General features: G+C 55.4%; 2 protein-coding genes across 3 annotated transcripts; both read right to left on the bottom strand.

The window, feature by feature from the left end:
* Nucleotides 1-11,145: 11,145 nt before the first annotated feature.
* CAMK2A (calcium/calmodulin dependent protein kinase II alpha) lies at nt 11,146-71,771 on the bottom strand. 2 transcript variants are annotated; one of them, XM_069484371.1, is made up of 18 exons: nt 71,710-71,771; nt 55,811-55,905; nt 49,463-49,522; nt 42,317-42,371; nt 41,538-41,603; nt 41,343-41,415; nt 37,989-38,091; nt 36,571-36,654; nt 36,353-36,447; nt 35,211-35,333; nt 34,752-34,835; nt 33,165-33,207; nt 30,618-30,658; nt 25,589-25,621; nt 24,565-24,613; nt 17,793-17,868; nt 15,097-15,191; nt 11,146-11,378 (listed from the first exon to the last, which is right to left on the bottom strand). In XM_069484371.1, the coding sequence occupies exons 1-18, from the start codon at nt 71,769-71,771 to the stop codon at nt 11,146-11,148; spliced, it is 1,470 nt and encodes a 489-aa protein (XP_069340472.1). The 2 variants fall into 2 exon arrangements, with proteins under 2 accessions (XP_069340472.1, XP_069340474.1); XM_069484373.1 differs by lacking the exon at nt 25,589-25,621.
* A 6,849-nt stretch (nt 71,772-78,620) lies between these two features.
* On the bottom strand, nt 78,621-83,788 carry ARSI (arylsulfatase family member I). Its single transcript, XM_069484370.1, has 2 exons — nt 83,478-83,788; nt 78,621-80,028 (listed from the first exon to the last, which is right to left on the bottom strand). The coding sequence occupies exons 1-2, from the start codon at nt 83,786-83,788 to the stop codon at nt 78,621-78,623; spliced, it is 1,719 nt and encodes a 572-aa protein (XP_069340471.1).
* Between the last annotated feature and the right edge of the window lie 24,674 nt (nt 83,789-108,462).

Genomic DNA, 108,462 nt, shown 5'->3' with positions numbered 1-108,462 from the left:
GTCTCATGAAGGAGGTGGGAGTTGAGAGCCCAGGAGGATGGGAAAGGTTTGCAGAACAGGAGAGGAGAGCAGGGTGGGAGGGCCTCTGGGCCAGGAGGAGGCGGAGGTGGGCGGGGCAGAGACCATTGCCAGGTTGCGGGAGGGTTCCAGCGAAACTGACAGCGGGGGAGCCAGGGACAGGACGGGTGGGCAGGGGATGCATAAAGGGGAATATGGTTCTGGGTTTGTGCAGGGAAGACCCCAGGGGGGCAGGGTGGAGGTGGGAGGCCCGTGGAGGAGGGACAAGAGGTGCCAGTGGCCTGAGCCCAGGCGTTGGGCTGCGGGTGGGGACAAAAAGGAGGCCCTGGCATTTCAGAGAAGGGCCACTCCTTCACCCAGCCACCCAGAGCTGCGCAAGCTGGGGAGGTGGGAATGAGGGTCACAGTCCCTCTGCCCTTGCTGCGTCCCGCAGCTCCAGGCAGTCCTGGGAAGCTGGCCTTGGCTGTAGGTGGCGGGGCAGCCTCGAGGCCCGGAGGTGGTCCCCACGCATGCCCAGCTGCTCCGGGTCCTGGCTGGCAGGAGGGCTGGCAGCGAGCAGACGGCAGCCTCGGCCCGTGGGTCCCTGGGAGAGGAGGGTGGGGCGCAGCAATGCCTGAGCAGGACTCGTGCGCACGGCATTCTGCAGAAGGGCAGGGACCCTCGAGCCGCTGTGTAGCCTCTGCGCCCTGTCTCTGGTGTCTCCCCATCCCATCTGTGTTCCGTCGGCCGCTGTTAATAAATACCACGTGAAGTCGTGCTCCTTGGCCTGTCTCCTTCCTGCCGGGAGCCGAGAGGGGGGCAGCACAGGCCTTCCAGCTCCCACTGCACAGATGAGAAAACTGAGGCTCAGCTGCCTCCCTTCCCAGATGAGGACTCCGCCATTTCCCCGACAGTGTGGGTGGGTGGGCTGAGGAAGGAGGAGGAGCTCTAGGCCCTTAGAGACCACTCAGTTCCCGTGGTACATACGGAGGCCGGCGAGGGAAGAGACTTGCTCAGGGCTGCCCAGCCAAGGCGGGCAGAGCCCTTCGCCCCCCCCCCCCCCGCCCCTCCCGGCTGCCTTTTCCTCTCCCCGCACCTCGGCCTTTACCGCAGGTGGGGGCTGGATCTGCAAGACCAGGCTGGGGAGGAGCCAAGAGTTTCCCAGGCAGGAAGAATTTCCTGGTTCCACCCACCCCCTCCTGGCGGGGCCTTGTCATATAAAAGAGCCCCGGGGCCTTTCAAATGCGAGGCCCAGGTGTTTGCGAAGGCTTTGATTGGGGGCGGAAAGGAAGGGCGGCTGCATATTTCAGATATTAATAAATTCCCCCTAACAAAGGGCCAGGCCCCCCTCCCACCCCTCTGTTTGGGGCTCCAGATGGGGGAGAGATGAATTTGCTCATTTGCAAAGGGTGCAAGGACAGCTTCACAATTCAGGGTGCTTCTTCCCACACTGGGTGGGCGGCTGCAGCCCCACTGGCAGGGCCCCCAGCCCTGAGCCCTCCCGGGGTGCCCCAGCGCAGCACCTGGACTGGGGAGTTTCCTCTCCCGGCCTCTCGGCTGCAGCCAGGTGTCCTGGGAGACGGCAAGGGAGGCTCCCAGGAGTGTAGGCTTCTGTTCGCTCCAGATTCCAAGGGTGAGATCCGAGGGTTCGTAGAACCTGTGGGTCCCAGCGGCCTGCCCCGCCCTTGCCTCTGGCCTGTGGTCCCTGTCCTGCCCTCCCTGGCCCAGTCTTCCAGTCTGTCCTGCTTTTTCCATTTCCTCTGCTCTCAGCCATTCCTGCCGCCCCACCCGCTCCTCCCTCCGCTGCCTGCGCCATCTCCCAGCTGCTCCCCTCAGGGTCCCTTCATCGAGGTCAGGTCCTCCCAGCCAGGCCCTGATCGCAGTGGGAGCTGACTGCGGAGCAGGGAGCCCCAGGGGGAGGGACCCGTGACCACACAGTAGGCACCTCAAAGGACACAGCAGCCCTGTCCACAGTGAGACCCCAGCCTGCGATCCCAGAATATCCTAGCTGGTGGCAAACCCACGTGCCTACAGGGCCAGCCGGGGAACCCAGGTGAGCAAAGCTGTCCCTGTGAGCGGGAGAATAATCGGCAACTGGCCCTCAGGGAGTGCTGGAAAGACAAGAGGGAGCAGTGGGGTCTGCGGTGAACTAGAGGAGAAAGCGCAAGGGGGTCTGCCTCTCAGAAGGTGGCCCAGGTTGCCGATGGGCTTTCTGAGAGCAGCTGGGAAGCTGGGTTTTTAGGGGGATTTCCTAGTGTGAAATGTGGACACTGATTCAGAAGTTGTGAAACAGGACGGCTCAGTTAGGGCCTCCTGTCACCTCCCCGCAGGCTGACTGCTCTGCAGACTTAGGGGATGAGCAGCCCAGGGGACAGGGCTTGGCCGAGGACCTAGGTGAGACTGTGGGGCTGAGGCCAGGCCCAGGGCTCCCCCATCACTCGGGCCTCCCTGTCCCGTCTCATCCGCTCCCCGTGATCTGTGTCCGTGGGTACCTGAACTTGGGAGGCTGCTGCGGAGCCCTGGGGGGCGGGGGGGGGCAGCTTACATGCCTGTGGGGTAGGTGCCCTGGGGCCCTCCGTTCCTGTGCGGGGTCTGGTCAGAGGTGTCCCCTGGGTGCCAGGAGACGCTGAGACAGGCACTGGAGCATCTGCATTCGCATCCAGCCTGTGATCTCTGAGAGCGAACACGGCGGGGCAGGGGCCAAGGGGAGCGGAGGAGGGGCTCCTCCCCACACCGTCAGCGTCAGCCATGTTCCCAAGGCCAAGCGAGGGCCACCAGACACCAGGGGTCACACTGGTTTGGTTGCCTTAGTGTTTGGTCCTCGGTAGGCCCTGCCCGCTGGGTTCCCGTCCATCACCAGCCAAGTGCATCCTCACGCTGTGCCCTGAGCAGGCCCAGCTGTGCTGCCTCCCAGCCTTCGCTCAGGCCGCGCCTTCCACTCTGCTCCAGCGTCTTCCATGCACCTCTCGGGATCCTAGCCTTCCTCTCAAGTCCCTCCTGAGCACCCCTCCTCCATAAGCCTTCCTCTGTCCCCGGCCAGACGTGCCTCCTAGAGTCTCCAGGGGTCTGACTCAATCCTGCATCTGGTGATTCCCGACAGCCCAGCCCTGCCTGCCCAGGGCGCCCGTGTCCTTCTGAGACAACGCATTTTATTTCTGTGTTGTTAAGACCTTTATATTGTCCCCTGGGACCCCAGAGCACTCTGGGGCAGCAGCAGGGCCCTGTGCAGAGGGCTCATTCCCATCTCTGCCCCTGCCTGGCTGTGTGGTCTCGGTGAAATCACTTAACCTCTCTAAGCTTTAGTTTCTTTACCTATAAAACATGGGAAATAACTCCTACTTTGCGGCAGCGTCACAGGGGTTTGGGACGGTGCTACAGGGCCCCAGCACGGGGTCTCGGTGAGCATGTGACACACACTTGCTAATGGAAGGAACACATTTGTGTCCACAGCCCTGCCCCACAACCAACGCCTCCTGGACAGAGACTGGACTGTCCTCATCTCTCAGTCCCCCCAGTGACCACACAGGGCTGGTTTACAGCTTTGCACGATGGAGCATCGAACTGAATGCAGTTCTCTGGTGGCTTTGGGGATAACCAGCAAAGAGTTAAGATGGTGTCAGGCCCCTCCAGATCCCACGTGACCCTTGGTGGCGGAGCCTCAGGGTCTGCGGTGGACTCTCTCCTCCAGACTCATTTTTTGCTGGTGGCTCATGGAAAGTTTGGTTCCTTGAGCTCCAGGCCACTCCCTCCGGGGCCTGGGCCTCACTGACGCTGGTCCTGCCCTGGAAGGGCGTCCAGGGCTGCCGGCCCGCCCGCGGATCCTTGGCCAGCATCCCCCTGCGCCATCTCGGCCTGACTTCCTGCCGCCTGGGCCTGCTCCCCCAGGACAGAGCAGCTGCCCGCCCCTCCGGCCACACGGAGGCCTCCTCTCTGCTCCCCCATTCAGGAGCACTCTTTGTTCGGGGAAAAAGCCTTTTTCTGCTCAAGTCCACAGCCTCTGTGAGCTGCAACCCCTGGGGAACTGTAGCCGGTAGGGGCCAAGGAGGCCTTGGGCACCCACTGCTCCGAGTGGGATCCCAGCTCCACAACCCAGCGGAATCTGCTATGTCATCTCTCTGCACCCCAATGTCCTCAGATGTAAAATGGGTAGAATAGTTTTTGCCTTGCAGGGGATTCAATGAGATAATATAGATGCTCAATATATAGCTTTAAAAAATGATCGGACTGCTTAGGGCAAAACATGGCATGTAGAAACCTCCTAGGTGGGGTGGTTCTCCTTAGCCAGCTATTCCTTGTACAGATGAGGAAACTGAGGCTCAGCCTAGGGAGAAGGACGTTGGGGGTTGGCATGGCTGGAGCCAGGGACAGGCCACCCTGGAGGCGCAGGGCACCATCCAGTTCGATGGCAATGTGCCTTGGAGACCAGGCCTCGGTGTCGCCATGTGTGAGATGAATGGGTTGAACAGGAATAGTGGGCCCCCCAGGGGTGCCTGGGGGAGGGAGGCGAGGGGGCCCTCTGCCTCCACCCGCCCCCCTTCAGCCTTTGGCTAGGACCACACCCGGGGAGCTGGGGAGGGGAGCAGCGACCCCTTCTTCAGAGACGGATTTGGCATTGGCTCTGCCAGGTGGGGAGGATGTTTCAATCCTTCTGCAGGACGAGCTGGAGGAATGATGGGGCGCCCTGACGGTATCTCCGCTCTCCTGGTGAGCTGGGATGCCCAGCCAGAGCAGGGTGGGAGTGGGCACAGCAATAACAGCATCCTGGTCCCAAGCCTTGCTTTGACCTTGACTCTGCTGATCCAGGGTTAGGGTCTCAGAGAGCTTCGGGGCTTGGGGAGGAGTGAGAGGCGGGGAGGGGCTGAGTCAGGGAGGAGGACAGGAGCGGCAAGCTGGGGGTGGGGAGAACCCGATAACTGCACCTTCAGGCTCCCATTGTGAGTGGGGGGACTGGGGGAGGGGTGCTCAGTGCAGGGTTCCCAAACCTGGGTGCTTACTAAACTACAGCTGCCTGGACCCCTGCCCGGACTGAGGGTGGGGCCGGAAACATCTGTGTATTTTTAGCAAACTCTCTGGTGATTCTGCAGCAGCCAGCTCAGTTCCTTTATTTGGGGACCACAGGTTCAATGTCATTGTAATAATGAGGAAACTAAGGCCCAGAGAGGGGACGTGACCCATCCAATGTCGCATTGGAGAGAATGGTGATAACCCCCCTTTTTCTTGCGGGGAAGGGACACTCCACCTCTTGCTCCCCGTAACTCCCTCCACCTCCAGCTGAGGCCCCGGGCTGGGGAAGGGACGGCCAGATCAGGCTGCCCCGAGGGAAGTGGCCTCTGAGACCTTGGTGGCCCAAGTGGACAAGGGAGGGTGGGGCTGCTCTCAGGAGGAAGCTCAAGGAGAGGGGCCCGTTCCCATAGCGCCGGACCCGCCCACCTTGCGCTGGGCGAACACTCCCAGCATCTACTGGGGATGTTTCCTAAGGATTTGCTACGACCCAGGTCTGGAGAAGGCCCTGTCCACTGCTGGGGGCCACCCGTGCCCTGGAAAGGCACAGCCATCTCGTGGCAGATTCGGGCTCACTCAGCCCTCTGACATTTCCAGCCTCCTTCCAAGCCTGTTCTCCCCACCCCCTGACCCCTACTTGTTCCGGGCTCTCAGCCTTTGCTCTGGCCTCCACGATCTCCCACCTCTCGCCCCTTCCAGCACCTCCACAACCCCCCCCCCCACGGCCCCATCCCTGTCTTTCCTCCTCCTGCTTCCTCTGGGCTCCTGCGCTGTGCAGCTCCAGGTCCAGCCCCATCCTAGTCTGCCTGGGGACTTGCTTTCCGCATGTCTCTCACTGTCTGGACTGGCACCAGGGATTCCTGGGGGGCAGGAGACAGGTCTGGCTCATCCCTGAGCCTCCCTTGCCGCTCGGTCCAGCTGCAGAATGTCCTAGGGAAGTCCCAGTCTCACCTCCGTCCCGTGTGCCCTGGGCCATCTCGGGCACGTTCTTTCCCCCTTGGGCAGCACAGTCTCCTCATTCACGGAGTGGAGAGAATAACGGTGCCCACAGTGAGGGCCACTCGGGGAGCACCTGTGAAGGAGGTGAGGCGTGCCTGGCGCTCGGTCAGCACCCGGGAAGTGTTAGCCACTGTGACTGCAGAGGCGGGCGGAATATTTGTGCCCATACGGCATCCACTCCTCCCTCATTCCAGCAGCACAGTCTGCCGGGGCTCTACTCTCTGAAGAATGACCACACCTGCCACGTGCATCTCGGGCACGGACAAGATGCCATCCTGCCTTCAAGGCACACACACTTTGTAGACATTTGGTAGGTGACTTTAACCCAGAGACCTGTGGTGAGGGAGGCAGAGGCAGCTGGGGAAGCCCGAGGAAGGACCGAAGCCAGAGTGTGTTGGGCAGTCAGGGAAGCCTTCCCGGAGAAGGAGAGGCTGGAGCTGTGTCCTGCAGGGTGAGGAGCTGCTGCAATGCTCCGAGCAAGAGCATGTGGGGGAGCCAGCCCTCTGCAGCGGGTGTGGACATGCGGCTGCGGGTGTAGACAACTGAGAGAAGGGGCGGCAGCTGGCGGAGGACAGAGGGCTAAAGGGAGGGGAGTGCATGAGAATCCCAGTGGCTACGTGCCGGCTGTCCAGGGATAGGGACCGGGAAGCACAGGCCAGGGCGAGGAAGGCCCCGGAGGGAGCAGAGCGCTGCGCTCTGAGTTAGAAGGCTGGGCCTCTGCGTCTCATTGTTTTCCTCCTCAAATAGGGCTGTTGGAACTGGGACAAGAGGTGCTGTGAAAGCACTTTGTGAACTGTAGAGCGTCATGCTCCTGTGAGATAATAATAGTGTTTTCAAGTGGTGTTGGTACTTTTTCAGAGTTAAAGGACATCTCTTGAGGACAGCTGGGCCCTCCGGGAACATGGTAGATGCTGGGCGGAGGTGCGGGGGCTGGGGTGCCGGGGGGATGAAAAACAACCAAGGACTGCCTATAACCTACTCCTGTGCTGCCACCTGCTGGCGAGTATGTGCCATGGGGCGGGGGGGGGGGGCAATGGCTGCCTATAACCTAATCCTGTGCTGCCACCTGCTGGCGAGTGTGCGCCATGGCGGGGGGCAATGGCTGCTCCTGCTGGCGAGCGTGTGCCATGGGGGGGGGGGGGAGAGAGAGCCAAGGACTGCCTATAACCTGCTCCTGTGCTGCCACCTGCTGGCGAATGTGTGCCATGGCCACCCGAGCCCTCAACCCTCTGCCCAGGCGGGAAGTCCTGGGGCGTGTGAACGTGGAGCTGGGAGGGGTCCTGGCGCTAACACTGGTGGGCTCCAGGGCAGGGGTGCAAGTGGAAGCCCCCAGGCCCCTCTTGCTCTCCTCAGCCTTGTCCTATGCTCTCACTGCGAAGGTCCTCACGTGTGTGCAAGACGCACATCCCCCCAGACACTCCCCCGGGGCCACCCCACACAGCAGCGAGGAGGACAGGCTCAGAAAGTGGCTGGTGCATGGACTCTGGGGGCCCAGGCGCCCGGAGCACAGTCTACAGGGGACTGTGGGCTCCAGCGGGTACATCCCCACGCCCCGTTGCATCTAGGCCTCTTCAGGGTGTGAGCATGTGACCTAGGTTGGCCCAATCAGAATGAAGACCAGGGAGGGCAGATGTAGAACAGAAAACAAACACAAACCTCCCCGTGCAGGGACTTGACCAAGACAGGTAGACATGGAGTGCACAGAAGTTTGTAGCTATTTATTGCACTGAAAACACCAAGAATAAAACAGACACCCCTTCTTCCCTTCCCGCCCCCCTCCCCCAATAGCAGAAAGTTTGAGCAGTGGTCATTCAAGTTCACAGCCACATATTTTAAAAAAAGAAAAGGAAAGAAAAAGAACTGAAACAAAACCCCAAACAAATAGTAACAAAGAAACCAGCATGGGGAATCTGGCGAACACATCCCCCCAAAGGGTCTCCCTTTGAAGGGAGACAGGAGGCCACGGTCAGGGTTTGCACTATGGTGGGCACAAACCCAGGAGAATACTTTCCTGTAAACGTATTTGCACGCTGGAGCCTAGGTTTTGACTTGGGTTCGGATTTTTTTTTTTGCATCTAAAGGATGTTTGGAGGAGCATGGAGTTTGTCTGCTGAGGGTGGGTTCTGGGCAGCTTTTTCTGCCAGTGTCCCCTGCCTGCTGCCTCAGGATCAGCCCTGGTGCCCTGTGAGCTGCACCAGGTCTCTGCCCACCACAGGCGTGGCCTTCCCGGTGGGGGCCGTCTCAGCCTGGGGTAGGGACGTGCCTCCACTTCTCCACACTTGGAGAGGGGCACGGTGGACAGGTGTGTCAGCCAAGGAAAGGCAGGACCTTGGGGTCCTCACGCTCAGTTTCCTCTGGTGGGGAAACCAAGGCCCAGAGAGGGGAGAGGACTAGCCCAAGGTCACGCAGCAGGTGTGGTCAGGGCTGGGAATTGAAGCCTGCTAACCCCCAGACTACTGCTCTCTCTCCCCTGCAGTCCACTGCTGATGAGCAGTTGACAGGCACCAAAGAGGGGGATGAAGGGCAGGTGGGGGAGGGGAGGGCGACTGGCCAGGTCCAGAAGTAAACAGGAGGGGTCCCGCCAGGGGCCAAGCCCGCTAGTTCTCACAGGTACATTGGGCTTCTCATCACCCTACGTCTGATCCTCCCTCGGCCGGATAGGAGCACTTAACCCATTTAACCGATGAGGAAACTGAGGCTAAAGAAGGGCTCAGACCTAGCCTCGGTGATTGTAGCATCCCCTGGCGAAGGCACCTTCACCTGTGGCTGGGGACGGCTGTAGGGGACTGGCAGCTCACGGGGGGACAGGTGGTTTTGCTGCTGGGACAATGGGATCACTGGGCCTTCCTGGGAAGCCCTCTGGGCAAGTTCTCTGCCGAGAACAGAGGCCAGTGATGGACCAGCTTGGAAACCAGGAGGCTGGGGAGCCTCTTTCCTGGCCTGCCGCCCCCACCCAGCCTGCCGCCCCCACCAAGCCTGTCTCACCAGTGTCCGGGCAGCGAGACTTGAGAAAAGAGCCCAGCAGACGGCTCATGACGGGGAAAACTCAGCAAGTCCTGAATCAAACATCCTCACATCCTCACCAGTTCTGCTCCAACCAAGAACACCAGGAGGGTTGGGGGCACCAGAGCCTCCTCCAAATCCCTGGGGATGTGGCTCTTCCTCCCCTAAAATCCTCCAGAGGAGACAGTATCTCATGCTGGCAAAACACGGCCACACAGAGGCCAAAAGCACAGAGAGGCAGCAACATAATTCCGAGTTGGACACTGAGAATACAACCTCTATTTTTTTTTTTTTTTTTTTTGTTCAAAACATGTAGATTGGTTTTCTTGAGTGTTTTTCTTCTTTTTGTTTTGTTTTTTTTCAACATACTTACTGCATATAAAGTCATGCAAAGAAAACAGTGCAGACAGTAGATCCTAGTGGATGTGCCAAGGTATTCCACATCAGAGTCAATCCCAGGGGAGAGGGCAAGAGGGAGAGAGAGTGCAAACCCGAGGCCACAGGAGGAGGCGTGACAAGTAGAAATCCCGTGTTCTGCTTCAGCCATCAGACGCCATGGGGAGAGGGGCGATGAAGACACATGCTCATGGGCCCCCCAGAGGCGGGCGGGGGGCGCTGGGGGCAGCACACAGATATGGTGACATGAGATCCCGGGGAGTGCGGTAGTGAGGACCCCAGTGTGGGAGGGAGGCAAAGAAAAGTCCAGATATTTCCATCCTGACGAGCTCCCTCCCCCTCTCTGCCCTGCCTTGCTGTTTCCTAGTTGGTGCCGCCATCTGATGCTTTCACAGTCCCGAAAGGGACGCCTACGTCAGCTTACCTGGGGACCCAAATGGCAGAGAGGCCCTTCTCCCTGGGGCTGAGTCCACCTCGGCCCCAGATAACCACAGGTGACAAGGTCCACCTCAGAGATGACCAAACAAAAAAAAAATCTAGAACAGAAAGAAACTACTCCTCACCCCTCTTCCTGCCCACCTTCCGAACCCAGCCATTCTCACAATTTGAGAGGTCTAGTTATTACATAGATATCCATGAACGCGAAATTCATTTACGAAATACACAGAAGTTTGGCTATAAAAAGGCATGCGGTCCAAGTAGAAGTGATACCTAAACGTTGCTTTCTTTCGCCCCGAGACAATTAGGTTTCCTCTCTGAGATAAGACGAAGCTGGAATTCTCCAGGGATGATGGGAGGGCGGGGTGGGCGGGTCAGTGCTGGAGGTGAACTTCACCCGGAGGAAGCAGGAAGCGAGTGGGGGCCCCTGAGAGGGTGGCGCCCCCCACGCTGAGGGAAGACTCCGCGGACCACCGTGAGGCCAGCACAGGAGAGGAGAAGCGCTGGGGAAGCAGTTTGAGGCAGGAGGCTCCTGGCGTCTGCTCCTCTTTCACACTCTCCCTCGGGGGGGCTGGGGGCTTCACCTACCCTTCCATGGGGATCCCAGAAGAGGAGAGATCCGGGAGAGGGACAGGTGGACACCCTGTTCCTCGCCACCCCCCTTCCCTCCTTCTCCCCAGGCGCCGGCGAGCACACAGCGGGGCATTCTAGCCTGCAGCCCAGGCAGGGCCAGGCGCCAGCAGCGGGGGAGGAGGGGGCCAGTACCCAGGCCCCAGGAAGCCCCCGCCCTGGCAGGGGAGAGAAAGCGAGAGTGAGAGGTAAGGGGTGGGAGATTTGGCCATTTGCTTTGACGTTGTGATGGCTTTTGTGGACAAGCAGGTTTTCTTGATGCAGGTACAGAGCTGACAGTGTGGGGTGACATGATGGGAGGAATTCCAGCCAAATCCAAGTGGGAGAACCAGCAGCCACATTCCACGGACAAAGAGTGGATCTCCGCGGCACAGCGACGCGGCGACCCCGGCCTGGTGCCTCAGCTGAAAGACACGAGTGTGGTGCTTCTGAGGGCGCGTGTTTTAGGTCGGGCAGCCAAGCCACCCACCGCCCAGGACGGAGTGCCAGCCGCCTCCCAGGGCTCCTGCCCCCTCCTCCCCAGACCTGCGGGCGGCTCGTTCCTGGGGTCTCCCCCCGCCACCCCGCAACTCTGCAGCCTTTCAGAAGCTGAAGGCAGCAGGCTGCTTCCCTACGTGACCCCCTCCAGGTTGGCACCCCCCATTCCTCTAGACCCCTCTGGGGGCCGGGAAGGAGGGACCCTTACTGGGGCAGGACGGAGGGTGCCCCGGATCTGTGGAAGTGGACGATCTGCCATTTGCCATCCCGGCGGTGCCACACGCGGGTCTCCTCGGACTGGGCGGTGCGGGGGATGCCACCGGCGTCCAGGTACTGCGTGATGCGGATGTAGGCGATGCAGGCCGACTCGTCGCCCATCAGGTGGATGTGGGGATTCAGGATGGTGGTGTGCACGGGCTTGCTGTTCCGGGACCACACTGGAGGCGGGGCGGGAGGGGCAGAGGGCATATGCAACAGGGGCCTCCGGCCTCCCCTGCTTCCCTTTCTCAACTCCCAGCAGCCCTCTCCACAGGGGCGTCTCTGCCTGCCTCATCTGCAGGACGGGGCCTCTGGGACAGGGCTCAGCGACCCGGGCGTCAAGGCAGAACTTCTAGGTAACAGGGACATCACGTCCCGGCTTAGATACAGTGGATTTCAGACACGCCACATGCTTCAAACACGGGAAGATGGTGTTTTAGAATCGGAGCCTCTCAGCCGCGCAGAAGGATAGGACCAGGACGGCCACAGACGAGCCCAGACCAGTCTCAAACCCAGATCCCTCCGGGTGCCAGGCAGGCGCATAAACGAGGGGCTGAGCTGGGTAGAAGATGCCGAATGACAACTGACCCTTTGCCTCGGGTCAAGGGGCGAGAGGGAGTGATGGGGACGGGTGAATAAACACCACGTCCCATCTAAAGAGGGCGCCCTGTACACAGCTTGCCTGGTGGCTACAGTGTGAGTGGGACCCAGGCCGATTTCGAGAGAATCTGGAAATCTGGATTTTTACATGGAAACTCTTCATTTTTAATGACCGGAATTTAATTCAAATCTGAAACATCATGCAGGCCCCGTGAATCATATCTGCAGTCCAGACATGGCCCGTGGGCCGCCCTCTGCCACGGCCACTCTACATACACAGAACTGTGGAAACCTGGGGACACTAGAACTGCAGGATCTGAGAACCTTGCATTACAAGGATGGTACTGGGGGTCACGGAGCTTTCCAGAATCTCGGGAGAAATGCAGAACCCTTGTGATCAGGACAGAACTGACACAGCCCCCGACACAAGCTCCCACTATATGAGACACCACCATTATTATATTCTAGAAACTCAAAGTTTTTCATCAACGCAGAAAACAAAAGCGTCGAGAGACGATGACCCAGGGAGGGGGTGGACAGCCGTGGTCAGGACCTTGGGCTCGAGAGGAGCCCTTCCCCTGGTGCAGCCCGCGTGGGGGTCTGCATCAGTGACAGCTGGCTTGAAACACAAGTCCCCCACCCTGCCTTTACAGGGCCCCGCTCAAGAATCCGTAATATTAAAAAGTTCCCTTCCCTGTCCCCACCCCCGATTCTGGCGCCCAGCCAGGTGTGTGAGCCACTTATTTCCTGAAGAATGTAAAACGTCTTCCCCCCCCCCCCCAGAATTGCAGAAAGCAGTCAATAGCGCCCACCCCCTAATACTATAATCACACTACACCCAGGCTTTGGATAAAGGACATAAAATCACCCAAGTGTTAGACATGTAGAATAACAGACTTAGAACTCTGGGCTGTCAGAGATACAGAATAGAGAGTTCTAGCATCACAGACTTGGAAGTGACCTCAGAGGTCAGACCCAGGGGCCCAACTACAGAATTTAAGGAGGCCTCTGTAAGCATCCCTGGTGGCATTTAGGGCTGAAGGCACACGGGACTATCTATTTCAGCGTGTCCATGTAGCAGCTATGGAAACTGAGGTCCAGAGAAACAGTCTGATTTGTTCCAACCTGGGCCAGTTCCTGAGAAAGATGCAGTGGAGTCTACAAGAAATCAGTCTCCAGGTGGGACTGAGTTAGAACAATCTAGAACAATCCCAGGAGGGACAAACAGAGCTTAGCATTGCTGAAGGGACTGGGCCATGCTGTTATCAGTAACAACTGGGTCCTGAGGAGCATTTGCAAAGAAATGCCCCCTAACGTGGTGTCTTTTGAAATGATAAGAGGCTTCTAATATCCGCTTTTGTGGACAGGGTGGGAGACAGGGCCAGGTCCTCAGCAGGAAAAGCCAGGCATCTGGAGGGTGGGGCTTGGCCAGAAGCACAGCAGCTGCTCTGGGTCTTGCTTTTGTGGGGTCTGCCTTTGAAGTGACCAGATGTTTAAGCCTAGGGTCCGGGGGCGGTGCTAAGACGGGCCCACTGAACCGAGGCAGCGTGGGCTGCTTGGCCTCGTCCTGTGTTTATCCCCTTTGCTGCCCCCGAGCCTTTAGAGCTGGGTCTTAGCCTGCTCTCCGCTCTGCTTTGTGGGACTGTCAAGTTCACGCTGGGAACCAGCGCCCCCAGAGGACAGAACGCAGAATGGCGGCCACAGTGATCCAAGAGGGAGCTCCAGGGTGATAGGGACCTCTCATCCCATGAGAACTCAATCTTCATTGCTAGCCTTGCAGAATTAGAGTTTGGTTTGTTAAAGAAAGATGTAGCTTTCTTCTTCACAGCTTTTTGGGGGGTGACCTTGAGCCTCTAAATTCTATACAATTCAGCCACCGAGGGTGCAGGCCAGGAGGGCAGTGTCAGTCCCAGCCCGGTTTGCTAATGTGCATGTGGGCACAGCAGGTGGCACAGGGAAGGGAAGGGGCACCACGGGAGTCAGGTCCCCGTTCTGCCACCAGCTTTCTGGATTCCTTGAACAAGTCACTTCCCCTCTCTGGGCCTCAGTTTCCTCTTCTGTATGATGAATATTGGGACTAGATGTGACTTCTGTGTTATTTTTGAAGTACCACCTTTGTTATTTTTACCATATACAAGTGCCACCGGTATTTACTTCATTAAAATATTTCCCCAAATCAATTCACTTTACTGATTTATATAAATTTATTTTTTTAAACTTTTGAGCATAATTATTAATGAACAATCAATATCACAGAATAAAATTTTAATAATAAGGCCAGCGAAAAGAAAAGAAAGTCATGTAATCCTTGCTCCATGCTCTTGCCTACAAGACAAGCCTGAGATTTGCTCACTCTAAATGAAGAAGGAAGTTAGGAAGTGGCAAAGAAGTGTTAAAGACAGGCTACCGCCCAGCTGAGCCTTTCCCCTTGGTGGAGCCAGAGTACTGAAAGAGATTTAAAAGGAAGCAGCTTCCCCACCGTGTGAAGCAATGCTGACTCAAGTGGTGCCTGGATGTACATGAAATCACTCCGTGTAGCCCAGTGGTACACGCTCTTCACTTTGGGGAACCCTAGATCTACCACCTCTCAGGTCCTTCCTCCCTGTCCTAAGCTGTGTGATTCTAACCTGTATGCCCTGTCTTTCATCTCTGTCTGACCCCTGGCCAAGGGAGACACAGACACAGGCAGAAAGCGTCCTAGGTCAGGCCCAGCCTCAACCCTCTGACAGCCCCTGGTTGCAAAGCTGCCGAGGTCTCTCCTGCAGAGGAGAGGCCCAGGAAGGACAGACATGCAGGACAGAGACCTAGACGAACAGGCAGGGCACAGCAGTGTGAGCTCACCGTCCTCTCCTCTTTCCCAAACTGCCCACCCACAACCCACGAAGCCAGCTCGTGACCAGCTGGGCAGCTGGGATGGCCTCGGGCATCAAGATGACCACAACTTGGGTGCATGAGCCAGTGGGAAGGCTCCCTTATCTATAAAATGGGAGTAAAGGTCCCCTTCAGACCCCTCCCAGGGCCATGGGCAGGAGAGGCCTGGGAGGGCTTGTCATGTGTACCCCTGGTCTCTGGGATGCCCCTCGCCCCCTCCTCAACCACAGGGAACACAGCTGGCAGTTGATGGGCCAGGGGTAGGAGAGGGAACCAAGAGGGTACCAACCCCTGTCCACACGGGATCTTCCGCTTCGCTGGCTCCTGAGCTGCCCCTGGGGCCCTGCCCGTCACCCTGCTGTGCCGTCCGGCAGGACACGGAACGAGAGCAGACAACAGGCACCCCAGAGAGAAGGGATTGCTCACGGTTTTCAAAATAGAATCGATGGAAGTCCAGACCCTCGACCAGGTTCCCCAGGGCCTCGGGTTCAAAGGCTGTCATGCCGGGGTCGCACATCTTCCTGGGGGAAAGAAGCCAGAGGAAACAAGGGCTGGGGCAGCTTCTTGCTGGCCTCGCGGAGGCTGAGCCTGCGGAAGGGGAACGATTGCACCCACCTCACGGGATCAGTGGGGTTAGCGGACGGGAAGGGGCTGGCAAGCTGTAAAGTGTGGGCCGTCGCTGACTGCTCGCTGCCCTGTACAGCCAGGAAGCCTGGGCTCAGGGCCTGGCTCTCCCACTCAATGCTCATGAGACTTCAAGCAAGTGGCTCAACCCCTTGAAGCAAGAGCAGCACGGGTGGTCGTGCAGGGTCGTGCAGCCCACTAAAGCTGCTCTCCAAATCTCACCCCCTGGCCCAGGGCAGTGGATCCAGAGGGGGCTTTTTCTAATTTGTCTTCGGCAGGGGGCCGGGGGGCAGTGTGCTTTTTCCTTCATGCAATAGCGACCTCTGCTCACCAAGCCAGGTGTGTGCCTGGCTGGTACATTTTGCTAGTTTGAGCAAAGGTGCCCGTTGTTAGCAGCAGCCCTGACTGTGAGCCTCAGTTTCTTCTTCTGTAAGATGAGGAAAGTAGCATTAGGCGAGGTAATATCTGGGAGGGAGGAGCACAAGGTGTGACCGAGGAGACATTCACAAATGGAGACTGTGTATTTTCAGCTTGTTGCTCCCTTCCAAGTCTCCAGGGGACCCTGACAGCCAAGTGGGAGACAGGAACAAACTCTCTTTCTCATCTCCAAGTCTCTGGGATCTTTTGTGGCACAATATGGACCCCTGTGACAATAGCAATGAAGCCAGGGACAGGAAATGCCATGGGACAACCAGAGCTCCCAACCCAGGGTGGAATTGGAGATACCCGGAAGAGAGTGTCAGACCCAGCATTATTTGAGCTGGACAAAGCCCTTGCAGGGCGCGCTGTCCCTGCTCTGTCCTGTCTGTTTGGGTGACCCCAGACAACTCAGTTCTTCACTCAGGACCTCAAATCCTCAGCTGGATTAAGCCGGGGGGTGGCGGCCGATGCTCAGGGCCCTTCCAGCTCCAGGATCCTGCAAGGGTGGGGGTCTGAGCACTGAGTGTGCGGGAGACTGAGCACCCCCACTTAAGAGGCCTCACTCCTGGAGGTGTCCGGTGTTCCTGTCTCCTAGAATGAAAGGACTCGGAGGCCATCACCTCCAACTCTATTGTACATGTGGGGAAACCGAGGCTCAGTGAAATAAACAGACTTATTCAAGGTTACACAGGGCCGGAAGGTCATGGCAAGGGATCAGAACCTAGAATAGGCTACAGAAGTCAGAGGAAGTGATGTCACAGAGGTGGAAGGGGTTCCCCAAGACCCCTAGAAGTGGCACTGAGGAGCTTAGGGACCACAGGAGCCACCTCTCTTTCCCTTGCTCCCTGGCTGTGCCCTTCCAGAGCCACTGGCATGATACATTCCAACTTTTTCTAGGACTGGCTACAAGTCCAGCTTAGCCTGTTTCTGTGCTTTTATGCAACATCCAGATACACACATGCACACACACCTGTGCACACTCCTTGTGCACATAATCACGAACGTGCACCCATGTGTACAAGTGCATGCATACATATATGTACATGAGAGCCTCAGTTTCATACATGCTCCTTCCAAGCTCCTTGTTCCTCCACAGGGGAGTGGTGCGTTTCTAGAGGCTTTGCTACCCACTGCTGCTGAAAACCCTCCCACAATTAGAAGGCCCCTGGCTTGCCAAGCCTTTGAGAGACAAACTGCAGCTCCTGGGCATGGTGGAAACCAGGAACAGGCTGCCCAGAGAGCAAACTCCAGCCAGGTTATCCCCAACTCACCCTAACCCAACAGGCAAGGGTCACTCTGCCTTAGTAGGTGATCTTTGTCCACCAAAAAGCAAATGTGGGGTCTCCACACCCAGGTGTTATCAGCAGTGGCCAAACGTTAAGGCCAAAGCCCAAAATGTTTGCTCTTCTTGGGGCCAGCTGAGGGCCTCTGAGGCCTGCTCTGGGCCAGACCAGGAAAGGTGTGCGTGACCAGCGTGGGGTGCTTTGGCCCAGCCCTTGCGCACAGCCGTCCCTCCAAAGGTGGGTCCAGGTCTGTGTGTTTTGTGCAGGCTGCCTTATTCCCCAGAGGGTTTAAGATTCTGCTGTGAGGACTTTTGCTCACCCCTGCCCACAGCAGGTGCACACCTTATGGCTCCTTCTCTGCTCCTACCCATCTGAGGTCAGAGGTCCAAGGAGATCCAGGGTGAGGCCTCAGGCCCACTGGGCAGGACTGAAGGGGGCCTGCCTCCCTCCCCACCCTCCCAGCTCATCTCCTCAGGGGCCCAGGCTGTGCTGGTGACCACCCCCTCCTTCCAGGGGGAAGCAGAGGAGTTTTGTTGGAGTTTCTCCTAGGGAACAAGGTGTGAGGAGGAGGGAGGACAGGAGGAGGGGAACTGAGATACAGAGAAGTGTTGTGAACACAAAGCTCAACATAAGCCTAAAGTCCAAATGCAAAACAGAAATATGAGTTCGGTCTGATTCACAGCACATGCAAAGTGAGTGGATGAGGCTCAGAGACGAGGACTCCCAAAGTGAGCCACCAGCACCCCCTGAACGATGAGCCAGGCAAGACATGCAGAACAAGCCCAGCCGACTCACGTGTAGGACTCAAAGTCTCCATTGCTTATGGCTTCGATCAGCTGCTCTGTCACTTTTATAATTTCCTGTTTCCGCACTGTAAGGCAGAGGGGACACAGAAATAGGAATAATAATAACAATAATAAAATAATAGCGATAGTAATGAAGCACCAACTACCGTTGCCTGAGTCCTTGTCACGTGCCAGACCCTGTGCTGGGATCTGAGGACCTCATGCAGGTTGTCTCATTTATCTCTGCACTGCCCTGGGAGACAGGTACCTTTAGCCTCCTTTCACAGGAGAGGAAACTGAGGCCGGAAAGGTGCAAAAGGTGTGCAATTTCCCTCCACCACACAGGGCAGGGCCAGGGTCTCAGTTGGCAGCTTTTGCCTCCAACAGGCATACTTGGTGGGCTTTCCAGCTTGAGGCCTGATTCGAACCCAGGTCTTGACTCCAAAATATGCATCCCTACCACCTTGCTTTGCCAAGGGAATCAAAACAGGATCAACTGTGGCACTGTCACTAATAGCCAGGAACCAGGGGCTCCCCCATGGCCAAAACTGGGGCTCACCCTTCAGTCTGGGTGAGCTTTTTGCTCCATTTGGGTGCCTATAGGAATCAGGCAGTGAGTTGTCCAGAACTTTCTAGGCAAAACGCATCCCAGCTGCTGAGACCTGGCCCTCCCCCGTCTGCCACTGAAACACCACAAGCAGTTGGTCTTTCTGGTAGAGAGGTAGACAGGTGTACAAGGGGGACATCATTACCCCCCATTCATGCAGAGCTGAACACGCAGTATCCAGGCTTCGCTCTCAGACAAACGTTCATCTAAATTCCAGCCCAGGTCCTTACAAGCTGTGCGACTGTGGGCCGCAAGGCTGTCTGCTGGTCTGTCAGGGGGAGATGACAGTATCCTAATCCCAGGGTTGTATGGGGATGGCGTGGCTCGATGCACACAAAGCGTTGGCCCAAAGCCTGGCACACAGTAGGTGCACATCATAGGTGCTGCTGTTTTCTGCAACAGCCCGCCTCCCCCCACTATGACCGCCTCATCTGTGCCTCACAACGCCCTGGGAGGTAGGCAAGGCCAGCTTCTCCCCGTCCACACGCGGGTGACGGAGCCTCAGTGGGGAGGAATGTGGCCAGGAGTCCTGGCTCCCAGCAGGGCCTGACAGGAGGCTCCCTCGTTTTCTCAGGAACAGGCCCCCTTTCCCTCCTGCCCCGGCCGCAGGCTGGCTTCCAACCGGCCGGCTCGCTGGCCCACTGGAGCAGCCTCAGGTGAGGCAGGTGGACACGCTGCCCGGAGAGCGAGCTCAGCCCTCGGCACCCTCAGTGGGGACTGGGAGGGACACCAAGCCCGGGGGAGGCCCCTACACACCTCCCTCATCAGTTGCCCACGCGGCCCTGGCCACGCCGGGAGAGCTCAGGCCCCGAGGACACACATCACAGAACAGCCACGCTGGAAGCACCCTTGGAGGCCACAGGCTCAAATTCATTATTAAACCACTGGGGAAACTGAGGCCCAGTGAGGGGTTGTGATTTGCCTAAGGACACGGAACATGGCAGGTGCAAAGTGTGGCCCCCAGCCCAGGCCCTTTTCCATGGACCCTGGTGGCCCAGCCCGTATGCTGCTCTTCCCCCCAGCTCAAATGTGAGTTGGCTGAGGCCAGGCCGTGGCCGCTCTTGCCAGCTGCATCCCGGAGCCCGGAACAGGCCAGGCCCTCGCTACTGAATGAATGAGCGAGTGAGTGCGTGCGCTTGGCCCACGCAGTCCCAAAGCCTCCTGGTGCCACTTCACTTCCACCTCTCAGGGGAGCAAACTGAAGGCACGCGAGGCCGAGTGACCTGCCGCAACGGAGCTGGGACCCCGCCAGAGTGGCAGCTCCAGAGCCCATCACGCTGGCCGGCACCGCCCTCGCCACATGCTGGGTGCTCAGGAGACGCTGCAGTTACCGTGCGTGACCTGCTAATTCTTCCTCTCCCGGCTTCAATCAAAATCACCTGGACTGAGAACGAGCCCATCTTAAGGCCACGAGTGCCCCTGGGTCACACGGGCTGGCTTGTTGCCGCCCTCTCTCCGGGGCCTTGCCCTCTCACCTGGGCACAGGTGGCCCTAATATGTATGCACTGAGTGAATGAATCGGTGGGTAGATGGTGCCAAACCAGAGTCTGGGCTGCTCTCTGTGTCCTGTCCCCTGGAATCGCCCAAGTTACCTGGTAGCCGCTGTCCCTAGAAATCCAGAGCCCGGCCTCTGGCCAACTCTTCCCTCCTTCTGGGAAGCTGGAGACGGAGGATGGGCAGAAACCCAGCCCTGCCAGAGCCACCTCGTTCTAGCCACCCCCACATGGAATCGGGGGCAATGACCCACATGCTCCGTGGGCTGTGGGACCTGTGCCACCTGCCTTGCCCTGACCCTCCCAGCTTGCCATTCCACGAGGCTGTGCCTAATGTCCTGGCTCCCGTGGGCTGCTTCTCGCTGCCATCCCGGACAGTCTAGCAGAGTGACTGAGGGCATGCACGCGGGAGCCAGGATTCTGGCTGTGCCACTTAATAACTGTGTGACCTTGGACAAGGGCCTTCCCTGTGCCTCAGTTTCCCCATATGGGTAATGGAGTTACTGACAGTACTTACCTTGCAGAGTTGTTCTGAGGATCGAGTTAAAAACATATCACTAGACATAGCTAACACAGGTATGTCCTCACTGACAGCCAGCTGCCACTCCGAGCCCTTCACATCAGCTCGCTTCTATGACGACTGCTGCGTCACGAAACGCAGTCAGAGCAGTGCCTGGCGCTCCGTAAGTGAGAGCTGTGATCGCTATCATCTGGAAATCTCTGAATCAGAAGTTCCTCCTGGGGACAGCCTCGGGTCCCTCGCCAGGGCAGGGCTGCGTACCAGCGGCCTGATATGTGGTGGTTTGGTCTTGGCTGGAACCCGGGGGCTTGCGGCCTGCCAGGCAGACCACCACGCTGCCGGACAGCCCTCGCTGTGTGCACCACCGCCTTCCTGCGAGTTGAAATCTACCCCCCTGAGAACCCCCAGTTATAGTTCTGGTCTTCTTTCTGCCCTCTGGGGCCAAAAAGCGAACACCTGCTTCCCCAGCCTCTATGCCCTCCCTGAAATCGGTCTTCTCAGGGCTGAGGGCCTCCAAGGTGCGGTTTCCAGGCCCTGACTCAAGCTGGCCATCTACTCCTTGAGGGTCCCCGAGCTGCCTGGATAGCTGTCTGGGTATGAGTACACAATCTCAGGTGTGGTCTGAATAATGAGAATAATGCAGATCTGGGGTAGCACTATCTCCTCCCCAATTCTGGGTCTTATATCTCTATTAATGTAGCCTGAGAAAATGCCTGACTTGGCTGTGTCTTTGGCTCTCAGGACACCAAGTTTGCCAATAGTCAAAGCCTAGTGGGCAGGAATCTCCCTAGTTTTGTTCTCTGGGACAGAAGATCTGGGGGCCCAGAGCTTCTTAGATCTGGAAAAGTCCACTCTGGTTCTGGGTCCTTTCTATGCCCTTAGCAGCCCCGTTGCTGTTTAAGGGGTTCATTCAGCAGCTGCTCAGTAGCAACCTCCGGCTTTTCTCATCTGCCAGGTGTTCCCCTGGACAGTCCGAGAGTGCTCCCTACAGATGGGAAAGCTGAGACCCCAGAGAGGTTAAGGCACTCTCTCAAGATCACACAGCATGCTGAGCCCGAGGGGGAGCAGCATTTCTGACTGATATTTCCCAGATTCTGAGGCAGCTCCTCAGTAGGAGAGAAAATGAATTTTTCATGGCGTTAACCAGGAGGAGAGGAGGTTGGGGAGTGGGGAGGAAGCTGGCAGAGCCTGGCACAGCTCAGAGAGCGAGAGGCCTCTGCGCTCAGCCAGAGGTGCTCTGAAATATTAATGTCTCTTTCTCTCCCCGGGGGAAAACGGTCCCTGGAGGATGACATTTCTAATTAACTTTAATGTCAGGTCAGGGTCCACCCCACCAGCTGCTATTCTCACTTTAGTAAGAAGACTTAACAAATTAACACTGTAAAATGGTTCTCTGGGAACTTTCTCTGGGGCCTGAGAGGCTGGGGGAGGCACAGGGACTCCTGTCTTCTGCCAAACACGAGGCGAAGCTCCTGGCTGAGGTGGCATCTCCTCTATCAGACATGTCTTCTGGGGTTTTTAGACATGTGGGGAAACTGAGGAAGAGAATGGGATCCCAGTTCTGCCATTAATAACCCGTCTGCCCTTTCTCCTCGCTGGGCCTCAGCTTCCTCTCTGTAAAAGGGGTAATTCAAGATGCCAAAATTCAAGACTGCAAATAACCCCATCCGGATCCCTCAAAGCCGAGGACAACGATTGCAAATGTGGGACCTCAGGGACGCAGCCCAAAGCCACTACCCCGGGTGCAAGATGTCTTTGCCAGGTCCTAATTTACATGAATAGTACATATAAATTTTGTACTCTATTTAAAATATTTCTGTTTAACATATAAATTTGTCTTAAAGTAAAATTGATGCTCCAAGAAAATGTCACGTGGTTTCCTGTCATTCCTCGAACTCCAGTTTGAAAAAAAGAAATTAAGATTTATTAAACACTGACTATGTGCAAACACTGCACGAGCTTTATGTCATCCTCTCGTTCCACCTGCACAGCAGTCCTCTGAGGTTGGTGCTGTCATATCACTTCTTTACTTTTTTTTTTGAGAAAGAGTCTCGCTCTGTTGCCCCAGGTAGAGTGCAGTGGCGTCATTATAGCTGACTGCAACCTCAAACTCCTGGGCTCCAGCGATCCTCCTGCCTCAGCCTCCTGAGTAGCTGGGACTACAGTCACACGCCACCACATCTGGATCATTTTCTCTATTTTTTGGTATAGATGGGGTCTAACTCTTGCTCAGGCTGGTCCCAAGCTCCTGAGCTCAAGCCATCCTCCCGCCTCGGCCTCCAAGAGCACTAGGATTACAGGCATGAGCCACTGCGCCTGGCCCCACTTCTTTACTATTAAGGAAACTGAGGCTCAGAGAGGTTGAGCAAGTTGTCTGAGGTCATCCAGCAAATGGGCTCCAGTGGAGAAGTGCAGAGTCAGGTCCCTGTCTGCTCTGAGACCAGGATTATGAGGTCACATCCGGTCTCCTCAGAATCCCAGAGCCCAGTTCTTACCACTGGGCAAGCGAGCCTTGCATGTGGGGTCTCAGAAGCACCATTTCTGGGCCCAACACAGACCTACGGCATCGGAATCTGCAGAGGCAGGGCTGGGACTGTGGTTAGAACATCAGGCTTGTGGAACTAGCAATGCTGACCTACCCTGAATAGGGGATTCTTCTTTGAGATGATATATTACTATTTTAACATATTTATTTATTTGTTTGTTTATTTTAGAGATGGGGTCTCACTATGTTGCCCAGGCTAGAGTGCAGTGGCTATTCACAGTCATGGTCTAATAGCACTCCCTGGCCTAGGTGATCCTCCTGCCTCAGCCTCCCTAGCAGGTCAAGATAATGTGTTTTTGAAGGTTGCCCCTGTTGCCATCACAGAAGGTGGATTTGCTCTAGTGCCAGGCTGTGGTGACACAGTGCCCACCACCCCTCAAGTGGGGAATGACCAGAAAGGGACACACATAGGGGGCCCATCTCGCAGGCACCCTGCAGAGTCAGGAGGCAGTCATGGCGTGTGGTGTGTCAAAACTGCCATAGAACCTGAATCGCAATTATACAAAAATATTTATTATATAATAAAATGCTCTTTTCTGCATTTTTATATTCTATGGCAAAATATCTAAACTCCTAAAAAAAAGGTCTAAACTGCTATGGCTGAGTTCCCTCCAGGTCGGCAGCCTTGTCCTCTGTTCTAGAGACTCCGTGGGCGTCTAGGACATACTCCCGATCGTGCAAAGCCCCGAGCCCCCTGTGCTGGGGAACAAGGAGGGCTGGTTGCTAAGGCATCGAGGATTTGGTGTCCCCTGAGCAGAAGTCAGCGCTCCCTGCTCCTTCCTCCAAGCTCCAGCTAGGTGCGCTTGCCACACACCAAGACCTCAGAGCGGTGGTCACCAGCCAGGCCCCGGAGCCTGGGTTCAAACCCTACCCCTACCCTCCCGAGCTATGGGACCCTGGGCCAATGAACTCAACCTCTCCGACCTCTGTTTCCTCAGCTGTGGAATGGGGTTCATCCCAGCACCCCCTTCCTGGGGCTGTCGTGAAGCTCCAGCAAGTTAGTGCAGGTCAGTCCTGGGACAGCACACGGCGAGCACTGCACAAGTGCAGCCTTGATTAGTATTCCTGTGATGCCCTTTGCGACAGCCCAAGCCCAGCCGCCTGCGACTTTGCCCCTCCTCCGTCCATCTGCGAGCTTCCGAGGTGGCCGTGCTAGACGCCCGGCCACAGTGCGTCAGGGGCCGTATTCCCCACGCTCCAGCCAATTAACTTCCCTAGTTTTCACTGTCCCTTCCTTTAACATTGTCACTTCATGTTTCTCAAATCGATTCTCTTTTTAAAAAATTTCAAGAATACTCATTTCAAAAGGAAAATTTATATCACTACTATACATTTACAACCTGAATATGTTAAACTTTTCTGTGACACACATTAAAGTAAATCCGTGACCTCTAGAATAAGAGAATCTACGTCCCAGCAGTGGTTCCTCAGCCCACGGGGCGAACAATGCCCACGGTGCGCCCAGTTCATGAGGAGCCGAAGCGAAGCTCTTTGTGGAAGAGCAGCCTACGAGACGGGCATGGCGCCCTCTGGGCTGGAACTGTCAGTGAAGGGGTCTGCCCAGCCGGCACCAGGAAGTCGGGGCGCCTAGACCCCGAAGGCGAGGGCCCTCCCTACCTTTGGTGTCTTCGTCCTCGATGGTGGTGTTGGTGCTCTCAGAAGATTCCTGCCAAAGAGAACACAGGGGATGGTGAGGCCGGCCTGGCGCAGGACGAGGCACGGCCAGGCGCGGCTGTCCCGGCTGCCCGATGGCGTGGCCCGCTCTCTGTCGGCCTCCCAGGCTCTGCCATCCAGCTGCTGCCCTGCAAACCCTGTCGGACTCTCCAGCCTAAGGAGGGGGAGGCCCAGCTAAGCAGGGGGCCGGGGGCCGGGGCAGGGATGAAGGGATGGCTGCAAGGAGAACCTTGGCATTTCTGGAAGGGCTGAGAGGGGGTTCCTGGGTCCTTTCTGCTCGAGGGGGCAAAGAGGGGGTGTGGAGGAGCAGAGAGACACCATGGCGGCCGCAGAATGGGGAAGGAACCCACACTGGCAGGAGAGGAAGAGAGAGAGAGGGAGGCCCAGTGTGAGAGAGGGTGGGCTTTTCAGAGGGGAGGAAAAACCACACAACTGAGTGAGACAGCAATGGAACCAGAAGATGAGGGACATAGGCCACCGTGCCACCACTGGAGCCCCTAGACAGAGGCGGGGCTGCTGGCTCCTCTGCCACCGGTGGGCCTGGGTAGCCTTACACACGCTCAGGAGGAGCCTCCATGGCGCCTACCACTTTGGCCAGACCAAGCCCCACCCTCGCCACGACGGGCACAAACCAAGCCTGAGATGAGTTCCAGAGCAGAGGGGCAGGGAGAAGCGAGAAGCCAAGGGCTGGACGGGGGACAGGGTTCAAATCCACCTTTGGACCCGAGGGAGGCCTTAGGTCTGCTGTCAGCCTGCTGGTCTGGGCTGTGGAGTTGGAGGTGTCAACAAAAACACGCAAACAACACACACACACAACACACAAATTGTCACACAAGGCACACGTACCAAGCACGCCCTGAGCACCCTCTCCCCGCCCCAGGTTCCCAGTGCAGCCTGCAGGAGGGAGGCAGGAGCAAGGGTTCGAGGCCCAGCATTTACCGGCGTATAGGAGACGGCAGACACTCACCATTAACTGAACGCTGGAACTGGACTTTCTTTTCTGGAAAAACAAGGAGAAGAGATGGGACAGGAAAAGACACAGCGTGAAAACGGCAGGGAGCAGAGGAACGACAGGGGATGTGTGGAAGGAGGATGGGCCTCAGGGTCATCCTCGCTGGTCCTTTGTCGGCTTGGCCTCGGGACAAGGAGCCAGTGCCCCCAGCAACAGCTGACCTCTCAGCCTGAAGGTTTGGGTTCTCATGCACAGCTGCCGGGGTCTACCGATCTAACAACCAAGCTCAAGGTCAAGGCTCCTTTGGACCAGGGCTGCCCACTATGCCTAGCTCTGATGGGGGAAGCCAATCCTGGCTCTTGGATGCCAGCTGCCTAAGGCCTCCAGAATCCAATGCTCTTGAAGGGAAAAACGGTGCTCAGGTCTGGAGAGGAGGCCCCACGTCTCCCCCTAGCCTCCCTGTGCATCTCTAAGAGGACCCCACTCCCAGTAGACTGTCCTGGTCACTTGGGAAATTTGTCAGAAATATGCAGAATCAGCAGTGGCTCATGCCTGTAATCCTAGCACTCTGGGGGGCTGAGGTGGGAAGATCACTTGAGTTCAGGAATTCGAGACCATCCTGAGCAAGAGCGAGACCCCGTCTCTACTAAAAATAGAAAAATTATCTGGGCATGGTGGCCAGTGCCTATAGTTCCAGCTACTCAGGAGGCTGAGAGGCAGGAGGATAACTTGAGCCCAGAAGTTTGAGATTGCAGTGAGCTACGATGGCGCCATTGCACTCTAGCCTGGACAACAGAGCAAGACTCTGTCTCTAAAAAAAAAATGCAGAACCAGGTCCCCTCTGAGGAGTTTGATAACTAGGTGTGGGGTGGGCCTGGGCATCTGGGCATCTCCATTTCCAACAATAGGCCTGTGAGATTCCCAGGCAGGGCCAAGTGTGGGAGCCAGTCCTCTAAGTGGCCTTTGAAAGCCTGCTTGTATTCACAACTCCCATGACTGCCCTATTCAGCTCCTTTATGCTGATGGGGAAACTGAGGCCCAGCCAGAAATGCAGCTGGGTCTGGACTTGAGTCTTTCGGCCCTGCCATTCAGCCTGTACGAGCATTTTGGGAATGTGTAGCATCCCCTGCGTTGGCTGTGCAACCAAGGGAAGGAGGGCAGGGACAAATGTAGATTTCCTTCTCCTTCCCCCTCCCCCACTCTCTAAGCCAGGAGTCTTAAAGACTCAAATTCACAGATCGCAAATCGAGACTGACACTTGCATCACACAGATGGGAAACTGAGGCCCAGAGAGGGGCAGTGGCCTGTCCAAGGCCTCTCAGCAAGCCACCAGCAGAGCTATGGCTAGAACCCAGGTCTGCGTGAAGGACTCCTTCCTCTTCCTCTCTCCAGGGCTCCAGGCGCCCACAGTCTGACCCCTCTTCAAAGGCTCAGCCTATCCTGGGCACCCTCACATCTGAGAGGCCAGAGGCCTCTCTCCCTGCTGCACCGGAGGGGGAGCAAAGGAGGGGCTGGCAATGCCCTCTGGGTAGGCCCTCGCCATGGGGAGGCACTGGATATTTCTTGACAGTCTCGGGTCTAATTCTGGGCTTTCTGACTCCCAGATCCAGTGAGCCTCTGCGTACCAGGAACCTAAGACCCTGTGCCCTCCATCCCGGGCCTCCACAGACGTGGCGGGGTGGCTCACTGTGCATTCCAGTGCCCATGTGCTCTCAGGAGCACAGATGCTCACAGGCCGGCATCGTCCCCAGCTGGGCTGGACAGCGTGACTCCCGCAGCCAGCAGCCTGCAGCCAGCCTCTCCTCTCCTCCTCTCCTCCCCACCCCTGTCCTCCCTTCGTTCCTCTCTTCTTCCTCTCATCCCCTCCCCTCTCCTCCTAGTGTTGGCCTCACCCCGTGGCTGCAGCCAGACTAGGCACAGTCAGTGTGGGAAAGGGGACAGGCCCACCAAGCTCCGCGGTCGCAGAGACCTGAGGAGCCGCGCAGGGGCCGGGAGGTTCCAGGCGGGACACGAGGAGGGAACACAGAGCAGAGACTGCATCAGATTCGGACGCACAGTGACAGGATGGGACATGGGGGAGAGAGGTCACGACGGCACGGATGGGACACCAACAGGGGCAGTGAGTGGGGCTGAGGGGTGGGAGCTGCCAGCTCCTCCTCACGGAATCAGGGCCTAGGGCTGGCCGGAAGGGGACGTTGCTTCTTGGTGGGAGAAAGGATGGATTTCCCTGAGTCACAAAAGATGACAATACTAACAATCCCGCACTGACCTGCACGTCAGAGCTTGATTTAAAAGGGGCTTTCGCCAAAAGTAGAGTCGCCTCTCTCAGAACCACGTGCAGAAGCATGGTGTAAGGTTAGCAAGGACGAGAGAAATTGAGTATGGTCAAAATTGGCCTTGAAAAGGCCTTAGAAGCCCCCAAAGTACACCGCATGTCACGTCTCTGTGACAACTCCGACCGGGCCAGCATTCCTGCAGCGCTGCCGACAGCCAGGCCTCTTCAGGTGATTTCAGATAGGCCCCAGGTGAACGGGTGGCTTGTCCCTGGGGGCCAAGGTGCAGGAAGAACGTGTGTTTCCCGCTTTGGCTGAAGGTGTGTGAGTTACAGGAGCATCAGGTGTGGCTGCTGTCACCAGCCCCAGCAAACAACTGCTGTGCTCCCCTTGTACAGGTGACAGACCGACAGCCTGGGTCCCCCAGGGAGGGAACTGCAGGGCCGACTCGAACCCATGGCTTCTTGACTTGAGGTCCAGTTTCACTGGTACTGAAAACACGACTGGACCCCCGCCCCTGCTGCCCTCCCCACTCCTTCAGGAGCGCCATGCGGCAGGCTGGGCTCTCCGGATCCCGGCCCAGGGTGGACTTCCCCCTCCTCCATCCTAAGCGAGGGAAGGAGGCTGAGTATGGTCAAAACTGGCCTTTGAGTTTCTCTTCATCCACACCCAGGCCACCCTGAGAAGTCCCCCAGGGTCTGTCCGGTACAGCAGGAGGCGGTGGCGCTGTGTGCAGCCGTGCCCGCTGGAAAGCTTGCAGTGGGCAGAGCCCCGCCAAGCTACGAGCTGTCCTTGCCTCCGACGGCTTCCGCCTCCTGGCCCTGCCCGACAGGAGCCCGACCAGAGTTTCTTCCCAAGACCCAGCCCGAGGGAGGCCCCTCCTGACCCGACACCCAGTGGCTCTGCATCAGCCTTGGCCAGGGCCACACCCAAGAGCCAAGCACCGGGGCAGCCTCTCTCTCTGTCCCCTCCTATTCCACCAACCTGGGCCACAGCCCACGAGTGCCTGTAGCCTCTGTCCCCACGTCCCCCAAATCAGGACCATGGAGTCCACTTCCCCCCAGCTCAGCAGCTCCACTTGGGGGACAGAGAAGGCCCCAGCTGCTGCAAGCCTGGCAGCCCCACATTGCACAAACCTCCGTGACCCTGTCACATTGTGGGGGTAGGCGCGGGGCTGGCCCACAGCGGCAGGCGAGCCCGAACTCAGCGCCGATTGCATTACAGGGTTCGGGATGGGTCTCTTAACTTTATAAATTGACTTGACTTTAGATCCGTGGTTTTCAAATATTTTCTCCAGCAAACTTTGTTTTAAGAGAAATTGTACCCCAAAGTCTGATAACATACAAAACAGAGAAAAAATAACACTGCCCAGCATCTCGTGAGCACGTATCACATGCCGGCACCAGACCAAGCTATCGATGCAATTATGCCAGTTAATCCTCACCAACAGCCCCAGGAGGTGGGACCTCCTTCGACCTCATTGCATGAACGAGGAAACACAAGCTCAGGGAATGTCAATAACCAGCCAAGGTCTAGCTGCTGGGAGCCCACCCGGGCTCTCTCAACCGCCCTGATGGCTGTCACGTGGAGCTGTTCAGGTTGAAGTGGACGTGAGAAGCCCAGAACCCCACCCCATCTGCTGCGGGAAGTGCCTCCCCAGAAGCTTTGGGTTCCAAAGAGTTCAGTTTGCAAACCACTGACTTTGACTAATAACCAAATAATTATGTATTCCTCAAGCACTCAAGATAAGAAGGGAGAATGATTAGATGAGTATTGTTGCTTTTTTGTTTGTTTATAAGCTGAAATCGTAGAAATGATCAAGTCCACAGCCCACCCGTTGTACCTAGTGGGACACTCAAGCTGGGACCAGGCTGAGGGCAGAGGGGAGGCCCAATCCTGGCATGGGCCATCCAGCCCAGACCCCTTACATGCAACCCCTTGACAGACCAAAGCCAGTGGCCCGAGACCATACATGCCGCTCTGAACCGAGCCACGAAGCCGCCAGCACACCTGGGAGGCTGTATTCACACAGAATCCCACACCGTCCAATGTCCTGGGCACAGCCCAGCCCGGGGGCCCTGGCCGGGCCAGGCTCTGAGCCCAGAAAAGGCAGAGTCTCAAGAGACAAGAAGATGGAGAGGCAGAGGAGGAGGGAGCTGCAGAGAGCAGGGGCCAGGCCCCAGAGAGCAGAGGGAGAAGAGAGAAGAGACGGGAAGGAGGGGCCGCCGGGCCGGAGGGAAGTAGCTCAGGCAGGTGCAGGGTGGGACGGGGCCAGGCCCATGGGGGAAGAGGGGATTCTTGGGTGGGCCAGGGGGCACCTCTGGATCCCAAAGCCTAGAGGAATGGCTGTATGTCCTCCACAGGCTTTCTGGGTCGGACTAAGGTGCACTGGGGGGCTGGGGCCCGTTCCAGCGCCCCCACCCTCAGGAAGGAGGAGGTCACCAGTCATGGCCACGTCTGTCTCCTCCTCACACCCTCTTGCTCACCAGTCCTCCAGCCCTGGAGAACCACAGAAATCTCCTTCTGACCTGCCTCTTTCCTTGTGCCGGCCCCCACCCCAGGGTGCCTGCCTCTCTCCCACGGCCCCCACCAATCATGGCGAGCAGGTGGGCACCAAAGCCCAGGTTTGCGGGTCTGGGAACGGCCTGGCCACAGGTGTGACCTGTGTCTGCCCAGGACACCGTCCGGCAAGGGCTGGGTCGCAAGCCAGTCCGCATCAGTGGCAATGCTGCCAGAGACGGCCTGCCGGGCTGCCGGCTGCCGGGGCTTACCTTCACACCATCGTTCTTCTTGTTTCCTCCACTCTTCCCCCCTGCGGAGGAGAAAAAGTAGAGGGTTAGCAACACCAGGCAGGGCACCAGGGCCCACAGGGCGAGGAAGAGCAGCATCCACGAGCAGCCAGAGGGCAGACTGCGGGGACAGAGCCGGCTCAGCAATCCTGGGGGGAGGCCACCGCCACCTCCCTCCTTGGCGGCCCAGGGACTGCCAGTGGCCCACTGGGTGGGCCTGGGCGCCCCCGTTCTCAGCAATCTCGAGTGTAACCCGCTGGCTTCATGGGTTGAGGGAGTTATCCAGTGTGTCCCAGGACTGTGGAGTTGCTATTTCAGCCTGGGGATTCCCTCTGGATCCCAGTCACCCCCGTGCCCGTGGTGGCCAACCCGGAGGCCCGGCTGCCTGGCCCGGGACTGGACGCTCCCTCCCCGCCCTGGCCCTCTCTAATTTTAGCCCCATGCTGCTGCAGAGGTCATGTGTCAGCCCTGCCTACTCACTCCAGACAGCTGCAGGCCGAGTTTTGCCGGTGACAAGAAGCAGATGGCCCCCCGCCGTGGCCCACCCTGCCAGAGCACCCATCCCCTGCCTTTCTCCTCGGGCAGCACAGGCCTCCCCAACCTCAGACTCCGGAGCCCCACACTGGCACTGGCTGTGACCCTGGTGGCAGGGAAAAGCAACAGTTCTCAGGGAGGCCTCCCCGCCCCACCCCGCTGTCATTTCCCTTTCCCTCCCTCCTCACCTCCTGGCAGAGCCCTGCAAGTGGGCACCGGCCAGGAAATGGCCCAAATGCCCCGGCCTGCCCAGCCTGGCGTCCGGCTGCTTCAGACCTTAAGCAAATGCCTGAAACAAGCCGCAATATCTATAAAGGGCTTAGCACAGCCCCTTGACCTGTATGCAGTAGGTGCTCAGTAAATGGTAGCCAGGATAAGACCTTCTCCTGGTAGCCTTGAGAGGGTGAGCTGGGAGGGGGCGTCCCAGGGCCCCTGGGGGTGGGGCTCTGGCTGGCCAGCTTGGCAGTCACCCCACATTTGCACTTACGACCCCCTCGAGGCTCTCGTCTAAAGCTCCCACTCACAAACCAAGGCAGGGGGCACTTGCGGGTGCCACAGCTGAGAGGAGCGGCTATCCGTCCTCCACAGGCTCCGGGTCAGACTAGGATGGGCAGAGGGAGCTCTTGCCCTCGGTCCTCCAGGAGGGTGGGCCCTCTCAGCTCCAGCCACTACTGCGGGCTTCTGGAGGACACAGAGCCTGATTTTCAAGAGATGATAGAAATCTGAGTTTTTCTATGAAATCTCCTGATTTTTAAGTGCTAGAAACCCATTGCAAAAAAATTTTATAACTTTTCAAATACCTTTGGCTGCACAGAGCACACTGAGGGATTAGAGCCAACCCTGGGGCCGCCATATTGTGAGCTCTGGACTAGGGTTCTCTAGGGTGCTTCAGTTGTTAAAAAAAGACTCTGACTGCCTGGGTAGCTCATCTTTCAGTTTAAGGAATGGCAGGATCCTTGTCTGGGGAGAGGGTGGGAGGGCAGTTCACTGTGGTGGGAAAAGCCCAAGTCTGAGGTCCTAGCGTGTGCCCACCTCTGGTCTCAGTCTTCCCAGCTGGTTACATGGGCCGGGGACCTACTCGGTGAAGCCGGGGCAGCCCCCTTCTCAGAGCAGGCCCTGTGCTGTGGTGCTGGCCACATGTCCACAGCAGCTTCCTCGGCTGGCCCCAGCCCCAGCCAGAGGGCCCTTGGGGTGAGCTTCGCTCTATCTGCTATCTATATCTGCTCCGCTGCCCGCCAGCCTCCCGGCTCCCCGGAGAGAAGCCTCTGGCGGACACTGGCCCCGGAGCTCTCCAACGTGCCAAGAGGAGCTTCTTGCTAAGCCCTGACAATAATCCCTTCCCCTTCCCAATTTGAGGCCACATGCCTCAGGTAATTGGGCACTCCCCGCCTTAACCAGCCTGGCTTTGGCCAAGGGCCTGGGAGGCTCCTGCCCTGGCCTCCCTGGTAACCCAGCCTGGTGGAAAGCACTTGCTCTGGGCTTGGTCGAGTCTGTGCTGAATGCAGACCCTGCCTCTCCCTAGCTGTGCGGCCAGGGGCAGTCAGAGCTCACCTCCCTGAGCTCCTGGCAATATCTCCCTGTTGTCTTGTCATGAAGGCCACCTGAGCAGAAGCTCAGGACTGCTCAGCACGGGCTGCAATAAGAGTGTCACTCCCTCGGCCTGGCTCCATCCTGCCTAGACCTGAACCCCCAGCATTCTGGAAGCTTATCCCTCTGGCTGGCCCAGGCTGAGGACCCCAGCACTGCTGCAAGGTAGGGGAGACATATTAAATCTCTAAGCAGTCCTGGTGGGCCCTAGGCTTGCTGACCTTTGACCTCTTTCCACCTCTGGGTACAGGTTTGTGACAGGTGAGCTGCACCCCCCAGTCATGGAGTCCTCCGCAGCCCCCACTGTCCCTAGGACCCCTACCCTGGGGGCACCCAAACATCCAACAGGACAATGCCCCAGCAGACAGGTGCAGGGTGTACTGGGGACTCTGAGGTCCCACCACCTACCAGAGAAGTTCCTGGTGGCCAGCATAGTGGTGAGAATGGCTCCCTGCAAGAGACAAGAGGAGGGCAGTGGGAGGGGAGGCCAGAGGGGAGGAAGCGCAGGAGGGACAGAGAGGGTTTGGGGAAGGAGAGGCAGGTGCTGCCTTCAGAGACGAGCCAAAGCCTCTGCCCCACCCTCCATTCGGCCCCCACCCCCCTCCCAGAGTCCATCCCCCACGGCCCTGGAGAAGTCAGGGTGAGCTAGGCTTTAGCTGGCACAGCTCCGGGGACAAGGCCATCCTAGGAGCAGATATTAATAGGTCCTGAGGCCTGGCTCAAGCTGATGGACTTGAGGACAATAACGGTGGGGGCTTCTAAAGGCCGTGGACGCTTCCTGCTTGGGCAGGGACAGCAGACCTTGCGTCCCTCAGCCCCTCCACCTCTCGGCCCTCTGCGTGGGCTGTGAGCATGTTGCTTTAGAACCAGCTTGTGCCTCGGTGGCCTATGGGCTCAGAACCCTGGAGGATTCTCGGTGTGGAAAAACCTTTTTCTGTCAACGGGTGGGCTGGGGGACAACGGCCTTCCGGTTCTGACGCTGTCTGATTCAGACTTGACTTGGACGCTCATCATCTAACAGTTTACGGTGTTAAGAATCCCTGATTCCGACATGTTGAGACTTCCTCTGTGACACGGTTCCCACTGCAGGATAGGGGTGGCACTCTGCTCTCCTGGCACCTTGCAGACCACCGCCCCCTTAACCCATGTCCCCATCCTGAGCCTCCATTCCAGGCCTGGGGGCAGCGGGTGAGGAGGTTCCAAAGGAGCTGGGGCCTCCGCATCTGCCCCTTGTTGTCCCCAGTGTGCTGATGGCTCCTCTGCCCCGACCAGCTGGGGGCCCCTCGGTGCCCAGCAGGGGCTAGGCCAGGAGCTGCCACAGCTCTGAGAGCCCACAGGACCTGCGAGAGGATGCAGCTCTGGGCCCACCTGGCTTCACTGTGGCTTCCTCTGAGCCATGACCACTGTCTGAGTGTCCCAGCCATTCCCCCCCAGCGCTTGGCAGCTGAGGCCTCTCCCCCGTGGTCCCCTGTTCAGCCACTTCTCACCCACAAACGCTCTCCCCAGCCACTCTGAACCACCTGTGGTCCCCCTAAGGGGCCATGCTCGCACTTCCAGACTTCTGCACAGGCGGCCCACTCTGTCTGGAACATCTTCCCGTTCTGACTCTACTCGGCTAACGCATGCTTGTCCTTCAGGGCTCAGCTTAAGTGCCACTGGCTGCAGGAAGGCGTCCCTGATCCTTCCAGACCTGGGATGCCGGTGCTGTGCAGGGCACTGCCACCGCCTTGGGGCTTGCCCAGGCATGGCACTCACCGCGTCCCGGGCACTTACCTGTCCTCTCTGCTAGACCGAGAGCTCAGTCAGGGTGGGGCTGGAGTCCCATTCACTGCTCACGCCCCAAGCCCAGCCCGCCCTTCAGCATGCAGTAGGTATTCAATAAATGCTTGTTGAATCCATGAAGGAAAGAAGTCGTGAATGAGTCTCTTGGCCTCTGTGGAGACCCAGACCAAGCTACTCCCACGTCTGGGGGTGTGGAGGGTGACGATCCGTTACCTTCAGTTTTCTCCTGGCATTGAACTTCTTCAGGCAGTCCACGGTCTCCTGTCTGTGCATGCAGGAGGCCACGGTGGAGCGGTGCTGGGGGAAGGTGGGGAGAGGTCTGTGAGTGGCAGGCAGGGCTACCCAAGGGTGCCCCTCGGCAGGGCATCGTAAGGGAGATGTGATTGCATCTCGGGGAGGACGAGTCTTTGTTCTAGGGGATGCTGCAGGGTGCTTAGCCACCTGGCACCAGGCATTCGATGCCAGTAGCAGCCCCAGTCATGATGCCAACCTGGGACACCCCTCGTTTCCATATTACCACAGAGAAAAACAGCAGGGTCAGAGTCTCTTGGATTAAGCCCCCTTGGCTCTAGGCTGAGCCTCAGGGAGAAGGGCAGGGCCAGGACTCCATGAGGGCCGGGACCCTGAGGTCTGGAGGGGCTCCCGGGAGCGGCCCTGGAGGGGAAGGCTCACCGAGATCCATGGGTGCTTAAGGGCCTCAGCGGCTGTGATGCGTTTGGACGGGTTGATGGTCAGCATCTTGTTGATCAGATCCTTGGCTTCTGGGGTGACGGTGTCCCATTCTGGCGACGGGAACTGGAAGGGGCAGAGGGGCCAGGTTTGCCCAGCCTGCCCCAGGCCACCCCTGCGATCCCCCAGCCCCTGACTGGCAGGGGAGCAGGCAGGGGTCCTGCTGCCCATCCACGTGGGCATCTGCAACCAGGGGGAGTTGGGGCCCCTCAAAGAAGGGACCCTTCTGGGCCAGGGGAGTGGCAGGGTCCCCTGACCCTGGACCAATCAGAACATGGCCAGAGGGAGAGGAGACCTCCCTGTCATTCTGAGGCTGTGTCTTGTCTGGGGAGCAGCAGGCCAGTGGTTATAGCCCAGACTGCAGAATTGGAAGGCCTGCGCTCAAGTTTTGGCTCTGCCTCCCCGGCTGTGTGACCTGGGCCAGTCACATGACCCCTCGAGCCATCCCTCGAGATGTTGTGAGAGTTAAATATGATATAAAGCATATGGCACATAGCTTAATAGACATCAGCCTTGCGAAAGAGCAGTGTAGCTTGGTAGTTAGAAGCACGGATGCTAGAGCCAGACTACCTGGGTTCAAACCCCAGTTCTACCATTTCTTAACTATGTGATCTGGGCAGTTACTTCACCTCTTGTGCCTCAGTTTCCCTATCTATGTCATAGATTGATGTGAGGATTAAATGTAAGAAGATACATAAAACATTCAGAAGAGTGCTACAGAAGTGTTAGCTGTTATTAATATTTATATATATGAAAGAGAGAAAGACATAAAACCTGGCTGGGGGCCTGCCCCTCCCCTACTCCTCACCCCACATTGCTGCTGCTTCTACCTGCTGGGGCCCCACAGGATAAATCCTGTCACTTTGAGGCCCCAGTCATGAGGCACAGTGTGGACGCTGCCTGGCCCTGGTCAGTCTTCACACTCCCGTGGGGGTCACCCCTGCCCAGTACTGGAGTGGCAGGGGACCTGAGTGTGCTGGGAAGATGGGAGGGAGGCCATCGCAGACCCCCAACCTCACTGGACAGTGGCTTCCACTGGAAGGACGCCAGAGGATACAGGGGCCGGAGGGAGGAGCGACACTCACATCATAGGCACCGGCTTTGATCTGCTGGTACAGGCGGTGCTGGTCCTCATCCCAGAACGGGGGGTACCCAACCAGCAGGATATATAGGATGACCCCTGGAGAGAGAAGCAGAGAGCCTTCAACCCCCTGTGGGGAGGCGGGGGAGTGATGGGAAAGGAGAGAGGGGCCCCAGAGGCGGGGGAAGCCGGGGGCACAAAATGGCCTTTGGATGGACTCACCGCAGGCCCACAGGTCCACGGGCTTCCCGTACGGGTCCTTCCGCAGCACTTCTGGGGAGAGGTATCCAGGTGTCCCTGCGAAGCCTGCTCCCAGACACACAGACAGGCAGACACACACACAGAAGTCGGCATGTAGTACCCTGCAGCAAGACTGCTGGAAAAGGGGATGCGGGTTGCCCTAGGACAGCCCCTGCCCCGGCTGCACGCAGGCCTGCTTCCTGAAACCTGACAAGCCAGCAGAGCCTCTAGATGGGGTCGGCAAGCACATGGCACATCTGTCACCACTCCCCACAGCCTGGGGCAGGCAGCCACAGATCACAGAGCTTCTTCCCACCGGGTTCCGACTCCCGACTTCGAAGCATAACCCTGCCAGCAGCCACTACCAGTCATTTGCTGGTGGCCGTCAGGGTGAACTGTGCTTGCCCTGTCAGCTCCAGGCCGAGCGCTAAACCCCTGCCCACTCTCCGGCCCCTGCAGGAGCTGGTCGTGGGAGTCAGGAGGCCTGTCCTACTCTTGCTTTGCCCCTAAATCCCTTGCGTAGGTCTCTTTACCTTCTTGGCCTCTGTTTCCCCATCTGTCAAAGAGGGATCAGGGATTCCTATCTTAAATACCTCCTGGGGTTGCTGAAAGGATCAACTGAAATAATGGACATGGAAAGTATTCTAACAAGTAATACAGGAACAGCTAGCAGTTGCTGAGTGTGTCTGCTGAGTGCTGGGCTCATGTCATCCGCACACTGCTCTTGAGGAACATACTATTATTGTCCTCATTTTATAGATGAGGAAATGAAGGCTCAGAGAGGTGAAATGATGTGCCCAAAGTCACACACCTGGTAAGTAGCGGAGTTAGGATTTGAACACAGAGCTCCGGTTCTTTAAAAACTGATCAATATCGCCCATTAACAAGTAGCCCCAGACAGCTGAAAGGGACCCAGTTATGCCAAAAATCCCAAAATGTGCTGGATCACCTGACCTGGCTTTTTAAAATCCCTTGACCTTTTCCAAGTTTCTTAGCCTCTGTTTTCTCATCTATAAAATCAGGATAAAAACCTCTAGTACCCAGACTGGTGGGGGAACCCCACGGAAGCCCCTAGCGAACAGCGAAGGTCTGTGCTCATATGAAGAAGCCGTGTGGGTCCATGTGAAGAAGCCGTGGTGGTCCATGTGAAGAAGCCGTGTGGGTCCATGTGAAGAAGCCGTGTGTGTCCATGTGAAGAAGCCGTGTGTGTCCATGTGAAGAAGCCGTGCTACCGTTTTAACGACAACCGTGTCCCTGTGCCTGGCCCCAGGGAGACAGGATGGGCGCTGCCCACCCCCTGAGCCCTGGCCGGCCCCATGTTCATCTCCAGCCACCGCAGCTTGGGCAGGGTTTTCCTAGAGGCGGATTTGCGAACGCCCCCACCAGCCCACCCCACTCACCAAACCATGCCTGCTGCTCTCCTTCCACCTCTATGGCCAGGCCAAAGTCCGCCAGCTTCACCGCGGCGCCCTTGAGCTTGGAGGCCAGCAGCAGATTCTCCGGCTTGCCAGGAGAGAAGAGGGAAAACGGGGAGGAAAAGACCAAGAGACAGTCAGCAGGTGCCGAATCTCACCTCCTGGGCCCAGGCTTACAGCAAGGGCGGCTGGACACTCCAGAGGTCCCTGCCCCCACTTCCAGCCCCAGCCACAGGATCCTGAGCTTCAGTCCTCAGAGAGGGGACTATTTTATGACAAGATCCCCATCTGCTATAACAGAAAGACCCTTCCTCCACCAGTCACCCCTCACGCCCTCCCTTCAGGGTTTGGAGCTGGGGCTGAGGTGAGGGTGGGGGTGGAGGTGGGGGTGGTACAACCACCATCGCAATAAGAAAGAAACAGCAATGTTTATTGTGCCCCTACTATGTGCTAGCCACTGGGCTAAGTGTTCTGCACACACTATCTCATGCATCATCTCAGCAACCCTTTGGGGTAGATGAGATGCCCATTTCCCACAGCAGCCTTCCGACGTCCCTGGAGATAGTCCCGCTTGTTCCTACCTCAGGGCCTTTGCACTTCCTGTTCCCCTGCCTGATCATGAGCTCTCCCCATGAACTCCACAGGGCTGGTCCCTTCTGTTTGTCCAGGTCTCACCCTCATGCCACCCCTTCAAAGAGGCCCTCCCTGACTATTCTATAAAGGAGGAGGCCTCAGGTGTCCTCTGCCTTAGCTCCTGTTGTTACCTTCACAGGTCTCATTGTAATCAGTAATGTTTCCCCCATCTGTCTATGTGCTTGTTCACGATCTGTCAGCCCTGCGGAATGTGAGATCCTTGTCTGTCCCGTTCACCACTGTATCCCCAGCAGCTAGGATTGGGGCGGGGCGTGGCACATAGCAGGCATTTAGTAAGTATTCGTCGTATGTATAATGATGATGGCCAGGCATGGAGTCTCATGCCTGTAATCCCGACGCTTCAGGAGGTAGAGGCAAGAGGGTTGCTTGAGGCCAGGAGTTCAAGACCAGCCTGGGCAACATAGTGAGACCTCATCTCTACAAAAAAAAATTTTTTTAAATAAACAAAGATGAGGAAACTGAGGCTTAGAAAGGTTAAGTGACTTGACCAAGATCACACAGCTGGCAAGTGATAGAGCCAGCATCGAGGCGAAGTCAGAGTCCATCTTAGCCAGTCGAGGCTGAAAGACGGTGGAGCTTACACATGGGACCAGCAGCCAACCTGGGCACGGCCCTACGCCTGGCCTCCGGGGCATCGAGGCTGCTGCCTTTCACCGGCTCAGAGCCCCCAAATTCCTCCACTTCCTGCTGGCCCTCTTCCACCTGGGGGGCCAGGACAGAGGGATGCTAAGAGTGTGGGCTCTGCGCTTAGGTACCCCTGGCTTCTCACCCCAGGGCTGCCACCTCTATGCTGTGCAGTTTTGGCAAATTATTTCACTTTCTGAGCTTTAGTTTCCTCTCAGAAAAATACCCACCTTGTGGGGCGGTACATGGATTGATTAAGACAGTTGCAAAGTACTTCACAGTGGCCTGCAGCAAGCACTCAATCAACCCTGGGATCCGTGTTTTCTACCTGGGGAGGGGCTCGGACTCTCTAGAGTCTTGGTTTCCAGTCCTCCTCTGACCCCCATCCCCAGTGAGACTTCCGAGGAGTCCCCACCTCTCACTGTTCACTGTCCAAAGCTAGGATGGACCCAGACAAGTATAGCTCCCTCTGCCTGGCTTGATAAGGCCTCCTTTGTCCTCTGGGGACTGCGTTCCCAACGTGTCCTGGGTCTCAGTAGCTGTCCTGCCCTGATTTGATGAATGTGTCACTAATTAGTGTATCCAGAGTGGCCTAAATTTGGGCCGCCTCTCCTCCTTCCTCCTCCCGTGCAGGGGCTGTAGCTATAACGGGAACAGGCCCTTAGGGAGAGCCGCCCTGCAGTATGGCCAGAGACCCTCTTCAAGTGTACACTTGCCTAAGTGTCTAGACGGAGCCACAGGGAGCTCACCTGGAGCTCAGGTGAGAAGCCATGGACTGCCCATGACAGTCAGAGGTGGGTAGGGGTTCCATTCAGAGCACGGTGCCCCAAAGAGGGAGCTGGACCGACTGGAGCATTCCCAGGGAGGGTGCCCAGGCAGGGTGCCCAGGATAGGGAGAGCCTGGGAACCACGTCCTGGGTGGGAATGGCGGTGTACAGCCTGCAGGAGACTCAGGAGCTGCGACAAGGCTGCCCCAGTCCCTCTAGGGCTGTTCCAAGCTAGAGGCTTGATTTCTGTGTGGTTCCAAATGGCAGAACTGAGGTTCAGGGCAAAGCTCCCACAGCAGGCAAGATGGAAGGAGTGTTCCCCAATGGGTCAGGGGGCTACCCCATGGGAAGTGAGCTCGTCGTCTCTGAAGGTCAAAAAGCAAAGGTTCGTTGGATACCTGGCAGGGTCACCCTAGATGGGGCTGCTGCAGAAGCAGGGGGGGCTAGATAGAGTGGCTTTTTGACACCAGACTCCCAAGGTCACCAGATCTGGGGTTAGAAGGCCAAGGTGCCCTCATCCTAGCTCAGGACAATTGAATGGCATGTCTGTGGGCAAGTCCCTTGGACTGCTTAGGCCTTAGTTTCCTGCTCTGCAAAACAGGGATGATATGAGCCACCAGCTGCTAATGCCTTGAGGCCCAGCAGAGGAGATCCACAACGTCTGTGCTGGCAGGGCAGGGCTGGGCAACTAGTGCCAGTCCAGACTCCACACCTGCTTAGTCCTGTCCATCTCCTTCAGGTGGGAAGAGGGAGGACTCCAAGGGCCCAGAGTCCTGTTTTTCTTTTCTTCCAGCCTGCCAGAGACTGGGGAACAAAAGTAACAATGTGTCCGTATACCAGGCACTGTGCTATCTCATTTGACATCCTCACCAACTCCGTGCAGGGGTTGCTATGGCAACGCCATAGTAAAGAAGCTGCAGCTCCGGGGGGTCAGGATACTCTAGACTGCGCGGCTGGCAAGTGGCCTGCTTGGGCCTGGGCCCCGGCCTACCTTCTTCGCCACCCCACCGTAGGCAGTCGTGGCAGTCCAGCTGCACCTCGCCTGGCATGGCACAAAGCACATGGGCTGGGAGATGGGAGACCAGGGGCCCAACCCAGGTGCTCCACCTTCCTGAGCTCAGTTTCCTCATCTGAACGGTGGGAAAATATTCCTACCCACCCCCCCTTCCAGCCTTACTCGGGGACATCAAAAGGATTCTGGTAATACTCGGCTCTGCAGGAGGGACGCACAGAGGTGGGCAGGCTTGGGGTGGGCAGGCTCCAGGGGTGAGCCGCACCCGCATGGGTTGCTCACCTTCAGGTCCCGGTGCACCACCCCCATCTGGTGGCAGTGCAGCACAGCCTCCAGGATCTGCTGGATACAGTGACTAGGGAGAGAGAGAGAGGAAGGGGTCACAGTGGTGCCAGCACAGGCCTCCCCTGGGACGCTGACAGAAGGCGAGAGTACCTGACGCCCCGGTGCCATTGCCAGGCAGCACCTGGCACTCACCTGGCATCTGCCTCGCTGTAATACTCCCGGGCCACGATGTCTTCAAACAGCTCCCCGCCAGTGACCCTGCGGAGACAGGCAGAGTCACCCCTCCATAGAGACAGGAAGCTAAGGATGGGGTCCAGGGACCTCAGGACCTCAGCCAGAAAAGGAGGGGCCCCAGGGCCTCTGGGGTGCCCCTGTTATAATCCCCTTCATTTTCCAGCACATCCTTCCGCTGACTCCCCTCCCCTCCCGTTCCCCACCCCTGTCCTTCTCCCCCACTGGGCCCAGGCTGGACCCCAGACATGGGTGCCACTCAGAACACATCACCCGGTCATCAGGAAGCCCACAGCCTCTGCCATCGTTAACGTGTCCAGGCTGTTTGCCTGGACCAGCCCATGGCTGACTCTCACGGCCACCCCAGGAACCCCTGGGGCCTGTCACTTCATCACTGCTTTTCTTCCAATCGACTATCTTTAAAAAATTAAACATATTCCAAAAGGAAACTTTATATTGCCACTGCAAATGGAAAACCAGCATCACTGGCCACAAATAGAAGAGAAACAAAAATAAATATAGGATGAAAGCTAAAAGCGTTTGTTGGTGTTTCAGGAAAACCAACTTGCACTGCTTGGGTGGCAGGCCTACCACATTTGGGGAAACTGTGGAAGAAAAGAAGGAATTCAGCCCAGCCCGATGGCATCTGGAGCCCTCCAGGCCGAGGGGCCCAGCGAGGTCATCCCTGCTCAGGCTGCCCCTGACACCCGAGGCACATCCCAGGGTGAGGCCAAACTCACAGGTCAAAGATCAGGTAGTGGTGTCCCTCCTCTGAGATGCTGTCATGGAGTCGGACTGTGGGAGGGCAGAGGCAGCCGGTTACACCAGGACACGCTGCTGTCCCCACCTCCCGTCCTCTCACCCCTCCTACCGCCAACATCCCGGTTTCCCAGACAGTCAGTCAGTGAGCACAAACTGGGTGCTGGTACTCTGACAAATGCCAGTGAGTAAGAGCTCAACACAAGTACGCCCAGGCCTCGGGCATTATTGAAAGAAGCCTGGGCTTAAAGGCTAAATAAAGACGCCTGTTTTGGTCAGAGTCTGGTCCCCTCCCCTCTCCAACCCTCAGTTTTGTAGCTGGGCAGGCTGGAGTCATAGAACTAGCCTGTGGCTCCAACCTGCCACTTCCTAGCTGTGTGACTTCAGGCAAGTTGCTAGGTCCTTCTGAGCCCCTCTTTCTTTGCCTGAACAATGGGAACGAAACTTCTGCCCTTGCAGGTTTGTTGTGAGAGTTCCATGAGGCACACAGTTGGCACTCACTTGGTGCTGGCCCGGAGCTAATATCCCTGCTCTGCTCCCAGGTCTGAGGAGATAACAGAGAGTGGGGGCTGGAGGCAGGAGTGACGAGGTCCCTGAGTTGCGGCATGCAGAGAAAGTGTCATCTCCTCACATCTCATTTACCAAGAACAGAGGCAAAGCTCCCAGGAGTCCAAGGTCACCCACTGAGCTTTTGCAAGGGAGGGCCCCGAGGCCTGGGGCTGACTCTGGGGCCCGCACCCCATCAGCCAAGGGCAAGTTCTCACAGGATGGGCTCACATCCTTCCCTGAACCCCAACCTCAAAATGTTCACGGAGTGGGGTGCTCCTGCTGGCTCAGTGAATTATGATCCATCCACACAATGGAAAATGACACAGCTGTTAAAATAATGCAGCAGTTATGGATCCAAATTATGTTGTTTGGTGAAAAAGCCAAGTGCAAAACAGTATGTGTAGTAGTTTTTAAAAAAGATGTATTTAAGTTTATATATGGCATAAGTCTCTCTGCAAGAATACAGAGAAGCCGGCATTAGGGGTGCCTTTAGGGAGGGGAAGTGAGGGAGCTGGGTCATGGGGGGAGACTCACTTTTCACTGTGACCCCTACTGCCACCTGAATTTTTGCCATGTGCATGTATTTCTGACTCAGTAGTGCTGAGTCCCTGAGTTGTTCATGGCTCTCATATTTGCTCAGAAAATATGCAGAGTGGACTGAAAGGTGGATGGACATCACATGCCCCAGAGTGAGTGACTTACAGGCAGGGGGATGGGGACCAGAGATGGAGCATGAAGGGGACACAAATTTAAATGAAATTTTAAAACATTTTAAAATGATGACACATATTTATAAATAATAACTGAAAGATGTTTTTAAATATATTTTAAAGTAAAATCTTAAGAACACATATAATACACTGCTGCTTTAATTTCTTTTTTCTTTTTTTTTTTTTTTTTTGAGACAGAGTCTCACTCTGTTGCCCGGGCTAGAGTGAGTGCCATGGCGTCAGCCTAGCTCACAGCAACCTCAAACTCCTGGGCTCAAGCGATCCTCCTGTCTCAGCCTCCCGAGTAGCTGGGACTACAGGCATGCACCACCATGCCCGGCTAATTTTTTCTATATATATTTTTAGCTGTCCATATAATTTCTTTCTATTTTTTAGTAGAGATGGGGTCTCGCTCTTGCTCAGGCTGGTCTCGAACTCCTGAGCTCAAACGATCCGCCCACCTCGGCCTCCCAGAGAGCTAGGATTACAGGCGTGAGCCACCGCGCCCGGCCTGCTTTAATTTCTTATCAACATTTTATTTTATTTTTTATTTTTTTGAGACAGAGTCTCGCTTTGTTGCCCAAGTTAGAATGAGTTCCGTGGCGTCAGCCTAGCTCACAGCAACCTCAAACTCCTGGGCTCAAGCGATCCTCCTGCTTCAGCCTCCTGAGTAGCTGGGACTACAGGCATGCACCACCATGCCCGGCTAATTCTTTGTTTCTATTTTTAGTTGACTGGCTAATGCTTTCTATTTTGTAGTAGAGACAGGGTCTCACTCTTGCTCTGGCTGGTCTCAAACTCCTGACCTCAAGCAATCCTCCTGTCTCGGCCTCCCAGAGTGCTAGGATTACAGGCATGAGCCACCGAGCCCGGCCTCAACATTTTATTATAAAAAGTTTCAGACATACAGTTAAGGGAGCATCTGTACACCCACCGCCTAGAACCTAGATTCTGTCATGAATGTTTTCCTGTACTTGCTTTATTACATTTCTACCCATTCCATTAATTTATTTATGGAATAAATAAATTTATTTTATTTGTCCATTAATTTATTTGAACTTTTTACTGCATTTCAGAATAAATGCTGGCAGGCTTACTTTGTAAAACGTATATATGTATTTAACTGTATTTTTTGTGTGTAAAATCTGACAATACATCTATGCCCTGTCCAGATCCCTTTGGTAAGCTGGTGCCTCCGTTCCCCGGCTGCTGGGAGTGTTGGCTGCTAAGGGCACCCCTGCCTCCCTGTCTCAGGCTCCGGTCCTGGGAAACCTGACCTGAGACGGTGTGTTTAGGTGTACAGTACTTGAGAAGGTGCATATATATCATACGGAAGCATGGATCATAAAACATTAGCTCTAGGTCTGTGGTCCCCAACCCCCGGGCCACAGACGGGTACTGGTCCGTGGCCTGTTAGGGACTAGGCTGCAGAGCTCTGCCATCTTGCCCTGCCCCAGCCATGGAAAAATTGTCTTCCATGAAATTAGGAACGGGGAGGGGGAAAGGGGCGCACAGCAGGAGGTGAATTGCAGCGAGAGGGAAGCTTCCTCTCTGTCTACAGCTGCTCCCCATTGCTCACATCACCACCCGAGCTGCACCCCTGCCCAGCGTCCATGGGAAAACTGTCTTCCATGAAAACTGTCCCCGATGTCAGAAAGGCTGAGGACCTCTGCTCTAGGTGGTGAGGTTGTAGGAGATACTTTTTAAAAAGTATTCGTTTTCTCATTTATTTATAATAAACTTGCATCATTAGTGTATCAAGGTAAAGTTTTGGTAAAGACCCTTTCCTCTCCCCGTCTCCCCCCAAGTGGTCTCCTGGAGAGTGGACCCCTTCCTGTCCACTCCGGGAGGCTGCATGCAGTCTGTACCTTCCCTTTCGTGCATTGAGAAGCTCTGGGAAGCCAGACTCATCTCAGAAAGGGCTTTCAGGCCGGGCGCGGTGGCTCACGCCTGTAATCCTAGCACTCTGGGAGGCCGAGGCGGGTGGATCGCTCAAGGTCAGGAGTTCGAGACCAGCCTGAGCAAGAGGGAGACCCCGTCTCTACTAAAAATAGAAAGAAATTATCTGGCCAACTAAAATATATATAGAAAAAATTAGCCGGGCATGGTGGCGCATGCCTGTAGTCCCAGCTATCCGGGAGGCTGAGGCAGTAGGATCGCTTAAGCCCAGGAGTTTGAGGTTGCTGTGAGCTAGGCTGACGCCACGGCACTCACTCTAGCCCGGGCAACAAAGCGAGACTCTGTCTCAAAAAAAATAAAAAATAAATAAAAAATAGAAAGGGCTTTCAGAACCAGGTCAACAACCTTTGAAAGGAGCCCCAAGAAGACTGGGGTCCCAGATCCCCCTCTGACCAGAGACCCCAGCCCCTTTGGAGAAGGTCCTCAGGGCTCAGGGAAATGTCCAGAATTGAGGGAGGTGTCCTCCAGAGCTGACTCTCACTCGGATGGTGCCTTTGGGCTGATCATAAAAGGCTGCTCCTCTGAGCAGCCAGGTGAGGGGCACACGGGCTGGATTTGTGCCCTCACTTAGGCAGTGCACCACCTGTGCCACGGTACTGGTGTCAGCTTCAGTTCCTGAGTGAAAGCAAATCCCACCTCGAAGCCCAGGAGACAGGACTGTATTTCAGTGCTGGGTTCGTACACGAAGCCTCCCCTCCCGTCTATGGCGGCTGCCCTGAGGACCGACTCAGCCCAAGGCGAAAGGCAGGATTCAAGGGCCACGGGCTCTAGTAACAATCCTGCCTCCTGGCGGGGTGACTGGCATGTCTGTGCCCATTGAATTATGCTGTCACTTTTGACTTTTTAAAATATTGTCATAGAACAAACAAATCTGTAACCTAGTTTTCATTTATGTAGCTGGATTCATGAATTTCTGACATTCCTGTGGTATTTCCAACAGTCACGATTTTTGTCTTGGAGGTTGAAAAATAGTACTGTCTCCTTATCCGCGTGTGCCCCTGACAGCACGCTTGTGGTGTCCACTTGGGAAGCTAAATAGAATGAGAACTTGGGCCCTGGAGTCAGACTTGCTGAGTTTGCCTCCCAGATCCACCTCTTATTAGCTGTGTTACTATCGGCAAATGACCTAACCTCTCTGAACCTCCATTCCTAACAGTGCTGCTAATACCACTGGACTGGTGTGGGTAATTATGGTGACGCTTCTTGTAAAGCACTTAGGACAGTGCCTGGCACTAGGAAAAGCTCAATAAATGACCATATTGTCATCTTCATCATTGACCAACCACATTTCCCTTCTCTACCGCAAATCAACCACTAAATTCTCAGGTTGTCCCTAGCACAGCCCAAGTCCCCTACACCCTGGGGTGGCCTTCTGGGGTCTGTCCCATCTGCAGGTGGTGATGGTTCAGAGAGCAGGGTATTGTCCTCCCAAGCAGGATCTGGGAGGTTAAGGCTTTGTTCACGGTGCAGTTGGACTGACCCGTGCTGAGCCAGGGACCTCCCTGACCTGGGCCCTTGGGGCTGGGCGGTGGCCGCACGTAGGCAGCAACCAGTGATCTTCTCTGGATTCACCAAGTAAGCTGAATAGGACTCAGTGTGGTTTCTCTAGGAATAAACTCACCTCTCAGGTTCGACACTCACACCTGCACCTCTTTGCACTTCTTTGGGAAGATTACAACATACTTTCACATGAGATGCTTGGAGGACACGGAAGGTGCACCCTCCAAGGACCCTTCCAGCCCAGGCAATAGCTCAAAGTTCTTCCAAGAGTGTCCCTGTGCTGGATGCTCATCTTTGCTGTCCTGTTCACTGTGTGTCAACTAGCCCACCCCACGCCGCCCCCATCCCCCCTCCTCATTTCTCCCCCACATTCTCAGTGCCTAGCAGATGCCTTGGCACGAGGTGCGTCCACCATGCACTTGACATCAGGTGAATGAATGAAGGAAGGTGATGATGATGGTGATGAAGATGATAGCTACCATTTGTGAGCTTTTACCACATGCCAGGCTTTGTGCCAAGTGCTTTACTTGCCCTGTCACCTTGAACCCTCCCAACAGTCCAAGAAGGTGGGTACTGTGATTATCCCCACTTCACAGAGGAGGATACTGAGGTTCAGAGAGGTTCATAGCCTGCTCGAGCTCAAACACCTAGTAAACAGCAGAGCTGGGATTGAAACCTGGTGTGTCTGACTGCAAAACCCATTCTCTTAACCACCATGGTATATACAGTGTTTCGGTGAGGATCAAAAATCCTGATGGCTCGGAGAAAAAACAATCTTACAGAGTTTCAGGCAAGGGTATGTCTTCAGGTAAGGTTGTTCTACAGGAAGGTGCAGATTGGGGAAAATGGGGGCAGCGTAATGGTGATAAAGCGCTTGCCTCGGGACTGCCATTGTGCTATGCTCTCTTTTATAATCACAGTCCCATGAAGTAGGTATCGCTTTCACTTTCCAGATAAAGCTAAGCTCCAGAGTGGTTAAGCAACATGTCCAGGGTCACACAGCATTTAAGCAGCAAATCCAGGATTTGAGCTGTAGTCTGTCAGCTCGAGAACCCATAACTGACTGCTCCCCACTACAGCTGGGAATGAGGGGGAGAGGGAGGCACAAACAGGAGGAGGCAGTGTTGACCTGAGACAGCTGCAACTGTGCCACAACACACACACACACACACACACACACACACACTGCCCGCCTCCTTCCTCTGGAGCTGACAGTCTTTAAGAACCATGGAATTTTACAGTCAGAGATCACTCACAAACCCCTCCACCATACACTTGGGGAGTTGGAGGCCCCGGGGTTGGCAGAAACTGCCCAGGGCCACATAAAAGGGACATGAGCAGGTCAGGGACCAGGGTTCAAGCAGGGTTCCTCCCTGCCAGCCTCCTCGCTGCCTCTTCTCTGATGCCGGCCCTGGAGCCTCTGGCTGCTGTTTGTGCAGGGAAGGGGAGGTGCCTTTTGGGTATAAATAGCAGATGGAGATGCTTCTCTCCGGCAGGAGAGTTAACCCTTGGGGCCCTGGGCATGGAGAGAGGTTTCCCTCCCAAGTGAGAAGGCGTGGTGGCTGGTGGAGTGGGAATAGTCCTTAGAGACCACCTAGACCTCCTCCTCCTCCAGCCTTGGCATGGCTTCGGAGCATGCTAGAACTGCAAAATCTCAGACCACCAAGTCAGAGCCTACCTTTTCACAGATGCCCAGGTGATTAAAGAAAGAGAGCCCTCTCTTTGTGAAGATGGGGAAAAGTGTCCCAGAGAGGGTAATGCCCCTCCAGTGTCACACAGCCATTCCCCGCCGGCATTAGATCTCAAACCCGCACTTCCTCCCGTCATGACTCTGGACCCCGACAGGCAGGGATCAGCCCCCAGTTGCACTGGGGGGTGGGAGGGGAGGTCAGTGAGGTGCTGTTTCAGGACCTGGCCCCATGGGTGCTGCCGCCCTGGCTCTGTCCCAGCCCAGCATGGGCCCAGCCTGTGCTCTGTCCGCCCCTCGGGCAGGCCGAGTTGGAGCTGGCCTCAGCGGGGCTGGGGAGGTGGGCACAGGCTGGCTGAGCACAGGGGTGGGTTTGGGGAATGGGCCACACCGGCCAAGGCCAAGCTTCCCCCTCCCCCCAGCCCCGCCCTGGCCGGCCTATTTTCATCTCTCCCAGAGCTTTAGGAGTTTTCCTGAAACAGCTTTTCCGAAGGAGGCTGCCGGCAGTGTGGGATGGGAGGAAGGGCCCTTTCTTCACCTTCCCCCGAAACAAGCTGGCTCTGAGGAATGTGGAAACCATTAAAGACGCCCCCTTTCCCATCTCTGCTGCCTCCATCCCTGAGAAGAGAGCAGCTGCTCTCCACCCCACCCCCATACACCCACGGGCCAGGATGGGCAGGGAGCAGGGCCGGCCTGCACCCCCGCGTGTCCCCAGGGCTCACCGATGTTGGGGTGCTTCAGCAGGCGGCAGATGCGGGCTTCACGCTCCAGCTTCTGATGGTCTGAAACACAGACGCTCAGGTGAGTTCCAGGTGAGGGAGGAAGCTCCGCCCTCTTCTCTCCCTTCTGGCTGCTGCTTATTAGCTCTGCCTCCCAGGGCAGCTCTGGGGGCTGGAGAAGCTCACCTCTTGGCCAGGGACTCTGAGCTCTCCAGGAAGGCAGGGGGACACAGTGGAAAGAGGGAGAGGCCTGCGTTTCAGTGACTCGGGTACATCCCTGCCCCTCTCGGGGCCACTGTTTCCAGGGCTCTCAAAGGAGAGGCATCTCCAAACCCCTTCCTGCATAAGGCCAAGCTCCACGCAGCCCAGCGAGCCCCCAAGGTCTGGCTCCTGCTTCCCCGCTCCAGGCCTGCCCCTCAGGCCCTGCTCTCCAGCCAGACTGAGGCTGAACTTCGCTTCTGCAAGCATACCCTGGGCCCTCTCACTTGGGGAGAAAAACAATCACACATGCATTTCTCCCAGTTTGGAATATTCCCTCTTCCTCCCACCTGTCATTCACTGACCGTCATTCACTCCTGCCTGTCCTTTGATGTCGCCAGCCCCTGGCAGCCTGCCCTGACTGCCAGGTGGGCAGGGGCCTCTCTTCTGTGCTCTCAGGGCCCCCAGACAGCATGTTCCACTCTGTGCCGTGGACATCTAGATCCTTGAGGGCAGGGACTTGATGTGCCCCTGGCAGCTACCTGAATGCCTGGCACTTAGGAGGTGCTCAAGAAATAACTGAATGAAGGGACAAATGATTGAATGGATGCACCTTCTAAGGGAGCGACCATTCTCTCCAGAAGACCTGAATTAACTCCCAGGAGCCGCTTTCCTTTTAGAGGACTCTGGGACCAAGAACACAGAGAGCCCCAAAGAATCTGCAGGGGAGAACTCGTGTGTGGCGGCCGCAGGAGTGCCTTCCTGCCTTCCGGGACTTCCACCCGGATCACCCAGGGGGCTCCCACATGCCTGGGAGAGAGGCCTTGCTCAGGATCTGCCACCTGTGACCTCTGACCCTCAGGCTGCTGGGAACAGTCACACCCACGACCCCACTCAGTACCCCCTACACCCCTGGGCTGTGGCATCACTGTCCCCATTTTATAGATGAGGAAACTGCAGCCTGAGCAAGCAGAGACCTCGGCGGGGGGCAGAGTGGGAACTGAAAATGCATTTCTCAATTCCCTTTTTGGTGCTTTCCTCACAATTTGGTAGTTGATGCCTTAATTAAAAAAAAAAAAAGTAAAAAAAGAAAGCACTAACACGTGCAGAATATTTACTCTGTGCCGGGCACCGTGCAGAGTGCTTTAGATGCCTTTTAAGCCCTCGCAATGAACATTTTAGGGAGATGCTGTCATTTTTCCAGCTTTACAGAGGAGGAAACAGGTTCGGAGGGGTTAAGTACCTGCCCAAAGTCACTCCCATGCTGAGTGGTGGAGCCACGCTTTGCACCCAGGCAGTCAGACTCCAGAGCAGGGCTTTAAACCCCGTGCTCTGCTATTCTCCACACCCGGACTCACAACCTCCACCTCCACCTGCGCCCAGTTCCCGAATGGGAACATCAAGGCCCACGGAGGGGAACCCCTGTGGACACTCAGAGGCGAGCCAGGACTAGGAGCCTGGTCTCTGAGTGGCCCCTAGAGGGTAACCGAGGATGGAGAACGTCCCAGCCCTTGCCTCCAAGCACCCAGTTCCACTTTCCCCTGCCCCCGCCACTGGAGCAATCACTGGCTGTCCTCTAAGGGCGGCAGAAGCCAAGATCAATACCGAAAGGTGGCTTTTCCATAAGCAAAGCAATTAAGTCCAATTCTGTTTCCATGGGCTCAACTCCCCAGCTGAAGACTGGCTGCAAGCTCGGGAAGGGGGGGTGGGGCTGGCTGGGGAGCATTCCTTTGATTCCCCTCCCCCCATATCCTCCAGGGCAGGGGATAAGGGCTCTGGGCAGAGGAGAGGGACTGGCCTGGCTGAGTCCTCAGTAGGAAAGGCTGGGCCCCCTACCCCCTCCCCATCCCACACCATCCCACCCCCAAAGAACCAGAACCCAGGCAGGTCAAGTTCAACCCTGTGAGAGGGGGAAGGGGCCTCCTGGCCTAGGCTACATGTTCCAGGGCCCAGGGCCCAAATCCGGAATTTTGCTGTTTTCTCCCTGTGAAGTTACCCAGGTACTGACGGGACTGAAAAAAGAAAACGTTGATCGCACTTTGAGCTTGTGTCTGGTTACCAGTCCTCACTGCTGGAAAGGCTAGGAACTGACAGTTTTTATAAATCTTTTCATTATCTTGTACATAGTACGATTGCCCTGTGTTGTAACTTTCACTGTGAAAAGTATTAATTTGTTGAATGTAAATATATACAGTGTACAATAATTTCTGTAACTGTTTGCAAGGTTCCCATTTTCTTATACACAGAGAACCTCATGACATATAGGGACCATGTTTCTTTTGATCTCTGCTGCCTTGCTCTGTTATGTAGATGGGGAAACTGAGGCCCGATGCTAAAACAGCAGCCCCTCCATCAAAATCATTAGTCAGGTTGGCCAAGCCTTATTAGAACTCAGAGCTCCAAGGCCCCAACTCTGGGACGATGCCCTCAACACTCCCCCAATTGTCTATGCAGCTGAGGAGTTGATTTTAAGATGTAAATTAGCTCTTATCATTCCCTGGCTTCCAACTCTCCAACAGCTTCCCAGTGTGCTTATGATACGACCCAGACCCCTTCGCTACAGCCAGCAACCCGTGCTGGGTCCTGCCTCACCTCAGCCATGCAGCTCCAGCCACGCAGGCCTCCTCTCTGGCCTCTGGCACACGGAGCTCCTGCCCACCTCAGGGCCTTTGCACCTGCTGTGCCCGCTACCCAGAAGGCTCTTCCCTGGGTCTTCTCATGCTGCCTCCTCCTCATCAGGCCAATCCCAGCACGTCCCCTCCCCGGGGAAGCTTCCCTGGCTGCCTTTTGTAAGCGTGTCCCTCCTGCCGCACCACTTCCCCCTTACACCGTCTTATGTTCTTCATCACACTTGTCAATACCTAAAACTGCCCACCTGATTTTCATGTTTCGTGTCCTTTTCAGTGTCACTCCCTAGAAAACAGGCACAATGAGAGCAAGATCTTGTCTGTTGGTCACTGCCACGTCCCCAGGGCCTGGCGTAGAGTTGCTAAGCAGCTTGTCCCAGGCCCCTGAGCTCGGATTTCAGTCTATGTGTGTAATTACTATACTCTGTTGCTTCCCATCCTAATAATTAATTAATTGCTGAATCAATCCATCCAGCTCAGCAGAGTTGCACACGTTGAGAGGTCTGAGGGAAGCCAGAAGCCTCCAGCCTCTAGTCTGGGCACCTGGGAGGGTTGCCCTAATGCCCACGATGACATCTGCTCCCTCCCCGCTGGACGGTTGGGTCACCGTCCAGGGTGTTGGGGTCAGGGGCACAGCCCCGCCCAGAGCTCAGCAGGCAGGGGTGGGTGGACACTCTGGGGCAAGGTCCCTGGGGCCAGACAGTCACTGCAGGACAGGCCCAGGAGGAAGTGCTCTCAGACACCTCGCAGGGACCTGAACGGAGCTCGGGTGCAGGCTGGATGAGCCGTGCTTCCCACGCAGTGCCCTGAGACCGGCCACCAGGGAACTGAGCAAGTGACCCCTCCATGCCTGAGTGGACAGTGCAGCTTGCAGAGGTCACAGGACCCAGGCCACTGCCTTTGGCTGGCTGTACCAGCTGTGTGGCCAGCGTGCCCTAACATGTTACCCCCGTGTGTGCCCTGGCGGGAGTGAGCCTGAGCCCGTGTGAGCTGTTGCCTCTGCCCACAGGATCCTAAGAACGCAGGCGCTGGGGCCTCACCTGCTGAACCCAACCCTGGGGCTGGAACTCCGGCAGCTGCATTTTTTAAAAAAGCTCCTGAGGGGATTTGGCAGGGATTGGGACAGGCAAAATTTTAACTTTTTGTTTCATTTCTTTATGGTTTCTTTGAATTGTTTATACTATGAGCTTTTTTAAAAGACTGGTTTCAAAATATAGATAAAAATATCTCCTGGGTTTGGGAACCACTCGCTAGAAGAGGCTGCAACTCAGGGTGGGCAAAGGGAAGCCTCCGCTCCCTGGGAGGGGTGGACAGAGGCCCTGGGGGGCGCAGCCCCTGCTGGGAGCCGCTGGGAAGTCACCTAGGAGTGCCAGCAGGAGCCGGTTAGAGCGTGTTGCCAAATATTCAGCACTAACCCCCTCCCCCCGCCCCCAACGCACCATGAGTGGCAAACAAAGAATCCTGCTAAAAGAAGCTCTGCTCCTCATCTCCTGCTAGGGAGAAAAGCAGCTGGCAGTTGGCAGACTTTTCCGGAAGGTTCCCTGATAATCTCCCCACCCCAGCCCTCCACACTCACCTAGGCCTGGGCCAACTTCCTTCCAGGAGGTCAAAGGCTCAACAAATTGCCAAAGAGAGGGGGCTTGGGTGGTTACAGCCTGGCATATCCCAGGGTCTACACTGTCCCAGGGATGCTTGGTCACCTCCCAAAACAGGAGCAATGGCTCTTGCACTTCTCCTGTTTGGTGAACTAGCCTGAGATCCCAGCATCCAGGGGGGGCCTCGGTTCTGACCCTCTCTCCCCTTGGGGCAACCTCAACCCATCACCCCCAAGTCATGACCCTAGTTCTGTCCGGCTATATCTCAGGGATTGGGACATCTCGCTTAATCACTAGAGACGAAAAGCTCAGAGAGGTTACAGGATCGCCACTAGTCACACAGCAAGAACAAGACGGATCCAGGCCCCCGGGCAGGAGGCAGCACTCCTGCCAGCCTTCCTGCCCGCGCTGGCCCCCTGCCCTGGCTCTGGACCTTGCACAGGTCCGGCCTTTTCACACCGACAGGGTGCCACGGGAGGGCCCTGGGCCTCCAGAGACCCCTACCTTACCCCCAGCCACCCCCTCTGCCCTCTGCCCCACCTCTTTTCCCTGCAAGACACAGGGGGAGGTTGGTAACTAGGAGAAAGTGCCGAGCTCCCAGCAACATCGAGCGGAGATGAAAGGCAGCAACATGCAGTCCAACACAGGCCTGCGGGGAGGCCTACGGGGAACAGCGTGATCATGTACCAGCCGCTGTGCACGACCTCCGTGAACCCACACCTGCTGGGCCCTGGCCCAGACACAGCTGCAGCCTGTCAAACACGTGGACACTCTGCCGGCCCCTCAATAACATCCCCCATGCCATACGAGCCAGGGGCTACATGGCCCACACCTGCACCCACCTAGCCCAACAGCCTTCCCGCCACCAGGCAGTGCCCAGGGAAGCTTCCGCACTGTTTCACTTGGGGTGGGGATCAGGGTCTTTGACAATAACCCTCCCCCACACATTGACAATGGTCACCACTGTGACTGTCCTAAACACACGCTAATGGCAAGAAGCACGTCTCCTTGGGGGGCTTCCGAAGCCTTAATGTCCATATAAATCACCCAGGCGTCTTATATTAAAATGCAGATTCAGAGCCTTGAGGTCTATAGCGGGGCTCAGGCTGCATTTCTAACAAGCTCCCGTGACGCGGACGCCCTGGTCCAGGACCATTTCTAAGATCCCAGGGCAGTGGTTCCCAAACTTGTGTGCCAAGTAGAACTACCTGGGCATCTTATACAAAACGCAGGTCACGCCCCAGACCTACTATTTAGGGAGCAGAGCGCGCTGGTGTGGCTGAAGCGAGCACACCTGGAGTTCGCCGGTGGCTCCCTGCGCACCAAGCGCCAGGCGCTGTCCTAGGTGCTGGGCCTGGAGCAGCCCGTGCTCTGGGAGCTCCCGGTCCAAAGGGAGCCAGATGCTAAACAAGGAACTAGCCAGTAGACAGGATGAGTAGAGGCCAGGGACAGCCAGGAGGGAAAGAAACAATAATGACAGAGAGAAAATGGGGGAGACCCCTCAGATTTCCAGGGTCGGGGAAGCCTCTCAAAGGATGTGACTTTGAGCCAAGACCTGAAGGCTGACAAACGGCCGCCCGCGCGAGGAGCCCGGCGGGGGCCTTCAGGCAGAGCAGATGGCAAGAGCAGAGGTCTGGAGGGCAGAGATGACGGGGTGGCAGGAGAACAGGGAAAGGAGGCCCCATCTGGCGCCGTAGCCTTCACCTGTCGGGGCAGAGGGCTTGGCCTGTCTGGGAAAGGCTGTGGGCTCCGGCCTTGATTCCCTGAGAAAGTAAAAGGGGAGTTTCTGCTCATGACACCCTCAGGAAGCAGAGCTCGCCATCAGCATTACCCGGCGGCACAGGCCCGAGTCCTGACTCTAAGTCAAGCAGCAGAGGGAGGGCTGAAGGCAAGGAGAGCGCCCGAGGGCAGGGCAGAGTGCAGGCACCTACCTCTGGCTGAGAGCTTCTTGGTGTTGATGATCTTGGCAGCATACTCCTGGCCGGCCAGCACCTTCACACACCTGCGCACCACCGAGAAGGCGCCCCTAGGAGGGCAGAGAAAGCGAAGAAAGTGAGAGGGGCCCGAGGGCCGAGTCGCTAGGAGATGCAGGAGTTTGTGCAGCTGCGCCACGCTAGCACGGAGCCCTCCATCAGAGCCGCGCCAGCTCACACGGGCTGCTGCGGCTCGGCTTGGGGACAAAGAGACCCAGAAGATGGACCCAGAAGACGATTATCAGCAGTTGGCCTCACGTGAGATGCGCCTTCCAGAGTCACCAAAGTTAGGCCCACCGAGTCATAAAACAGAATCATGTGGTATTGGAACCACAGAATCTAGGTCTCCGAAAGTTTTTAGTTTTTTATTCTTTGAGTAGGTAATACATTGACAGTATTCAAAGTTCAAAAGATACAAACCACTCCCTCCTATCCCTGTGCCCCACCTCCAAGGTCCCCTTCCCAGAGATGACCACTGCTAACCGGGTCCTTGAGTCTCTTTCTGCACAAACAGTACTGGACCTGCGTGCTGTTCTGCACCTTCCCTTTTTCAGTAAATAATGTATTGTGGAGCTGCTCACTCCATGTCATAACATGAAGAGCTCCTCGTTACACAGTAGCATGCGGCTGTATGGCTGTCCCATCCTTCACCCAGCCAGCCCCCACTGGGGGGCAATTAGGGTAGTTCCAATCTATAACTGGTACAAGCACCACCACAATGACTAACCTTGTACGCGGGCATTAGAATTGCACTCCCCATGTGTGCACGTGTCTGTGGGATAAACTTCTAGAATTGGAGTTGTTTGATCACAAGGTAGGCGTTGTTTGGCAGCTCTGACAGTAGTGAGAGATTGTCCCTTTTAGAGATGGCACCAACTTACTTTCCCACTGGTATGCGAGGGGACCGGTTTCCTTTGCCCTTGTCAACACAGTGTGTTATCAAACATTTTTATATTTGCTAGTGAGACAGGTGGAAAATGGCAACCCAGTGTAGATTTAATTGGTAATTGTCATTTTAAAAATGAGCCTGAGCATCTTTTCATGTTTTAAGAGGCTCTTGAGATTTTATCCTCAAAGTATTCGTGATGAGAAGAGAACTTGGGGCAAGGCCTGAAAATTTCTAAGCTCACAGGGAGAAACTGATTGTTGCCATGTGGACCATGGTTCATTTCCCACGTCATCAGATTTTTCAGGGAAAACTGGAAGTCTAGATATTGATGAGAAATTTCCCAATTTTTAAATACCGGCATGTTATTCCAAAAGAATCTGAGCATGGTATCGGTCCAAACAGAACCAGTCTGAGTGCTAGATCCAGAGTCCAGGTGCCATTTTGCACACTTTGCCACAAAGGCCATGGGGTCCAACCACTTGGGGATCACAGAGGAGGCTCCTAGGGGTCTGACAGCAACCACGGTCACCACTATTGCCATCCTAGCCACACACTAATGGCAAGAGGAGAGTCTCCTGGGCAGGATCCCAAACTTAATGTCCACACCAATCCCCCAGGCACCTTGTGAAAAGGCAGATTCTGTTTCCTCAAGTCCGGAGCTCCGTGCGGCTCAGTGTACAGTGCTCAAGGTCACACCGCAAGTTCCAGGCAGAGCCACATCCAGACCTCAGCACTCCTGGGTGCTTGACTTCCACGCCAAGTGAGCCTCCCGCCCCCAGGGACACTGGGCCATGCCCAGGTTCTTGACATGGCCCCACCTGTCACATCCTCCAAACTATGATCCCCTACCCTAAGCTTGTGGGCAGATCCAAGCCACACAGATGAGGCTGACGGGCAGGGGAGGACGCTGGCAGGCACGGAGGGGCCTGCAGGCTGGCACAGATGCCCACTCTCCTGAGCACCGAATCACTGGCTTCCCGCCTGGGAAACTGAGAAGAAGGATGAGGACGACTAGAGACCAGGAAATACGACCTTGCAGGAAAGCTAGAGAGGGCCAGAGTTCCCGGGCAGACGGAGGGCTTCGCTCAGCAATGGATCCTCCCTGGGTGTGCCGCCTGCCTGGCTTTCGAGGGAAGAAAGCAGCAAGCCTCCAGTCACCTTCCCCAAGACACCTCCCCTGCTACAAAGCCCCTCCTGTGTGCTCCCAGAGGACCCCTGAGTAGGAAAAACGCACTTTTCTTTCATCATTCCCACAACACTTCTGCCCACCAAATATGAGGAGGTATTTTCCATACCAGCCAATTCTCCTACTCTTTGGACACCAATTCAATGCAATTATGACACCACCTAGAGTTAGTGCAGACCCCGCAGGCTGAGGGCTAAATCCCACAAGACTGTCCCCCTGCCTCGGGTGCCAATCCCAAGTGGTGGATCCCCAGGGTACCCACAATTCTGTCCAACTTGTCTAGCCACTGGGGGTTCCCACAACCCCCTCCTCAGGTTCAATCATTTTTTATGGTGGCTCACAGAATGCAGGAAAACACTTACATGTACCAGTTTTTGCACAATAAAGGCTATGATAAAGTGTACATTTGAACAGTCAGGTGAATAGGTGCACAGGGCAAGGTCTGGAAGGGTCCTGAGCAGAGGAAGTTTTGTCCCTGTGGAGTTGGGGTGCACCACCCGCCTGGCCCGTGGGTATGTTCACCAGCCTGGAAGCTCTCTGGGTCCTGTACTTTAGGGATCTTTACGGAGGCTTCATCACGTAGGCACGATGGACTATTAACTCAACCCCCAACCCCTCGCCCCTCCCAGAGCATGGAGGATGGGCTGAAAGTGTCAAACTTTTGATCGTGGTTTTGTCTTTCTGGTGACCAGCACCCACCCAGGAGACCACCAAAAGTTGCCACATTAGGACAAAAAATACTCCAATGGAGTTAGGAGCCTGGTGTCAGGAACTGAGTTCAAAGACCAAATATTAGAACAAAAGATGCTATTAGCACCCCTATCACCTGGGAGACTACAAGGGTTTTAGGAGCTCTGGGCCAAAACCCAGGAATGGAGACCAAATATGTATTTCTTATTACATCACAATATCACAATCCTACACCTCCATGTGTAGCCCAGGTTGGTGGCTGCTGGCCTACCTTTGTCACTCCCACCCTGACAGTGAGTTCCTGGGGCCAGGACCCTTACTTTCTCCTCTATGCCCCCAGTACCCGGGTACCCAGTGTCTAGTACCAGTAGGGCCCTGTAAATGTTATTTGCTGGAAAAGGAGGTAGATTTAAGCAAAAGTGAGAGGAACTGAAATGACTCAGGGGTGTTAGGAGCAGGAACAGGCATCCGAGGAAGGTAGGAGATGGCCAGTCTCTCAGGCAGGGGGATGGACCCAAAGACCTTTAGGTCCCTGCCCAGCTGGAGTCATGATTCTCCAAAGCGCCATGGGAGAAAACATGTCCAGTGGCCGCATCCGGGAAAGGTTCCAGGCACTCCAGGAAGAGGAGGTCAGGGAAGGTGAAAGGCTGTGAGCCCTGGGGTGCAGCGGCCGGGGCTTGTCCTGCTCCCAGCGTCTAGCGTGCTTGTCCGGAGCTAGAGTCCAAGTACTATGTGCAGGGTGGGTGGGTGGACGAGGGATGCAGGGATCCATGAAGGGATGGAGGAGGAAGGATGGAGGGACAGAGGGAGGGAAGAAGTGATACAAAATTTCTCCATTAGAGAAACAAAATTCCATTCTAGGTATAGACCTTAGATCAGTGGTTCTCAAGCCGGCTGCTGCAGAGTCTCCTGGGGAATCTTTTGAAAATACAGACTGCAAGTCCCCACCCAGACCTACTACATCAGAAGCGCTGGGTGTGGGCCTAGGGAATCTAATTGCATTTTAACTCTCTCCAGGTGGTTCCTTCCCAGCCATCTGGGCACTGCCCGCCTGCCTTCTGGGGAAGTCCTGCTACATATCCTGCCTGATCCCTGGAAATCAGCATGGACGGGACCCACACATGCAGGGAGGCTCAACAGGCCCGTGAACCTGGGCTCTGGCCCCAGGAACCCAGGCCCTAAGAGCCACAGCTATAAAACAAGAAAAGCCACACTTGCTGCACTTCTTCCTCAGAGCAGCATCAAGCTTTCGTGTAAAATCAGAGGCTCCTAACCAGGGGTCCACGCCAAGGGTGGGGCAGCGCAGGGCCCGGAACCCACTGAGGGACATCTCGTGCACCCGAGTGTAGGTACGTGCATTGTTTTTTCCGGGGCAAGGATGCATAGCTTTTATCAGGTGCTCAAACGAGGAGTTTCTCAAAACCTGTTCGGAGCTACCGATCTAGAGGGCACCGGCCCTCACGTGCCCAGAAGGCATCCTCCATCCCAATGCACATTCGCCGCTAAGCTCCTTCCTGACCCGAGCAGCAACCCCGCAGTCGGAATCATGATCCTCCGCTGGACAGATCGGGAAGCCGGGGCCGCGGGCGAGCGGGCGCATTCCTGGAGAAGCCGTGAAGAGAATCCAGGTCACCTGCACTTTTTCTTCTGACCCCACCACAGGCAAGAGAGTGGTTCTCAAGAGCAGGGGCTCTGGGGTCACAAAGACCTGTGGGCCAATCCCAGTTCACCCCTGCCTGTGTGACATTGAACTTGGCACGTCTCCTCTCTGTGTCTTCCCATACGAGGGCAATAATAGCATCTCCCTCCTGGGTGTGTTGGGGAGATTAGGTAACTGGCGCAGAGCACTTGGCACAGGGCCAAGCACGCAGGACATGGCGAGGATAGAAGGGGGGTGGAAGGGCCAGGGACCCCCTCTTTCCACCTACGCGGCCTCAGGTCTCCACGCACGAGTACAAAAGGCTCACCCCTGCCTGCCACGGCAGTGGAGATCAGAGACGAGTCCTAGCAAAAATGAGAGTGAGGCCAGCGAATGGGCAGCCCTAACCTCCTTTTTAAAATCTTGAGGTTAAAAAAGGCATGTTTCTGTATTCTTGTCCCTCAAGAACGGATGGCCACAGCCCACCAGCCCACTCCTCCCATGCCCCTGAGCTGAGCAGCCGGCCAGCAGGTGGGTGGGTGGGCAGGAGCTTGGGAACAGGACAGGGTGGGAGAGGCTGGGAGGCCAAGGAAGGGAGGGCAGGGGTGGGAGGGTGTGGCTGGGGTCCCAAGAGGAAGGGATGAGGCCTGGGTGTGAGGGCCCTGTGTGCGGGGGGGTGGGATGCCGCTGGGCCGTCCTGGGAGCGCCTGTGAAAGTGCTCCCAGGTGCACAGCGGGAGGGGTGGGGGCAGTGTTTCTGGGTGCAAACGGGTGAGGGGGGCGTTCCTGGGTTCCTAGGGGTGGGGCAGTGTTCCTAGGGGCAACGGGTGGGTGGTTGGCCAGAGGGGTATATCAGCCACCCGTCTAGCCCTTGAGCATATGATGCTGTGAGGTCCTAGGTGTGACAAGGCACACGTGTGTCACCCTGGGTATGAAGTATGTATGCATGTAAGAGGGTCACAGAATGTGGGCAGGCAGGCGGTGTGTGTGAGAGACAGACAGGCAGACACTGGAGGGACCGAATCTCAGGGTCTCAGCCTCGTTGGGAGGTCTTGGGCAGGAATTGGCCCCAACACGGGCCTCAGTTTCTTCATCTGCAACATGGAGGCTGGGGCAGGGATGAGGCTGAATAACACAATGGCCTTTCCAGCTTTAACGTGTGATACCAGCGCTGTCCGGTAGAACCTTCTGTGATGATGGAAATAGCCCAAGTTGTCCAACGTGGCAGCCACTAGCCACGTATGGCTACAGAGCACTTGCAATGTGGCCAGTGAGCACCATGTTGGATAGTGCGATTCTGTGACAATTAGAGCAGGTGCCCTTGAATCCCACCAACCGGAGTTCACGCTGCGGTTCAGCTACTTACTAGCAAGTTCCTTCACCTCAGTAAGCCTGTTTCCTCCCCCGTAAAATTGTGGACAGTGATAATTGTACCCACCCTGTGCAGTTGTTTCAAGGATTCAATGAGATAATAAGGTAGGCAATGCATCTGGCAGTCCCCGGGGTACAGTAAATGCTCAAGAAATAACGCCTTGTATAGACATCGCCATTCACAAACGGATGAGAACAGCTGGCATCGTCAGAAACAAAATGGACCTTGTTTGCCAAGGCCGGGGAGGAAGCAAGCCAGGGAGGGGCTGTGAGGGGACACGGGGAGGAGGGGAAGGGGCTGCGCCCTGGGGCTGAGTGGCCTGCCCTGGGGTGGGTGGGCAGGAGTCTGAGCAGGCAGCACCCCCGCCCAGCACCCGGCAGGGCAGACAGGCGAGAGGGCACAGCCACAGTGGGTCCAGCGTGGCTGGGAATGTGGGAACATGCTAATGGGCTGTGAAAAGCAAGATTCACGCTGGGAAATTGCTTTCCGGCTGCCTGGCTTTCTGGTGTCCAGGGTGTGGCTGGCTGCCAGCCCACAGGGGACCCACCACCCTCTCTGGCCTAGAACACCCCGAAATGTTGACATGGCAGCCAAGTGCAGCCCCAGAAGCACTAGGTGGGGAGCCAGCAGACCTGAGTCCTCACCCAGCAGGGCTGCCAGTTTGCTTGTCCTTCTGGGCCTCAGTTTCCCCACTTGACAGGTAGGGATTCGGAGCCCCAGTTCTACTCCCTCCTGGGGCCATTTGTGAGTGGTCCCTGCTCCCCCAGCCCAGTTGTTGTCAACTCCCTCTAAAGGAAACCTCTCCAGCTCCACCCTGAGCCGCTCAGAGCCCAGGCCACGCCTGTGGGTCTCAGCAGACAGGAGCACTGTTTATCCATCGGGCGGTCTGGGGACAGCACTCTCACCAAACTCCCCCTTACTCGGGCCCCCGGGGGTCTGACTGTCTTGCAGTCTTTAGGGCCTTCCCTTCATTGGCTGCTTCCTCAAGCACACCCAGGTCTACCTCATTCTGGGGAAGTAAACAGCCTCCCCCCCAAAAATAAAACAAAAGAACCAAGAACCTTTCTCCCGACCCAGCAGCCCGGGCTGCTTCCTTCCTCCCTTCCTCTTTGCTGCCAAACTTCCAGAACAAGTGTCCGACATCCGCCGCCTCCTCTTCCCACCTCCCACACTCCATGAACCCACCACAATCTGGCTGCCGCCCCCGGCGCCCCATGGAAGAAAGGCCTGTGCCAGGCTCGCCCACCCAATTCCTCCCCCACCCCCCATGACCTCTTGCAGTCCCCCTTGGGCCTAACTTGCCCAGCCTGCCCCAGCCCAGGTGGCGTCTGGCCCCACCGGCCGCAGCGGGGGCTCACCCGTCCTTCGGTGGCGGGGTCACTGACAGTGCCCGCACAGCCCCATCTCTGCCGCTCCCCGTCTGGGCCCCATCCGCCCTCCGTCCATCCTCTTGCCAGTTCCCCTCCGTCTGCTCTGCCAGGGGCCATCAGCTGTGACCTCTGGGAGACTCTGGGCACCCACGAACCCACTTAAATTTCCACAAACATGATTCTGTTCCTGTGCGTCGTTCTGGCAAAGGATGCGTGTCTTTCATCAGTGCCACAAAGGAGTCCCTGACACCCCAAAAGCTTCAAGCCACTGACCAGCACCCAAGATTGAAATCTACATCCATAGCCCCCTCTTGTCTTCAGAATTCCAATCCCATATTTTTAGCTACTCATCATCGTGCCTGGATGCCACCTGGCAGGCACTTCGTAATCAAAGCCCAGTCTCTTCCCCCGAACGTGCCACTGTCAGTGAAGATACTTAAGCATTCTACCTCTCAGAGATGAGCTGCGGGTGATTTCAGAAAGTTCCTGGGCAAATGCGGACAGACCTGCCACCTGTGAGAGGATTAGCATCCAAGACCTCTTGGTGGTCAGTGACGCATTGCTCAGGCCAGCGGATGGGACCACCCAGGACGTGGAACCCGGAACATACAGGGTCAGAGGGGGGCAGGGAAAGAGCTGGACTTGGCCACAGGAGCAGCGCCACCTGTTGGGCTAGCGGGTGGGCATTCGGAAGCAGGAATACCCACTAATATCTTACTACGACGTCTGCCCCTCCCATTCCATCGATGAAGAAACTGAAGTCGAGACCTTGAACCCAGGACTGTTGACTGATTGCCCATTGCTTTTCTGATACCGGATACTCTCAGATCAGAGGGGGCTCTAACTTGGGGTCCACAGCTGGGCTTTAGGGCAGGGGGCATATCTGTGGAAAATGATATTGGACTGCGTATGCATTTTGATGGGGGAGAGTGCGCGCAGCTGACGTGACGTTCTCTGAGGGCTCCTAATTCCCAAAACAGTTAAACAGCTGGGGTCAGATTCATTCAGAAACAAAAGGAAAACCCTGCACCAGGTGTTTCTACCACACCCACCTCTGCGTCCCTCGAGCAAGTCCCTTTCCCTCCCGGGGCCTCAGCTTGCCCATCTGTGAAATCTGCTGGTAAGTAATTTTCAAGCCCTCTCTTTCTTCCTTTTCCTTTATTTCCCATGTAAGCAGTAGTAGCCTTTCTTAATAGTAAACAAACAAAACCCAGCCATGCAAGTCTCCTAATGGCAAATAGACCAGAGGCGATGGGGCTGGGCGCTCAGGATCCTCTTGGTTTGACTTCCCCCTCCACCCGCTGCTGCTTCGTGGCTCCCTGAAGCAACTCTGTGAGCAGAGCTCCAGAAACCACCGCATTCCACAGCTAGAAAACCCTAGGACCTCTTGCAGAAACCCCACCTCTCCCCTCCTCCCACCTGCCGCGGCTGCAGCCGCCCATTCCCAGACTCCAAAGATGCTGCAGGGACGCCGTGTCTTCCAGCTGTCCCGCACTGCCCCACCCCCCAAACGCCAACCCAGCAGAAGTTTCATGGGGGACACAGAAGGCCTGGGAACTGGAAGATTCTATTTGCTGCAGGGAACATTGAACCAACAGAAGTTCCAACATGTTCCTTGTTTTGGCTGCGCATGGCTTTTCTTGAATGGGTTACAAGAAGAAACACAGAAAAATATTCCCAGTTTCCAGAGGCAGGGCCGGGGCACAGCAGAGCAGGGGAGACGCAGAGGTGCTACTTTCCCCCCAGCCTCTGACGGCCTCCTGACCTGGCCTGTCCACAGCGCACACCCCACGGGCTTTCAGAGGTCCCAGTGTCAGAGCGAGAGGCCCTGAGCTGTAAGACAGCCGGGCACTAGGGTAGAAAGAGGCTGGAGTGCCCAATTCTTGTGCGTCACTGACTGTGTGACCACGGGCAACGCCCTTGCCCTCTCTGGGCCTTAGCTCCCTCTCTGTAAAACAACAGAGCACCCCTTGCTCTGATATCCTGGATGGAACTGAGGGTATCTTGGCCCTAAGCCGTCTCCCTCCTCATTCTCGCAGCAAAGCATCTCCCTAGAAGAGCACAGGAGGGATAAAGGGCGGGACGAGGGGTGTGAATCTGCGCAGGTCTGCCTGCCGAGCACCGGCTCCGGCGGCGGCACCCACCTGTGGGACGGAGGAGCAGTTCTGGCCCTTAGAAAGCTCTTCCTCGTGACTCCTTCCACAGTCAATAAGAAAGGAAGGAAGGAGGGAAGGAAGGAAGGAGGGAAGAAGGGAAGAAAGAAGAAAAGAAGGAATAAAGGAGGGAAGGAAGGAAGAAGGAAGGAAGGAAGAAGGAAGGAAGGAAGGAGGAAGGAAGGAAGGAAGGAAGGAAGGAAGGAAGGAAGGAAGGAAGATCTTCCTTATGTTGAGCTGAATGCCGCCTCTCCTCCCTTACTCTACACATTCGGGGGCTCTGCCCCCAGGGCCTCTTGGGCCCAGGGACAAATCTGCAGACATGAGGGGAGAGGACACAGCCCCAGGGGCTCTGTTCTCCCTGCCAAAGTCCCCCAGTTCCTCAGTGCTTTGTCACTTGATTTGGCTTCCAGACGCTCACCACCCTACCCGGCCCCTCTCCTCCAGACAATCTATAGAATTTTGATACTCCTTCTAGGACCCAGTATCTGGACTTTGGGGGTGGGCTGAACGAGCCAGAGAAGGGTGGGACCTCAGGTCCCCCCGGGGCTGACATGCTCCACTGAAATACATATCTCAGAGCCTTTGAGCTGTTCCCACTCTGAGGAACACTCTTCTACCCTCTTCTCTCTGGTTAATTCAGCCTCCAGCTCCCTGAATTCACCTCCTCACAGAGCCTTCCTCACCCCAACTAGTTGAAGTCTCTCTGCAGCTCATAGCTCCATGACTGTGGTCACAGCCCTTATCCAGTTGCATTTAAGTAGTGATTTCTGAAGTGGTTTAATTAATGTTGGCTTTGCAGCAGACTGTGAGCCCCATGAGGGCAGAGACTACATGAGTCTTGCATGTGGCACCTGCTGGGCTCAGCCCAGGGCTGGGAACAGAGAATGTGCTCAGGAAATATCTGTGGAATAGACGCAAGGATCACAGAGGTGGCCTCCTGTTACATGACTCCAAGACACCAACATTCTCCACCCACTAGCCTTTGAATCCCACTGGCCTTAGGGTCTGACCTGACATGGTGGTGGACAGCCGTGCCCCATGAGGACCTACAGTGCCTGGGCGGGGTCTCCGCAGGTTGGGCTGCAGCAGGCTTGCCCAAGGTGGGAGGCTTCCTACAGTGCCAGGGCAGCTCGCACGCAGGAGAGGGGGACTACGGCAACACGGCGACAGAGACAGAGTGAGACCAGAAAGATGGAGAGAAGGGCACAGAGAGACAGGGACAGACAGAGAGCAAGAGAGAGCCCAGAAGCCCAGCCAGAGTCATCTTGCCACCCCTGCCCTGGGAGGTGGACCTGTGTGTGCTCTAGTCCATGTCACAGCCAGTGCGTGTGTGTCCATGCGCATATGTGCGCTGCTGTGAGCTTGCGTGAGGGTGTGTGTGCGCGCGCGTGCACACGCATCAGCAACAGGATGTGGGCATTGCGTCCCGAGGCTCTGCCCTCACCCCACGGAGAGGGCCACGGCCCCGGACTGCAGGGTGCTGGCAGCAGTGTCACTGTGTGCTTGTGGAGGGAGGAAGGGAGGGAGGGAGGGAGGGAGAGGCTCAGTGGAGTGTCAGTGTGTCTCAGCCTGTGTGGGGGCGGCTGTGTGGGGGCGGAGGGCTGCAGCATGCACCAGAACATGTGCGTGCCTGCCGCTCTGGTGGCTCGGAGGAGAGAGAGGAGAGCCTGTCCCCTTCCCTGTCCCTGCCATCCCCTCCTTGAGATCTTGCCCCCCAGTTTTTCATCATTTGGCCTCTGGTCCCTGTGCATCATTTGGTCCCCTATCCCAGGCCCTGCCTCTCCCTGTGGCCCTGGACAAATCCCTTCTCTCTGGCTGTTGGTTCCCAGAGGCCAAGGCAAGGATATCTACGCAATGAGCAGACAATCTGCCCAGTCCCTCCAATTCTGATGTTCTGGGGGTCTGCAGTCTCCCACGTGTGCCTTCCAGAGAGGGTGGCCACCCTACTGGGGCATTTTGGGCATCTACAGAGGTATTATGACCCCCATTTTACAGATGGTAAAGTTGAGGACACAAAGGACAAGTTCTTCAGCCAGGGTGGCCCAGTAAATTAGAGGCAGAAGCACGACTGGAAAATCAGCAACAGCTCAGAATCCCCCCGCCCTCCGCACACAAGGCCACCGCTTTCTTCCCTTGTTAATGGGTAAGAGAGAGGCTGTTCCCCAGACATGGCACCAGGAGTGGTCCCTCTCTGCGACCTTCCTTCCATATACTGGGTGCCAGAGAAAGGACACAGACCCCTGAGCAGGTCCCTCCACCTCCTTAAGCCACAGTCTCTCGTCTGTAAGACGGATGAGTAAGCCCTGCCCCTCCCTCGGAGATGAGCTCATGGAGGGAGAGGTGCCTCGCCGGCCCCAGAGCACCGTGGAGAGGAGAGGGTAGTAGAGGTGGAATCAACACACCGCCAGGCCTCTGAGTAGTGCATCGATGCCCAGGTGCTCTCTCTCTCCAGCGTGACATTGTCCACACTCCTATCCGCTCTGCCGGGGAAGGTGGGACTGCTAAGCACATTCTACCGATGTTAGAGCTTGGGTTCCAGGGCAGCACTTGACCACCCAGGACCCAGGTCCCGAGCTGCCTCTGGACCACACTGGTACCCGGGGATCGGCCTAGCCCGGCAGGGTTCGTGATGCAAAGCCGCAGAGGTGTGAAGGGGCTCCGGACTCAGGAGCCAGCCCTCTGCTCCGTGTCAACCCTGCCACCTTGCCGGCCAAGCGCAGCCCCTGCAACCCCTCCCCCCACCCCAACATTGCCTTGAGTCAATTTCAGATCCCTGTTTCTAGAGAGAAAAGAGTGGGTTGAGCTCTCTCTCCGATCTGCTCCCTCCCTCTCCCTCTCTCAAGTAAAATCTCCTTCGGAGGCTCTTTCGGTACAGCCCAGTGATTACACAGGCTGCAGGGCAGTTCTCTGCCGTGCCAGCCTCTCCTGGGGGTGGGATCGATGCCACGGGCTGGGCAAGGCTGCTTCTCCACTTCCTTGAACCTGACCCCTTTCCTGGACCCCTCTGGCGCTTCCACACCCCCTGGCCCCCACCACTGCCAGCATCCTGCCTTTCTCAGAGATTCTGGTCTTCAGAGAAAACTGGACATACCAGGAGCTCTGGCCTGGCCACCCCACCCCACCCTGACCTCTGGAGCTCGTGTCACCGCCTCTAGCAAGATTCTGGGCCCCTGGGGTCTGGGCTTTCATTCCCCTCATCCCTGGGACAGAGGAGGACTGGGGTCAAAGGAGGAGGGAGTGAGCTCAGCTCTGGGTCCCGAGAGACAGCCCCACCCCAACCTTCTAGGGGACCTGGAATGGAGTTCTCGCCTCATCTGAATTCACAGGCTTCAGTGGGGACCTTCAGTGCAGTAGCATCAGGGGCTCCGAACCCCCTGCCCAGGGCCCTGACTCCAGCCACAGCCTCCCAGCTGGCTGTCCCCAGGGCTGGAGAGGAGCAGCTCCTCCTGCACCCGTAGCCAGCCCTGCCTGGGCTTCTAGAAGGCCTGCCATCACGAGCCGGACCCCACGGACAGGACGCCAGGAAGCCCTCCCGAGGCACTTGCCTTCCTCTCCACTGGGCAGCCCACTGCCCCAAAGGAGGAGGCCCAAAGCTCCCACGTTCCCTTTTAGGGCCAACCCAGCTGCCTCTTCCAGTCACCCTGCTAGTGATCGAACTGGGCTCTGGAACAGGGGCTCGGCTTTCGGGTGGGGACTGCAGTGTCCCGCCTGGCAGGGGCCGAGGGTCATTGACTGAGGAATGGGCCCTGCAGGTGTCTTCCTTGCTTCCTCACAGAGGAGCCCTTGAGTCACTGCCAGCCCACGGGAGACGGGGCTTGGTCAGCCCCCTTCCCCCACTGGGCAGACTCCAGACAAAAGGCAAACATCTAGCAGGTCCCATTACCTATCTTTAGCCTGCCAGGCTTTGAGGACAACTGTCACCCCAGCAGCGAGCCTGCGTTGGAGGCCCACCGTGTGCCAGGCTCGAGGCTGCATCTCCATAGGCACCATCTCATCGAATCCTCACAGCGCTTCTTTCTCTCCAGATTACAGGTGGGGAAGAGGCACCGACGCCTGCCCAATGTCACAGAGCTATGGATGGTGAGGGACGAAGCCTGTGCCCCTCCTTGCCCTGCCGGCTGCTCAGACTGAAGCTGTTGTGCAGACCGGGAGCCCCAGCCTCCTTGGTGACATGCCCTGGCCTTTCTACAGACCTCAGAAGCTCGGAGCCAGGCTACCTTCTCCCCTTTGCTCCGACACAAGCATCCTTAACCTGAGGTCCAGACACGGACTTCCTGACGTCCTGCAAGCTCTTGATACCGCATGCAGCATTTTGTAGGTTTGCACATTTTTCTGGGGAATGTAGATTTAGCCTTTCATCAGATTCCTGAAGGAATATGTGACCTAAAAAAAGGTTAAGAGCACTGATGGTTCTGGAAGGAAGAGGTCTGAAATGCATTAGACAAGGCCTGGCCATGTCTGCCACTCTCGGTTTTCCTGCCATGGCCACGCTCCAGGGCTCCCTTTCCTCTGGAATTCTCTGTGAAGGCTCATGAAGGAGCCCTCGGCCAAGTTGCCCCCACAAAACCCAGTCTTAGTGACATCCCTCTCCTCTTGGGGCAAACCATCACTTTTATTTTCACTTCGAGCACTTGAGTCACGTCTCAACTCCATCTCACTGTACTCTGTGACGCAGTCCTGCCAGAACCCAGCTGTGGTCGCTCCTTGCAAGGCAGCTCCTGGCGAATCAGGGAATTCTTGGGTTCCAGGTGGACATTGGAAACCAGCTGGACAGGGGTCCCTGTGCAAGTTTGGCAGACAGCCTCCGTTCTCCAGAGCAGCCCTGAACATTTTGTTCCTGCCCCTACCCCTAGCACAAAACATGCTCAGAAAGGCAGGAAGTCTGCAGACAAGAGTGAACACACATCTGCACATGGCTGTGTGTGCACAAGGGAGCTGGAGTGTGCCTGTAGGTGCCAGGATAGCCTGAGAGTGCCCGTGTCTGTGTGTGCAGGCAGCCTCCGTGTACACAGCACAGGCCCACCTCCCACACATATACAGACACCGGCATGAGCTCACACATGCCTACAACACCCATACTCCCACACGAGTCCGTGAGCCCAGGCCTCACACATGCACACACACACGTACACCCTCCCCCTCCATGTGCACGACCCTGGTCCTCACATAGATGTACACGTCCAGACCTCACGGGTCTGCATCCACGTCTCACATGTGCATCCTTACTCACCCCCAGACTTCACACACATGTGCCTCCTGATGTGCACACAGATCTAACCTGACATACATGTGCACACACAGTGACGCATGTCCACACCCTGGCTCCCATGCAACCCAGCCAACTGCACTCCTTGGATACTCACACACATGCACCCTTTCAGGGCACACTTGCACCTCTTCCTGGTGCACACACACAAACACTTGCACACCCTCTCAGTGCACACAAGTGTACCCCAGAGCCAGTCCTTATACAACACAATTTCCCTCAGAAGTCCTTGTACACAGCAATATACATCACCTCCCCTCAAAACGCACCCTGGGGCACACACATTCAGAACTCGCACCTGCTTACAGAGCCCCTCTCCCCTGCGCTCCTGCTGCTATAACAGGAACCCACCAGGCACTGTCGCTCCTTTGCCCACAGGGAAAACTCTGCCTCCACACTGCACCCAACCCTTGATCCACCCCAGGATGCTCCACAGACCTAGCTGGGGACATCCAGAAACCCCTCGCTGACACTCCACAGCCTACTGGGCTACCCCAAGGCTCTCCCGTCTCTCCTCATCCTCCCACCCTTCTTTCCAGAGCAGTCATCAGAGACAGGAAATGACTAGCTCTGGGCTGGGCAACTTTGCCACAGGACCAGAGCTGCTGCAACCTTCGTACCACCAGCCCCTGATACAGCGGTGTCCCCTCCAGCTTGCCTGAATGCCCCACCCCTCCTCCCAACACCCAGGAAGCCTCACCAGCCGCTCAGATATTAACCCCTGCTGCACTGATGCTCTCACTCCTGGCAGGAGCTGGGAAGGGGGAGCTGGGGAGGATACACGCTTACAGGGAGAAGTTGCCCACTCGGCACAGTCGGTGCAGGTGTCTAAAGTCAGGAAGGACTTCCTGGGAGCTGCTGAATTCCCTGTCATGGAGGTATCTAAGTGGAGGCCAGATGGCCACCTCACGCGAAACTAGAGGAAGGATTCCAGCTTTGGACCCAGCCGACTGGGAAAATCCCCGTTTATCCCCGAGTTTCTAAGAATCTGTGTGCAACCAGGCTGTGTGTATTTGTGTGTGTGCGTGTGCATACGTGCACTGGCATACACTGTCAACCTCTCACCCCTACACACGCACACTCGCCTGGTTGGCTTGGCACATCTGTGCACCACAAACATGCCGACACCCGACTCTGGGCACTCTGTGCACATGCAAGTGTCCCCAAACCCATGCAGCCTGCCTTCATCTGTATGCACAAGAATGCTCCCAGAGCACTGCAGGCCCGTGCCCCTGGCCCGAGACGACGACGCCCCCTGCGCCCTCCAGGACTCCCTGAGGCGCAACTCACTTTCCTAGTTCCTCGAAGAGCTGGTACTCTTCTGTGAAGCGGGTGCAGGTGATGGTGGCCATCCTGGTGCTGGGCGGGCAGGCGAGGCTCGGAGCTGGGGGACCAGGACGGAGGCACTGCTGCTCTGCTCCTGGAACTAGGGGCCACTCGCCTGCCCGTGCTGCCGAGTGCAAACAGAGAACCGGCTTGACTGACGAGCCCGGGGCTTCTGAGCAGGGCACTGTGGCTGCTCACAGCCTCGCGAGCCTTCGTCAGCATCCAGGTCCCCATGGCAACCACCTCCGAAACGCCCTGTTCCCGTTGCCCCGGTAACTGCCTCCCCAACACCTGCCTGCCTTCCACTGCGAAAACCTGCTCCCGGACGCCTGGCCCTGCCGAACACAATGCTGCAGGCCTGTGTGGGCCGGGGGGGGCGGATGGACGCAGCACCCCCAGGGTGATGGGCCAAGGGAGGGGTTGGGGGAGGGGGAAGAGAACAAACTTAGTCCACAAGTGATCTTCTCTCTTCCCACCTCCCCCACCTCCAACTGTGGGGCCCTTGTAGCAGACGGGATGGGATTAAGTGGGGCAAAAAGGCAGTTGCCATGGTAACTGCCAGTGGGTGCCGCATTCCGGGATGGTCCCCAGGAAAGACAGGATGCAGTTACCCTGGCAACTTCATCTCCTCTGGAGAGACAGGTATTGCCCCGTTGCCCTGGCAACAGCTGGGTTCTAAGGTTTACAGGGAAACGATGGCTAATTTGTTGGGATGGCTCTCTCTGTGGATCACTGTAGTCTGTAACTGTCTCTCAGTTCCCCTCCGTATTCTTTTTTTTGCCTCTATTTCTGTCTTTCTTATTTAGCTCCTGCTCTCTCTGCTCTTCTACCACCTTGCCCACCACACTAGCACTCTAGCTTGGGGGAGAAGTGCAGAGGACACCCTAGGATTCTGGAAGGATGGCCCTGGCTGCCCACTCACCCCCGCCTCTCCCAGCTGCGATGGTTGCTCCCCTCCTGAGCCCTCTTCCGCAACCTCTCCCCCACCTCATGCCCCCAGAGGGACCGTGGAGATCTGGTCTCCTGGGGCTCATGTCCCAGTTTCTGCCTGTGCTTCAAGTCAAGGTAAAAGAGGCGAGAGGCGGCCGTGGGGAGGCAAGCATGGCCTGGCTTAGCCGGGCAAGGCCAGTGACCGTGCACCTGCCCTGAAATCTGAATTCCCAAATTGTGAGGGCACCTTCCCTGCCAATTTCAACTCTTTAGGGCATCAGCCAGACATAAACCCACAAGATCTCACCCCAAGGCCTGGGGGTTAAGAAGGAAAAGGACTGGAGTTTAAGACTAAGGATCTGTCAAGTTCCAATGACATTTATTAGCTGTGTGACCATGGGCAAGTGACTAACCCTCTCTGAGCCTCCAGCTACTTTTCTATACAACAGTGGAATAAAACTGCCCCTGCAGAGGAAGGCTGTGAAGATGGAGTAGGCTAAGAGCTGTTTTTAGTTTCTAGAAGAAGAAAAGGAAGCCTCTTTTTAGTTTCTAGAAGAAGAAAAGGAAGCTTTAAAGCAGGCCCATGACCACCCCCATCACTCTAGCTTAGACTTAGAATCTCAGACCCTGTGCACCCCCGCCCCCCTCCACTCAGAAAAAAGGATACATTAGCTCATTTCACAGCTTGCAGGGCTGAGACCTCATGCCAGCACCTGTCCCCAATGAGCACGGGCACGATAAATGATCCAGGCATCCAAACCGTCTGGGATTCTACCTCATCCCTTCTGAACCTCCAAATCGCCTTACTGGTCCCCTCATTTGCTAGACATGTTGTCTGCTTGTTGGTATCCTCCAAGCCCAACAAGTCCCTGACGCACCACCCTAAGTCCAGGAGCCCCCTGGAGATATCTGGGCATCCCCCAGTTCTGCCTGTCTTCCCGGGAGTCGGCAGGGGTGGGGGAGAATGATGGGTGAGCTCTCCCATTCAGCCACTTTTCCCAGGAGGGGAAGGGAGGGAGGCAGAGGGGAAGGAGGGGAAGTGAGCAGGGAGGAGGGGGGTAATGGCTTCGCCACTAATTGCACCATTACCACCTTCAGAAAAAGGAAAAACCACTCAGTTTTGTTTCTGCGCACAATATGCTTCCTGCTCGTGCCGCCAACGTTGCAATTTCCAGGCAAAGAGGAGAGGCCTGCACTCAGGGCCCTCACAGCCAGTGGGCAGGGGCAGGGCACAGAACACCGCACCGAGCTAGCGGCATCTGTGGGCAGGTGGGAGGAGGGCTGCATTGCCACCCTCCTGCCCCAGACCCTCTAGCCTGTCGCCAGGAGGGGGTGGCTTCCACAACCAAAAGTGCTGGAATAGCCCTCGATGACCACTGAGGCCACCGGCCGTTGCCCAGAGGAGAGGAGAGGTAGTGCTGTTCAGTAGAGTGACTCCACGACCTACAGGTGTGTGGTTTTGGATGAGTATCACTCATTTGGATGAGTAACTTCTTTGTGCCTCAGTTTCTCCATCTGCACAATCGGGTGACTAACATTCCCTACCTCCAGGCTGTTCTATGGGCACAGCGGCTGACACACGATAAACACTCAGTACGCAGGAGATGACGGAGGAACTCAGAAGTCCTTTCCCCACACACCCCTCTCCCTGAATCACGGAAACACATATCGCCGCCTTCAAGTCCCTGTCCTTGGGGGCGCTGTTCTCTGAGTCCCCCCTGGAGCTCAGCTCATGGTTTGGATATCACCTTGTCCAGGCCTAGTTTGCAGCACTGTCTGCAGAACAAAGCACTGGAGCTAGAAGGAGGGGAGGTCACAAGGACCTACAGTTCATCGTGTGCCAACAGAATGATAATATGGCTTTAAAAATTAACCAGTGAGACAAAAAGCAAATATGCCGTGAGGCTGTGTTAATGGAACTCTAACAGTCTGCACCAAGGAGGTGGTATTCTGCTTGGCTTGGTGCTGGCCTGGCCGCCCTGTCTCTCTCCCTGTCCCTGATGGAGACCAGGGTTGTGGCCTATGTGGCTGCAGGGGGCAGGGCCAACCCAGCCCCACTCCACTCCTGTCCCCTCTGTCTATTCTTCCCACTTCTTTCTCTCCTTTAAACCTCCCTTTCTTCTCTCTTATTCTCTTTCTTGCTGTCTTCCCTCCCTTGCATATTTTCTTCCCAGTTATCTTTCCCATTCCTTTTTACTTCCCTTCTTGTTTCTAACCCCCTCCCCTTCTGTCATTCTTCTCTCCCTCCCCTGGTGGCCCAGACGGTGCTTATGCTACTAGGGGATGGGCAGGTCCCAGGCTGCAGGAGAGATGGCTGGAGGGGCGGAGGAGGGAGGAAGAGGAGAGAAAGAGGTCTCAGCAAGTCTCTCTTACACATGCGCCCACACCCCTCTGAACCTTCCAGGGCCTGGCTGGGGGCTGTGGGCACTGCCTTGCATGGGCACCCCGATCCCGAGTGTACCTGCCACTCGGCTGAGAAGGCACAACTAATTCACTGCCTCCCCTGTGCCGCGAGGCTGGCAGCTGTGCCCGGTGGTGGCGCTGAGAGAATGAGCCGATGATTGCATCAGGGGGATTGTTCCTGCCAAACTCCCCACTCCCCAGGGCCATGGCAGGCATGAGAGCCAGCACGTGTGCCCATCTGCAACACGCGTGTGGTGCTCAAGGGCAGGCCCGCACGCTGTGGGCTGGTGGCCAGGGGTGGGAGCTCTGGAGGTTGCTGAACATGGCCCCGACACGCCAGAATAGGGCTTGGCACGTGTGCACAGGCAGCAGACCGTGGAGACGGGAGGGACGAGAGGAGACCAGGGCCAGGTTCCTGGGTGGGTGATCGCAGCTCCAGCGGCGTTGTGACAGCTGACTCAAATCCCACCTTCCGCAGCCCACACACGTGCTCACATGCACATGCCCGAGTGCCTCAGGGTCCTGCAGGGCCTGGGAAGGCACCAGAGAAAGCGTGCCAGCCAAAGGGTCCCCATGGGGCCTGTCCCACTAAGGGCAGCGAGCATGGGGGGCAGAACGAGCAGAAAGTGGGCCAAGAGAGGAACGATCCTGCGAGGGTCTGGGTGGAGGGCAGTGGGTTCATTCTTTGCGGTAATGCCAGGCCTGCGCACAGAGGGAGGGAAGTCGGGGCAGGGAGCAGCGCTGTCCCCCTGGGGTCCCACGGAGGCTCTCCTTGCAGGGCAGAGTGCAGCAGAGAGCCATGGGACAGAGAACAAGGGCTGCACAGCACGACCTGCAGCTAAAGGAGCCGAGTTCGAGTCCTGGGAGAGCTTGCCGCAGGTCTTTTCCCCAGTGGGGCCTCCACTTCCTCCTGAGAAAGATGGAGCCCAGAGCTCTGCCCCTTGAGCCAGGGGTGGGACTCTCTCCTGGCCCTTGGGGGAGGGCCATCATGGTCCAGGACTCCACAGGCAGGGCCCAGCTTGGACAGGCTGCCCTGGCTCTCTGCCCTATAGCCAGCAGACCTGCTGCCATCTGGTCCAGCCAAGGGAGAAACAGGGGCCCTCACCAGGCATCTCTGGGCTCCACTCCCCCAGATCCATGGCCCGAGGGGCCAGGGCTGCCTCTGGTCTGCCCTCCCTGCCCTCCCCCCACCACAGGGGCTCAAGTGGTATAAGCACCTGCCCAGCAGTGCCAGTCAACAGCCTGGGCAAGAGTCCAGAGCCGGGTCCCCTGGCTGGAGGGAACTCGAGCTGCAAGAGGCAGGAGGCGGGCAGGCGGGAGCCATGCTGATTGCTGGGAAGAACTGAAGCCACAGCATGCAGAGCCTCTCATGGCAGTGCCCGAGACCCTCCGCCAGTCTTGGGCCTGGGCCAGCTGCCAGCTCCGCGTGGACCAGGTTGCAGGCTGAAGCTTGCAGGGGCCCCTGGGCTGTTTGCTGGGTGCTGGGTTGGGCAGGACTCCGAGCTAGGCAAGCTCTGGGCTGGGGCTGAGACTGGACCGAGACCTGAGCTGAGCATCCTTCTCAGAGCACCAGGAGCAGTGCCAGTCCGCTCCCCAGCTGGTCTCTCTTGGTTTGGGGCCAGGTTGGCCCCAGAGAGTAGGCCTTGGGGCTTGGGGACAGCAGAAAGGGCCATCTATGGTCCTGTGCTTGTGGCCACAAAGGGCAGGGGCCGCAGGCAGAGGAGCTGGGGCTGGGGCTGGAGGGTGGGCCTCGGGCAGGGCTGAGTCAGCAGGCCCAGGAGAGGCCTCCGCACAGCGCGTGCAAGCCTGGAGCCGCAGGGAAGCCCTGGCTCTGTGCCACTCTGGAAAGGCCCAGCCCACACAGCTGGGACCAGCACCCAACAGAGCTGGAGTATCCTGAGTAATGGGCAGACTATGGACAACTCATCCCCTGGGATGTGCCGGGCCTGGGACGCTGTCCTAACGGGTGACTTCTTCAGCGCCTCCCTCCCGAACAGGTGAAAGGCTGAAGGTCGCCAGAATCCAGAGGGCCCTGCCAGTCCTGGCCCCTGGCCCACCACAGCCGGGCATCAGCATCACAGAGGCAGGGGGAGGGGCCAGGTGGGACACAGGTGGTCACCTCCACCCAGCAGCCCCAGGCCAGACCCCCACTGCTGGACTCGGCCCCCTGTGCAGCGGCGATGCAGCTCTGTAGCCAGTGCCCGAACCCCCCACCCCCTACCCCCCTATCCTGCTCATCCACAAGCTGACGAGTCCTAACAGGCCTCCTTTGCCAGAGACAAAAATAACTATTTTCAAAATTCACAGCAGGGCTTTCGCCTACACACACTGCGCCGACTGGAACCTGAAGGGAGATGCAGAACGCAGTGTGCGCATGGAGGCGCGCTCTGCAGCAAGCAGGCTCTGCAACCCCCACGCCCCTCTGCCCCGCCGCTCGGCCCGGCCCCGCCGGACACGCACACAGGGGCACCCAGAACGGCCGAATGGGAAGGACTCTTAGACCATCCACTGTGCCCAGGTGGACACTGGGGCGCAGAGAGGCTCAGAGATTTGCCCGGGGCCACACAGTGGGTCTACAGCGGGAGTCCCGTGTGTCCTGCCTCCTAGCCAGGCTGTCCACGTCCTCTGCTGTTCACTCCCCAACTGTGGGCTCACACCTGCCCCCAGGACGCACATGCACACACATACACACACACACACACACACACACGCTCACAGCGCTGCAACCGTCACCTCCGTGTCATGGCACTTTAATCCAGTTCACAGTCTCCTTCACGACCCCTGCCTCAGCCAGTCTTCCGTGCGGGAGGCAGAGCCAGGGCCAGCAGCCCCATTTGCAGGTGGCGAAATCAGGGCCTAGAGGAGAAGGACTGTCCACAAGCTCAAAGGAGAACCCAGGTGTCCTGAGTATTGCTTTGGGGGCTCTTTCCACAGCTGTTTCTACCACCCTTGACCCTGCAGCAGCCAAGGGCCAAGCCAATTGCTCTGGGTGCTGGGTGGCGGGGGCAGGAAACCTTTGCAACACCGCCCCAAAACCAGTCTGGCCTAGGCCATGTGAAGACCCACGGAGTCAACCCCGACCCCTGCACCTCTACCCTCAGCGCTCAGGGGGTCCCGTCCTAGAGCAGCCAGACTGCCACGCTTCAGCTGGGGTCCGGGCCTGGAGCTGCCTCCCTGAGGCCCCTCACCCAAACAGCACCACAGAGATAGATCCAGAGTTAAGGGTGAAGTCTCCCAGGAAGCCCACCATAGTCGCAAAGTCATTGGAGCTCATTTTACAGATGAGGAAACTGAGGCTAAAAGCTAGTGCAGTCACCTGAGGTCACAGAGTAAGTCGGTGAAGTGGCAGGACTGAGACCCAGGCATCCTAGTCTGGTTCACTCCCAGCCCCCAACCAAGTTCCCCACCCGGTTCAACCGAGGGGCTCTGTGCCCTCCAAATCCCTGCAGACGGACGCTGGACCTCAGGCTTCTCCCTGAGAAGGGGCAGGGCCTGAGTGGGGAAAAACATGTGGGGAACAGAGATCCCCGCGCTGCCCCCCATCAGATCCGATGGGACATCAGCCTGGTGTTGAGTTTACGGAAAAAGGATCGAAGCTTGCAAATCTTGCATTTTTTCTTGCGGCGACCCCGAGAGAAGCTTCGAGCCCTGCCTTCCCCTTCCTCCTCTTCCTCGTCTTCCTCGTCGCCAGCCCAGGGCCCCCAAGCACCCCCATTAAAGTCAGGATGGGCGCGGGGGTTCTCAGCCGGGTAGCGCACGGGGATGGCTGTGCGGTTATAGTCGGCCAGGCGGGCCAGCAGGGTGCGGACCACATCGGGCCGCCGGCCGGCCAGGTCCTCCCGTTCGTAAGGGTCAGCACTGATGTTGAAGAGCCACACGGCCTGGCGGACACTGGCCATCCGCTCCAGGTTCCACCAGCTGCCAGGGAAGGCAGCCAGAGTCTGTGGCGGGATCCAGTCGCCATAGCCAGGGTCTCCCGTCAGCAGCTTCCACTCGCCCACGCGGATGGCGGCCTGCACGGCGGTGTTCCAGATGCCAAAGCCGCCCTCCAGGGAGCCGTGCCGGGCGTGGTTGTAGAGCGGATCGATGTTGTGCAGGATCTCCGTGCGCGGCGAGGCCCGGCCCTCGCTGATGGCTGGCCACACGTCATAGCCATCTAGCCCATCGGCTGCCGAGGCGGTGCCCCCTGCCAGACCCACCAGGGTCGGGTACCAGTCAGTGATGTGCACCAGGGCCCGGCTTGTCCGTCGCTTTCGCTTGAGCAGGGGGCTATGGACGAAACCCAGGCCCCGCACGCCACCTTCCCAGTAGGTACCCTTGCGTCCTCGGAGCGGCCAGTTGCTGCCCCCTGAGAAAGTCTGGCCGCCGTTATCACTGGAGAAGATGATGACACTGTTGTTGTAGAAGCCATAGCGCTTGAGGGCCCAGGTGATGTTGTGCACAGCCTCATCCATGCAGGTCACCATGGCTGCGTACTTCCGCCGGGCCACGTTGCCCATGGTGCGGTAGCGGTACAGGTACTCACGAGGGGACTGCAGGGGTGTGTGGACTGCCTGGAAGGCCACGTAGAGGAAGAGGGGCCGCTGGGGGCTGTGGCTGGCCAGGATGTGGCTGGCGCGCTGGGCATAGAGCATAGTAGAGTACTGGCCGCTGAGCCCCCAGGCCACGCTCTCGCCCTCGTGCAGGTCAAAGCCGCACACCCCTGGGCCATCGCAGTTGTCATAGGTGTAGTAGTCCACGTTGCCCGTGAGCGAGCCCAGGAAGGTGTCAAAGCCCCGGCGGGTGGGTAAACACTCCTTCCGGTAGAAGCCCAGGTGCCACTTGCCCACCATGTGGGTGGAGTAACCTGCCTCCTGCAGCTTCTGGGGCAGTGTCACCTGGTCCAGGGGCAGGCAGTTGGGCTGCCGCGGGCGGATGATGGAATGCTGGAGTCCTGTGTGGATCTGGTACCTGGTGCGGGGGAGGGGAGGGCAGAGAAGGCACAGGTCAGCTCCAGACCACTGCTCTGGTCACCCAACCCCCAGTCCCACTCTGGGGTGGGCCCTGATCCCAGCACTACGAGCAACAATGGTAACAGTATTACTACTAATAGCAGGTATTATCTAATGTGCTAAGCACCTCAAATGCATTAACTCATTGAATCCTCAGAATCAGCTGAAGTAGAGATTACTGTCATTTAACAGAGGAGGAGACTGAAGCTCAGAATAGTTAAGCCACTTGCCCAGGATCACACAGCTAGGAAGTTGGGGAGTTATGAGTTGAAGCCAGGTTAATAATGACAACAATAGTAGCTACCACCAAGCACGTGCTGTGTGCTTGGCACTGTGCTAAGCCCCTTATGTGTATTATCTCACTAAATCCTCACTGCAAACTAGGAGGTACATGTTATTATTCCCATTTCCCAAATAAGGAAACTGAGGCTTGGCCAATTAAATTGCTTGCCCAGCGATTCACACGGCTAGCAGCTGGAGTGGGATGGATAGCCCAGGCTCCCTCCAGACTTCAGAGTCCCTAAACTCTAAGCCACTCACTTGCTATGGGGCCTAGAGCAAGTCCTGCTCTCTCAGGCAAACTCTTACTCGCTCTTCAAAGCCCAGCCTAAATGTTACCCCACTGTAAAGTCTGTCACAACTCTCCCACAGAATGAGTCCCCCAGCGTTTAGTACACACCATCATTGCCCTAGCTGGCCATGGGATTATACTCAGTTGTACGTGCCCTTTACTCAACCTTGTATACCTAGCACCCAAGTGATGTGTAAAAGACATTCAATTACTCACGGAATGAATGAATGAATGAATGATACTCAGAGGGACTTAGAGCCAGAAGGGACCCAGCTCATCTTCCAGTTTATCTACCTCATCTTAAATAGCAACTAAGGCGTTTCTAAGTGGCAGCAAAGGGCTTTGCCCAAGGAGACCCAGTGGTCAGGAGCAGAGCCAGGACTTGAACATAAATCCAAGCAGAGCCACGCAGGGACTCTTTTTCAGCAAACTAGGCTGTCTCTTTCCCTGTGGAGGCCTCAGTTTGCTCGTGTGTGGGAGTGAGTCGGTTGAAATGGGAATTCTCTTAGACGTGTCCAGCTCCCAAATTTTTTGAGACCAGCTCCCATGTGCCTGCCTGTGAGCTCATGTGCCCCTTAATCCAGGTCACTCACACAAGCCAACGCCCTGGGGCAGGACTAACCAACCAGTCGGCAGAATCCTGAATTCCTCACTTATTCATTCATATCCCATCTTCCCGCTTCTGTGGTCAAAGCTCCCATGTGATCCGCTTATGGCGTCTTGCCTTTACGCAACTCTTAAAAATCCCAGAGTAAATAAGAAGCCTGGAACTTGACAAGTGTGCTAGAATTCCACACCTTTTTCTCAGCCCCCAGGCATCCGAGTAGAACTAAGACCTGAAAACTTGACACTTTTAACCTGAAAACACTAGAGTGGGTTTCTCTGTTTTGGTTTCCTTATCATAAAGTTGTTATTGTTGTTAGCTATATTTAACACTATGTGTCACACACACATTTTAAATCTCATTTAATCTTCATTTTAAAAATCTACAGGGAAGACTAGTATTAGCCCCATTCTACGGATGATGAAACTGAGGCTCCCAAAAGTGCAGCAACTGGCCCAAAGTCAGACAGCTGACAAGTAGCGGAGCAGAGCTTTGAACCCAGGACTACTCAATTCACACTTAAAATCTTTCAGTGACATGGCCTTTCCAGGCCTCAGTCAAGCTAATAAATGTTTGGAGTTGACAGGAGAGGCACCCCAAGGCCCTAAGTCCCAACTGAGCCTCTCTTCTTATGGGTGGGGCCCCGTGGAGCACTGGTTTGTACGGTGGGTGGGCCAGCTGAGGGTCCGGAGCCCAGCTGCACGTGAGTACCGCGCTGCACTCTGACTCTCTCCAGCTTCCCCACACGCCACCACTGGACACGTTAACAAACACTACCCAGAGCAGTAAGCATCGGTCGGTGGGCTAGAGCCCGCTGCAGGGGGTGGAGGGCACACTCCGGCCGGCCACACTCTGCTAACTCTGCAGATCGGGGGCTGGAGCGCTGCCCTGCTGTCTGCTCATTCCTCTGCTAAAAGCAGAAGTCACCTCTCAGGAGAGAAATGCTACCTTGTACACAACTCTCAGGAATGCAGATGCCTCCTCCCTCCGCAGGCAGAAGTTTGGTCTTCACCACTATCAGCCCCCAACACCCCACAACACAAACACACCCCACCCCCTTCCTCTTTCTCCTGCTCTCTTTCTAGTTCCTGGATCTAAACGTTGCATGCCAGATCATGGAGTGCCAGATTGAAGGAAAGAAGGGCACCCATTTGATCCCCAGCTCCAGGACCCCTGCCAAGCACCTGGCCTCTCAGCCCCCTCTCCTACAGACCCTGAAGTTGGGCACAGGCCCCGAGCTGGGCCCTCCCTGAATCCATGCCTCAGTTTCTCCCACCCAGGAAACAGGGAGATTGAGCTTCTGGTTCCTAAGATCACACTAGCAGCTATTGGGTGGAACTTGGGAGAATGCATGCCTTGGACTCCATCCAGGGAGGATTAGCTTCAGCCCTGCCAAAAGGATTTTCTCCTAAGTGGCCAGAGTTTGCCTTCCACACCCCCACCTCCTGTTTCCCTGCTCTTTTAATCCTGTAATCCTGCTGCCTCGACTGTGGACAACTCCGTACAGAGAAAGCAGCACGTCTCCTTGGGGCTCCCAGCCAACTTGGGCGGAGCTTTCAGATGAAAAAGCAGAGGCTCAGAGAAATGAAGTAACCAGCCTAAGGCTACACAGGCCATGGCCTCCTGTGTGTGTCTTTCTCTTCCACCTATCAACTCCTTGGTTTTCTCCCAATGTAGTCATCAAACAGCGTGGGGACCTGAATCCCTCTGGTTGACATAGGGGCCATTTATTGACAGCCAAGGAGGTTACACACAACTCACTCCACCTTCACCACTTTTTCAAGATAAAATCTGTTCTTTGCTCCATTTTATGGAAGCAAGAAAACTGAGGCTCAGAGAAGTTAAATGACTTCTCAGCAAATGGGGCCCTTCGCTCTGGGTCTCAGGGTCTGTAAACAGAAGCGGCATTCAAAGTAAGTGTCAGAGACTGCCAGGTCCCTCTAACAAAGGGAAGACCAGATGTCTCTTCCACATTGTGTGGAATGTGAGTGTCCTGGATCATCACAGTGAGAAAACCTCAAAGATGGTGGAACCCATTCAGTGCAAGGGTAGGGAAATTGAGGCCCAGAGAGGGCAAGGGACTTACTAATGACCACACAGCCAACTGAAGGCATAATTTGCCCTGAGCCCTGGTTTCCTGGGTCCCAGCATGGGGTTGTACTGGCAGGAGAAATCTATCACTGGGTTTATCTGGGGCTTGGATGCCCAGCCTCAGGGCCTGGGCCATGCCTACCTGCCAGTGAGGAGCTGGCTCCGAGAAGGTGTGCAGATGGGCTGGATGTAATAATTCTCCAACTTGACACCCTCGGCCGCCAGCCGGTCCAGCGTAGGGGTCTCGATATCCGAACCATGGTAGCCCACGTCGTGGTAGCCCTGGTCATCGGTGAGGATGAAGATGATGTGGGGAGGCTGGGGTGGAGCGGCCGAGGGCTGCTCGCCGGCCTCCCCGGGCCCGTCGGCCACGAGGCTCGGCTTGGCCCAGTCCCAGGACAGGTAGCCGAAGCTGAGCAGGCTGACCAGAGAGAAGCCGGTGAGGGCGTGCATCGCCAAGCCGGCCCGCGCGTCCCGGCGCGCAGGGCTCCCGGGGCCTCAGCACGTCGCGCGCCCAGGGCGCACGGCCAGCCCGCCCGCCCGGATGCTGCGAGAGCGCTCAGCGCTCCCGGGGGCGACCTAGAGTCTGGTCCGGGGCCGGCGGCCGGACCTCGGGGCGGGACCTGCGCGGCCGCAGCGGGGCGCTCTGGGGAGGTCAGGCCCGCGCCGAGCGGCCTCCCGCTACCTGCGCGCCCACCCTGCGCCGCCCTCGCCCCTCTCCCCCAGCTCAGCCCGGACAGCCGGAGACGCGGCGTGGAGGCTTCCAAAAGGTGCTCCCCACCATCCTCTGCCTCTCCTCTTCCTTCTTGCCCTGGATTTCTCCCGCCTCCTAATTTCTCTCGCCTCTGCTTTCCTTTTCTCCTCCCCCCTACCCTCCGGCCCCCAGCCCGGCCTCTCGCCCCGCCTGGAGTCCTAGAACAGTCGGGCTCCCCGCGGGGAGGTGGGCAGGACCCCAGGGGGGAAGGGGAGGGAGGCACGGGTTGGGCGGGTCCGCGGAGACACCGCGGGAGAGAATTCGAAAAAGTTGTAACATCTGCCCGGGCCGAGCCCCAGGTGGAGGGGCGGGACGCGGAGCCCCGGCTCCGCCCCCGGGCTGGAAGCCCAGGCCCTCTCGGCCCTCTGGCTCCAGCGCCCGCCCCGCCGGGACTGGGGAAGGAAGGGAGGGGGGCTGCTTGGAATTCGATGGAACAGCTCCGGAACGGCCGGGTCAGACATTCCTAGATCATGGAGTCTTAGCATCTCTGAGTGCCAGCCCTGGAAGCTACGCGCGTAATTTTCTAGTCCAACCGGGTCATTCCACAGATGGAGAAACTGAGGCCCTGAGATGAGCGGGGGAACTCATCTAAGTCGCAGAGCAAGTTAGTGGCTTCTTCCCTGGGCTCACAGAGGCTGTTTCGGTGGCAGCTCCCTTCTGTGAGCCAGCAGAGACGGCAGTGGAGAATGGCAAGCACTTTGGCTAGCGCCGGGAGCTGAGAATCAGGAAACTAGGCTCTGGACTTGCCAACTCCCCTCTCCTCAACTCCTCCCTCTTCCTCACTCTGCAGTTCTCAACCAGAATCTGCACATGCCAGCGCTGGAATCCAGAGGGCAGGGGCTGTTCTGTTCATCTTGCATCCGTAGAGCCCTGCACACATGTGAGCTCAATCAATATCCCTTGCATGAATGGATGGATGAATGGGCCTCGAGGGTCACCCGGCCAACTCCCACCCAAGGAAACCTCGGCAGCAGAGAAGGCAAGCATCATAAATGAGTAAGGCAGGCTGCAGCTGTATGGCCCTAGGGAGGCTCAGGGGCTACAGCCGGTGAAAGACCACAGCCTTGTTTCCAGCTGACTGTAGTCATGCAAGAATGTCGACCAGTGTTTCCAGATCTTCTGATTTTTCAAGAGGAACACCCAAATTCAGGTTATTACGAGAAATATTCCAATTTTTAAATGTTAGTCACTAATTTAATGCAAAATGTAAGCACTTTGTAGGCCACATCAAACCTATCCGAGGACTTTATTAGGCCACTGGTGCTGGTTTGCAACCTCTGCTCTGCACTACTGTTTTCCAGAATTTTACTAGGCTACAGTTTTAAATGGAAAAACTGGGCTAAACAAAACCAGTTAGACTTCTTTACCGCTAGGACTTCAAATGTTTAACATGCACACTGCCGATCTCCAGGAGGGGGTTGGTTAAGGTGCATTTTTCCCAGTGTTATGTGACCAAGGACCCTCTTTTTCCAAGAGCTTCTTGCAGAGCTGGGGTTTAGGAACTTTGGGAGACAAAGGCTGCCCAGGTGCATCTTCTCTCCTAGCATCTTTCCCTTGCCAAGATTCTGTCATGATCCCTTCCCTCTTACTTAAAACCACTATGTGTGGGGAAAGAAACCAGACCTCCAAAATAGCAGCCCGTGTGGATCTGCATTTCGAAATGAGGGCTGCGTGGGGCCAGCCGCTCCTGTTTGCTCAAAGCCCCATATTTAGGGTGACCGGATTTATCAGAAGGGAAAACTGAGCCTGTTGTTCTGGCAGAAGAAATGTTGAGGACAGGAAAAATACAGCCTCCTGAGGGGAAGGCTACTAAAATGGCGCTTTTGGAGGCTTCTGCTGAGGCTGTCCTGGGGGTCAAAGTGGAACAAGTCACCAGGGGTCAGTGGGACTTGGGCTTTGCATTCTTTCCATTGTCCCAGACCTGGGTCAGGAGGAACTGGGCAGGGCTGCCTTGCCCCTACTCCCTGCACAAAGAGAAACGGCAGCGAGATGGGGTGGCGATTCTGCCCAGACCAAGATCCCAGGCTGCAGATCTCTTTGGGGCTGTCACAGGAACAAGACAAGGCAGTATTTCAGAGTTCAAGACTGTGGGCTCTGACATCAGACTGCCTGAGTTCAAATCCTGCCACTTACTAGGGGCCTGGCCTTGGGAAAGTTACTTTACCTGCCTCAGCCTCAATTTTTTCATCTGTAAAATGGGATAATAATATAAATGAGATACAGAACAATGCTTAGTAAAGTGCCCAGCCCATAGTGCACACTCAATGAATGTGAACAGTTGAGTTGTCCTTTGTGCTTTTGAGAGAAGGGACCAAGTCCTGTGGGTGAAAGTTGCAGGAAGAGACATTTCAGGCCAATTTCAGGGATTACTTTTGTAGGAAATCTGGCAGCCGATTTAATAAAAGGATGGCAGTGATCGGTGAGTCACCATGTAGAGAAGAGTGAGAGGACCTCTTGGTCCCAGCTCTTCCTCCCCATTATTCACATTTCTTTTAAGAGTCTCCTGTAATCACCAAAACCCACAGTGGCTCAGAGAGCACCATTCCCCCTGTAATGCTCTAGGGAAATAAACACTGACCCTCCGCAATTCCTTTAGTGCCATAACACAGCTGGGCCAGGCTGAAACATTTAATTTAAGTACTACACCTTTCCAAAGGCTCAGGGATGGGAGAAATAAACACAGAGTATAATGTGAATCCACATCATATAGGTTTCGAGATTGGGTCACTTATCTTCCCTTTATGTTCTCTACAGCTGGGTCCCCAACCCCCGGGCCCCGCACTGGTCCGTGGCCTGTTAGGAACTGGGCTGCACAGCAGGAGGTGAGCCAAGGAAGCTTCATCTGTATTTACAGGCGCTCCCTATTGCTCGCATCACCGCCTGAGGTCCCCGCCCCCGCCCTGTGTCCATGCAAAAATTGTCTTCCATGAAACTCATCCCTGGCACCAAGAGGGCTGGAGACTGCTGCTCTACAAGGTGTTTGCCTGCCTTCTTCCCTGGGACGATGTCCATCAGCCCTATTCCCACCCAAGCAGACTCTCAAAACTGCAAGGTGTCTCAAGTTCAAACCCTAGAAATAAGGCCGAGAGAAACAGACGTCCCCTCTTCGGCCAGGATAAATTAGCCTTTTCAGTTTCTGTCTCAGGCCCCCAGCTGTTTCCAAGATGATTGACACCAGTAATGTCCACCCCATTACAGGAAAAATCTGTCTCCCCATTCACACAGGTGTGCTCTTCTCCCAAAGGACAGCCACATGGAAACACAAGAAACCCAATATCTGCACACGAAATGCAGATCAGATGTGGCAGGAATGTAGTTCTGTTACTTCCCGTCAGAGCTTTCCATTAATGCAATCAGACTTCAGAAAGTCCTGAGCTCCCATTACCGGGTCCGTGCAGGAAGAGGACAATGTGCCCGTCTGTCCAGAAGGCAATAGAAGAGATTCCCAAACTAAAATAGGGAGCAAAATTAAAGGACCTTGAAAGTTCTTTCCCATTTGAAAGCGTCATGATTCTAATTATTTGTTCCCAGACAACTTTTAGAAAATGGAGATACGAAAGTGAAAAACTGGTTGAGTCTGTTTTGTAGCTTCATCTTTCATTGCTCTGTGTGTGTGCACCTGAGTGGGTAGGTACATATGTGAGTTTGGCCATCTTTGAACTAAAATTATCTTAGCACAGATATTATTTCCTTCTGACTTATTGCCCTTGGCCAAGACCTTATGCCCAGACTTACATGCTGTCATCCTCTCTCTGGAGGTTGATTTGTCTGGGCTAGGCCAAATCGAAGACCTACAAGAAAACACGTAAGGCTTCTGAGCAGTCAAAAATATCACAGAGTTCAATCCCTTGACTCAGAGGAGAGCTCCTCAGGCATTCCTCACTCTAAGCCTACTGACTCTTGCTTCACACACAATTCGTGCAAGGTTAATCATTTCATTTCCCAGTCCAAGAACATTAGAAGCATTTCAGATGGAATATATAAGAAGGTGGCTTGAAGCAGTTGCCTATTTTGTAGTAAAATATGTTTATATGTTTCACAATGAAAACGTTAGGGAGAAATAAAAGAATAAACATAAAAATCAGACTGATGAATTCCAGAGGCCTGGGGGTTTAGGGCTATTTGGTGCGGGAGCAAAGAGCTCTATCCACCTGAACAGACCTAAGGGCATCAGCAAATCACAGCCCTGCACAGAAGAGAATGATGAGTCACCTTCCAGAGTTTAAATCCTGACCAGGATCCTCTTTTTAAGAAAGCCAAGAAAGGCATCATCTATTTTTTGCGGTTTCCGTCCAAAATGGTTAATATGAAAGGTTCACAGTGTAAGCTACGCTTCAGTCGTAGAACATCCTCACCGCAGACCCAGGCTCAAGAAGGCAGTAATGTTCTCAGCAGGTTCCGTGGTGACAGGGACTGTGACGCTGAAGGTCATGCTCAGCAATGCAACAAGAGTACACTCTCTCCCCGGAGGACAGGTCCCTCTCGTCCCCCTCCTGCCTCCCCTTGGCAGCCCACAGATGCCAGCACGGTGTTGCCCACGCTTCAAGCCCCACGGGCCTCTGTAGCTGGAAATGGCATGTGGCGCTCGGTGTGGGGCACAGAATCCCACTCTGGTGCCCTCTCAGGCCACTAGGCCACCTCCTCTCGGTGAGCAGCTCCTCTATTTGCAAAGAACCCTGAGAGAGAAACTCCCCAGGACCTCTTGGTCACCTAGTTTAGTGACCACTGGTTCTTACTGTAACTCACTCCCATGCTCTCTGCTAGTGCATCATTAATTCTAATTAATTCATAATGAATGGAAAGGCCAGAGGTGTTTAAGGAAGGCAGGCTGGCTGCATTATGGAGAATGGATTGCAGGGGCCCGGGTTAAAGGTCGGTGTGGAAAGTCCAGGGGGAGACGCGCCTGCCTGGAGGGGTCGCTCTCCCCCGTAGGCGGGCTGAGCGGGTATTTGACGCCCAGTTCTTGCTGGACATCACTTGGGCAAAACGGTTCTGGGAGAAAAGAGGTTTTCCTCTTTGATGCTGGGCCATCCCCTTTATCATTTCGGGGGGAGACACACATCCCGCTCTGACCCTTGCTTCCGGCCCTCTGGGTGGTCTCACTGCGTGCCCCTTGCGTCAGTGGTCAGGTTCCCCATATCAGGCAAAGCCTTGAGCCAGGAGTGGCAAGAGCCTGGGCACCCATAGCCCCTTGCCTTTAACTCTTCATGGGGCCCAGCCCTGGGCATTTCAATGGCTCCTTTCTCTGGCGCTCAATGAAACATTCTTCCAAGTAGATTATTGAAAGCAGAGCTCCAGGTACACAATGGGCGCTCTGTGCTCACAGCCGCTGCCCAATCTGTTTGCCCAGCCTGACTGCGGCCTCACCTCTCCGCATGCTCCCCACCCTCCACCCACCGACCCCGGCCCCACCCCGAGGCCAGCTCAAAGGGAGGCCAGGCTGTATGAAAGGACTTTTCTCCGTGTTCTCAGAAGTTCCCACCGTGGCCTCTGCCAGCCTCGGGAGGAATTAGCCTAATGGGACCCAGGCCGGCTAACGGGACCCAGGCCGGCCTCCAGCGCATCCATCCGGGGCTCTGCCCACTTTGGTGTCCGGAGGCTTCTGTCCTCACTAGTCAGCTGAAGTTTCTCTCTTACACACATACACACACACACACACACACACACACTTTCAAAGAAAAAGGCGAAGTCCCGGAGAATCAGTGGGGGTGCTAAGATGTAGACAAATGGAGGGGCTCCCAAAAGTGAGGATGACAGGCTGCCCACCAGCCCCCCAGCCCCTGAGGGGCTTTGAAGGTTCAGGGAAGGAAAAAGTGTGTCCTGGTTAAATGTGAGACACTTGGAACCAGATTGCCTGTGCTCCGGCCCAGCTCTGCCATTTGCTAGCTGTGTAGTCACTTAGCTACCTGAGTTAACCTCTCTGTTTATTTGTAAAATGGGAATAATAATAATAATATATACCCTCATAAGGTGGTTGTGAGGATTACAATACACAAGTCACGTGAAGCTCTTAGCACAGTGCCTGGTATATAATAAGCTCTCTCAAAATGATGCCATTGTTATTATTGTTACCATACTTAGATTCTATTGTCATTATACTTAGATTCTATTTCTACAAGTGTATAGCCTCAGGACAAAAACCTACATTCCCCTGATCAAGTCATTCTTCTCCTCCAAAATTTTCATAGGCTACGAGCCGCCTGCAATAAAAAGTGTAAGCTCCTTAGCCTGGCTTTCGGCTCTTCGGCTCCAGAATGTCGCCTTCCTTCTTCCTGGTAATAGTCACTGGACACATGGAAGGTAAATGGGTCCCATCACTACTGTTACTGTTGTCATTGTCATCATGAGAAACTGGCTTTTAGCACTAATGATAAGAAGACCCTGCCTGGAAAAAAAAAAAAAAAAAAGAAACCCTGAATTGATATCAAATTAAAATTTGAAAGCAGTAATAATGATAATATAATAACTTGCATTTATTGACCATCTACTATGCCAGATACCATGAACAACTCTTTATATCCTTTATCTCGCTTAATTCCCACACAGTCTTATGAGATAGGTAAAATTGTTATCTTCTACATCTCACAGATGGAGAAAGTGAGAAACACAGAAAGGATAAGGAATTTGCTCAAGGTCACACAGCTAGAAAGTGTCAAAGCCAGGATTTGAACCTAGGTCTCAGACCTAATGTGTGCCGTATTAAAGACCCCACCATCTGCTCTCCTGTTGCTGAGCCTGTGAACGGGGTTTCCTCTGCCCCTGAATGGTTAGATGCCAACAGCCTCAGTGCACCGGAATGCCCTGGCGGTCCCCAGAGGCCCTTGGAGGTGTGGTGGGCCTAGAAATGACGTGGATGCTCGTGGGTGCCCTGGGAGACCCGCCACCACCACCACTGAGTGGGCGTCCTGGATGGAGCTGCCTGCAGCAGTGCTCCCCTCCTCGGGGACAGAATGGGAATGGATCCCTCTTGGAAGCCACCCGTAGGCCTGTCCCCTGCCCTTCCCATTCCCTCCTTGAGGCCCCACTGCCTGCTCTAATACCTTCAGGATGTCCCAAAGCCCTGCAGGGCACAGGCTTCCTCTGTCTATCTTCTCAGACTCAGGTGTCACCTGTCAGCTCTGCCTCTTTGTGACACAAGAGCAATTTCCCAGGGCAGCAATCTTGCTGGGCTTTTCTTCTAAGGGACAGTGCAACCCAGCCCCCACTGCCTCCCGGCCTTGGCTAGACTGCTTGAAGCCAGGGATGCTCACTAATAACAGGGATGAGGCTTGTCTCTGTTCCCATGGCAACTGCTGTGCTCTACTTAGTCAATCACTTTTGAAGCTCCTGTTGGTGTGAAAGTTATTTTGCATAGAAGTGCTGAGTCCTTATCCAAGAACTCTGTTCTGTGTCTTCAGATCCTTCCAGGTCCCTTAAAAGTTTATTTGCTCTCCCCCAACCCTTTGTTGAAGTCCTTTAATCTTTAAAGCCCTGCTCAAATCCCACCTCTTCCAAGAGACCTTTCCAGACCCCTCCTCCCTCCCCTCCCACGAGGAGTCAATCTCTTGCTCCCCACACTCCCCTGGGGCGTGTTTATGGCTCTATTAGATCACAGTCTGCCTGTTTCACAGTTATTTATATGTCTCCTTCTGAGCCCCTGGTGAGTGATCGGCCCATAGTAGGTGCTAAACAAACATTTGTTTGAATTTCCCTTTCAGGGTTTTTAAAAATGACTATTATTAGCAGTACAGACCGTTACTAATAATCCCTTACGCTTGTAAAATTATTTACAGTTTATATATAGCTTCATGCTTGAGGGCACTGCTTTAAACTCCAGCTCCACCCTTCCTAGCTGTGTGACAGTGTACAAGCCTTGTAACCTCTCCCAACCTGCTTCTCACCGGGAAGATGGATTGTTGTAAAGATTAAAATAAACGAGTAAAGAGTTTACTTAGCACAGAGCCAGACGCCTAGTGATGCCTCAAGAAATGTTGGCTAGTATCATAACTCATGGTCTCATTTGGACCTCACAAACGCTCTAGGACGTGAAGAAGGGAGGGATTTTGTTAGTGTCACCATTGTCATCAGTGACATATGAAGAGGCTGGGGCTCAGAGAGGTTAAGATTTGCCCACATGTTCAGACTTTAGCCAAACGCTGTGGTGGGCACCTGCTGTCTGCCCTTTTCTGGTGACAGAACCCAGATTTTCCTCGAAGAGCTACTCTTCCCTGCTGGTGGGTTGGCTCCAGGAGCAGGCTTGGACAATCAGAGCCTCCCACATCCCTGGCCACAGTGATTCGTTCAGTAATGGACAGGTGACCCAAGGCTGGCCAGTGAGACACGATTCTGAGATTTTTTTGTATGAATTTTTGAGAACAAGATTGTCTCTTTTTCTGTTGGACTTGGAGAAAGATTAGAAGCCTGGACCTGCCTGGGGCTCAGCGTGAAGCAAGGTGAGAGGGTGGAGACAGGTTCCTAATCACGTCATTTGAGCACGTGAGTCCTTTCCAGTCATACCTGAAGCTACAGCCACTCAGGGACTTTAGTTAGGTGAGCCGATACATTCCTTCTTTCTTATGCCAGTTTGTGCTGGTGTCTGTCACTTGCTGCGGAATGAGTATCAGCTACTGCGAGCATGCTGTTTCCTCCACACAGCATGTGGAGTCAAGGACAAGTTCTCATTGAGCAACTATTTAGTGCCTTCCACTCCCCTGGGCAGAGACTACAGGGGTAGACAAGACAAACCACCTGGCCCTTCTGGAGTTGAGTGCAATGTCACCACTCCACCCTTGACATATGAAGATACTGAGGCTCAGAGAGGATGCCCCAAAATATGAGTCCTTCACATGAACACGAGTGCTGTGGTCCTGAATGAGCTGGGAGCTGAGGCAGGCAGCTGGGATTGGTTGGACACTGGCAGGAAGGGCTGGTTTAGGGACTAGTGAGTTTTTGCTCAGCAGAAAGTTTCCAGGCCAAGGCTGGAGGTTGGACCTGGAGGCTGAGGCTCTCGTCCCTCGGGCCCAGGATTCCAGGCAGGGGATCGTTTCCTGGGAGCAGCATGGCTCCGAGGTCTCATTGAGGGTGTTGGTTCCCATGCTCCTGGCTTAATGGATGAACTCTCCCTTTGGCCTAGAATTCTGAGTGTTAAAGGGTGCTCCAGCACCAAGATTCTCCTGGAAGGAGGCTTCTTCTCACCGGAGCTTTCAATACACTGGTCAACGGGAAAGGCCCCATTTTAGAGCCTAACCTGAGGCTAGTTTTTTCCTTCACCTGATGAGCCATCCTTGGGGGAACCCAGCCTCCCCAGGGCCAGGCCCCTCAGGGAGGTTGTGACGTCTAGAAGTGGGATTTGCACTCGGCTTGCTGTGTTTGTCGCTGCCTCCTCAGCTCCGAGCACAGGGCCCGGCATATGGTGGATGAGTAAGCCTTTCTCTCAGGAACGTCTGTGGGATTTTTTAAGATGAGGACAGGCGCTCATCCTGAGGCAGATTGACCAGGAAACTAGTGCAGCTTAAGCATCCAGACCCCTCCCTGGCACTGGCCCCTCCCTAAACCCTGCGAGAGCCCCTAGCAATGTGTCATGTGATTATGTGCTTCTGTGAAATTTGAGCAAGTCATTACCTTCAATCAGCTGTGATCAATGACTCTTTTCACTCTGACCACTGTCAGTCTTTATGCCATTTTGCCTCATGTCAGATAGCTTTAGAAGGGCCATGGCATTTTTGGGGTCTGACTCAGGGGATGTCAAATTGGGGATAAAGGTACAGTTAAGTCAGCTGTCTCTGTATAGACATGTCTTCCAGGACTCTTGCTGTCCACTGAGCCGACTCCCCTGGCATAATCACACAAAGGTGTAGGCTCAGAGCTTGGATGGCCATGTCAACGTGTCTTCCAGTGCCTGGCAATACAAGTATGAGTGTTGGAGAAGAAAGACAATTTGAAATCTAGGGAGCCAGGAGCTAGGCTGCAGAAAATTCTTCAATTATCAGACCTATAATATTGTAAGCAGAGAAATCAGTGCTCAGAGACAGCTAAATAAAATGGGAATGATTTCCTGTAAGAAATATTCTCTATAACACAGTGCGTACCATTATAAATGCACCATAACCTTTTTTCCTTTTTAATGGGTATTATGTTGTTTGGGGTACTTCCGCCACCCAAAAAAAAAGATATGTTGAAGCCTTACCCCCAAGTACCTCAAAATGTGATCTTACTTGAAAAGAGGGTCAGGGAGACTGAATGAGTGAGTGAGTGGGTCTGTTTCTCTCCAAAAACAGGAAAAAAAAGAAAAAGAAAACAGGGTTTTTACAGAGGTAATGAGATTAAAATGAAGTCACTAAGGTGGACCCTTAATTCAATATGACTGATGTCCTCATTAAAAAGGAAATTTGGACAGAGACAGATACACAAAGGGAGAACACCTTGTGAAGATGAAAGTGGAGATTGGGGAGGTGCATCCATGAGCCAAGGAACACCAAAGATTGCCAGCAACCACCAGAAGCCAGGAGAGAGGCATGGAACAGATTCTCCCTCACAGCTCTCAGAAGGAACCAACCCTGCCGACACCTTGATCTTGAACTTCAAGCCTTTAGAAATGGGAGGCAATACATTTCTATTGTTTAAGCCACCCAGTCTGTGGTGCTTTGTCGTGGCAGCCCTAGCAAACTAATACTCGTGTAAAATAGAATGAATCAGAAGACCTGCGTCTGTAGGCCGCAAACCTGCAGCAGCAGCACAAACAGTGAGTATATGCGTATGTGAAGTCTCATGTTTTATGCATTCCAGCCATCAAAAATGTAAAAGAAAAATTCAATTAACTATGCAAGAGGAAAGGCTAGATTATCTTTCCATTCTATGTATAGAAAATGATTACAAAACTTTTTCCTATCAAGAGTATACCCAAGATGGCACTTGTGGCCTGTCCTCATCCTGCAAATGCCACACTGCTCCTGCCCTCTGGGCCTTTCTTCCATCCTCTGCTGCCAGGGCCTCCCTCCCCTGGAGCCTGTGTGTGCTCCCCAGGTTCTATTTAAAAAAACAGCCGGCAGGCTCTGCTCCTGTGGGCCCAGACTCAGAATTGAGGTTCTAAAGAATTGAGGGGGCAGAGTGGCCCAGACTCTGCCTCCAAAACTGCCATGTCCATCACTTTCCATTCCTTCCCCCCCCCCCATCTAGAAAATGAAATCAGAGTTATTTCTGCTCAGAACCTGCAAGGATGTTGCCTTCATGTTTGGCCACGAACAGATGAACCGCCTAATTGCCCTGCGAAAGGCCATCTAAACATTGGCCATTCCACTGGGTTTTTCTTTCCACCTTTTCCTCCTCCTCCCCCTGGCCTGGCCTCCAGCCTCCCTTTTGTTTTCCTTGCTCCACGGTGTCCTCAGAGGAACCCCAGCCCTCCCCTCCCTCTACCGCCCACCTCCCGCCTGCCTTTCTGCCTTTACCACCAGCTTCCCTGGCTGACTGTCTGATCAAGTGACCACCAAGCGTCAAGTTTTTCTTAGGATTCTGTCTGGGGCTTCTGTCTCGGGCTAGGGAGAAGCAGAGGGACCCAAAAAGTCATTCAATCACAGTGTCCAGGCTGGGATGTGGTGGCTGATGCTGTGGAGGGTTCTACCTAGAGCACCCTCAAATGCAACTTGAGCCATCAAGATTCTGAACCCAGCACTAACAGGGCATCAATCAGGAGCGTTTGGGTGACAGAAACCCAACGTGCCAGCTTGGGCAAGAAGGAGGACTTCCCCGATGGTGTAACCACAAGGAAAAAGACAGGATAGAACACAACTTCAAAGGTGACCTGAACTCTTTCCGTCTTTTACCCTTACCCCTTTTTGCGTGGTGGTGTTGATCTTACAGACAAGCATCCCTCAGGATGACCAGGAAAACTCACTCCCTGGGTCCAAGCTAACACGTACCAGAGAACTCATACATTGCTGATGGGGTGTACAATGGCGCGGCCCCTGTGGAGAACAGCTTGGTGATTCCTCACAAAGTTAGGCATAGAATTACCACATGACCCGCCAATTCCCCTCCTAGGTGTATGCCCAGAAGAGTTGACAACAGGGACCCAGATACTTGTACATGAATGTTCATACTAGCATTATTCACAACAACCAAAAGGTGGAAACAGCCCAAATGTCCTTTCAATGGAAGAATAAATAAACAAATTGTAGTAAATAAACACAATGGAATACTATTCAACCATAAAAATAAATGAAGTCCTGATATACGCTCCAACTCAGATAAACTTCAAAAACATTGTACTAAGTGAAAGAAACCACACACAAAAGTTCATATGGTGATTCCATTTTTGGGAAATATCCAGTATAGGAAGTAAATCCATAGAGATAAGAATAGAATGGGGACTGGTGGCTGCAGGGTCTGGGGGAAAGGGGAATAGAGAGGGATTCCGTTGCAGATGATGAAAAGGTTTTGGAACTAGGCAGAAGTGGTGGCCGCTCAACATTGTGAATGTACTAAACGCCATTGAACTTGTTTGCTTGAAATGGGTAATTTTAGGTTATGTGAATTTCACCACAATAAAATTTAAAAGTTCCAGAGAGGATCTCTGATTGGCTATCTTGGGTCTGATACTCACCCTGGCCAACCCCAGGGTCTAGGGGTGGGATTTACAAAAGAAGGTACAGCCCCCGTTGGAGCCCCACGATCATACCTGAAGAGTGGGCGACAGAGTTCTCTACTGGGAAAATGCAGCTTTAGTTTAATAAATAAGATGCGACCCAATCAAACATCAGAGCTAGGACAGAATTTAGAACTATTCCATCAACATGGTGGCCACTAGCAACCTGTGGCTATTTAAATTTGAATTAATTCAGTCCCTAAATAGCAATAGCTATCTTTCAAGAGCTAGTTAGTGGTACCACATTGGGAGGCAAAAATATAGAACTTTTCCATCATCACAGAAAGTTCTGTGGGAGAGCATTAACTTAGAGATTGCAGAGTATGACCCCTTCATTTTATCAGTGAGAAAAATGAGGCCTAGAGATAACAAGGGACTTACATAAACCTACGCGACAATTTAGGGTCACAGCCAGAACCAACACTCAGGCCTTGGTTTAGGAGAAGTGGAGATGAAGTTTTTAATTAAACAGAAGCTCTATTGTCTCGCCGTTTATAAAAACATGTTTGTCTCATGCAATTTAGAAAATGTGGGAAAATATTAAGAAAAAATAAAGATCAACATAATTTCCATGACTCAGAGATTGTCATAGTTAACATTTATATATATCCTACTAGGATCTTTTTTTCCTATGCATTTCCACTTATAGACACACATATATGGATACAAACACATTTTATGCATTTTATTATGACTCCTGCTTTTTTTCCACTTAATATATCCTGGACATTTTTTATGTCATCAAATGTAGACTCATGCCATCATTTTAATATCGGTGAGAGATTCGTTTTGAATGGAAGATTCCAAAAGGTTTCTTTGATGCAGTGGCATTTGAACAGGCCCTTGAAATCAGGGAGGCAGAGATGGTGGCCAGGGCACTCTCAACAGAGGGCAGGGTGTAGACGAAGTCAAGTCAGTGACAGGACACTCTGCCCATCTCAGAAGCTGGCTTTTGATAGATGCAGGAATTGGGGCTCAGAGACACAAGGCAACGTTAACAAGGTCTTATGATGAGCCAGTGCCTAGGGCAGGACTTGAACTCAGGACTCTCAATTCTTAGTCCTGGGCTTTGGCCTCCATAAAGTCCAGTCTTGATTCTTCATGTTGGCATTCAAAGCCCTGCATCACCTGAGTCTCACCCACTGTCACTATCTTCTTTTTACTTTTTTTTTTTTAATCTCTTTTTCTTTCCTATTAATGATGGAAGCTAGACCACTTTCATTATCTTAATCCCAGATCACAGCCCATCCTGGACCATCCTCTGCATCTGCTCCATGAGCAGACAGAAGTGAGGTCCATTGAGGGGAAGGGCTGTCTAAGCCTTTGAACTAGACAACAACAATCGCTGGCACTGGCTGGCGTGGAGAGAGCTGGGGCTGGCCTGCACTCTACCAGGAGACCCTCTCCCCCCTGCTCCTCCCCTCTCCCAAGGGGCTGTGCCCATGTGACCCCTGAGTCACCTCGACCTGCCCGCTCCTATGAGTCAGCAGCATTCTTTGTGGCTGACAGCAGCACAGCTCAGCCTCAGGGCCCTTCCCATGTACCCGGGTGAGCCTGGCACTTCCTCCAGCCAGGCTAGACTTAGCAGAGTCAGCCAGATGAGTGGCCTCGGGTCATGACCTGACACCCTGGGAGCTGACCTGTGGGGGCCACAGGGATTCAGGTGACTCAGAGAAACCCCAGCTTGCCTCTGAGCTGTCTGTCCGGAAGCCGGACACTGACCCCGAGTGCCCTCTGCACAGCGTGGAAGGTGCCAGCAACTGTCTGGGCTGAGAGAGGATGGTGGGAGGCAGTAAGAAGGCTGCCTGACACCCCCCTCACCACCCCTTTTTGAGCAAGTCCCTCCCCACCTCTAGTACAGGTTTTGCCACAAGACAAACCTAGGTCGGGGTTGGAGTCCCCACTCTGCCTCTTACTGTGTGACCTTAGCAAGTTGCTTAACCTCTCTGGGCCTCTGAAAATGGGAAAATAGGAAAAACAGTACCTGCTATTGCAGAACCAAATGAGATAATATATATGATGCACTTAGCACTGGATAGGACACAAAAAGCTCTCAGGAATTTGTAGCTGTTTTTAAGATAATAGTAAATATTATCCAAGGTCTCTTCTTACAATATCCTCTTATTTGCTCGTTCATTCATTTAATGAGTACTTACTGAGCACCTGTGGGGTGGGATGTGGGGAATGAGCTCAGAGCAGGGCTTTCTGGGGACCAGGGGTCACCTAGTCCCAGTTGCTGATGTTCGTAGGCAAGGCCTTTGCTGAGCAGAGAAGACACAGATATCGACAGACATGGTTTCTGCCATCGTGGAACGTATATTCTAGGGGGGAAAGTGAGACAATAAACAGACAGACGGGTAACAAGCCGGAAAATGAGAGACATGATGGAGGGTGACGGGAGAGGCCACTGCCGATGGCGTGGCGGGCGGCCTCTCTGAGGAGGTGATGCTTCCCGAGACGGGAGGGCTGAGCCACGAGGGGCAGCCAGGCTGGGGAGGAGGCAGCGGGAGTGTTCCAGGCGCCGCAAGGGCAAGGGCAAGGGCAAGGCAGGCGCCGGTGCCAGGAGAAGGCAGGACTGTGGTGGGAGGGGAGCAGCAGCGGATGAGGGCAGGGAGCGGCAGGACCTTTCAGGCCATGTTAAAACGTGTTCATTTCTTTCTGAACACAAGACCTGCCTCGTAGGCTGGGGCTCCAGAGCCAGACCCTCGAATGCCCGAGTCAGAACTAAGCTGGGGGCCGGGCGTGGTGGCTCACGCCTGTAATCCTAGCACTCTGGGAGGCCGAGGCGGGTGGATCGCTCGAGGTCAGGAGTTCGAGACCAGCCTGAGCAAGACTGAGACCCCGTCTCTACTAAAAATAGAAAGAAATTATATGGACAACTAAAAATATATATAGAAAAAATTAGCCGGGCATGGTGGTGCATGCCTGTAGTCCCAGCTACTCGGGAGGCTGAGGCAGAAGGATCGCTTAAGCCCAGGAGTTTGAGGTTGCTGTGAGCTAGGCTGATGCCACGGCACTCACTCTAGCCCGGGCAACAGAGCGAGACTCTGTCTCAAAAAAAAAAAGAAAAAAAAAGAACTAAGCTGGGAAGAGCCTGACCATTTTTCCCAAGGGACATCCCGTGCCCTGTCCAGACTGCTGTGACCCTCAGTCCTCCCGGCACCAGCAGGAACCTCGAAGGTGAGCCCCTCCCCAGAGCGAGAGGAGAGGCCACGGCAAAGCCACTCCACGCAGCCGCAGCTGCATTCCAGGAGCAAAACTGCCCAAGTGGTTGGACCTGAAGAATGCGGAGCCCACCCCTACCAGAGACACAAGGAGCCTGTTCTCGCTCAGGCCCCTGGAGTGAGGCTTTCCAGGGGCTGGGGGTCACCTGATTTCTGCTGTTTATGGTTAAGGCCTTTGCTGAGCAGAGAAAACACAGCTGTCAGCCAGAGGCTCAGCACAGCACCTGCAGGCAGGGCCGGGCAGGGGAGGGGAGGGGGCTGCCCAGGCTTGCTGGGGTCCTCTCCCTGCCTACAAAGTTAGTCATGCTGGCATTCAAGGACGTGCAGCTACCTTGACTGTCCAAAGCAGGGATGACTGCCATAGAGCCTCTCCTGAAGCCAGAGAGGATAACAGTAATTGCTAGATAATAGTTGCTAACACTGAGAACTTACTATGGGGCAGGCAGTACGGGAAGAGCTTGGCCAACATTTCACAACAACCCTATGGTGTGGTCATTCGTCTTACTGCCATTTTACAGATGAGGAAACTGAGGCTTTGAGCGGTTCAATGACATGCCAAGGGCAAGCAACTGCTACATAGAATCAAGATTTGGGCCGGGCGCGGTGGCTCACGCCTGTAATCCTAGCACTCTGGGAGGCCGAGGCGGGTGGATTGCTCAAGGTCAGGAGTTCGAGACCAGCCTGAGCGAGACCCCGTCTCTACTAAAAATAGAAAGACATTATATGGACACCTAAAAATCTATATAGAAAAAATTAGCCGGGCATAGTGGCACATGCCTGTAGTCCCAGCTACTCGGGAGGCTGAGGCAGTAGGATCGCTTGAGCTCAGGAGTTTGAGGTTGCTGTGAGCTAAGCTGACGCCACGGCACTCACTCTAGCCTGGGCAACAAAGTGAGACTCTGTCTCAACAACAAAAAAAAAAAAAAAAAAAAAAAAAAAAAAAAAGATTTGAACCCAGGCCTTCTGACTCTAAAGCTCACTCTGTGTTTCATAGTGTTTTATTTACTTATATTATTTTTTTTCTCAAAGGAAACTTCTTATTACTACTGTCAGTGAAAAACCCAAAGGTAAAAATAAAAGCAATGAAAACCAAATACCGTTAGTAAATTCTAGCTAGATCGTGTTGCTGTTCAAAGACCTGAGTCTGAGACCTGTTCTCAATTGATGGAAAAGAGAGATTAACGAGTGTAGGAAAGGTGTCGATGATCCACCAGCCCAGCACCGAGGCTTTCTCCTTGCAATGAGCAGAACCCTAAAATGGGATTGAAAAGGGAATGAGATTTTCACTGAGTGCTTCTCTGTTATCTAATGCAGCCTAGCTATGCGGTCTTCATTAGTGCTGTTCAGCAAACATTCCTGGCTTTTGCCTGGCCATGTGGAAGGTTGACACCTCCTGGTCCCTTTGTGATTGGGAGGGGCCACGTGACCAGTTCTGCCCTTTCTAAATGGCAAATTACTTCTGGGCTATAACATTTAATTCCTGATGTGAGGCCAGCCAGCCCTCTCTCTTCCAGAGCCGGGGTCCCAGAGCGGGGACAGTGCAGAGGAGAGAGAGCTCTGCGGCTCAGCCACGATGATTATGTAACACAAACGAGAAAGCTCTGGTGTTATAAGCCATGAAGACTTGAGGTGTTTATTAACTGCAGTATAACCTAAGCTATTCTGACTCAAACAGCACGTCGTCTAGGATCATAGTAAAGACGCAGCCCCCGTTTCAGAGCCCACAGTCTCAATTACGATGCTGTGCGAGGCCTTGCAGATGCTGGTCTGCAGCCCGCACAAGGAGGGCTTAGGTTAGGCGATCTCGGAGAGGCCCCGCTACCTTTCCTGCTGTGGATTTTAGCCCCGAGGACACATAGGCTCAGTGGCAGGAGTTCGGACAAAGGCCAGGACTCCTGGTTCCGCTGACACTGCTTGGGCAATTCCTTCCCTTCCGTGGGGTCTTTCCTCCTTCATCCCCAAAGAGGCTGGCCTGGACGAGAGCCTCCCAGCTTGCTTTTCTGTAGTTCCTTAACACCTGCTGTGCCCTTCCCCAGGAGCCCCGTCCCCGTCCCCGTCCCGTCCCCGTCCCCGTCCCCGCGGCTGCGGCAGTGTCTTTCCTCACTTCATTCAGGTCTTCAGCTCTCAGCAAAGCCTTCCCTGGTCACCCAGCCTAAAACCACACACATATACACAGCCCTGATACTATTTTTCCCCAAAGCATTTATCATTACTTGATATTATACTACACATCTATTTGTAACTTACCCTTTTGCCTGGCTCCCCTACTAGAATATGAGCCCCACGGTGGCAGGGACCTTCTCTATCCTGTTCAACAGGGCACCCCAGGGCTGAACACAGGACTGGGCACCTAGAAGGTACTGGATGTATTTTGGAAGGAAGAGAAGGAGGGAGAGGGGAAGGGAGGCAGAGAGGGAGAGTTTACCTCTGTGTATGAATTTAGCCTAAGAGCACCCGAAATGCCTTTTCTTTCTCACCCTTGCTGTTGCTCAGCTGTGTGTTTTTAGTTTGTATTTATCTGTTCAACCAATACGTATTGCCAGCCAGCTATGCCCAGCTGTGGTGCTGAGCCCAGGTGGTCTGGAGGTGAACCTGAGGCCCAGCCCTCTCCTCCTGGACTCACATGTTCTGAGGAACACACGAGTTAACGCTCAACCCACATAATAAACCAGGACTGCCGTCCGGGAATCAAGGAGGAGAACAGGGGACTATGGCATGTGACTAGGAGACAGAGGACAGCCTGGGGGCAGGGGAAGGCTTCTCAGAGGAAGTGACACGGGCCCTGTGTGGTCACTTTGTGGGTGAGGAGAGAGGTTGGCGGGACTAACAGGACTGGCTCCTGGTGTGGACCATGGCAGTCCAGGGACAGGGCTTGGCCTCCATGCCTGGGACTTTGCTACCAGTTTCTGTGAGAAACTTTTCTCCCCACTTGCCCCCTTAGACCCCCCCGCTGACTAAGCCAAGGCCCGCTCGCCACCCTTTGCACACCGAGGTGGCCAGATCCTGTCTCTCTGAGCCGCCCTGACTTGCCGTGGACTCCTGCCTGTCCCTCCATCCTCTGGGCAGCCCCCCACCTCCGACACACAGTGGGGTCAGGCTCTGGAGACCCTCCCTGACCTCTGCTCCAGCTCCCAGACGGGGCTCCTATCTCTGCAGCCCAGCTTCTAGGGCAGCACCTCTCTGATTCCTTCCACTCCTTTCTGGAAATCCTGGCCCCAAGCAATCCTCCTGCTGCAGCTTCCCAAAGTGCTAGGATTATAGTTGTGAGCCACCAGGCCCAGCCTCCTCCCACTCCTCTCCTTACTCACCTTTTCCCTTCCCCTGAGGCTCGGGCACAGCCCCACATCTCTTCCCGGAGCCAGGACCTGGCCCAGCCCAGGTGACGTTGCAAGACATCCAAGGTGGCCGTTTTCAGGCAGGCTCCACCTTAATCAGAACAGTAAGCGCTTCCCTGTGCCACACATGTCAGCTCATTGAACCCTCATGAGGACTTTCTCCTTAGTCCCATTTTACAGATGAAGGCCCGTGACTCTCCCCATAGTCAGCAGCTGAGCAGGGGCTCCCACGCAGGGCAGTGCATACCAAGCCCTCTGTGCACCCTCTCCTCTCCACGCCTCTCGGGAAGAACAGTGCGGGGCGGGGGGCTCACCCAGGACCACCGAGTGAGCCAAGGGCCTGCTCCTTTTCCAGAGAATCCAGCTGTTTCCTCTAATGAGGGGTGGGACAGGGTTGGGAGGGGATTAGAATCACAGAACTTTTCAAGCTTGGGCAAGACCTCAGAGAAGAGAATGAGAGAGGGATCCTGTCCTCTGGATGCTCTCATAAACATTAATAATTACAAGAGCTGACATTTATCTGGTGCTTACTGTGTACCACTCAGTGTTCTAGGCAATTACACATATGTTAACCAGCTTAATCCTCACAAAAACTATCATCGCCACTTTACAGATAAGGAAACTGAAGCATGAAAGTTATGTCTACACAGCTACTAAGTGACGGAGCCACAACTGAACGCAGCATGTTCCAGAGTCAAGCTCCAATGACGCATTTCTCAGTCACTCACATCACTTTCTGTACACAGAACTGCCCAGGCGCACGCCCACCCCAACCCTGGAACACGCGAGGACAAAGGACCGGTCATCACATCCCACATACACCCAAGCCCTCGTCCTCAACCTTCGGAACGTTTGTTCCCCCACACGAAAGGCCCTTTCTACAGGGATGGGGCTGGACCCCTTTTAGAAGAAAATACAATTTTCTTTTCCACTCAACAAGCCCATGTTTTTCTCCCCTCCCTCCCGCCCCAGTGTTTATTTCGGCAAGAAAATAGCCTTTGAGGTCCTCACATCTTGAAAGCCGAGAGGGAGCGGGAGGCAGAGCAAACATTCAAAAGCATGTCCACGTTTTGGTTGGAACATGAACGTTTTAAGGATTAATAACAGTTTTTGGAATCCGTGGACCCTGTTGCTCTTTCAAGGTGAAAAAAATAACCCCTTCCTTGAATATCACAGCTGTGGGGGGCGGAGGGGAAAACCCGTGGGGAGCCGTGCTGGGGGTCTTCTTAGGCAGAGTCTGATGGGGAACAGCCCCACGTGCTGGCCAAGGGGTGTTTTCATAGCTCTGTGGCTAAAAGACAGTGAGAACAAAGTAGATGTTCTCAAAGCTCCACTCCCTCTGTCGAAAGGATTGTCTTGTACCCGGGGGTTATATCCTTCCTGCTTTGTTTGATGTCAAAAGTCCTTTCTTTAAGGAAATTGTCACTATATTAAACAATATAAAAATACTTCATATTAAATGTACTTCAGCAAAAGAAAATAGTTGGCAATCCTATCCCAGTCTCCCAGTTCTTGCTTTTTTGGACTGTGTCTGGTTTGGGAAATCTCAGTTCTGAGACTACAGATGAAGAGGAAGAAAGAGATGGAAACACATGATCACAACCCCAAGGCAAAACAAGGGCCCCCTGAGACACCACCGCAGCACAGGGGGGTTCAGGGGAGGTCGCTGCAGCTGGGGATCCTGGGCCATGAAGGGCAGGCGCCGCGTCACACCCAGAGCCAAGGAGCGCTCTGAGGAGAGGGAAGGAAATGAGCAAAGCTGTGGAGGAAGGAGCACAACTGTGCCAAGAGGCCACCTGTTTGTCCACGGGCTCCCCCGGAAGCCAATTTCACCTACTTCACCCCACCACCCTGCAAGGAAGGTACCCCCATTATCCCCATCTGACACCTGAGGAAACTGAGGCACAGTAAGGTTACAGGCATGCACAAGGTCATGCAGCAAGCAGGGGCAGAGCTGGGGTGCTCACCCAGACTCCCCGGCAAGACCGACTGCATGATTTGCAGGCCCGGTGGGAAATGAAAATGGGCCCCCTTGTTCATAAGTTATTAAAAATTTAAAAATGATGACAGCAGACCATTCAACCAAGCGTGTGGCCCTTCTAAGGGTGGGACCTGTGCAGTGACTCAGGTTGCACACTCGTGACACTGGCCCTGCTTCTGGGCCTGAGAGTCGAGCTGTTTCTTTTACATGCCACTGCTTTCCATTAGACGGTGGAGTTGAGTTAAACAGGGAAAGCAAAACCTAAAATTATCTATTCCGTGAAATCCACAGTACACCTTTCAGTCAGGTATAGTATACAATATACCAAAGTATTCATCAGTGGGCATATTTGGGGGATGAGACTATGGGCAAATTTTTCCTACTTTTCTGTATAACTACTTTTTAATATAAGTATGAATTTTTTAAAAAAGGAAAGAAGCGGGTCTTTGTTGTGTTTTAGTAGATTTACCTGTAGGACAGGGAAGAATTATGAGATTTCCTGGCCATTCTCCTGGTTTCCCCTCCAGGGCCACTTGGGTCCTCTTTGCCTGTCATCCCTTCTGACTATGAACTTCTACCCTCCCCACTTCCAGGCCCCAGCCTGGCCCTGGCCTACAGCTGGGTGTCAGGACTAGAGTATGCTGTGATCAACCCGAGCTGGTGGGCCAGTGGAGAGACCACCGGCCTGGGAGAGAAACTGGGTCTAGTGCACCAGAAACTGGGTCATGCTCTGCCATGAATGTGCTGTGTGGCCTTGACCAAGTCCCTTTCCCTCTCTGAGCTTGATGTTGCAGCAGGGTCCTTTTACACAGTGTCGTCTACAGTTCAATTACTGCAATAGTCAGGGAAGTAACGCCACCCACAGAGACCCTTTCCTGAGATTCCTCCTTTTCCACAAAGAGCAGAAAGGGGGTGAAGCAGAGTGGTCTGGAGAGAGGCAGTGTGGACAGTGGAGAGAGAGACCCTCAGTTGGAGACAGTCCAGTGAGCAGTATCTGGCCCTCTCGGGACATCTGTCCTCTCTGCTCCAGACTCTGCGTGGCTTCCACCTGCCCCCAGATTAAACCCCCCTTGCCACGGCCCTCCACGGGCATCCTGTTGGCTTCGTCTCTTTCCATTCCTGAGCCTTACTGTGCGCATCCCCCTCTCTCCCGCCCCGTGACAGTCAGCGTGGTGCCAGCAGGGACCTTCTGTCTGGCTCCCCATGGTGTCCTCAGTGCTTAGACTGTCAATAAGTATTTGATGAATGAATGAATGGATCTCTATTTGCCTACCAATACGATGAGTAGTTAAGTATAACTCAGTACTTCCAGTCACAGATGGCTTTTAAAACATAATGAAATTTAGGGATCCTTTCCCCAAAAAAGCACAGACATAAAATCTCACATTCAGTTTGGACACGAGGTCCCTAGCCCCTTTGAAGCCTCCCCCAGAACCCTTGATCTTGCTCAGAGGTTTTCAGTTTGGGGAACAGAAAACAATGAAGATCAAATGGCTGTTCCTTTGATTGTAAGAAGTGCTCAGGATTTGGTGCTGTCTCTTTGTGAAGTTTATGTTTCCTCATTTGGAGCCAAGAGTACCCTTTGCTGCCCCCTCCTGCACCCCCGTCCCTAACTCAGCAGACCCCTTGGCTCGGGTGACCAGGCTTTGCTAATCCTGCTCATTCGTTGGCATCCGTTTTCCTTCTGGCCCCCTCCTCTCCTCTTCCTGCCACTAGGATCTGAAGACAGCGGACTCGGGTCCCTGGAGAAATGGTCTCCCTTAGCACCAACATGGTCCCCCACCTATAAAACCTTTCAACTTCATAAACTCGTAACTGCAGAAATCTGTCCAAACATTCCGGGGCAGTTGTAACTATTGGTGTTGGCTTGCAGACATGAAGTGAGCTGCCAGAACTTTAATGAGGAAATACTTAACAGGCCCAGCCCAGGGTGACGGCCAGGGAGGGCGGGGAGGCTGCGGACGGGTGCCAAGGAGCTGCGAGCTGGCCTCCGCCGGGTACAGTGGACGAGACAGGCTATCCATCATTTTCTCAGAAAAGCAAAATTGACTTAATCCTTTTACCCTTTGGGAATGTGGGCGGAAGAGGGTAAGATGGGTCAGAGATGGCAGGACAGCTGTCAGGAGCGAGAGCTTAGCCAGGTCTGAACTTTGTGTGGAGACCCGCGCAGCCAGACAGATGAAAGAGGCGCTTTCTCCCTCCCAGGCTGAGACGCGCTGTCTTTTCCATGATTAATGTGGAGAGAATGGCTTAGACGCTTTGGAGGGCCGGCGAGGAGAAGTGGTCCTTTTTTCCTCCTCCCCAGGCGCCTGTCTGGAGGATGGTGGGCAGGGAAGGGTCAGGCGTGTTGGTGGGGGCCGCTGCGGGGCCACCTGGAACTCGCACAGGAATCCACATCACTGAACACCCGGGGCCCCTGGCACCCGGGAGGCAGTCTGTGGGCGGCCTCAGGAAGAGGGGACTGCTGCAGTCCCAGCCAGGCAGCTCCCCATGGCATTTCCCCTCCCACCAGCCACATGAAACAGTTCGTGGGGGACAGGGAGAGAGAACACACTTCAGAAGTGGGTGTGAAAATTTGGGCCTGGCAGACAAGATGCCATGCACAAGAAGGGGACAACTCTGGGGCCTCGGACCTCCTGGAGACTTTGCCGAAGGAGTTCCCTTCAGTCTCGTTGTCAGGAGAAAGGGTCCCTTGGCTGTAGCTTGGAAGAAACTGTTGCCCTCCCTTCTCTCCGTAGGGTATGATAAAGGCCTGGGCCCTGGGTAGGGCCACACTTTGAGCCTGTGGCTACATGAGCAATTCTAAAAGCTGAGGGACCCAGAAGTACCAAGTTGGAACAGCATCTCTGACCTCACCACATGGTTCAACCACACCCTTGAGCCCCAGTTTTCAAAGCAGCTGACTCCAGACCAAGGAGAGCCCATAATTTCCAGGGAAATTGTCCAGGCTTGCAGAAGCCGGGGAATAGGGCTCTTTCTCGACAGGGTGATGGGCTTCTTTTCCCTCCATCGTGTCAACAGCTCTCAAGACCTTGTCTTGCTTCGTGTCCCGGCCCCCACAGAGACTCCCCAAGACGCCTTGAATGAAGCCATACTCTCTTTATGGAAAAGACCCCAGAAATCTGCTTGCAGCCCTGGGGAACAGGAAGAGAGTGCTTAGGTGCCTGACTGTTAGACAGAAGGAGAAACTGGGCCCTGGGGAAAAGCTGAGTTC

This window comes from Eulemur rufifrons, chromosome 10, assembly GCF_041146395.1.
Source record: "Eulemur rufifrons isolate Redbay chromosome 10, OSU_ERuf_1, whole genome shotgun sequence".
Taxonomy (NCBI): Eukaryota; Metazoa; Chordata; class Mammalia; order Primates; family Lemuridae; genus Eulemur; species Eulemur rufifrons.
Note: the sequence above shows the minus strand (reverse complement) of the source record. Positions and strands in the feature narration are given on the sequence as shown.

Bases quoted from the DNA above. Each gene is read 5' to 3' on its own strand.
- CAMK2A (XM_069484371.1), bottom strand. From the start codon at position 71,771: ATGGCCACCATCACCTGCACCCGCTTCACAGAAGAGTACCAGCTCTTC. The intron at 49,523-55,810 runs GTAGGTGCCTGC...TCTGTGTTTCAG, and splicing joins CAAGAAGCTCTCAGCCAGAG to ACCATCAGAAGCTGGAGCGT. The intron at 15,192-17,792 runs GTGAGTCGGCTG...TCTTTCCCCCAG, and splicing joins GGAGACTTTGAGTCCTACAC to GAAGATGTGCGACCCCGGCA.
- ARSI (XM_069484370.1), bottom strand. From the start codon at position 83,788: ATGCACGCCCTCACCGGCTTCTCTCTGGTCAGCCTGCTCAGCTTCGGC. The intron at 80,029-83,477 runs GTAGGCATGGCC...CCCCCGCACCAG, and splicing joins AGCCAGCTCCTCACTGGCAG to GTACCAGATCCACACAGGAC.